Consider the following 106,854-nt stretch of genomic DNA (forward strand, 5'->3'; position numbering starts at 1 on the left):
AATGTCTTCTTAGAGCTACAGATGGGAAGAAAAAAATAAGCACAGTGGTAGGTGCTATTCTTGTATGAAAGGATGTTTTTTCACCATTGAATTTTTATTTAAGTGGGGGAGAAAGACCTTATATAAAATGGGTAATGAGGTTTTTTATGTATTTTAAGATACAGGCTGCCTTTTACCCTCAAGGTAGCTAATAACACTTTAAAATTAAATGTAGGCAATTACCAAAAATGGAGTAATCAAGTTCAAAGGAATTAAAAGGTCTAGAAATAGAAATGCTTTCAACACTTCCTAAAGCAGTATGAGCAGAGGATATAGTTTATTCAGTAGATTAACCTGTGGGGTACCTATCTTTAAGAGGCTTGGTTATTGACTAGTGAATTGTTCTTAATGAATAGTGATTAAGATCAATACAAAGAAAGTTGGGGTTCACTAGTTTTGTTAGGTGGGTTGGACTGAGAAAATATGACTTACCCATATGACTTTCTACCTAAAGGAAACCTAGTATTCACTTTCCTGGTTTTTAGCTCAGCACAACCAATGCACCAAAGCTAGTACATAATGTATCAATTCTTATCTGAATTTTGTGATCAGCAGAACCAGCTGTTTTTGAATATATTGGTTCATCATCCCATAATTCTATCATGAATTTGATTTCTTATAGGTGAGTTCAAGGGAAGTTAACAAATTCCAGATGGTAAGTGTATCTATTCATTTAGACGTCAATTTTTTAATCAAATAATTTTAATTTTACACTGAATGCATGACTAACTAAAACCCTATAGAAATGTGTAGCTGCTTTCTCTCAGCAAATATTAGCAGTTTCCTGAAACTTGGGTTTTTCTAAAAAATAATCTTGTTTTTGATTGCAGGCATATTCAAATTTGATTAGAGCCAATATGGATGGTTTAAAGAAGAAAGACAAGAAAAGCAAAAACAAGAAAAGTAAAGCAACACAATGATATAAAAAACATTTCTCCAAAGAATGGACCCATGTTTTAACCCACGTTTTTCTTTATGTAACCACTTACCTTTTGACTAGTAACTGAATTTACCAATTAGTAATTGAACAGTAAGCTACTTGTACAAACAGAGAATGCTCTCAGGATTGTGATACACAAAAATAAATATCTCTAATGCATAAATTTACGCACCTGATTTGTTTCATATCTTTGACTTCTTTCAATAAGTGAATTACTGGAATATCTTTACTCAGAAAAATAATTTTGATGTAACTAGTATCTGAATTTTTTTTTATAAGTAGAATGAAGGTTGAGAACGAATTTCAGTTCTGGCTTTGCTTTAATGTATTTCACTTGACCTTTAGTAAACTATATTTTCTCAGCAAGCAAAGTCAAGGATTGTTCTTGCCTAAAAGTTCAAGTTGAGGCAGGACTGACAAAAATTGTTAAATAGCCGATCAGGAAGAAGAAGGTTTCCTTCTTAGATACGCTTGTAAAACTTGTATTACAACTGGAAATAGATTGTCAATGCTTTATGGAACTGAGCTAAGGAGTATTTACTATGCTTGTACTGAGGCTACTGAGGCTTGACTTTTGGAAACCAATCCCCCACTGTAGGGAGGGGGAACCGATTAGTTGGTTCCGCCCCAGGCGCCTGATGGACCCTATGGGATTTCAGACGGCACTTGGAGAGATACCTGACTCCCTGGCCCACCGTCCAGCGGAGTCCTTGGTTGCTGCTTGGAATATAGCGGCGGCGGAGGCTCTAAACCGGATTGCGCCTTTACGGCCTCTCCGTGGCAGTGGATCCAGGAGGGCTCCTTGGTTCACCGAGGAACTCCGGGAGATGAAGCACCAAAAGAGACGCCTAGAGCAACGCTGGAGGGCTAGTAACTCCGAATCCGACCGAACAATTAAGAACCTTTATTAGGACTTATCTAGTAGCGATACGGGCGGCAAAATGTGCGCATTTTCCCGCTCTTATTGCATCCGCAGAATCTCGCCCAGCCGCCCTGTTTAGGATAGGTCGCTCCCTCTTGAAAGGGAGGGATGCGGACGAACCCTTACAGGGTAGAGCTGAGGAATTTGTTCAGTTTCTGTCGGATAAAATCGCTCGGATCCGGACGGACCTGGACTCCACTTGGACGGTACCAGCCGAGACTCCGGGGGAAGGTCCTGATCAGATTTTATGGAGCGAGTTTCTACTTGTCGCTCCTGAGGAAGTGGACAAAGCCATGGGAGCGGTGAGCGCCTCCACCTGTTTACTGGACCCGTGTCCCTCCTGGCTGGTCTCGAACAGCAGGGAGGTGACACGTGGCTGGCTCCAGAGGATTGTTAACACCTCTCTTCTGGAGGTGTTAAAGGATGTGGTGGTGAGACCCCTCCTTAAGAAACCATCCCTGGATCCAGCCATTTTAAACAACTATCGCCCAGTCTCCAACCTCCCGTTCGTCGGGAAGGTTGTTGAGAAGGTGGTGGCCTTTCAGCTCCGGCGGATGAAGCAGATTATCTGCATCCCTTTCAGTCGGGTTTCAGGCCTGGTTACGGCACAGAAACTGCTTTGGTCGCGCTGATCGATGATCTCTGGCGGGCCAGGGATAGAGGACATTCCTCTATCCTACTGCTCCTTGACCTCTCAGCGGCCTTCGATACCATCGACCATGGTATCCTTCTGCGACTGTTATGGGAGGTGGGAGTGGGAGGCACCATCTTAAGGTGGTTCTCCTCCTACCTCTCGGACAGGTCAGTGTTGGTTGGAGGACAGAGGTCGACCCCTAGGCCCCTCAAATATGGGGTGCCGCAGAATTCGGTCCTGTCCCCCCTCCTATTTAACATCTACATGAAGCAGCTGGGTGAGATCATACGCCGGGACGGGATCAAATATCAATATGCGGACGATAATTGTATCTGTCCGCCCTGTGCCAACTTAGCGAAGCAGTGGAAGTGATGTGCCAGTGCCTGGAGGCTGTCAGGGTCTGGATGGGAGCAAACAAGCTTGCACTCAATCCAGACAAGACTGAGTGGCTATTGATGTTGCCTCCCAAGGTTAGTCCAGACATTCCACCTCTTAGCCTGGGGGGTGAAATTATACACCCCTCAGAGAGGGCCCGCAATTTGGGTGTCCTCCTGGATCCACAGCTGACGTTAGAGCACCATCTGTCGGCTGTGACCAGAGGGGTTTTGCCCAGGTTTGCCTGGTGCACCAGTTGCGGCCCTACCTGGACCGGGAGGCACTTCGAATAGTCACTCATGCCCTCGTCACCTCAAGACTGGATTACTGTAACACGCTCTACATGGGGCTGCCCCTGAAGAGTGTTCGAAGACTACAGCTAGTCCAGAACGCAGCCGTGCGTGCGATATGGGGTGTATCTAGATACACCCATGTTACACCTATCCTCCGTGAGCTGCACTGGCTCCCCATTGGTCTCCGAACGTGCTTCAAGGTGCTAGTCGTTACTTTTAAAGCCCTACATGGTTTAGGACCTGGCTACCTGAGAGACCGCTTCCTGCCACTTACCTCCCAATGACCAACAAGATCGCACAGGTTGGGCCTCCTCCGGGTGCTGTCAACCGGACAATGCTGGCTGGTGGCCCCCCGGGGGAGGGCCTTCTCTGTTGCTGCGCCGGCCCTGTGGAACGATCTACCCGTAGAGATCCGGACCCTTACCATTCTCCCGGCCTTCCGTAAAGCCGTCAAGACCTGGCTGTTCCGGCAGGCCTGGGGCTGTTGATTGATATCCAGCCCCGCTTAGATGAATGGATGATATGGCATTTTAATATTGTATTTTCTATTTTTAAATTTTAAATGCTTATTTTGTCTTGTTGTGAGCTGCCCAGAGTCCCAATGGGAGTGGGCGGCATATAAATTTTATTAAACTCTAAACTCTTGTACTTAACACAACTGTTTATATAGTGAACTGATGAGCACATCTGTTGTTTTTGTTAAGCATGGCACAAAATAGGTTTTCTATAATTTTAAAATATTAATTTATGGTGGCAGGACAAGTAACCAAACTAACCTTAAGAAGAAAGTTTTACACTCTTGAAACAATTCTGGAATCAACAGATTAAAATAATTATGTGCAAGTTTCAATTGTTGCTAGAAGAGCAAACTCAGAACTAAAAATGGTAAAGTTTGCTTATCTACTAGGTAAAATTATTGAAGTAACTTTCAAGTATTAGTATCTTGATTCTTAAATATTTGTGCTTAATGTACCAACTGTCAAAACAGTTTGATTCAATGAGACTTGTGTGGAAACAAGAGAGGATTATAATTAGAAATATGCATCTTATCATAGTTACATAGTTACATAAGTGAATTTGATCCATAGCTATAGATGATATTTTTCTTTCATTAAAAAATGTTACTGTTTGACTATATTCCTGTACAGGTTTTTTTCAACTAAACAAAACTTGGCCATTAAAATATTGGGAAAATGTGATATTCAGGAATCCCTTTGTGCAAATACATCGATGGAAACTTGGTCAGCAGAAGAGCCATTTTAAAGAACCTAACTAGTTAAGGAAACTCACATTCAGTTGACCCCTATGATCAATAGGTTCAAATGATTGATGTTCCAATAGAAGTATCTTTATACTTAGTAATTCTGTAGTTTTGTTAAATGTTGTATGAATAATGAACTAGCTTGTGCCTTTACACTGAATGGAGAAAAATCTCATCTAAAAGACTTCAGGCTGAAAGGTACAGTATTTAAAAGTCAATGTCTGAGCTATCGGACCTACATATAATCAATCTAGGTAGTAAGCAAAGACAATCAAAATACAAGAAAAATTGTCAAAACTTCCACCGCATCCCTGCACTCAGTGATCATCCAGTTCCAGTCCGCCATTAACCTTGTGGGCAGAGAGGAAGTAGTAGTGCCTGGGGGGGGGGGGAGTGAAAGTTAAGAAATGAAGGTGCCCTCTCCCAGACAGCCTTTCAAAGTCAGAGAAGAATGCAGCTGCAAGCCAGCCAACCATAGGACGTGAACGATTCAAAATATATTGGAAATTGATTGGACAATGAAGGGGCCCAGGATTGGGAAGTGCCCAAGGTTCAAATTGAGGCAGGACTGACAAAAATAGTTAAATAGCCAACCAGGAAGAGGAAGATTTCCTTCTCAGATAGGCTTTTAAAAAGTAGGAATTCCATTTCATCTTTGTCGTTGGCAGAAGAAACAAACGCCCCTGCCTAGTGGCAAGTCAGAGATCCAGGAAAAATACAGCAATTTAGGACTGTTTCCTTATGAAAAAACGATAAGCAGTGCTGCCTTTCCTATACTTCGGTTTGCTTGTTCTGCTCTGTGTGTGTGTTTGTGCATATAACCGAAGGAAGAACAGCTGGGATTACCCCTTTAGAAGTACTTATTTTTCTTTTCCTTCTTTCAGTTCTTATCTGATTTCCTTATTCTAGACATATCAATGATAACATTTTAAATGCTTAATGACTCAGCACTGTTCCTAGAAAAAAAATTCCTAGAAAAAAATTCCTAGAAAAAAAAATTACCTTAGCACCAGCTCATTTGATTAAGTTACCCTCCCCCCGCCCCCCCAAAAAAATGCTGGTAGGGGAAAGGTTGCCATTGTACTGATGTCAGAGTAATTTGGGCATGCTTGCATTCATGTGCAGGCATCCCTTTTACAAATGTACAAATTACAATATTCCCTTTTGGAGAAGCAGTGCTATGCAGAGTGCAGAAAAATGATAAGCCAAAAAAAAAAGTAAAGACACAACTAAAATTAAACTTGACTAGAACCAGTTGTTTCACAAACTCCAGATTTACAAAAGCACAGTAACTACCTCCTGTCTAAGAAAAACAGGAGGTCCTAGAGAAGAGCTTAGCTGATTCTACTGAAAAATATAGATATCCAAGTGTCTCAGCCTCTTCCTTATAAATTCCTTTCAGTTCACAAAGAGGGATGACTGGAGATTATTGCTTTTCTGCTTAGCCTTCCTTCCCAATTTCAAAAGATGGAAGGAGATTCATGGACTGAACAATGAAAATTGCAATTACTTGACTTTTTCATAACCAAATGACACAATCTGTCAATTTTACTTTAAGCAAAAACAAGTACACCCTGAGGTACCAGAAGATTATTTTATTTTGAAAAATATATGTACAATATATTTTGAAAAGATTTACACCATTAAAGATGCCAACTATGGCACATGAGCTCAACGTAATACTTAGAAAGGTAGCGATTGTCCAAGGAATGGGGAATCAGCATGTTTTCTTTATATTAATGCAAGTTTTCTTTATATTAACATAATTGGAAGCACACATTTTGTCCCATTCATTATCCTGACTTTAATCCTGACATAACTAAAACAGGATTTTGAAGTAATCGTCTTTGTAACTGTAGAGAACAAGGATAGGCACTCTGAAAGAAATAAACAGGCAGAAAGTTGAGAGAACAATCAATTTTCATAAAAGATCCTATTGTATTTCAAATTTGTGTTAGGGTTACTCATCAGGAGATCAAATGGACAAATTTATCTTTGTTCTACAAGATCTTCTATACCAATTGAAATCATAGTGCCATATCAGGGGTGGGTTCCTGCCAGTTCTAACCTCTTCTATAGAAGAGGTTCCACAAATCTACAGTGCCGTTTAGAACTGGTTCCAGCTCCCTCCCCGCACTGGTTCGCACATCATCAAGATGAAGAACAGAGGAGGAATTCTGGGAGTTGAAGTCCACAAGGTCTAAAGCTGTCAAGTTTGAACACCCTGGGGTTTTTTTCTAAAGGGTTAGGGGTGCAAGTGTTTTGTAATTTGACAGCTTTAAGACTTGGGTGCTTCAAATGCCAGAGTTTCTGAGCCAACATTTTGGTTGCTAAGCAAGAGCGTTGTTAAGTGAGTTTCACCACATTTTACAAGTTGGCCATGCCCACCCAGTCACTTGGCTGCAAGCCACTCCCACCCAGTCACATGGCCAGCAAGCCACTCCCACAAAACAGGCCACACCTACAGAAGAGGTTCTAAAATTTTTTGAAACCCACCACTGTGCCATATGGTTCAGCACTTCACATTATAATGGTTCCAGACTGCAGTTCCTTTACTGAATCTCACACAGGGAGAAATTTAGTGGCCTTTTAATACCAGAGTCTAATTTCAGTCTTTGATACTATAGAATTCTTACAGTGTTTATACTAGGAGTGTCAAACTGGCGGTGCGTGGGCCAGATGCGTCATGCACAGGCCATGCCCACCCCAACTCTGTGAATGGGAAAAATGTTGCAAGAATGTCACGTGAAGGCAACATGACCGGTGAGTTTGCCATCCGTGGTTTATAATAATCTAAAATCTGCAAAATAATCTTCCAGATTCAACCTGAGAGTCTTATACCATATTGCTAGTATGCATAGGAATACTTACTTTTTTTCTATTTTGATGGTATAAATTTCATCACAAACTTGTTTAATATATCTTTGCTTCGGCAGTCGAGACATCAATTGTTTCACAGTTGTATAGAAAGCTTGGTCATCAAACTGAGAAGATGGAAAACATTCAAAGCAACATCAGTCTGAAACAGGGACTGTGAAAAAAATAATGCTGAGAACATCAGGATGCTTTTATTTTTATTTTTTGGGAGGATGTAAATATAGACTATAATCTTGATTTCTTGGAAAAGCAATTTACAAAAATGGGTACATTAAATGAGATTTTGCTTACTGTATATAATTAATGTTCAACTTTATGTAAGCTTTTTAAAAACTCAGTTTATTAATTAAATCCACCAGTAAAGGCCAGTATCTTAATTCCTAGGTTTACCTCTAATGATAAGAAGGGTATTATGGTTTCCTTTGGTAGATCAACCTGCAAAAAATAAACCACTGAATCATTACGATGATATAAACTATGAGATAGAGTTTAGTCCATGTTAAATTGAGTATTGCAGAAGGCTAGATCTACATCATCCAAATTTGGGACTGTTTACCAGCACAAAAATTAACTAGATTAAATAGCCTCAAGCTCTCATTACTGCAAGAAAGCTCTGTAGTCACACAGATTCACTCATTCATACCAGATTCTGATGACCAATAATAAATTTTCAAACTCCAACCAGAAAAGAGCTTGAAACTCTGACATTACAGGTGTTCTAAAGAGGTTTTGGATTCCCTTCAGAATAAATTGGGTCCAGGCTTGGTTAAAAATTAATAGCTCAATGAAGTCCTAATACTGCCACTCCTTTCTCACACTGAATGCTCCATATGCCCATTATTGCCTTTTTGTTGTAGGCAAATTATAGCCAATTGTTTAAAGGTTTGGAAAGATTCAGAACAAAGAAAGTGATTTCAATGATTCCAGAATAATAACAGGAAATTTACCACTAATGAAGCAAATTGATTGCTGGAAATTATATCTGTATCTCTGATACAGCTTTAATTGAGAGCTGTATGCAACAATATTTCATTTTAATGCATGCCAATTAGTGTACTTTCAAAATGACAATAAAGTTATTTTAAGTTCTAATTACTGGTTTCTTATCCAGTTATTAGATTCAATTGGCTTGTAAAAAAAGCAAAGTAACTACTGCTAAAAATTCAACTTCACTCAGTTTCAGCGGGGAACTTAGTAAAGCAAGCTTGGAGTTTGGTTTGTACCTGGAAGTCACAATGGATTAAAATAATTAACAAACCCTGACACAAACACACAGAGAATATTTTATTTTTACATTAAACAAATATACCTGTTAACTGTTCTTAATGCAAAGTGACATGCAGGGATTTATCTTCACATTTACTGAGATAAACAGAGGGAGAAGGGGGGTGCACTCTCAATTCCATTTTTGAAATCCCTATACTCATGGATTTCTTTCTTTCATCTCCTTTTCCAGCTTAATGCGGGAAAGCCACACCTGGTCTTTCTCAATATATCCTCCTGGAGCGATTTCTTACAGTGGCTGCCTTATTCCTGGGATTTAACTAAGAAATCTCTTTTGAAAACTACAGCAAAGGCAGTGTATTTTTTCCCCCCAAAAGAAAATCAATTCCAGGTTCTCTCTTTTATCCAATTGTCCCCTCCATCTCTCAACCCAACTCCTGATTCTGTAATCTTCCAACTGTCTTAGAGAAATTCTTACTTAAAATCAATGAAGGAAAAGTGCTAGAAAGAAAACTTAACTTGCTTGAGGAAGGAAGAACCATTTGACTAGGAAGAGAAGCAACTATGAGAAGGAAAACATTAAGAAATGCATCGTGTGTCTGTGTCATTTAATCTCTCTCTCTACAAATAATAGGCCTGGAGTTAAACAAAAATTTTGTACAGGAAAGTTTCCTGACTCATCTTTGGAATTCAAGATAAAATCTGACTCATATCCTAAAGTGTCCACTGGCAGAAAGGGTACAAAATAATGAAAAATAATGAACTAAAGGAACCAGAATTCTGCTTGCCTATTCACTATTTCTTACATTTCTTTCTACTTCTACATCATCTTTGTGGTATAGTTTCAAAGTTTCAAGTCATAGTGCAATATAATTATTGAGAGAAGAAATACATCTATAATACCTGAGCTTCATAACGTCGTCTGGCACTTGCTGACAACTTTTCTGGTGGAAAAATGTATACATTTGGTATACTGCCATTCCATGTGGTTCAGACAAACCTGAAATGCAGAATGATTCAGTTAAAAGTTCCACTATTTGTTATAGGTGCACACTGGAACTGAGACTATAAAGAATTTTGTTTGAAAATCTCTCTGTACACTCATTTAGATTTTTGTTGCTGGACCAAATACAAGTATTGTAAGGTTTGTTGTTATTATTATTCCTTTCCTTTTAAACTACCCACATATCTTGTATGATTAAAGGCCTTATATGAATACTAATCAAAATAAAACAGTTATACATTCATTATTTCCTTTATTCTATTTAACTACCTTGGAGAAGGACTGCTTTCCCAGTTTAATCTCCATCTCTGCTACATAAATACCAAGATCTCTGGAAATACAACACACTAGTCATTACATACCTGAATTATTGGAAAATGATCCTTTCAGATTTTGTGTTGTGACATTATCACAAATTTCTCTAAAATAGGATTCAAAAATCAAAATGTGTATTCAGTACTGTTTTCAAAGCAACAGGTTAGGACAGAAATTGATATTTTATTAATAATTGAAAGCATTTGTACATTTATTTGTAAATAAATGCTTAAATAAAAGAACTGCTAGATTCTGGTAAAATATAATAAACAGATTACTTTTCATCATATATTAATTCAGTATCTTTGTAACATTCACAGAGTTAAATCCAGACTTAATCCTTTGTGGGATCAGGTCATTTTTCAGCATTTTCCAGCCCTAATACCAAATTGTTTCAAAGACCTCTCAAACCTTCTACTTTAGGGAAGTCTTGAACTAATTCAGTGTATATTACAAATAAATAATTTGAATTCCATCCGATATTTACACAGGGAAGATCCCCTCCCCCAAGCCTACAGCCCAACTTCTATACATTTCAGTTTAAGACATATTACAATAAAGCAAAATCACTGTATGATGCATTGTTTATAGTCTTTGAGGTGAATAACTGCAAAACCTGCATCACAACCACTTTGTTTATGGTGTATCATTTTCCTGCTGCAAATAATCCTTATTTTTCAAGTTATGGTACTTGTTGCTACCTGCTATTCTTTCATCATAGAATTTGGTCCTCAGTTTCTGAGCCAGATGGGTCCACTACATCAGACTCCAAGAGTCTTTTTTCTGTCTGCCTTTCCCTTTCAAATGATTTTATCTGCAAAATAGCCCCCACAAAGTGTTTTAGTCTTTATAAATCTGCTAAATCTAAATAATGAATTATCAGATTAAGTCAGAAATGGATGAGATGCAAGTAAATGATTCCTTAAAAAAAAGAAGCAGCCTTAAGGTTTAAGCCAACGATTTTTTTTTTCCTGCAAACTCCATTCCCCTTTCACTCCTCTTTTATTTCCTCTGAGGGGCAGCATTCATCGTCCACCTGTGGTCTTACTCCCAAGTTGACCCGTTCTTTAGCTGTTCCCTTTTTCTGGCAACTCTATCCATGCGCACACTGGGAACAGGCTCCAGCTGTTTGTCTGCCTCACTGATGTCTGCCTCTGAAGGCAGCTGATAACTGGCATATGGCCCTGGGCCCCTCTCTGCCCTCATCAGAGCCTTCCCTAGACTCCGGGGTTGGCCCGTGTTCCTCCCCAACCTCCTCACTGTCTAAATCTGTTGCCAGCTCAGCTAGTGGGCTACAATATCTGCTCTAGTTATATTCATAAAAAACTTTCAAATAGGCATGAAAGCTGGCTGGGTGACTTTGGGCCAGTCACTCTTTCTCAGCCTAACTTGCCTCAAAGGATTTATGTTATAGGGGAAATAGGAGGAAGAAGGAGAATTAGGCACGATCTCCTTCGGTTATTTATAAAAATAAAAGTGGCATAAAATTCTAGTAAATAAATAAATGTACTGAGTGAACAGAGAGAAGAAAGGAAGTATGGTATGATGCCACCATCATATTTACCTTAACATGATTTCCTTCTTTATCATAAATGAGGGCCACATAGGTGATTCCAGAACATCTGCAATACTCCTGTAATTCTTCCTGGGACTAGCACATGGAAAAAAAGGAACAAAATTACTCTTAAATAGCTGAAAATGTTTTCAGCTGGCAGAATGCTACAGGAGGCACTCTGCCCCACCCCTCCCTTCCACTGAACTACAATGCTGATCTGGCCCTCGAAGAAATCCAGGTTGACACTCCAGTTCTAGAGCAAGTACTCAGAGCTATGGTCAGCTTGTAGGATGCCATACTTAAAAAAAAAAAACCTTACAAAATTCCCACCACCTTGTAATAATAGACCGAACTGTGATTGATGGTTTTCAAAGGTAAAGACAAGAAGTTCACAAGTGAATTTTCTGGTAGTTAAAATTTTTCCTCCTTTAATGATAACCCCAAATCTTATTTAACTTATCTTTGCTTATTGTTCTATATCAGATGAGCTTAGAAAAAGGAACGGCTATATGCAACAGAAATAATGCTAATTAACATGTAATAAATGACAACTTACCTGAAACCAGTCATACATAATTTCAGCTGCAATTCCTGCAGCCCAGAGCTTCTGAACAACGTTTATGGCTCTTTCCATAGATTTTTGGCCAACACTAACAACTAACAAATCACAGGAGCTCACTGTAAACTGGAAGAAAAGAGAAATGGAAACCAGAATATTACTTAATTGAATGGATTGTTCTGAAATCACTTAAACTAGAAAGGCAGGCAATGTTATTCTAAAGTTAAGATGTTCTTGGTCACTTAATACGATTCATATTACAATTATGATGTTTTTGGGGAGACACGAGACACCCCCCCCCCCTACATCTTGGTTCTTCTGCAGAGATATATTAAGCAGTTTGAAATTACCATATCCTGGACTGTCCTCTTTTATTTGTAATTACAATTAGGTACAATTATCTACAATTAGGTAATGGAAATAGTAATGCCAATTTGAAACTGTGCTATCTCATTTTCATTATTTAGATTGCTTGAGAAAGATCTATATTTCCTACCCTTTATGGAGTCTACCTGAAATATGCAAAGTAGAAAAACAAACATACTGGCTCTTCCATATTCAAAACTGTGGAACTTATTCTGTCCACAGCTATGCTGACTCCAACAGCTGAAGGAACAAGACCAACTGCCTCTGGACCTCTGAATTGTGAAATCTGCAGAAACCAGAAAAGGAAACACGCTAGAAAATGATCAGAGACTTTTCTTATACCTAATAGGACAAATTTGTAACGCTTACCATATGATCATATCTACCTCCAGCAGCAAGAATGTCAGTAACTGTTCTTTGTCTCCGTTTAATGTATGCAATAAACTGAAATATAATTCCATTGTGCTGCTGTATTTATAAACCAAGCCCAATTTATGGATATCTGCAAGAGAAAATTCTTATTTCATCATTTTAATCACACCTCAGACGTGGCCAAGCCTCAAGCTACATGTGAGCCTCCTGAAATTCAACCTCCTGAAATTCCTAGAGTGAGCTAAGCTAATTTTTTTGGATACACCATTTGTTTTTCTGCAGGTTTAGGCACCAGTGCAGAAGTTGTGGCTACCATCTTGACTTTTTTGACTGCCCCGCTCCTGTGAGGTAAACTAGTGACATCTCCTTTGCAATGATATATTTACTGACCCTTAAATAGAATCAAATAATGTAGTTAAATCTGGAATTTGCTTATTTTTTGAAAAATATCCCAAGCTTCCAAGCTTATACTACGTAAAATTTTACACCCAGGTCCCTCTTCCTCTATGATGTTTGAATATTCTTTATACAGTTGGCTGACCTAAAGCCCTGTAAGAAATGCTAATTGTTCTGACCCCCTCCTCCATCTAGTAACGAATGCCAAGACAAGCTTAACTGGAATGTACTTTATTAGCAAGAAACCAAAACCTCGTGGCTGAAAGCCAAGCACAACAAACAGATAAGGACCTTGGCAGCAACTCAGACAAGCCTTGGCAGCAATCCAGCCTGCCAAGCTAGTTACAAAAGTTCTCCAACTTTTAGTCAATGCGTTGACTTCTGCAAGAGGGGCGTGTGCACAAGCAGTCTTTTTATAGTCTGGAGAGGAGCCTAATGACTACCAGCTGAGTGCAATTACCTCCTGTACTTGTGCAACTGTTCCTGATGCCTATTAGCTCTTCGGTGCTGGGCATCCAGGAACAACTCACTACTGGCATCCGGATCACTCTCCCTTGTCTCCTCCCCCCTGGTCCAAGGCTCAGGTGCCTCCTGGTGGCCAACCAGCCTCTCTGCGCCCTGCTCGGAGTCGGAACCCTGTCCAGGGTCCTCCACATCCTCCAGAGCCGACTCATAGGGCCCCTCGCTGTCGGAGTCTGCTGGCAGCTCCAACGGCTCCTGCTGGGCCACAGCAGCTAATTATACAATCCACTGTTTTACAAACCTGGAATTTTATGCCAAGTTTTTTTAACAGACCCACTGTTTCCTCCAGGTCTTTCATGCCAAGTTTCACTAACGAGGCAACTCCTGTCTTTTCCTTCACCATAGTATTCAACAACGGGGTTAGATCTTGCAGCTCCCCTTTTTGCTCAATAAATCTGTAAAGTCGAACAAGCTGAAAAGACACATAAATATGAATGGGTGCATGCTGGAGTTCTGAACTAAAAGTGCAAAAGCCAACTTAACTTTTGTATTATTTAACTATTAAGTATTAATTATTTGACTTCAGTTTTTTTTTAAAAAAAACTGAAATATACAGGTAGTCCTTGATTTACAACAGTTCATTTAGTGACCAAAGTTACAATGGCACACAAAAAAAGTGACGTATGACCATTTTTTACACTGATGACAGTTGTAGCATCCCCATGGTCATCTGATCAAAATTCAGATGCTTGGCAACTGACTTATACTTATGACAGTTGCAGTCTCCTGGACTGCATATGATCACCTTTTGCAATCTTCCGATGAGCATTGGGTTTAGTAGTTAACTAGATAACCCATGATTTGTTGGCCATTCTTTCAATGGGGAAGCCAGATTCACTTAACAACTGTGTGCAGAAAGGTCATAAAAGGGGGGAAAATTCACCTAACAAATGTCTCACTCAAGAACAGAAATGTTGGGCTCAATTGTGGTTGTTGAGGACTACTGGGTAATTCAAAGAAAACCATTGGAAAGACTCTTCTTTGCTCTTCACCTCTATTGTAAAATAGCTGGCAGGAGAGGAGGTGATGAGGTGAGACAATAAATTTGTAAAATAAGCGGGTACACAATCTTCTACTAATTTAAAGAACTACTTGATTTATTTGTTCCCACAAAATAGCTATGAATTCTATCTGCACTCTGCCCATTAATCCATCTCAGTTGAGACATCAGAAGTCCTGTGCCTCATCTGACAATGGAGAAAAAGAAAAAGTTAACTATGTTTTCAGACAAATAGAAATATTTGGCCAATTTAACCTTTTGATAGTTTGTGTGGAATACAAAAAAAAAAATGAAAACATTGGGTTTAGTAATTAACTAGATAACCCATGATTTGTTAGGCCTGTGATGGTGAACTTATGGCACTTGTGCCACAAGTGCATGCAGAGCCCTCTCTAAGGGCATGCCAGCCATCGCCCCAGCCCAGCTCTGCTGCGCATGCGTGTGCCTCCCATTGGCCAGTTGGTCTTTGGGTCTCTGCCGTGCATGTGCAGTGGGTGGGGCACATGTGCAGGGGGCACTCACATTGCATTGTGGGAGTTTGCGCCCCATTTGGGGCCTGGAAAACTCCTGCACCAACCTGGAAGCAGAAAATGGGCGAGGGGGGTGCGGGGTGCATGCACGGGGATCACTCGCATTGCATTTCGGGGGGTTCACATGTGTGCATGCTTTGGGCATGGCACAAAAAGGTTAGCCATCACTATGTTAGGCCATTCTTTCAGAAGTATTTCTTTACTAGATTCCTTGACGCTCTTAGACAGAACTTCTAATATAACTGCCTTCACTGGAAATGGTGGGATACTTCAGAGATGTATCTGGGCCTTGAAAGTAGTCCAGGTTGAATTGAATTATAACACAATCGATCATCAGCATAGGAAATGTTGTATGACATTTTGTATCTTGTCATAAAGCGTTTTATGATCATTTTAATGTTTACAATTATAAAATGTTTCACAAAACTCATCAAATTTGAATTTTATGAGAGACATGGACCTCAGATTTTGGACACATTCTGTAAGTTAGTCCATTTGAGGTACCTTGGTTTAAAAATTGTTACCCTATTATGCACCATTTTGCCCACTTAAAGGTTACGGGAATGAGAGTTTCAGTAGTGTATGGACTAATCAAAGAGAGATTGCAAGACTGATGAATGGGACTTAAATAATGTATAAATGAAACAATAAAATTAAATTTCAAATTACCGTATTTATCGGCGTATAACACGCAGTTTTAAAACTAAAATTGCAAGCTTAAACCCTGCCTGCGTGTTATACGCCGATACTCCGGGTGGCAGAAGCCCGGGACCCAGTCAAATTCGCTGCGCAAGGTGAAACGGCCGGCAGCAGCCCTGCTCTCCTGCTGCGGCTTCTGTTTCAATAGGGAAGAAAACTTCCTTTCGCTTCCCGGGCTTCTGCCGCCCGGCAGAAGCCCCGGGACCCAGTCAAATTCGGGAAGCGAAAGGAAGTTTTCTTCCCTACTGAAACAGAAGCCGCAGCAGGAGAGCGAGGCCAGCGTCCGTTTCAGTCGCTTCCCTTCTCCGTCTTGATTGCTGGAAGCAGTAACAAACGGCGCGTCCGCTCCGCATCACCCTGACAACCACCCCAGCCGGCGGCTGCCAGGCCTCGCTGGAGTCAATTGCAAAGCTGCGTTCAGCGCTTTGAGGACCTGAGGCATCTTGGGAAATGTAGTTCCCTATCAGAAAGAATGGAGTAGCTGCGAATTTGTAACAACATAATATAACTTGGTGCTTCGCAGGTTACGAAAATCTCGTTTGATTTGCACACTGTTTTTTAAAAGTTAGATAAAGAAATTATGCTGTGAAAGCGACTAGATAGCCCCCCTCCCCTTCCTGTGTGTGAGAAAGGGAAGGAGAGGAAGGAAGGAGGGAGGGGGGAGGAAAAGAAGAAGGGAGGGGAGGGAGAAGATGGAAGGAGAAAAGATGGATGGAAGGAGAAAGAATGGAAGGAGAAGGAGGAAGATGGAAGAAGAAAGGAAGAAAAAGAAGAAGGGAGGGAGAAGGAAGGAGGTAGGAAGAAAAGGGGAAGAGAGGGAAAGAGCAGAAAGACAAAGAGGATGAAGTTGATAGGCAAGAGGAAGGGGGAAGGAAGGGAAAAAAGAGGGAGAGAGTGAAGATGAGGAAGAGGTTTTTGGTTTTCCAAAAAGCAGTGATTCTGATTAGTTTTTTTGCTCAAAGAGGTGTTTTTTCATTTCATATTTGCCTTTTAAGAGGAGTTAATGTTATAATTCATGTTCTAATGTTATAAATTTTAATCCAACATTAAGTTCCGAGCTTCCAAGTCATTTATTTTTAATGAAAAAAATTTTTACTCAAATTTTTGTGTTAAAATGGGGGGTGCGTGTTATACGCCGGTGCGTGTTATACGCCGATAAATACGGTACTTACATTGTTTGCTGAAAGGGAAAGATTGCAGAACTTGGCCTCTACTTCTCTTTTAGTTAGCTTTTCAGTCTGCAGTAACACAAATAATTGTAACAGGTTCATTGATATTTCTTTATACTTGATTTTTTTTAAAAAATCCTGCAAATGTTAAAAGTGGTTTCCATTCTAACACATACGGTACCTGTTCACGAATTGCAGGCTAATCATTAGTGAAATTATAGGTAAATATGATTAATGCTACTAATTACTCTAAATCTGATTTCATGTAAGATCTCCCAACTTTATCTTGACCTTGGAGGAATGTCAAAATAAAACCTCCACTTGATACTATTTGTCAACTATCATGCCACTTTAAAAATGAATGTATAACTATTCATATGAGAATGAATGAATGTTCAAGTATTCATTGCAGTGAAAGAAACAAATGCAAGCAACCTATGGCTGAGTCTGCTTAGCAGTGAACATATCAAGATCTAGGAATCCCCAAGAACAGTACTTTCTACAGGGCCAAACACAGTTCTGGGTGCATCACGCTACTTCTGGTTCTTCTTTTATTCCCCCCTGCATCCTCAACCATATATATTATTCTTTCTGGCACCAATTTCACATTATAAGATGGTTAAATTGACATGTCTTTCCGTCCCTTTCCTTTAACTCTTAAAGATTTTGAAAGCTACAGAAAAAAAAAGATGTCACATGCAATATTTCCATTTCTCCTGTAGTGAAGAAAAAGGTAAACAGAGGGCCTCTACTCTCTTTAACTCTATTTTAAAATCATACAACACAAGCATCCAACGTATGGAATTGAATCTCCAGCCATTGCCAAGTTTAGCAGCACCATAGCTTTTTAGTAGGCTCATGACAAGTAGAATGATTGCAACATTGCCTAATTGCAATAGAAATATTTTACTCCGTATCCAACAGGGCTGTTCTGATGCAATTTGAAATATTTCTCTTAGAATGCCCCAGGAAACAATGGATGCATGATCCAGATTTTTCAAAGTTTGCCCTTCATTCATTTTCACCTTTTTGTTTTGCTTTGCTTTTTATTCCCTTCCTACAATTCCCTTCCCTTAGCTACAAAAATCTAAACAAGCAACAGATGGTGATAAAGAGCAGGACATTTCTGTATCTCTCTGCTGTCATTTAATTGGTATCCAATTTTTTCAGTCCAGTTGTAGGACGGGACTTGGAGACAGTCAAAGTGCATGCAGGAATAAGACCAACTTGGCTGTTCTGTTCAAAGAGTCTATGTAGTGGTGAGGCTGAAGATATGGTCAAGGAAGAGGTAGGTAAGGCAAAATACTGCAGCTGCAGCCTGATGTAACTTTCCAAGCATGTTCCCTTTATTTACAGAGAAGTTAATGTTGCCATGACCTGCTAGTTAAAAAAAAGTCTGTGTATGTATGGGGAATAAAATAGAAAATGTTGTCCATGTAGGTGAGAGAAAGTGTATGTGTATTTGGAAGGACAGTATGTATTTCATTACTGAGCATTCGTTTTTTACTTTTGTAGAGGCTTTTTAGTGTGTTTCATTGTAAAAGAAATAGATCTTTGCTCTCTTTTTCTGGTCATAGCTTACTTTTTCTAGACATTGTCCTTCTAAAGCAGGGGTGTCAAACTGGCAGCCTGTGGGCTGGATGCGTCATGTGCAGGCCACACCTACCCCAGCTCCGCGAAGGGAAAAAACATCACAAGACATCACATGTTGGCAACATAACGCCGCGAGCTTGACTCCCATGTTCTAAAGGGTATTTTAATGGCCACACATTTTTTCCTCTTTTTTATGAGGTTAATGAACAGCTACTCTTCCTGTTCTGTTTAAACATCCTTCCTTCATTGACAAAGGTACCCTGTCGGCCCATCCTGTAATCCACAACATAAAAATGCAATTCAAGAACAACATAATGCCTTACCACAGCATCGTACAGGATTGTGTAAACTTGATTGAGCTTATCTTCAGTGATCCCACAATGCAGAAGGATTGCTTTCAGCAAGGCAGTATGATTTAAGTAGATACTATAATTTCTTTCCTAAAACACAAATGCATTTCAGTTGCATTTCCATTACTTTTTAATGACAACGAAATCTAAATGTCAGTATCCAGTATTTCTTCTTCTATCCCACCTCTTTTGTGTTATATCACTACTGAGACTACCTACACTGAGAGAATCTTAGTTGACAATGAATTTAATTCATAAATGAAGAATCTGAAGGCCCATGAATCCACAGAGGCTCTTCTGGAATACAAGCTTCCCTCTCAACAATATTCTGGGATAACACAAAGCTTCTGAATTGGATTTCATTAATGTATTATATTTAATTCAATTTAACGGAATTTAATCAATGAATGAGATTTAATCCAATTGCACTGGATTTCATTAATGAAAAATATCCTTATGGCCAGATAAGAGTTATTAAGTCAAGCACCTCCTATATCAATAATTATAAGTCACCAATAAATCACTATTTTTTGGAGTAATATTGTATATTATATTATAGCAATATTGAGGCCTTTATTATACAATTATAGCACTCATTTTTACTAGTCACATCAATGTATTTTCTGTTTTTTTTCCTTGTTTTATTATTTTATTTTTGTTTAAACTTCCTTTTTATTTCTTCATTTTTGTTTATACTTGTGAGCCACCTTCAGTAGTCCCATGGTGAGACAAGTGGCAAATAAATTTAATAATAGGAATGATGATTTGTTTGCACCTACTCGGAATAGGAACACAGAAGGAACCAGGTCATACGCCTACTAGTCTTCTTAGCAAATAGGAGGAGTTAAATCCTGGATTCTCACATAGGAAGTGAAGAAAATAACATTCCCACCTCTGGCCCGATACCTTTTGGAAAGGTAAAGGCAAAAAAAACACCTACTTGCAGCACAGGAAATTCCTGGATTATTTCACAGATTGTGTAGATGGTTTCTGCAATAGGTAAAAAACTATTTCCAGTAGGTGTGATGATATCAAATGCACATTCTAAGAGTTCTCTTGGATGACAACGATCTAGTTTCCGAGGCCTGAAAACTCGCTCAATGCAGTATCTAGAGAGATAAAAGTGTGCAGTTGAAACACCCGAAACCATCTTCTGTGGTAGTGTACATTAATCAATCTGTCCAGTTTTATCTACTCCAATTGGCCATGATTTCCCAAAGCATATTTCCCATTCTTTAGACTTGTTAACCTAGCTCCCATAATTCCCCTGTATTTGGGGACATGGTTTAATTATCAAACTTTGGCTGCAAATGTATGCAGCTTGGCCCTCAACAATTCCGGATGGTTTACAGGAAAGATGTTTCAAAAACATCGATTAAAAAAAAGAAAATAAAAGGTAAGATTGACAGAAAGGATCAGTATGAAGCGAGGGTTCTCACTCTCGCTCACAAAAAGCCTGAGCAAAGAGCCAGGATTTTATGGCCCTTCTAATCAACAGCAAAGTGGGGGGTCACTTAGATCTTGAAAGAACCTCCTTCCAAAAAGCATGTGCTGCTACAGAGAAAGTGTGTTTCTGGGATCAAGAGATGACGTAGTTTAATTGAATGATCCTGAAGTGCACCAACCATGTAAGATCAAATAAGTCAGATAGATACTACGGGAGAGAGGTAGCCACTCAGGCCCTATGCCATATATTGTAGGGCATTACAGGTAATGTTCAGCATCTTGAATCATGTTCAGAAGCAAACAGGCAATTAATGCAGCTTGCAAAGCAGAAGTTTTGCATGGGTTTATTGAAGCACCTTATCACTGCCTGCATCACCAGTTGAAACTTTTGGGTGGTGTCTAAGGGCAGCCTCAAGTACACCATACTTCAATAGTCAAGCCATCAGGTAACCAGGCATGAGATTCTATCTGAAAGGCCCACAATGACAATGAATGATGGGGATTGTGCTCCAATATACCTAAGGTGTATTATGTTGGGATAGATTGCTTCAAGGGCCCTAAATAAGGATATATTACTGAAGATTCCTTTTAACTGCAGATGCCAGGAAATTCCATTCAAAATATGTGGCTTTCGGTAAACTTTGGTCCCTCTTCTAAGCCAGCTTTATTTTACAGAAGTACAATGCATAAACAATCCATCTTTGTCCAGTTTTGAAAACAAAAAAATGTATACCTGGGAGATTTCCCTTACCTTTTCAAGTTTGTTATATTATTTCTAGCTACAAATCTAGCAAATGGAATCTGAAATGAGATATAAAAGCAGGTTATAAACTGAAAAAAGCAGTATAAAGCAAAATATAATTTTCATGGTTATCAGTAGCAATCTTTAAGTGAAAATATAGTTTATAACATAAAGAAACCAAGATGTTTTACTCAGCATGTAAGCTTATCTTCCTATCGAACATGGAATTATACTGACATTTCTTTTCTTCCTTCCCAATGTATCCCCTTGTGCAAGCTCTTTAAATCAGTTTCTAATCCACAGTAGTTGATTTGCCCATACTGCTTGAGAACTACAGAAGATGGCAAGGCCAGTCCAAGATCCTTGAAGATGATATTCATACTCACTCTGAGATCATAAGGAAGCATCACCAGCATTCCACTGTGGTCCATCAAATATGAAGCTTCATTGTGCTCATAGAGTTTTCTATTCCTAGGCATCAGCAGGGGAGTATGCATCTTGACAGCTCCTGTGCAAAAATGATAACAACAGTATAATTTCATTGAACAAATATAAAATATTTTTAAAGAAATTGTTTCAGTATTCACTTAACATTCTCATTCTCACTTTTCAAATAAAGTATGTGTTTACGACTTGTTTCAAGTAGAGACATTTGAACTTCTGTGTATATTTGTTCATTCAATGTTTCAATAAATCTAATTATATATAGCTGAAAACTCCAGTTCGTAGGCATATACTGTAAATATAATACTGAATATGCCTGACATTAATTCAAGAACAAGGTATGGAAGGTACCAGAAGTACAGTACCTATTTCTGCTGTCAGAATAATAATGCTGCATACCTCTCTTATAAAAATATTTCAACCTAATTCAAGAATATTCTATATAAGCATACATACCATGTCTTTTAAAAATTCGGCTAATTGTCTCACACACATGTTGTTGAATCTTGGTTGACCAAACTGTAAAGCTGCCCTAAAATTAACAGTGATCAGAGGTAAGCAATGCATTTTCCCCTTCAGTTACAAAAATAGAGAGTGCATCTAAACTATGAGCGGCAGATTTATATTCATTGAGCTTAACATACTGTACTAATTAGCAAATATATTTTCAGTAAATATTTGTAGTTTCAAATTATCAAAGGAGGTTTCTATTTCCAAAAAGGGAATACTGAGTAATGTTTATTTGTTTCTTTCCCTTCATTAGCTTTTGAGAGTTTATATGCTTGAAATCTGTTTCTCATGCCTGCAATTTACTCCCACATTCAACCTAAACTCACAAATTAATAGAGGACTTTGAAAACAGTGCCTGACTAGGCATTCCAATGCTTGTATTTTATTTGCACACGTTAAACTGTGTTTGTCCTGATCTGCAGGAAATAGGATCCTAGGATTTTTTATTAACTTTTTTTAAAAATGTGAAATACATTTCTGCAATGAATGTGTGCCATGTTTTCATTTTTTTAAAAAAGCTATTAGTTATAATAAATGGCAGTATAATGTTTAAATATACCTCAGAAATTCTGCCTTGAAAGGACTCAGATTGAAAAGGAAGCACAATTTACTGTATGTGAGTTGGGCAGCATAAAAGTTTAATAAATTATTAAAGGAAAAGGAAAAGTTCCCCTCCCACAGATGTGCTAGTCGTTCCCGACTCTAGGGGGCAGTGCTCATCTCAGTTTCAAAGCGAAAGAGTTAGCGCTGTCCGAAGGCATCTCCGTGATCATGTGGCCAGCATGACTAGATGTTGAAGGCACACAGAGCGCTGTTACCTTCCCACCAAAGGTGGTCCCTATTTTTCTATTTGTATTTTTACATGCTTTCGAACTGCTAGGCTACCAGAAGCTGGGACAAGTAATGGGAGCTCACTCTGTTACGCAGTGCTAGGGAATCAAACCACTGAACTGCTGACCTTTCTGATAAACAAGTTCAGCATCTTAGCCACTGAGCCACCACGTTCCTCTAATAAATTATTATTAAGCAAAAATAGATCAGGTTGGCCATAACTCTCGTCAATCTTCTGTAAGGCTTAAAGACCTGATTTGTCACTAGGCCTAAGATGGGGTTGAGCATTGCCTATGTTAATTGTTATGGGTGGGTCTGTTTTTACTTTGGCTTTTGTTGTGTGTATGATTTTTTCCTTTTTTATATTTTTAACATGGTTAGAGTCATTAATTAGGGATGGGCAGCCCTATAAATTGAGTAATAAAACAAAATTATTACCGTATTTTTCAGAGTATAAGACGCATCGGAGTATAAGATGCAGCAAGGTTTTGAAGAGGGGAAAAAAGTTTTTGCACTCTGCAAACCTCCCAAAAACGGCCCGTTTTTGCGAAAAACTGGCTGTTTTTTTTTTCTTCAAAAAAAGGGCATGAATAACCCTTATGAGGCTTGTAGAGTGCTCCTGGGGGGTAGGCCTCCTAAAAACGAGCAAAAAATGGCCTGTTTTTGCAAAAACGGGCCCATTTTTTTGTCAAAAAAAGGGGCATGGGTAGCCTTTAGGAAGCTTATAGAATGCTGCTGGGGGCTGGGAGAGCAAAAACCGGGCCATTTTTCGCTTATTTCTGTCCTCTCCAGCCCCCAGGAGCTTTCTGAAAGCCTTCTAAAAGCTATGCACGGCTATTTTGGTGAAGGGGCGAAGCAAAAATTGCTGTATAGAGTGTATAAGATGCACCCAGATTTTCAGCCTTTTTTTAATGGAAAAAGGTGCATCTTATACTGCGAAAAATGCGGTATTACGGCTTCAAAAGTAAATGAAAAGTGTTTATAAGACATAACAGGAAGCCACAGAGCAGCAACCAAAACAACCACTAACACTTTCTTCCCCTGCCAATTTTCATACTTTGTGTATGAAAGTACTACACTGGAAGCATTAGAATTAGTCAAAGCAATATTTCCCAATGCTTTTCATTTTTCTTCCCCATTAGTCCCCCGCTTTTCTTTTTCTGTTTGTTGTTTCTTGTTCTGTTATTATTTTAAAAGCAATAAAATAAGATTCCAATCATATCTAAGTTGCTGTTTTTTTCAATGCAGACTTAAGAACACACCTTGAGGATATCACTGTCATAGGTATAATCTATTCCGGGAGAAATGCGCTGGGAGAATATTTGGTCCATCATGGTCCGGTATGATTTTCCGTCCACATTTGCTAAAGTATGATGAAGGACTTCATGAAGTTCAGACTCTTCCAACTGAGGAGGTGGAAGATGTTCACTTTTTAAGAGCTCCATAGCAGTTGGCCGTTTTGAAGGATCGTGGTTCAATAGCCAAGCAATCACCAGTTTCTAGAAAGCCAAAATATATGGTGACATTTTAAATTTATAAATCAAACAGTTTTCTTTCTAACTTCTATCTTTAGATCTGTCTTCCTGATTATACACAATCAATATATATATCATATTTGCAGCTATTGTCAGAAAACACAAAAATATGGAATAATCTTTCAGTCATGCTAATAAAATCTGTAAACTGTATAATATTCCAGTCATTTTTAAAAATATTACTTCAATATTACTTTCTAAATATTCATTTTGTTTCAAGGAACTAGATTACTTTAATACATATTATTTAATCCTAATGGGGTAAACAGACATTGATTATATATTTTGTTATTTGCAAAGTCATATCCAACCCATCGTGATCCCAGGGACAACGTTCCTCCAGGCCTTCCTGTCCTCTACCATCCTCTGGAGTCCATTTAAGCTCATGCCTACTGCTTCAGTGACTCCATCCAGCCACCTCATTCTCTGTCGTCCCCTTCTTTTGCCCTCAATCTTTCCCAGCATTGAAGATCCAGGTCACGAATAAGGTCAAGTATGTAAGGATATATTTGACAGCAAGATGTAGTATACTTAAAGAGAACAATTACCATAAACTTAAACAACAGATTGCGACAGATTTGGCAGGGAGAATATCAACAATCGAGATGAACATACTACCAAGGATTGTATATTTGTTCCAGACAATTCCAATTAGATTAGGGAAAGATTATTTTGACGATCAAAACAAAATGGTGAAGTATATTTGGCAGGGAAAATAAGCGAGAATAAAACTAAAATTGTTACAAGATACTAGAATAAGAGGAGGATTTGGTCTACCTAACTGGGAATTATATTATCAGGCAACAAGTTTGATGTGGGTCAAGGAATGGATAACATTAAGAAATTCTAGATTATTGACTGTAGGAGGACACGATTTGTTGTTGGGATGGCACGCTTTCCTATGGTACAAGGGAACTAAAACGCAGGGGTATTTTAGAAGGCATTATATATGCGAGGCTTTGCTATTAAATTGGGAAAAGATTAAAAGGCAACATTACTTAAAAATTACAATCTGGTTATCAACTATTGAAGCTTTTTCATATACAATAACATACAAAAAGGAACAAACAGTTAGATATGGTGAAATATTGAATGCAAAGGGTGAACTTAAATCTATGCAAGAACTGGAACAGCAGGGTATAAAGATGAACTGGTTTTCATATGTGCAAATACATTCCAGATACGACAAAGATCTTAAAATGGAAGGTATCCATGATGAAATGACTGAGTTAGATAAAATTTTGATAGGTACTGATGAAAAGGTAATTAAAAAACTATATGAATATTTATTAGAAGCTAAGCTAGAAGAAGAATAAGTTAAAGAATCTATGATTGCTTTGGGGAAAAACTTTGGACATGGAATTGAGTTAGAGAATTGGCAGAAATTGTGGTCTCAAAATTATAAAATGACAAAGTCAACAGCATATAAAGAAAATTTGTATAAGATGTCTTAGAGTTGGCATTTATCCCCGACGAGAATAGCTAGAATGTTCAAGAATAAATTGGAAAAGTGTTGGAAATGTCATCAGAATGTTACCAATACAAAAATAATAGAATGACATTGAATATAATATAAATACATATTATTATTGGATAGATTGAAGATGATGTAATGAATTGTTATAATATAAATGATCCCAATATTTAGTGTAGTTCATTGAAAGTGAGGAATAAATAGTGATAGTCAAGCAAATAAGATACAATGATAATAATGTATATAATATATTGGATTTTATAATATGTGAATTCATATAAATTGCAAGTGATGACTATGGAAAGGATGCACAAAAACCCTGTAACCAATCGACACTCTGTATGTGATGAAAGATGGTTTTATGTTTTATGTTTTGTTTGTTTATATTTGTCTAAAAATAAAAAAATCTATTTAAAAAAATATTTCCCAGCATTAGGCTCTTCTCCAGTGAGTCCTTCCTTCTCATTAGGTGGCCAAAGTATCTGAGTTTCATCTTCAGGATCTGGCTTTCTAAAGAGCAGTCAGGGTTGATCTCTAGATATTAGGAGATCTAGATATCTCCTCTAGATATTATTAACTGCCAATAAAGGAAAATATTTGTAGCTCAGGGTTGAAATGAGGGGTTCTTGCTCCTCTCTGAGCTTGGCTGTTTTCTTGCAGATGTTTTATTACCCAAATTAGGTAACATCATCAATCACTGTTATTTACCTAATGTTATTTACTTTGGGTGATGAAACTGGTGTAAACAAACAACCAAGCTCAGAGAGCACCAAGGACCCCACATTATTATTCATTATTTTCAAATTTAACTAGGAAACAGACCAGTATTTATCTCAATGGAGGAAATAGATACCACCCCAGGTTGCTCTGGCAGTGAGACGGGCAGTCTCTAAATTTGATAAACAAATACATTAAATTGTTAATACACAATATAACCATTACTTTTTTAAAAAGTGAATACCTGTTTTGCATTTTTTACTTCATCAAAGTCTTCTGGAAATTCAATAAATGGCTGAAAAACAAAACACATCAGAATAATGTGATCACATTAAAAGTTATATGTATCAAAATGAAAATATCTTTGCCATTTATAATTATGTAGGGTAGCCTTTCCCAACCTAATGACTTTCAGGAGAGTTAGACCTCGATTTTTTTAGTTCCCAGACAACAGATCCAAGAGTCATACTAGCTAAGCATTATGAAAGTTGAAATCGTATCTAGAAGGTGCCAAATTGGGTAAATATATGAAAAACAGACTGGTAAGTAAGCCACTTTCTCACCTGTCTTTCTACTGTGCCCTACAATACTTAATACGAGCAATTGTATGGCGTAAATCCTGTATCTTTTTATACCATTACACAGTTAATGTAAACCAGAGGTAAGCAAAGTGTTTGAAAGAAATACATCACAAAATACATTAAGTGGAGACAAATCATCTGTCTTCAAAGTGCTAAAGCAGCCACCTCTTTCAGAAGGTTCAAGTGCCAGCTTCAAAAGCTTTTTCCATCCATATCCATACATTCATCCATGCCCAGCTACTGTGTCCATATAGGTACAGGCATGAAGCAACTAAGCATCCTTGCAAAAGATGTGGCAGCTTAAATAGTCCAAAGAGAAATGTTTCATTTAAGCTCACGGTTTTATGACACACCTCTTATTAATGCTTTGTCCTAATACAGGTAGTCCTTGAATTACAACCAGGATTGGGACCAGAATTACCATCGCTAAGTAAAATAATTGTTAAGAAAGTCACACCTGCTTTTATGAATTTTTTTTCCATGGTCATTAAGCAAAGCAACAAGGTTCTTGGTAAAATCACATTGTAGTTAACAGTCTCCAGCTTCCCCCATTGATTTAACTTGTCAGAAACCAGTTGGGAAGGTAGCAAATGATGATCATGTGACCCCAGGATTCTGTAATCATCATAAGTGCATGACAACTGCTAATCACTGCAATTTTGATCATGTGACAGTGGAGACACATTAAATGGGAGAACCAAATATAAGTCACTATTTTATCTTATAGTATCCTATAAAGCGAGTGGGACCTCGTATATGCTGGTCTTGTTGTATTCGGGTTTTTTTTCCATGTAAGATTGAGATTGTCTTGGCAACATTTCAGCGAGGTCTCACTTGCCATCTTCAGGCTGTGTTTTCGGCTTAAAGCGTGGTTGGAGCTGGCGTCTTTCTATAAATCTTGGTGGGGTGTGTGTGGAGTCCTGGCTTTGTTTCAGTAAATGGATTGATTGGCTGTATGGTTTTATCATGATTGGTAGGTTGGTGCTGGCTGTGTGTCCGTTGTTGTTTTGTGCTGTAACGGCCTGGGTGGTGGGTGGGGCTCATTTGTTGTCTAGGGTTGGTTTCCAGATGTCTGGTAGGCGGGAGGTATTGTCACGTTTATTCATGTTGTGTGGGTGTTTCTCTATTTTGATAGCTTCCATAATTATTCCATATGAGTTAGTCTTATATGGCCTAGAGAGCAGTTGCCATGAATTTTTCTTTTTAAAAAAACTGCCCTATCCAATAAGTTGTTGCTGGACAAATTATAAATGAAATTTATACATACAAGCCTTAACTGACTAAGAACAAAGATTCTTTCCGATGCAGTAGTCATTGGATGATAGGACATCTCAAAGAATATTATACCCAAGCTGAAGAGGTCCACTTTCTAGAAAAAGAAAACTGGAAGTCAGTATACTTGCAAGAAATAGAATCTGGAATCTAAACAGTCCGAGTATCTTATTTAATCAGATTGCTTATCTTATAGTGGACCCATTAAAAAAAAATATTGTGAAAGAAAGTGCAAAGAATGTCTGACTGAAAAATGAATTCTAGGACAGTTGAGAAAATAACAATGACACTGTACAATTGCTGCCATTATATTTTTATATAATACTAATGCTTGAAGTAAACAAAATATACTATGGCAATATCTCACTAGGCAAGAGAAAAGTGTGCCTAAAAATGTAAATAGTCAATATGTAAAATCAATCCTCTTTTAAAACTTCTACACTATAGCAAGTGCCTTCTAAAGGCTTTCCCACATCAATAATAAAAGGCTGTTAAAATTGTTATTGCTTCTTATATCCTCTTTTTCTGCCTATACATCAGTGTTTCTCAATCTTAACAACTTTAAGAGGTATGGACTTTTCAACCCCAAGAATTCTGGGAGTTGAAGTCCACACTTCTTAGAGTTGCCCAGATTGAGGCCCACACTATAAAACATGCAGGGAACTTCAGTAAAGCAAAACCAATGTGTTATAATAGTTTCAAGTTTCAAGTTCAAGTTTAATTTTATTTATTTAATAGAGTAAATGGCAATCTTTGGATCTAAGGAACAAACCTGGCTCCAAAAACCCCCATTGTGGATTTCACATGATGTCACTGAAGCAATTTCCCTGATAAGAATGTAAGTCTTATGGACATTTTTACCTGATTGTATGTAGATTTAGTACTTCCTTGGACTTCTGGACTCACATAAAGAGCAGTGCCAACCATTCCTGTTAAGTTTCCTATTAAAAACCAAAGATTTAATTATTGAACTTTATTAACTGCTTTGCTGCCTTTTAAATGCTTAGAAAGTAACTCACACATTTTACATTATAGCTTGAAAATGCAATTATTCTACAGTCAGTTTGCAAGTTTGAATATAAGTAGAGATATTTGCCTAAATATTTTACCGAATTAGACTTTTTGTATCTCCTTTGCTTTGTAATCTGAGCTGTGAATATGCATGTGTGTTCTTTTAAAATCTAAGCTTTCAGTATTTACTGAAACTCTTATATTACAGGTATTCACTGTATTTTTACCAATATTATGTAAATTATTTTATGATCACAATCCCTGTTTCATTAAAAAATGATTAGGGAAATGTTGAAGAAAAGTCCTTGATCAGAAGCAGACTAAAAGGTAATAAGAAAAGACAAGAGAGGTTCAAACTGCTAATGTATACAATGGAGCTGCTATTGTTCACAACAGAATGCTAGAAACATTTGTTAGAACAAATAAAGTCATAAATATGAACATTTCTTAGTGTTCAAATATGAAAATTAATCCTAAATGGTAGGGTATTATTGGGACTTGATAGCAACCGACATAAGGTTGCTTAAAAATTAAGCCTGGTCAGCATTTGAAGAACAAATGCTATCCCTGATCCTGTAATTGGAAAGATATAAATTCATTTCAATCTGCATTTCAAAACTATATGTTTAAAGAAGCAGGGAAACATGCTGCTTTATACCTACCCAATGGATCATTTGCAACCACATTTTGGTTGGAAACTTCTCCAGGTTTAGAGTCTACCTGAAAAAGAAAAATGCACCATATCTGGTTATATAGATCACACTCTTAGATCTGAATAATGGCTTGAAAGTAATACAATACAATACAACACAATACAATAGCAGAATTGGAAGGGACCTTGGAGATCTTCTAGTCCAACCCCCTGCCTAGGCAGGAAACCCTTACCATTTCAGACAAATGGCTATCCAACATCTTCTTAAAGACTTCCAGTGTTGGGGCATTCACAACTTCTGGAGGCAAGCTGTTCCACTGATTAATTCTTCTAACTGTCAGGAAATTTCTCCTCAGTACTAAGTTGCTTCTTTCCTTAATTAGTTTCCACCCATTGCTTCTTGTTCTATCCTCAGGTGCTTTGGAGAATAGTTTGACTCCCTCTTCTTTGTGGCAACCCCTGATATATTGGAACACTGCTATCATGTCTCCTCTAGTCCTTCTTTTCATTAAACTAGACATACCGAGTTCCTGCAACCATTCTTCATATGTTTTAGCCTCCAGTCCCCTAATCATCTTTGTTGCTCTTCTCTGCACTCTTTCTAGAGTCTCCACATCTTTTCTACATCGTGGTGACCAAAACTAAATGCAGTATTCCAAGTGTGGCCTTACCAAGACATTATAAAGTGGTATTAACATTTCACATGATCTTGATTCTATCCCTCCGTTTATGCAGCCTAGAACTGTGTTGGCTTTTTTGGCAAGCTGCTGCACACTGCTAGCTCATATTTAAATGGTTGTCCACTAGGACTCCAAGATCCCTTTCACAGTTACTACTATTGAGCAAGGTACCACCTATACTGTACCTGTGCATTCGTTTTTGTTGCCTAAATGTAGAACCTTACTCTTTCACCATTGAATTTCATTTTATTAGATAGTGCCCAATGTTCAAGTTTGTCAAGATCCTTCTGTATCTTGAGCCTATCTTCTGGAGTCTTGGCTATACCTGCCAGCTTGGTGTCATCTGCAAATTTGATGAGTTCCCCATTTATTCCCTCATCCAAATCATTGATGAAGATGTTGAAGAATACTGGACCTAAAACAGAGCCTTGGGGTACTCCACTGCATACTTCTCTCCATGTAGATGCAGTTCCATTGAGGACTACACGTTGAGTGTGGTTGGTCAGCCAGTTACGAATCCTTCTGCTGGTGATGCTGTCTAACCCACATTCTTCTACTTTATCTAGTAGTAGGATATGGTCTATCTTATCAAATGCCTTACTGAAGTCCAAGTAAATTATATCGACGGCATTTCTCTGGTCCACTAATTTTGTCACATTATTAAAGAATGCAATAAGATTAGTCTGGCATGATCTGTTTTTGACAAACCCATGTTGGCTTTTGGCTACTACTTTGTTTGCTTCTAGGTGTACGCTAATTCGTTGCTTGATTATCTTTTCCAGAATCTTTCCTGGTATTCAGGTCAGGCTGATAGGTCTATAGTTTCCTGGATCTGTTTTTTTCCTTTTTTTGAAGATGGGAACCACATCAGCTCTTTTCCAGTCCTTTGGTAGTTCCAGGATCTCTGAAAGATATAGTTCAGTGGTTCTGAGATCTCGTCTGCCAGTTCCTTCAGAACCCTGAGGTGTAATCCATCCGGTCCTGGTGATTTGAACTCGTCTAGGGTAGACAGGTGCTCACTTACCACTTTCTTCCCTATTTCAACTTGTGTTCCTAATCTGATTTTTGTGGTGCTGTTTTTGATAGGTTTGACTGTTTTATCCCTTTGTGTAAAGACAGATGCAAAAAATGAGTTAAATAGTTCTGCTTTCTCCCTGTTGCTTGTCACCTTCTTGCCACCTTCTCCCAGCAATGGACCAATTGTTTCCTTAACCCTTTTCTGGTTTTTAACATGTTGGAAGAAGCTTTTTTGTTATTTTTTTACTTTTGTGGCAAAAACAGCATTGTTTGAAAATATATGCAAATGGCAATGCATTAGACTTCAGTCCCTATTCAGTTATGGAACTCATTAGCTGGATATGGAACTAGTCAGTGAGGATACAAATATGATGTTGACAAGTATGTAAACCATAATATGATGCACAGCAGTAATGGTAGCCTCTTATTTTAACTATTGGTTCGGTAGTGTCTGGGCATGTGCCCGTGATGACATCTGGGTGGGAGGGCGGAGCCTTGCGCCACCGCCACTAACGGTTCTCCTAAACCGGTGCAAACTGGCAGAATACCACCTCTGATGCACAGTATACGAATTAACATATTTCCTGAAGATGTATTTATTAAATATATAAGATAAAATTAAAACATTGCCTTGTTCTATAAATAATATTATATCATAAATTATATATTACAGCATACACCCTTTTTTATAAACACTTACTGTATTAGCTGGGTGATCTGTTGCCAAACCAAAGTCACCAATTTTCACATGATCTTCTGAATCTAAAAAAATGTTGACAGGTTTCAGATCTCGGTGAATCATTCCCTTTAATAAAATCAAATAAAGTTTGATATGAAACAGTGTGCATATGAATCACACTTCAAACAGAATATAAGATTGGACCCTCAAGCATGAGTCAGCTCAGCCTTTAAGAGTAGTGGGGCAAACTTTGTTTACATTTCTATATTGGATGGTGATTATGAGAAGTCATGATCAAGATGATAAGATGATGATGATTATATGGGCACAGTCTTTGAAAACTGCCTAGAATATTATAGCATATGTTATAAATACTTTTATTATTGTTAATGCTACTTCTGAGCCTCCTTGGTTAGGATTTGTATTCTAAAAACAGGATATATTACCAAATATAGCACTAATACTACTGAAAGCCAGTTTGTTGTGGTTAAGGCATCAAGTTAGAAACTGAGAGACTGTGAGTTCTAGTCAGGTCTTAAATACAAAGCCAGCTGGGTGAACTTGGCAAGTCACTCTCTCTCAGCCTTAAGAAGCACTCTTAAGAAAACTGCAGCATCTAGTCTAGGTAGTCACCAGGAGTCAAAAACTGATTTAAAGATACCTCCTCCTAAAACCATCTAATATAACCATAACTGTTTATAATTTAATTATTAACAGCAGCACACAAAGTGATTTCAAAGATATATGTGCGCAACTTTGATTCAATATTATTACAATAGAAGTAATATTGCAAACCAGCCAGAGATAACTAAATACCCAGAAAATGTTAGAACATGGGGAACATGGATAAAGAAAAAAAGATATCGTAATGGTATTAATAGCAAATCAATAATATCCCAAACTTGGGATATGAACAATAACCTATCTAGCCTGGAGGTTTTGGAGAGGTCAAGTATGCACGCAGAATTGGCACTGAAGCTTTATGCTGCAAAATAACACTTGCTTGAAATGGTGTGTATCTTCCTAGAATCACTTATTTTCCAAGGGGATGGGAAAGGAGAGGAAAATCAGTTAAAACCCTGTCCCATTCTATTATATTGTCCATAGCTTTACTAACACAGCCAGTAGCATGCCCAGAATATTAAATAAACAAATCTAAAAAAAAAGAATTAAGAAAAGGTTTTACAATATCCCATAAAATCTAATATTACGTGGTTAAGAAAATTCAAAATAAAGCTACATATAGCAAAATGTGCCAAGTTTTGTTGGTACAACCAGGAAGGACACCAGATTTGCAAAGTAGGATTTAACAGGTTACCTATCTCTGACTAAGGAGACACATCAGGTGGTTAGTCAGATGGTTATCTTGCTGGCAAAAGCAAACATATATTGTTTTGGATTGTTGAAATAGATAAGGAGTTTTGCTTAGGCTTAAAGCTGTGGCTTCTGAGTCAGATATACTGGGAAGCACAAATGAAAACTGGATAGCAATGTAATAATTGAAACTTCCCCTGCCTTTATCAAGGCCAGAATAATTTTTTGGTAAATAATTAACTAAAACCCAATAAAGTACAAGATATGTGCATGGGCTTGACATGACCATCACTGACCTTTTCATGGATATAAGCTAAACCATCCAATATTTCCCGGAAAAGTCTCCAAAGACGATTGGTATCTTGGTATAAACCTTGATCAATGGTATCTCGTAATGTGCTCTTTTCACAATACTCCATCTTTAAATGCAAAAGGGGGGAAAAATTTGAAAGCATTTGGGAAGATCATCGCATGTATAACTGTTACTATTCTACAACCCAGATTTGGGGTGATTAATCATTCAAATACTAGAGGCTTCTTCTTTAAAAGAAATTTATTTAAAGATATGTATTCTGACTGGCTAAATTTAATCCTTTTTTTTTTGAGGGCAGACAACGGAAGGAGACAAAGAAGGAAAACTATAGGTTTGTTTGCCTAAATTTCATTTGCTTAGCTGCCTGACTGGAAAAAAATAAGCCCTTTAAAAAAACCAATGTCTTTTCACCTTGTTATGCTAAGAAGAAAGAAGTTTATGTGATTCATAAGAATGCTTCTGCATACTTATATTGTTTGATCAATTCTAAGGGTGTATAACACTCAGTCATGGTAGCCATTACCGTTTTCAAAGGTACAATGTATTTGATTAACCCAGACACATCAATTTTGAATATTTCCTGCAACGGAATGAAGCAAATATTATACAAAGTGGTTTGTTTTAAAGATCAGCCAAAGCTTTTAACACCTGTTCTGCATGTGGATTATTTCTCATATCAGATGCAACAGGTAGAATGTTCTTTTCCCGCAGCAGGGGGCAGTATCTGGTTGACCTTAAGAAGCTAATGGAATTAATACATGGAGGGGAGACAATCAGGAAATCACAAAACTTTAACCCAGAGTTGAAAATCCTAGAGTAATAAGGTTCAAACTGAGCAATCAAAACACATCCCAGCACAGCATCTCATGTCCATATTGAAAACAACATGCATGTTTCCATGTAGTTATTAGGAGCTGGGCTTGAGTTGAGAGATTTTGTTATTTTAAGCATGCTCTGAAATCATAAATTGTTTGCTTCTAAAACTTGTAAGGCTGAAAAAAACTACTTCTCACTGATTTCTTAGATGGCTTCTGATGATACTGGATACTGACTATAACGTTACTTCTATCTCAGAAACAGAAAATGTTCATTTTATTCTGAATATATTTATTCTGGCTGTACCAAATGATAATTTCCAACCTGAATATAAAGATGGTGCACAGTCTGAATCACTGATGTTTTGTTTTCTTCACTAGAACTATCTTTTTCCTTGTAGTCTTCATCCTAGATCACAAAAATACAGAAGTACAAATTAAGCAAACTTAATTCTTCACTACATATATTTAATCAGTCCATAAATCCACAGATAACATTTCTTTCATTTAAAAACATCATTCTTAAGTGCTGAAATGCCAAATAAACCCGTTTTATTTATATTCTACTATCCAACATCACAACATGATGCTGGGTACAAATATTCTTATCAATAAAGCAAATAGCAACATTACTGTGGCTTTTAACTGTAAGCAGAATCATATCACAATACATGCTGTAGAGCTTTTGATTATCAGATTTTGAATCCACATATTTGAAAGAGGATGCTTAAAGATGTATTTTCAATAGAATATTTACCATCATCTGATTTCTACTATTGCCTTCTTCATGATCAAAAATGATATCACTTTCAGAATCTGCTGCTGGCCTAAATCAAGAAACAAGAACTTTTAAATATCGAAATCTTTGCAGAAGGTGCTTTTTTAATTTTTCCCTCACATGTTCCACAGAGGTATGTTTAATGGTAATTCATCAAGTTCAAAAATTACTCTATTGCTGTGATACTTAATTCTAGTTTCATTTATTAATTTAATTATGAGTTTTTATAGTTTTAATTATCCAGTACACTAGAATAGATCTGACCTATTTAATTAAATGCCATGTATAATCATATTAAAATAAAAGATGACAATAAAGACTATAGCATCTCACAGGCAAAAATCCTAAAAGGTGGTTTATCTTCCACTTCCGATTTGTCCGTAGGGCCTATTTTCGTCTTCTGGAGCCTTCAGGGAAGCATCCTGAAGGTCTCTGAAGGCTCCGGAGGACTAAAATGTACAAATCAGAAGTGACTTCCGTTTTGCTCGTAGGGTCGCTTTTCGCCCACCAGAGCCTTCAGGGAAGCCTCCTGAAGGTCCCTGAAGGCTCTGGAGGACTAAAACCGGCCCTGCGAGCAAACCGGAAGTCCGTTCCCGAACTTCCAGCTTGCCTGTAGGGTCGGTTTTTTGTGCTCCAGAGGCTTCAGAGAAGCCTCTGGAGGCCTCCGGGAGGGCGGGGGAGGCTGTTTTCTCCCTCCCCAGGCTCCTATAAAGCCTCTGGAGCTTGGGGTAGGCAAAAAAGGCATGCAAAAAATGGGGGTGAGTGCTAGTCATGCGCTCATGCGGGCTGGGGGTCGTGCATTGCATTATGGGTGTGGCACGCCTGCACTCCCCCCACTTTTGGGACACGAGCCAAAAAAGGTTTGCCATGACTGATCTAATTAATTAACGGTAAACAAGCAAAAGGAAAGCAGAGAAACAAAATGTTCCTACTTACAAGAAAGACTGCGAAAAGACTCCTTCCCCTTCATCATCGTCGTCATCATCATCATCACTGGATTCCTGATCAGCTCCGCTGAACCTGGCACTGGACGATCTTTCACAAGAGGTGCTCCACTCCACCGAACTGGTCAGGATAGGAGGAGGGGCGTTTGCTTCTATGTCATCCACAAACACCTGCTCACCTTTCCCGTTCTCAGCCAACTTCTCAGCTATTTTCTTCTCTTCGGTGCTTTCTGATGCAGAACTGTTAAGCAGAGGACCCTCATATTTCTCTATCCAGGCGTTGTAATATCGCACAATGTTCTCATGGTTTAGTCGTGACAAAAGCGTTACTTCCCCTTTGATTCTTCGAAACTGCTTGCTTGTGGGATTTATACGAATACGCTTCACAGCATAACAGCAGCCATCTAGATTGTTCTGGACCTGCCCATTGAAAAATGTTATAAGACAGATGTTTCAATGGAGATGAGAGGTGGTATTCAACCAGTTCTGACCGGTTCTAGTGAACTGGGAGCGGAAATTTTGTGTAGTTCAGAGACCGGCAAATACTACTTCTGACTGGCCCCGCCCGCATCCATTCGCTGCCTCCCAAGTACCAGCTGATTGGATTCCCAGCCGATCCTTTTGTTGCCCTGCACAGGAGAACAGAGCTGGAAAGCAGGCTAGTGGGGTGGGGAGGGAATGGAGATTTTACAGTATCCTTGCCCTGGAGTGGGGTGGAAATGGAGATTTTACAGTATTCTTGCCCTGGAGTGGGATGGAAATGGAGATTGTACAGTATCCTTGCCCTGGAATGGGGTGAAAATGGAGATTTTACAGTATCCTTGCCCTGGAGTGGGATGGAAATGGAGATTTTACAATATACTTGCCCTGGAGTAGGGTGGAAATGGAGATTTTACAGTATCGTTGCCCTGGAGTGGGGTGGAAATGGAGATTGTACAGTATCATTGACCTGGAGTGGGGTGGAAATGGGAGATTTTATAGTATCCTTGCCCTGGAGTGGGATGGAAATGGATATTTTTACAGTATCCTTGCCCTGGAGTGGGATGGAAATGGAGATTTTTACAGTATCCTTGCCCTGGAGTGGGATGGAAATGGAGATTTTTACAGTATCCTTGCCCTGGAGTGGGATGGAAATGGAGATTTTTACAGTATCCTTGTCCTGGAGTGGGTTGGATATGGAGATTTTTACAGTATCCTTCCCCCAGGAGTGGGGAGGGAATGGAGATTTTGCAGTATCTTTCCGCTGCCACACCCACCAAGCCAAGCTATGCCCACCAAGTCACGGTCACAGAACCGGTAGTAAAAAAAATTTGAATCCTACCACTGATGGAAATCATATAAAAACAATTCCTTCTGGCCACCCGCTCATTTCTTTCCCCCCCAAAATAAATTCTATTTTTTTGTCTTTGTTCCTTGCACAAATGGATAGTCAGCCTTTGTTACACAATCTGTGTTTTATTTAGCAACAGCAATAGCGTTTAGACTTACATACCGCTTCACAATGTTTTATAGCCCTCTCTAAGCAGGTTTAGAGTCAGCATATCACCTCCAACAATCTAGGTCCCCATTTTACCAACCTAGGATGGAAGGCTGAGAACCTGGAGCCTAGTGAGAATCGAACTGCCAAACTGCAGGCAGCTGATAGCAGAAGTAGCCTGTAGTACTGCATTCAAAACACTGCGCCACCACACTTACACACATAAGTCAAAGCAATTCTACAGAGTAAAATTTGTTTCACACTGCTTTACCTTGATGACTGCTCCAAAAGCTCCTTTTCCAAGCAGCTGTAGTTCTTCAAATTCATTGTAATAACGTGAAAGTTGCCTCTGTGTTTCTGTGACGTGAACATCACTGGCAATGTGACTGCTAGAAATAACAGTTTCGATATCGTCTATTGCTGATGAATCTGAAATTTAAAAAAAAAAATATAATAGACAGGGAGATGACTTGTACACAACCTGATATTTAAAATTAACAAAAGCTGGTGTGACCCTCAGTGTGGGAGATTGAAGCCTCTCCTCTATTCTATTCTATTGCAGTCTAAAGTGCTGATTACTACAAAATTGTATTGGCAGGTGCCTCAAAATCACCCATCCAGCTTTCAAGCCTAAGGGAAGCCCAGAACTCATATGATATTTACATCAAAAATACTCCCCATCTGAAAAATATAAGATACGAACATTTTGTGACCGTTCAGGCATAAATAATGGCTTAGAATTATTTTATTGCCTCTTGATTCCAACTGGTGTTAGAAATTATGATATTGCACATCTGAAATTCTCTCAAACAAAATCTTTAAATAAACCTCTACCAAAAACAAGAAAACCACCTCAATATTTTTGACATGCATTTTATATTTAGATATGCAGTTCTCGTAACACAATCTAAAGTTACATGCCATTAATTTTAAAAACACATTTATATGTTTACCTAAAAGGCTGGCACATTAGAAACACTGAAATATTTACCGTCTGGGCTTTCTTCCAGTATGGGTGCTTTTACTAGTGGTGGATTAACAAAACTATGCTGTAGTAGCTGTTGAGGACTCCATCTTTCTTTATCTTCCAAGCAAACACACCTGAATGCAATCCAGACAGATAGAGGTTAATATTGCTATTTAGGTTGTAACTATATAAATCTTTGACATTTTTGCAATTAAAGCTGCAAAATGTGTTTATAGTCCTCGACTTACAACAGTTCATTAGTGACCGTTTAAAGTTACAACAGCACTGAAAAAGTGACTTATGACCATTTTTCACAGTTTCAACTTTTGCAGCATCCCCATGGTCTTGTGATCACAATTCAAATGCTTTGCAACTGGTTCATACTTATGACGGTTGCTATGTCCTAGGGACATGAGATCACCTTTTACAACTTTCTGACAATGGGGAAATCAGATTCACTTAACCACTGGGTTACTAACTTAACAACTGCAGTGATTCACTTAAAAACTGTGGCAAGAAATGTTGTAAAATAGGGCAAAACTCATTTAACTAATGTCTCACTTAACAACAGAAATTTCAGGCTCGATTGTGGTCATAAGTTGAGGACTACCCATATAGCCTTCTATAGCCTTGTGCTCTTCAAGGGTTGAAATCTTGGGAGACAGAATCTCAGATCTTTCTGAAGGAAAATCGCTAAGTAGGAAGCAAAATGTTTTCTTTAATCAATTTCTCCTAATACAGAAATATGCAATTTATCACGAGAAAAATTAGGTAGCAACATCCTAAAAAAATAAAGTTAGATAATAATGCCAAATGACATAACTTTATTCAGATATTCACATTTTAGCATTTCAAAAATCCCAGGTTTTGTGTATAGTTTTCTGTCAGCAGAACACAAACCAATTCTCCTTCCTGAACAGAATGTAGAGGATATGAGGAGATGGACAGAAATTACACATAATCCACAACATACGTTGATTGCTATGAATTTACACACTGATCCTGATATTTATTAAACTTTTATATCACACATCTCAACCTAGTGGCAACTTTATGTAACTTACAATCAATAAAAGCAACAATATGAAACATTAAAACATTAATCAGATGTACCTGATAAATACCATGCAGGAAAAAAAGAATCACTATTTGTTCTAGTAGTTGGGATGTGATCTTAAATCCCAATATTATATGTATTAATTTATTTAAAGTTCAAGATACCAAAACACAGTCTAAATCAAAAACCCTCTTACATCCAACTAAAAAAAGGGTATTATCACAAAGGACTTAAAAGCTGAACTATATACTCCAAAATAAACTGCAGCATATGTTTGCAATATTTTTTATCTACAAAAAAAAAGGTGGATAATATTCTGGTCTAATAAAGGACCCAAAATTTGATTAGAATCCCTAGTCATAATTATATGATACACAGTCAAAGTAAAATTAGGCATGCAAAATAATTGTGAAGTATCTTCTTGAACTTAATACAACCATAAAAGTTTAGGATTTCTATTTATTTTCTATTTCTAATATACTTCTTCTGGGTCTGAGGCCTTTTATGTCCCACAAAACTAACAGAAATATTATGTTGGGCTACAACTCAAAGTACTGAAGCACATAAGCACAGCTTATATCTCGCCAAGGTGGAAAAATAAAGGAAAAATTATGCAACATAAAGAAATGTAAAAAAAGAAAATTATATACCATATGTTTTGGAGTATAAGATGTACCTTCCCCCCTAAAAGAGGGTGAAAATTCGGGTGCGTCTTATACACTGAATGTAGCCCCACCCACCCACCGCCTCCAACCCTCTGTCTCCCAGCAATTTACCTCCTTGCAGCAAAACGGGGACTCTCCACGAGGCAAATTGCTGGGAGGCAGAGGCAGATTTTTTCCCCCTTGTGCTAATCAAGCTGTTTGCTGCAAGAAGATAAGTCAATAACTATAAATGCCTATAGTGTTTTCAAATTATTAGACTTTTTTAAAAGACTGCTTTATTATTGTTCTAGACAGTGTAACAAAATGAAGAAGCTTTTTAAAATAAATGCTTTTCCTGCCTAGGTAGTGGGTTGGACTAGAAGATCTCCAAGGTCCCTTCCAACTCTGCTATTGTATTGTATTATAAATAACAGAAAATAACTATACTTCCACAAAGCACATCAATTTTAACAGCATCTGTATAAGTATAGTCTGAAATGCAACACTACAAACAGTGTATATTGTCTGCACTGTTGCTGTTTGTTGCAAGGAGGCAAATTGCTGGGAGGCAGAGGCAGATATTTTTCCTTTATTTTCCTCCCCATAAGCTAGGTGCGTCTTATACTCTGAAAAATACGATAAGTAGCCAGCCAATAATTAAAAAAAAAGAATAGAACAAAATCCAGAAGAAAAAATGTAAGTATAGAACCAAATCTAACAACAACCCACCCGTTAGTTAACACAGCATTATAAAATCAATATAAGGTGTAAAAATACATCTGATTATTTACCAACATTTGATTTTAGAGTAATGCATGCTTTTTATTGTCTTCAGCTAATAGGGTAAAAACTTCAAAAAAAAAAAAATACCCGCCATATTTCTGTATGCATAAATTCTACCTGCACACCTAAACAATTATCTTGGTTTGTAATTCTTGAATCATGTTAAAATCACAAAGAGCAATTATTAAATTATTTAAATTGTTAAGATTCCCACCTGTATCCTAAATTATAATTATGCATTATTATGTTCAATAATGGTTAAATGTTATGGGTTATTTACATACTTTTTCAAAAAGTCTTGAAAATCATCAGGCAAATCACTTGGAATTATGATTGGATATTCCTTGGTTTGCCATCCTTGGCTGAGAGCAAGCAACATCAAACCCAATCTCCATACGTCTCCTTTTTTCCCTGGTTTGTTGGGTAAGGCATCTTCACTAAATCGGACTTTGGTTTGCTCAAAAACATCCTCCTTACAGATTTCTGCTAAACGTTTGGAAATACTGTAGTCAGTCATCTTGATGTTTCCTTCAGTATCTACCAGAATGCTGGATGCATTCAAAACTTTGTGGACCACTGAATTACTATGTAAATAGTCAAGAGCTGACAAAAGCTGAGTTGTGTAATGGCGCAACTGATCCATGGGAAGTGGGATGTCTCTGTCCAAGTACATAGAAAGGTTAGATCCATTGATGTGTTCCACCAATATGTGTACTACAATTGAGTCACTGTGCTCTTTAAAGGTCATAGATAGGTAATGCATGATGTTAGGATGGTTTAATTTCACCAGAGAGTTGAATTCTGTTTCTGCTCCCTGTATCTGTTGAAAGGAAACAAACATTTCAATTAGTATTGAATTATGGAAGAAATAGGCTTACACTTAAGATATTTTTCGTACAAAGCATTGAACTCCGGTCAACTGAACCCCAGTCAACTGAATCCGTCAACTGAACCCCAGTCAACTGAGGAAGCTAGATAAAGGACATTTGTAAGCTTTTAATCATGTGTCCAAACTATTATTTTTCTGTTTTTATACAGAACGTTTCATTAAGAACTGAATCATGGAAGGAAAGGATTATGGGGCTGGTCTTTAGGGCTGTGCAAGCCAGAGGTGGTATTCAGCAGGTTCTGACCAGTTCCGGAGAACCGGTAGTGGAAATTTTGAGTAGTTTGGAAAACCGGTAAATACCATCTCTGATTGGCCCTGCCCCCATCTATTCTCTGCCTCCCGAATCCCAGCTGATTGGGAGGGAATGGGGATTTTGCAGTAACCTTCCCCTGGAGTAGAGAGGGAATGGAGATTTTACAGTATCCTACCACACACACCAAGCCATGCCACACCCACTAAGCCACGCCCAAAGAAATGGTAGTAAAAAATTTGAATCCCACCACTGGTGCAAGCTACCCAAATTATTCAGAGGAAGCAAGCATAGCATCTTTGAAAGAGTTTGAATTAATGAGTTGATTTCTTGAAACATACTGACCTGGAAGCCAGAAGACAGACAGACTACTCTTAATGAATAGCAAAGAGATAGCATGCGCACACATTTGCATGAGTGCAAAACACTGCTTCTGAATCATTTTCATAGCATGCAAAATCCTAATGATTAAAATAACATGCCTACAGATTTATACTGGAAATTTATGTTAACCTGCTCAATCCAATGTCTTTTACTTGTGCTCTGAATTGGCACAGAATCATGGCATCTATAGGACCGCAGATTGGAGAAATATTATCTTTCTTGTTCTGTTCCAAAGTACCCAGGAAGAGTTTCACATTCATTACTGATATTCGGTTCTTTGTTATACAGCACATCTCAGGTGCCTGATGTCCAGTTATAATTTTCAGGTAGCAATAATAAAACACACACAAAAGAATGATTACCTGTTTTTTACACTTTTCAACCTTTTCCTTTTCTTGAGTCGTGAGAAATTTTCCCATTTTCTTTTGCCACTGAAGTACCCATTCATGCACTTGGACAAAGTTGCCAGAACAAATATCTAAAGCATTGTAGATTGATTTACCAAGTTCTTCATCTTTGCCTTTAGATGAAGGTAGATAAAGATATCGGTTATTAATGCAAATATTCTATAGATTCCAAGTTCATGTTAAATTAGACATTACTTCCATTTGCTATGTCATGTCCCCTTTTGTTGCCATTGTTTTAGACACACTGGGGTGAGGTAAGGTTGCATTCAAAATTAATAAAAAATTGTCAATATTTTTGGTGGAAAAAAAATGCAGCGTTTGATCATCTTTCATATGGAAGGGGAAATGATCAAAAGATGTTGAAATTCACAATTGCCCAAATAGACCACACATTCATGATAGAGAGACAAACATTCTCACAATTATTACTACCATAAAAGCCATCATATTATTATTCAAATTCAGAAGCGGCTTGCTGCTTCAGTAGAATGACCAGTACAACTTTAGCCACACCCTAGGACCGTGATGGCGAAACTATGGCATGCATGCCACAGGTGACACACGGAGCCATTTGTTAGGGCACAAGAGGCGTTCCCGTCAGCTCCAGCACTCATGTGCGCACTGGCCAGCTGACTTTGGCCTTCTTTTAAGGCCGTTTTTCACCTGCCAGAGGCTTTCTTGAAGCCTACAGAACGTGAAAAACCGGCCCTATGGGCAAACTGGAAATTCAGGAACTGACTTCAGTTTGCTCCTAGGGCTGTTTTTTGCCCTCTGGAGCTTTTTGGAGGTTTTCCTGAAGGCTCCAAAGGGGGGAAAACAGCCTTACGAGCAATCCGGAAGTCACTTTCGGTTTCGACCATACGACTGTTTTTCACCCTTCGAAGCCTTCAGTGAAACCTCCTGAAGGGTCCGGAGGCAAAAAACAGCCCTACGGCCAAACCGGAAGTCTGTTCCTAATCTTCCAGTTTGCCCGTAGGGTCAGAATTTTGCTTTCCGCGGACTTCAAGGAAGCTCCTGAAGCCTCTGGAAGGCCCTCCGGCGGGGGGAGGGAAGCTATTTTCACCCTCCCAGGCTCCTAGAAAGCCTCTGGAGCCCAGGGAGGGTGAAAGGTGTGCCAAAAGAGGGGGGGACTGCTGGTTGCAGACGCATGCGCAGGTGGGCGGGGTGTTGCATGTGCATGCACGCTGGGGTCACGTGCATAGCATCATGGGTGTGGGCACGCCCACACACAACCCCCGTGTTCCCCTCGCTTTTAGCACACGATCCAAAAAAGGTTAACCATCATTGCCCTAGGGTCTTACTTGCATAAGCATCTGATATCACAGCTATTCCATAACCAGTAGAGATTCCATTTGGTGGAAAAATCATAGCTTTTTGACATAATTTGCTGCAAATAATGGTAAAATCACAATGTCAAAACTGGAAAAAATGTAATATTTGGCTGGTAACATTTAACAATGCTTAAAGATGAAAAATGAATAGATTGGATCCTTTGAACTGTCAAATAAATACGGGATCACAAAAAGGGAGGTGGGTTAGCTTTCCTCTTTCACAAAGTATATAGGTACATATGTTTTTACCTTGAAAAGAAATGGACAAACCTGCACAATATATATTAGCATTTCTGATATATTGATGTTCAGCTTACCTATACATTTTCCTTTGTGTACTTTAAGCTGACCGTTTGCACTGCTATTAAAGTTCAAAATTTCACATGTTCCTGGAGATTCTTCACTGCTGCAGTTAGAATACTGACGCTCTCTCCTATATGGGCAACATCAATATTATTTTCTTTTGAGAAACACAAACACACACACACACACACAAGCACACGTGTCCCCCCCCCCCCCCTGTAACAGCCACTAAATTCACTGAGAAAGTAGTCAAAATACTAGTCTAAGTATGTGGTACTAATAGCAAATTAATGTATTTCCAAAGAACCTGGTTCATTTTTTAATTTCAATTAAACTATTATTAAACAGAAGAGAAATGCAATCATTCTGCATTTGCAGAAAGATAAGTCATTATCTTGTTCTTTAGAAAATGTATATTATTTTCAAAGAAAAAGATAACCAAGGAAGATTTTGTTCCTATTTTATCATATAATTCATTTATTTATGTCGTACACCCTCAGCTTCATGGACTTCCTGTGAAGAAGAGTCAGTTATAACTGAATGTCTATGAACTCTGAATTTACACAATGAACTAAAAATTAACAACTTATATAGCTTTTGCATAAATTAGATTACATATTTGCATAAAATATTAATGTAGTTCAGGCTGATTTGCCTAATAATGGGCAAAATCTATTGTTTGATGATACTGTCTGAAATTTGATTTTGTTTATTGCATCCAAAGTCCACTATGGGGGGGACTTAAAAACCAAAGTTTGCTATACTTATCTAACTCATCTGCAGTAAGTGGAAAATTAAACATATATAATGGTATAAGCAAATTTCTAAAATGACCGTTGTCTTACCTGAACGGTCCTTCTATGGGTGCTGCGAAGGGAATCCAATCATGGGTTAACTTAGCCCTCTAGCCTTGAGACTGAGTATGCAAATTTCAAAGTCACGCCTCCTCTGACTGGACTTCCGTTTCCATTCAGTTCTCGTACGAAGTCCACCGAAGGAACAATATGTCAATTGTCAATCAAGCCGCAGGCCATCTGGCACTACCTAGTCGAGTCCAGTCAGAAATAAGAAAGTCACAGAGTCACGATCAAAATGGAGCCCTGACCAGCCGAAACTGCGGGCGGGTTTGGATTCCCTTCGCAGCACCCATAGAAGGACCGTTCAGGTAAGACAACGGTCATTCTCCTGTGTGCTGCTCCGGGAATCCAATCATGGGATATGCCAAAGCAATTAAGTCCCAGGGCGGGAGCTAGGCTGGTCAGGCTCCTCCGCAGACGGAAGGACCCTTTGCAACACTCTCCGCCCAAAGGACGCCTCAGCCGAGGCAAAGACATCAATCTTGTAGTGGCGAATAAAAGGTGAGGGCGACGCCCAGGTGGCCGCCCTGCAAATCTCTTCTACAGACGCTTGCGTCGCCCAGGCCGCTGTGGTGGCCGCACTCCTGGTGGAATGAGGAGTGATCCGCCTTGGAACCGGTCTGGAGTGGGTGTCATACGCCAACGCAATGCAAGCTTTCAACCATCGGCCGATGGTGTGGGAGGACACCTTCTGTCCCATTGAAGACGGCTGGAAGGAGACGAACAGAGCCTCTGATCGTCGGAACGACGCAGTGCGTTTCACATAGCGACGAAGAGCCCTGCGAACATCCAGATGGTGCCACTGGCGTTCCTGCGGATGAGACGGGTGAGGACAAAAGTCCGGCAGGACAAGTTCCTGAGTCCTGTGAAACAACGAGTTTATCTTTGGAAGAAAGGTCGGATCCAAACGAAGCACCACCCTGTTCGGGTGGAAGATGCAAAGATCCGCACGAACAGAAAGGGCTGCTAGCTCTGACACCCTCCTGGCCGATGTTATGGCTACCAGAAAAGCCGTCTTGAGCATCAATAATCGGAGGCTGATGGAATGGAGAGGTTCAAAGGGGGTAGCTGTTAGGGCCCTGAGAACCAAGGTCAAATCCCACGTGGGATAACGGTGTACCGTCAGCGGTCGTAAGTTGGAAGCACCCTTAAGGAAGGTCCGAACCCGCGAGTGCTGAGATAAGGAGCGGCCTTGGTCACCCCCGACCACCGTCGACAAGGCTGTGACCTGACGGCGAAGCGTGTTTGGCGCCAACCCTTGTTGAGGCCGGACTGCAAGAAATCCAGAACTTGGGGCACCGAGGCCTTGATGGGATCGACCCCGGTGCGCCGGCACCACCGACAGAAGGCCTGCCAGGTAGCCTCGTAAATACGGGTAGTTGACGGGCGACGGGCCGCTTGAATGGTAGAAATGACTTCATCCGAATAGTGAAGGGCCGCTAGCATCGCCCGCTCACGTGCCACCCGGCTAACTGCAACAGCTGAGGGCTCGGGTGCAGGAGAGCCCCTTGGTTGAGCTGAATCCGGTCGTCCGGAATCCTCCAAGGATGCGAAACGGACAGATGGACGAGGTCTGCGTACCAGGGACGTCTGGGCCACATCGGAGCGACCAGCAGTACTTCCGCCTGTTCCGCCAAGATCTTCTGAATGACCGACGGAAGGATCGGGAGAGGAGGAAAGGCATAAAGAAGGCCGGCCGGCCACCAACTGCGTAGAGCGTCTACTCCCTCCGCCCCCGGAGTCTGGTATCGGGAGTAAAACCGGGGAAGCTGCGCGTTGTGCGGGTGAGCAAACAGATCCACCTCGGGTAGGCCGAAGCGGCGAGAGAGTTCCTGGAAGAGAATGGGGTGGAGCTGCCACTCCCCCTGATCCACAGTCGCTCTGCTCAGCCAGTCCGCCTGAGTGTTGGCTTCGCCTGAGATGTGCTCCGTCCGAATCGATGAGAGTCTGGGCTCCGCCCAATGGAACAACCTTTCCGCTTCCAGCATCAGAGCTCTGGACTGTGTTCCCCCTTGGCGGTTGATGTGGGCCTTGGAGGCCACATTGTCGGTCAAAATTAACACATGGCAATGAGATACAATGTCCCGAAACTCCAGGAGAGCTAGACGGATGGCCCGCAACTCCAGCCAGTTTATGCTGTTCGTCAGCTCCTGATCCGACCAGCGACCTTGGGCCACTCTGTCCAGGGCATGGGCCCCCCATCCAAATAAACTGGCGTCCGTTGTAACTTGAACGCGGTCCGGCTCCTTGAATGGACATCCCCGGAGGAGCCTGTACGACATCCACCAATGCAGGGACGACCTGGCCTTGCCCGGAAGCTGCACCTTGATGCGGGAATGACTGGTATGCGCTCTCTGGAAGGGCAGCAGAAACCACTGGAGAGGGCGCGCATGGAACCTGACCCAGGGCACCACGCCGATGCAGGAGATCATCTTTCCTAGCAGTTTGGACAGCGACAGCAGTGGTACTCGCCGTTGAGATAGCACATGATGCGCCAGATGGTATATGCTCTGCCTCCTTTCCGGGGACAGGAAAACCTCGCACGACATCGAGTTGATGGTGGTTCCCAGATGAAGGAGGGACGTGGTTGGACGCAGATGGCTCTTGGGCAGGTTGAGGACAAACCCATGGTTTCGCAATGAGTCCATCGTGACCTGTAGGTCTCGGAGAGCCTGATCTCGAGAAGACGACAACACCAACACGTCGTCTAAATAACAATTGATGCGTATTAGAATTGAGCGAAGGGAAGCTGCCAACACAGCCAGAAGTTTGGTGAACGTGCGCGGGGCCGAGGAGAGGCCGAATGGCAAGGCCCGGTATTGATAATGGCGGCCGTTGAAGTGAAACCGCAGGAACTTCCGATGTGCCGGATGAATGGGCACATGGAGGTACGCTTCTTTGATGTCTATAGAAGTCATCATGTCGCCTTGGCGGATGGAAGCCAATATGCTCTTTAGAGACTGCATTTTGAATTTTTGGTATTTGATATGCTGATTGAGCTGTTTCAAATCTAGGATTGCCCTCCATCCCCCGGAGTTCTTTGGTACCAGGAACAAGATGGAATAAAACCCTAGGCCTTCCTGCCCCTTGGGTACTTGTTCTATGGCCCTGATGGTGAGAAGATGGAATATCTCGGCGTCCATAAGGCGCCGTTTCGACGGGCACCTGGGCACAGGGCACCTGATGAACCTCCTCGGGGGGATGGATAGAAATTCTAGAGTGAGACCCAAGCTCACCACTTGAAGGGCCCAGGCGTCTGATGTGAGCTCCGCCCATTGGTGGGCGAAGGCCAAGAGACGTCCTCCTATGGCCCCCACCTCCTGCGAGTCAGCGGTATCTACGAAAGGAACGGTTGCCCGCTCCTCGGGAGGACCGTCTACTCTGCGCTTGACCCTGCTGGCGCCCCCTGTCTCTGGCCCCAGCTCGGTCCTGGCCACGGTCCTGTGCCTGGGAGAACCCCCTGGTGTAGTTGGGGACATAGGGGGCGGAAGTAAACCCCGAGTCCCCAGACCGAAAGGGCTGCCGCCTACTATAAGGCTGTGGCCTTCTAAGTACACGGGCGCTGGTGGAGGGAAGCACCTTGCGTTTGTCCCGAGCCTCAATGAGAATGGGATCCAGCACTGCACCAAACAAGGCCCCGCCCTTGAAGGGCGTGGATGCTAGGCGCCACTTAGATTTGACATCAGCTTGCCAGTGGCGGAGCCAGAGCAAGCGGCGAGAGGCCACATTGGAAACCACGGCTCGGGATGCAAATTTTGCCGCGCTAAGGGTGGCATCTGCAGAATACTCTAAGGCCGCTATCAGCTTGGTGACATCCTGATGGAGGCGCAGTTCCTCCGGGTCCAGCCTTTCCTGTAGTTGTCTCAGCCAAACTAAGGAAGTCCTATTAAAGAAGGAAGCTGCAGTAGCGGAACGCAAGGCCCACGCCGCTGCCTGATGAGTTTTACGAATGACCGATTCGGCCTTGCGGTCCTCGGCCTTCAATCCTTCTGAAATTTCAGAAGGAATTAACGCCGGTGAAGCAAGAGCAGCAATGGGAGCATCCACCGTGGGAAACTGGAGGAGTGCCTCCAACTCAGGGGAAGATGTGTAAAGTTTCCTATCTCCGGACCCTGGAGGCTTAACTGCGGTCGGCTCATCCCACTGCTTCTGGATTAAATCAAGAAAAAGCTTGGGAGATGGGATAAAATCCTGCAAGGCCACCTGCTCAGCAAAGAGCCGCTCGGTGGCATCCAGGCCCACAGCAGCACTTTCTCCAGAAACCGCCTCCCCCATGTGGGCGGTAGTCTTGGCCTTATACAGCAGAGACTTGAAAAGAGTGTGCCTGAAGAGCCCAGGGGCAGTAGGCTGATCCATAGGTAGGCCCTCATCACCAGAAAAATCCCTATCCGGGATTTCACCTTCCTCCACTAAAGGAGATTGTGCACTAAACACAAGGGGAAAGGGGAAGGAGGATCCGTTTGCAGGATGGAAGAATCCCCTTGCAGTGCCTGAGGAGCTAGGCCCGAGGAGGCCAGAGTAGGCCTGGAGGCCTGGGATCTACGCATTAATTCCGCATCTACCCCTCTGGAAATAGCCTCTGAGATCATGCTGTAAAAATCAGCAGGAAGGTCCAAATCCTGGCTCTCCAGAGGCCTGAGGCCTGCAGCTGTGGGGGTGAATGTGGCAGAAGGCCCAGCGCGTGGAGGCGAACGAAGAGAAGCCCCACTAGCCTCAGAAATAATTGGGGGAGATTGAGGCCCGAAAACCCCTACCTCAGGAAGAGGGGCCTGGGGAAGCTGAATATCAGGGGACCAACCCTGCTCAACGACTCGCACCAGAGAAACAGGCTGCTGAATCAGAACCGGAGGGGAACAAATGGGAGCCCCAGATGCCTTGGGGGGAGCCTTGGCCTTATCTTTGCGCTTGTGCAACTTATCCCGAACAGTAGATGAGGCTCGAGGCCTGCTACTGGAAGCCCTGGTCGTGGCCTTGCTAGGCCCAGGGTTATCCCCCCCCTCGCCAGGGGAACGGGGCTCAGAAACTGGCCCGACAGTACCTTGCACTACCGATTGATCAGCCATAGTATGAATTTGAAAGAGCTCAATCAGCGAAACAAAGGAATGCAATTGCAAAGGACTCGCCAAGAACGCCACGTGGAAGCAGAGACAAAGAGAGAAGCGACCTCCTTCCTGAGTCAGCAACCTCGAGTGAGGGAAAAGGGAGGGGCGAAAGCAGCGCGCAGTCTCAAGCGCGCGAATAATTCTGCCTTCTCATCCCCAGACATTATCACACATGTGTGAAATTGCTTCCAAATAAGGCAGCCGGCATCAAAGGCGCGAAATTTAAAAGAAACGGCAGGGAGAAATCCCAAACAGCCGATCCATGCAATCCTCCGGCAGCCGCTCCAGCGAGGGCAGAAGGGAGGGAGGCAGGGGGGAGGAGAGGAACAGCCCCGATAAGCCACAGCTTCGGATCTGACCGCGCCCGTAGGCGGGTGCTATCCGGTATGGGAAGGCGGCGCTGGAGAGACTCAGCTTCCCTGCGCGCCGAACTCAAAGGGAGGACAGGCGGAGAAGCCGTTTGGGAACGGCAAGATCGCCCCACGCTCCAGCTGCAGTAATCCGATATCCCTGCAAAGGGAGTAGTGAGAGAGGAATCGGCTGGCAGAAAACTGCCGCTTTACCTCCAACCAGCAAGAAATCCACAATGAAAAAACCAAGGAAATCCAGTATTAATCCTGAGAAATTATCAATTAGTCAAGAGAGAATTGAAATAGGTCTCGTAGGCTTGGACTGAGTAAGAGAAACTGAATGGAAACGGAAGTCCAGTCAGAGGAGGCGTGACTTTGAAATTTGCATACTCAGTCTCAAGGCTAGAGGGCTAAGTTAACCCATGATTGGATTCCCGGAGCAGCACACAGGAGAATGTCTAAGTCTCCTGCCACTAGAATAATCAGACAGAGACAGATGGAAAACAAGTATTCATCCAGCCTTACAAATATTATTTTTGTAATTGTAATGTGTGAAGAATTCATTATTTTTGTTCTTTTGTTAATTTTCACAAATTTGTATATCATTTGAAATGACATGAGCATCTACAAAAACAAGACATTTCATGAGTCAAAGCAATTAATTCTCTTAAAATATCTTAACCCGTTGTGATAAATACATACTTTGAACGTCCTGTGGAATTTGCACGATATTTATTATTCCCTATATGGTCTGTTGCACCAGTTGTTATGCTGACAGTCGTTTTGCTCCCTGCAACATCTTGAACAGTAGAAGGATCCTGCTTTGTCAGAGTGGTATTACTCAAGCGTTCCTGGATAGGTAGCGATGAAAGTGAATCACATTAGTGCACTAAAATCCTTTAAATAACTGACTTGTAGCCAGAATTGGGATCAAAAATTTGGTTGCAAATCATTATGGTCATAAATTGAGGCACTCACATGAGAAGAAGTAATTTGGGGTAAATATTTCTTTTTTGCAGTGGTTATTAAGTGAACGCTGTGGTCATTAAGCTATCCCTTTCATTTGGATGGGTATTTTTTGCCAGAAACAAACAAATTAAAATGCAAATTGTATTCACGTGACCACAGGGTACCCTGACCATTGTAAAGCTGACCCACCCAACATACAGTGATGTGATAGCGGGGAGGGGCAGTACAATAATTTATGATGGCTGAGAGTGCTTCACAAACCATAAATCATCCATTCTTTGGCTGTTATAACTTTGAAAGGTCGTAAAACAATAAGTCACGGACTAGTGTAGATGGGCTCCTGACCACAGTTCCCTTGGGGGGAGGGGGAAGGCATTAAAGAATGATGTGCTTTCTTAACTGAATATTATTTTCCTTGCTATTCAAGAAGTCAGTGTTGACAATGTAAGTTTGCAACCTGAGGCAACAAGCAGAGACATTTATTCTACCCTGCTTTTGTATACAAAATCTCTATTGAGTCCAAGAACAAATGTAAGCATCAGGGTAGTCTAGGTCAAACATACTGGTAGCCATTAGGAAAGAGGGGGAGTTTGCATTGGTAAAATTCTAACATTTTATGATTTGGTACATATAAACCTATGGTAAGAATACCACACCAACCTTCTCTTGCTATCCTCAATTCAGTTTATTCCCCTCTGCTTATTCCTGCACTGAGATGAACAGCAAATAAGTATGTGGCTCCCAAGTCCACCGAGAATTTAGATCAGTGTTTTTCAAACTTGGCCATTAAGATGTTACCCAGAATTCCACAGCCAACATTCGTAAACCCATCATGAGAGAAATTCTAATCTTAAAAGTTCTCTGAGAGATGGTTTCAATTTGGAAGAACGAACTGCTTCACAAAAACCTTGGCAGGGTGTAAAGGAAATGAGAAGCCTGCCTCCAATCTTTCTAAAGAATACAGATGTTGTTTATGGCTTGCAGTCTCCATATCTGGATCAAGGCGTTTTGAACCAATTCATAAAGAATTCTACGAAAGAAAGAACTGGTTGATACACGTCTTTCCCTATTCTTTGGCAATACGGAAAATATTTTTATAATACCTGTTTTGCTATTTCCTTCCTTTTTCTTTCTTCTCTTTTTTCTTCCTCCCTTCTCTGAATTTCGTCAAGAATTTCACGTTGCTGAAATACATTCATTGATATGCGATAGAACAGTATCTTATTTTACTAAGCAGGAGTTTGGAAGATTAACACCAGGTAAATGATCAAGCAGAAAAGAATACAGCAATCAAGGAATTACCAAGGAGGAAATCACACCTTCATCAACATTGGCAGGGTTTTGCTTTACTATATAAACAGGAAGCAAACTCCACATTCACTAGCATTAATGATGTTACCTAGTTGGATAATAAAACATCTGCAAGCAAACAACTAAGCTCAGAGAGCACTAAGGACTCCATAGTTCAACTCTGAGCTAGAACATTCTCTTCAATTGGAAAAGTAGACTGATTTATTTATGTGTACAGTTCTTCAACCTTTGGAAGAATAGTACAAAATATATTAGTAACAATACTCATATAAATGAATAATTCAGATTGTAGGCATGGGTTTTTTTTCCTGTTCAGATGAACAGAAATGAAATGAATAAGATGAGGAAGATAGAAATACTGCAACGTTCTCACCATCTGTTCTTCTTTTTTCTTCAGGTCTTGAATTCGTTGTTGTTCTTCCTTGGCTAGTCTTTCTTGTTCCTTTTGTTGATTCTTTAGCATTTCTTCATGGAAAGATTTTGAAGGCGGTTTATTGTAATCACTGAGAAATGACTGTATGTATTCTGCCAGCTCAAATATCATCACCTAGGAAGGTAAGTTAGAACAATTAAACAGTGGAACAACTTGCCTCCTGAAGTTGTGAATGCTCCAACACTAAAAGTTTTTAAGAAGATATTGGATAGCCATTTGTCTGAAATTGTTTCCTGCCTGAGCAGGGGGTTGGACTAGAAGACCTCCAAGGTCCCTTCCAACTCTGTTATTCTATTCTATTCTATTCTATTCTACTCTAGACACAACTGTTTAAATGCTTGCACTGGCTACACTTATATAAACAGCAGCACATCCTTCAATTAAACACAACTGATTTTGACTTTTTTCTTTTAAACTAAATAATTAAACCAGCACAAGACTAAAGTAAACTTGACTTCAGAAGATCCTGTCCCATCTCAACAATGAGTATCATGCGTGTTTCTATTGAATATATACCTTAGTGGTAAGGCATGTATTTACAAATATTATAGTTCTAAATCCTACTAGTTAAAGCAGAAACAAAGTAATTTCTCAACAGTGATTGAGAATAAAACTATATACCATATTTTTCGCACTATAAGACGTTCCAGACTATAAGACGCACATTAGCTTTAGAGGAGGAAAACAAGAAAAAAAAATCTGCCTCTGCCTCCCAGCATCCACTCAGTATTCATCTGGCTAGCGTCCTTGCAGCAAACAGTCTGCCTTTTCCATGTCTGCTGCCTCCACTGGGAAACACTGGAGCCTTCACTGCCAAGCAGCTAATTGGCAGTTGGATCTGCCTCCCGGCATACTGCCAATCAGCTGTTCTAGGTGGCAGGGATTGCTGCCGCCGTCTATTCACCGCTGCTACTGATCACCGCTACCTGTTCGCCACCGGCCGATCACTGCCCCCAATCAGCGGTGGTGAACGGGCAATGGCAATCGGGCGGTGGCGGCGATTGGCCACCACTGCCTATAAAGCTGATAGGCAGGAGGCCAATCCAACCGCCAATCAGCTGCTCGGCAGCGAAGTCTCCTATGTTTCCCGGTGGCACTTACAAATGCCACCGCTGCACTAACACCCCTCCTTTCCCCCACTGCAATAGTCGCTCTATAAGAAGCGCAGACATTTCCACAGACTTTTGGTGGCAAAGTGTGTCTTATAGTGTGAAAAATACGGTATATGTATTAAAAAGTCATTATTAATTTGCATTTGACAGTATTCGTATAACCCTAATATTATACTGTCTATACAGACATTTAAAGAAGATATTAATCATTTTTAACACTTACACTTAACAATTGTAACAGTAAAAAAAGAACTTTGTATTGATCTGTCCCATTAATTTACCTATGCACTTCACCTTGATGAAATATGATTGCACATTCATATCCTTCTAAATATATCATTTCTGCTTTGAATAGATAATCAAAATGTTCCAAGTTCAAAATTAATGCCTTTGTTTCTTTTGGCAGAAAAATATAATAGTCATAATTGCTGTGGATATGTAGCCTTCATTCTTCTCAAGCCTAAATTGCATTTGAAACTTTGGAAATTGACAATGAAACTTTGTTACATTTAATTGGGTGCAAAGAAAAAGGGGGGGGGGAGATTAATCACTTCATTTATTCATGCCAATTTCTGCTCTAGAGCCAAGTTGGTATAGTGGTTATGGCATGAGTGAGTTTGATCTTAGGCATAAAGCCAGCTGGGTGACCTTGGGCCAGTCATTTTCTCTTTCAACCCTACTAACCAAGCAATGACAAAGGACTTTCAAATCTTGCCAAGAAAGCTGAAAGTCCTGTTGCTCCTTGGTCCAAAGTCCTCTTTTCTGATGACAGCAAATTTTGCCAAAATCACCAAAAACTGGTTCAATGACAGTTGGATTACTGTGCTTGATTGGCCTCTCCATTCTTCCTCCATACTCTAGGTCCGTGGTTTCCAAATGAGATGCAAAAGTTGGTCTCATCAGAAAAGAGAACTTTGGACCACTGTGCAACAGGACTTTGGACCACTGTGCTTCATTAAGACCAGGGTCAATGCAGCCGTCTACCAGGAGATTTTGGAGCACTTCATGCTTCCTTCTGCAGACGAGATTTATGGGGATGCTGACTTCATTTTCCAGCTGCCCACACTGCCAAAAGCATCAAAACCTGGTTCAATGACTGTGTGATTACTATGCTTGATTGGCCAGCAAACTCGTCTGACCTGAACCCCATAGAGAATCTATGGGGCATTGCCAAGAGAAAGATGAGAGACATGACACTGAACAATGCAGAAGAACTGAATGCCGCTATTGAAGCATCCTGGTCTTCCATAACACCTCAGCAGTGCCACAGGCTGATAGCTTCCATGCCACGCCGCATTGAGGCAGTAATTGCTGCAAAAGAGGCCCAAACCAAGTACTGAGTACATATGCATGCTTATACTTTTCAGAGGTCCGATATTGTTCTATGTACAATCCTTGTTTTATTGATTGCATGTAATATTCTAATTTTCTGAGATGGTGGATTTGGGGTTTTCATGAGCTGTATGCTATAATCATCACAATTATGATAAATCACAGCTTGAACTATCTTAATTGCATGTAATGAGTCTATCTCATATATTAGTTTCACCTTTTAAGCTGCATTACTGAAATAAATGAACTTTTGCACGATATTCTAATTTTTTGAGTTTCACCTGTATGTCCAGGAATCAACACTGACTCAAAGAGAGTAGAATAGAGCTGGAAGAAACCTTGGAGGTCTTTTAGTCCAGCCCCCTCCTCAAACAAGAGATCCTATACAATTTCAGACAAGTAGTTGTCCCGTCTCATCTTAAAAACCTCCAGTGATGAAGCACCCACGATTTCTGAAGGCAAGCTATTCCACCGGTTAATTGTTCTTACTGTTAGGAAGTTTCTCCTTAATTCCAGGTTGCTTCACTCCTTGATTAATTTCTATCCATTGTTGCCTGTCTTTCCCTCTGGTGCTTTGGAGAATACTTCAACCCCCTCTTCTTTGTGGCAGCCCCTCAAATATTGGAATACTGCTATCAAGTCACTTCTAGTTGTTCTTTTCTCTAGACTAGCCAAACCCAAATCCTGCAATTGTTCTTCATATGTTTTAGTCTCAAGGTCTTTGATACATAAACACACACAAATCTGCTCTATTTTATTGGGCACACTGTTACTGGAAAATAATATATAATATGTAGCTCCATCAAACAATAGAACAGGATTTTCTAGTTTGAGAAAACAGGAACTATTCAGATAATTAGAAAAATTTCCTCCACATTCATTCGTAACAACATTCTAGAACCCATTTGCACCTATACATTCTCATTTGTTGAAGAAGGATAAGAAATAATTATCTTATAGTGTGTTGCAATGCATAAAAACAAGATCAGGCAAAAAAAAATTAAAGAAGCATCATGTTTCCCTGAAAATAAGACAGGGTCTTATTTTCTTTTAACCCCCAAAATAAGTGCTTGGCCTTATTTTCAGGGAAACCTTATCATTTTTGAGGTGCAGGAGGTGGCAAGTGTGGTCACCTTAAGGTTGCTACTACATTGCAATATTTTCAGGAAGAGCTTATTTTTTGGGGAGGGCTTATTTTAGTGCATGTGCTCAAAAGCCCGTTTGTGCTTATTATCTGGGGAGGTCTTATTTTTAGGGAAACAGAGTACTAGATTACTTCAAAACACATGCTAACATAAGTAATACTAAAAAGCAAGCATTTATGACAGAGATGACATGACTTGGCTACAATTAAATCTCACTAAGAGAGTAAAAGTCATATTCTCCCTTGATAAAGAGGGGCAGGAAACAATAGCACATAGTGCTAAGAGACAGTCCATTCAGAAATCCTTAATTCTAAAGAGTTCTTTCTCCTTAAACAGAAGGCTTGCCATCATCACCAATGTAATGTTTCAAGATAAGCCTAATTTCTAGTGGCTTCCCAGGTACATATGTATATTTTGGGAAACATTTATGTGATGCACTACTGCTTCTTCTGGGATGATTCCCTCCCCCCACAACCTTGTGTGTATCCTACAGCTTTTGTGGTACGTCTGTGTGCCTGTGCATGTGTCCCATTCAATCTACCTCACTGAGCTTACTAAAAGTAACTAGATATTACCATCTCTCTCAGCATTAATGGTGTATTGCCAACTCTAATGAGACCCTGTTAATATTCTGTGAGAATTTTATAATAAATCCCTGCTAAATAATGAAAACTCACAAAGTAATCAAAGAGACTTTGAAAATCCTCTAATCAAGCATGATAAAAAGTAACACAAGGATATATATAAAAGTAATGTATAAATTAATTAATAATTATAAAACGCCTCCTTCTATAGATTGATTAGATTAGTATAGAAATTAGATTCTATACTAATTTCATTCCCCAAGGCTGTTAAGACAGGACTTTTATTTAGGGCTTTCTCAACTTTAGAGCTGCTTTTACTACAATGGATTTGATACCTGTGCTTGTCTATTTTTATCTTTATTTAATTTTATGGATATTCATTTCATTACCGTTTTGTTTTCATTATCATAGTATTGCAATGGTATGGTTCTTTGTATTTTCACGACTGATTACCACTGAGAATTTTTATTATTATTACAGCATCACAGAATGCACTACAGAAGTGCAATAAACAAAAATAAAATACACAGCACTAAAAGTGGCATTCCAGCAAGAAGACTCACATCTGGTAATGATTTACAGAAAGAAATGAAAAGGTCTGAAGATCATGGAAGTAGCTATTAGAAGCAAAAGTGATCTTCAGATTGCTTAGGAAGAAAAGATAAAGGTGTTGTCACACATGGTGTGAAGCACCAGCAGTGCATAATATGCAACATATGTGATGAATGCTTCTGGTACAAACTTTTCAGCTAATAGACATTACTGGAAAAATATTTTTTTGCTCAAAATTGATGATCATATTCACAAAACACACATGCACATTTGCCATATTCATATATAACTTCAAATATTATACCAACAATGTCACTCAACATGTAGTGTTAAATTTACACACTTACCTCTCCACAACTGTCTTTTGCTAATACCTCTAGTTTGGATTTTAACAAGTTTATATTTTCATTTGATAAGCCTTTCACATTTTTAAGTTCTATTTCTGGAACACTAGAGGGAAGAAAAAGAAATCACTAGAACAGGAGTTTTACAAGGAGTTACCCAAGTTATAAAACAGTACTATTATTTCCAATAAACCATGAAAACATGTTATTGACTGTTATTGATGTTATGTCCAGGTTTTCCTCCCAAAAATGTTTTCTTTCTTTTAATTTTAGAAAAAGTATAAAATAGATTTTTTTTATTTACTCACATATCGGGATAGGTTTGCGGACATTTCACCCATAAGTCAACTTTGGCATAGACTTCGTGGTCACCAGTTAATCCCTGAGGTCTCAAGACAAGATTGATTTCAGGAGATTCCCGTATCTGGAACATTAAAAAAAAAAATTCTGAATGTGCTCAACAAAGACTTTCTACCTGACCACAAGAATGGATTCAAAGTTTTTATTTTTCTGGTAAGCTGAATTTGTTCTCAAGGGAAATTACAAACTAAATATGTGACAGAGCTTTTAATAAGAAACGATTGTATCACACATCATATATAAATGTCCTGGGGAAAAAACAAGTCTTTGGGGAAGTAATAACCTTGCTAATTATATTTAAGTAAAACATAATTACTTATTGAAAATAAGTTGTTGATGGTTTTCTTTTAACATTCACGGCACATTCACCAAACACCAGCAACACTTGGGAAAAGAAAAAAATATTCCCTTTCTTACTTTTATCCTAATTGCTCATTTTGATAAACAGTCATATTAAGAAATCATTTGATACTCATGTCTCAAACTAAATTCAAGAAGGAAAAATGAAATAAGGCACACTAGAAAAAAATTATCTAGTTGGGGATAATCTTACTCTCCAATTATATTTCTCTATGTTTAGCCCTGGGCTATGTAAAAGCTAAAGTTTATTAATCTCAAGTGATTAATACCAGAGAAGAAAGCAGAAGGAATGGATTTAATTATTTACTTGGTGAAGATCATTGGCTGGACATTGTCATACCATTGACACCTGACTTGTTAAAAAAAAATCTGCCAAATATTTTGCGACACTGTTAAAGCAATATGTATTAGGACATTACTCACAATTTCTTATGCTATTTTTTTAAAAAAAAATTCAGATAGTAAAACTGGGGTTGTATAATTTTTATATCTGTAATTGCCGGAATACAAAAAATATCTCATCACTTTGTCTTAAAAAATTGATCCATGGAGATGATATACTTATTTCATTAAGATCTACTTTTTCCTGGGAGGTTCACATAGATTATACAGAGGAAGGTGTCATCTAGTTTTATCCCCTTAAAACTAAAGTAGGCTAGGCTAAAGAGTTCAATGGGGTTTGAGTTTAACCCACAAAACTACAAGTTTTATCTCTGGTTTTCAGCCAAGAATACGAAAGGGTAAAGTAAGTAAGTAGCGGGTTGGGTGTACATGTGCAGTCTTTTAATTGTTAGCACTTGCAACAGTAGGACTTGTTATTAACAATTAATAACAGATGTGTATATGATGAGCATATACTTTTAGGAATCTAAAGAAATATATAATTGAGAAATTCTATAGTATAGGTTGTACATTTTTTCACTGGTTGTGAATGAATCCTGATTGAATTCCCAGTTATCTCATTTTATTTTATTTTTTACAAAAATTACACATTGCACTTTAATTAGTTTATCTCAGTGAGGTTTCTTACAGTAAGAATATTACTGCCAGACCAGACCATTAAAACTGTAAAATTATACTGAAGACTTAAGTGAAGTACAGAAACCGCACCTTTGTTTGGCATTAATTACATTTTAGTAATTGTTCCCTTACAAAAGTGTGAGCTTAAATGGATTCCAGAGGATGGTAGAGGACAGGAAGGCCTGGGGGAACATTGTGCATGGGGTTGCGATGGGTCGGACATGACTTCACAGCTAACAACACCACCTTATAAATAACTATCAAGTTGTCTCCATTAAAATTAACTCATGTATGTATCTGAATGTATATATGTACCCATATGTGCATAACCTGAAATTACTGAAGCATACTGCACCATGCTGTTAATTTTACATAGCACATCCTGTTGTAATTTACTTCCATCCAATTGCTCTACAGCCAATGCAAGTGCTGGATGGGTTTGTAGCAAACTATGAATGCTACCAGGTTAAATAGATCCCTGTTATAGATTCACAAGAATAAGGCATATCTGCATACGAGTCAAATTCCATACTACTTCATGGGATGGCTGTTCCAGTGGATTAGTCGTTTTTGGATGTGAATGTGGAAGGTGAAAGTCGTTAATACCCCTTCAAATATTAAATGGTTTCAAACAACAATTAGGAAAGGACAGGTGAAAACAAGGATTGGGGCAAAAAAACCCAAAAGTTCAGTCTCAAAAAAGGAACTTCTAGCCACCTTTAAATCCGCTTAATGCACACATCAATAAATCTACATCTACAAGAGCTTCTGCCTGGATTTTCCCAATTTGAAAACATCGGACATCATCTGCACAATAACGACAAACAGGAAACCCAGCCAGTCTTTTCGTATTACCTTCCACGGCCGGCCAAGACGCAGGTCTTGAAAGTCCCGCCCGTAGATGGACTCCAGCACCTGCAGCTCGTTCTCTTGGCGAAGCTGGTAGCTCTCCGGTTGCTCCGCGGTCACTTCGGCCGTCTCGGCTTGCGGCTGCAAGACTCCGTTCGAATGGGCCATCTCAGCGCCAGCTATTAGAGCCCGGCGGGCCAAAGGCCGGGCCCTTGCCTAGTCGCCACGGTGGTGGGCGGGACCACGCCGCTCTTCCGCCTTGCTTGCAGGCCCCGCTGAAGGCCGGTGCTGCCCCTTGCGACGGCGGGGAAACGGGAACCCAGAAAGTGGAGTTGGCGCTGCTTGCGGATGAAGCTTCTGTCCGCGGGCTTTCCAAGCCGTCCCTCAGTCACAAAGAAAAGGCAAGGCTGATATATATATCTCTTTAGTTTAATCCTCCCTATAGAGGCTGCCTGGCCTGCGCTTTCCAGATGTTCTTCTTCCTAAATGAAGTTCAAGCTGTTTTCTAGTTTGAGTGGTTTGGTTGTGGAGAGAGGATGCAAAGGCTTGTGGATTTCATGAAGCCAGGTTGGGTCCCGCCAGGCACTTTTTCTCCATTTGCTTTCTCTAGTGGCAGCTGCTGCCTTCAATTAACAGCTTAGGCTCCCAGTTGTAGGCGCCTGCCTTCTGGGATGTGTCTTGGCAAGCAGAAGAGAGACAGAACTTATTAAGCCAAAATGAAATCTATCCACAGTGGTTTTGTAAACCACCATTTATTGTCCTCCCATTGGGAGACCATGTATCTTACTAAACTATAGTCAAGCAAGCTGGGGGTTTGAACTATGCTTGTATGAAAATTCCGTTTGTTTGCATATAGGCAAGGTGTATCAATGGCTCAGAGTACCTTTTATCAAGTTAAGATGGCATGCCATCTACAATCCAAATTAGAGAAGGTGGTTTTTGGTTTAATTATTCATAGACATGTAGTTACACAGATGCTTGAAACTTGCAATACTGATGTGTATTATTTTTATTGCTTGACTGCATTATTCTACTTTAACAGAACTCCAAAATGTATCCTTATCTTTAAATACAGCAATCGCACCTATTCTCATTAAAGTGATTCAGAAAATGAAACACTGAAGCAGCAATAATAGCAATAGCATTTTGACTTATATGCTGTCCCATAATGCTTTTCAAAACTACAGAAATGGGTTTTGATGTTTATTTGCAATTTCCCTATGTTTGCCAGATTTAGTTACTTTTTCCATATCTCATAACTTAAATATTTTAATACTTTGCTTTGGCCAAAGTCTATGAAATTAAAATTGTTTTCAAATGTTAAAAACATCTAGACAATAAAATGCATTATAAAGGATATATTAATATAATAAAACAGATAACAAAAAAGCAGTAGGAGACAAATAGTTGCAGCTATTGAGGAACATGGATGAACTGTTTTGTTAGCAATTCTTTTTCTCTCCTTTTGGTGCCCTTGGATCGCCTAGACCAGTGTTTTTCAACCTTTTTGTGCAAAGGCACACTTTTTTCATGAAAAAAATCACGAGGCACACCACCATTAGAAAATGTTTAAAAAATTTAACTCTGTGCCTATATTGACTATATATAAAGTAATTTTCCCACGGCACACCTTACACTATGTCACGGCACACTAGTGTGCCGCGGCACAGTGGTTGAAAAACACTGGCCTAGACAAGTCTTCAGGTTTTTTGGTATGATTTTGGAAATGATTGACAGAATGACTGGCCTAAGGTCACCCAGTTGGCATCATACCTAAGGCAGGACCAGAACTCAGTCTCCCAATTTCTAGCCTGATGCCTTAACTCAGTGGTCCCCAACCTTTCTGGTTTAGTATCCTGTTGCGTGGGTGGGTGGGATAGGGGATGGTCAGAAATGGTGTAGGGTCACCAGCTTGGGAGGGGAGTTGGACTAGATGATCAACAAGCTCCCTTCCAACTCTGTTAATCTGTTAAATCTGCTAAACAGGGTAAACAAGAATTTGTCTCAGAGTTTAAGAAAGTTGCTAATAGGACTATCAAAAGCTTGTGTAGATACCTACAGTATTTAACCCTAAATTCTCTAGACATATACCATATTCATTGTACTTCACATAAAACATTTTAGTTCACACTATCCCCAAACAATGCACAAACTCCATTGTTTCTGAAGAACTGCTGATAATTGATGAAATATAAGTAATTTGTGCAATTATGTATAGAACCTGAGGTTACATTATTTGAATTAATTGGATATGCTACATTATTTGAATATTTGCCAGTATTCAATGAATGCAACTCGAGCTCATCCATGCAAGCTAGCCTCTTTATTAAAATATTATCTTGCAAGCTGATATATTGTTGTCCAAATCCCACCAACTCAAAAGGTTTACTCAGTATACTGAAAGACTTTCTCAATACCAATTGGTTTGGAAATAGGTGAAGAAGGCAACAGGGACCCTCCAGGATAATGAATTAAAGTGAAAATAAAGGGGCTAAAATGATTTGGGGTGAAACTAAAATAAAGGAATTATGGAAGGAGCATATATTTAAACTTAAGCTATAGAAGAAAGCCAGGTAGAACAACCAACTTTGGAGTGGTCAATGAAGAAGGGATATATAGCTTCCGCCTTTGAGATCAACCATCAATAATAAAGGAATAAGCAATAAAAAAAACCTGCCACAGACTAGTACTTGGTTAAACTAGCATCAAAGGACTTGAGAAAAATATTCAGATTCTGTGATTTGTCTACACCTACAAAAATCAGAATTGTGGAAGCTGCTATTCTCTGTAAAATTTTGGGAAAGTGAAAGTTGGAGTCTAAGGGAGCATATTCACATTTAGTGTTATGGGATGTTTAGCAAATTGTCCATTTTTCTGATGTAAATGGGTAGGATGATTTCTCTGATCAACTTTTTCTCTATACTTTTCTTGTTATGCCAAGTATAAAAGGGAACTCAGAATTTCTTTTCTGAGTTCCTTCTTTGAAGAGACACCCTCTTTAGTGAAGCGCTTCAATACATTGTATAAATGATCTTCCAAATTATTGGAGAGTGAGCAGCAGAATCTAGTGCCAATTTGGCCTTTACTAACATTTTATATATAAGTTTTAAAAGAAATTTGCAAACGTTGGGATACTCATTGAGTGTCAATGGCACTTACATTTAATAAATAAATAACTTAATAGACAAAATAAGAGGTATTTTATATGTGTATTACAAATGGGAGGTCAGAAAAATTTAAACTATTGCAAATGTGGGAAATAAAGTTGTATTGTTTTTAGAGAATTGTAAGAAGACATGTTGGCCTGTGAACAAAATACATTGATTGTATGTTTCTAATTTCATGAGCTAGGCTTAAGTTTGAGAATTGTACGCAAGAGCTAGGATTAGAGGCCTTTGCTATGCTAGAAACCAGCCATAACCAGAATTTACTGATATGATACTTACTCTAAAGGCAACCCCTAGGAACTAGAACCATAAAAGGAAATTTGTAAATCAGGGAGAGGTAGAATTAGAGTAGTGGGAGATGTCATCAGAGGCAGAGATAATGTATTTATTTTAGACACTTTGGATTGGTTGTGACATCATTATTAGTAAGCCAATGAAGAAGAGATGGGAGGTAAATTTGTAATGGTACTAGGGAATAGAAAGCAAAGTGATTATTTAGAGTGTGTCCATGTACCTGTGGGTGCATGGTCCACCCACTTTGCAAAGTGAAGAATAAAATTAGCATTGTTTTCTCTTGGACGTTTTGGCTGGTGATTGTTTATATCCAGACTAGACAACGAATCCCACACAAGGCTTGCTTAGTTCCAAAGTTCTTTGTCGATTAAAACTTAAGTAGGTTAAACTTTTATCTCCTCTAATATACATAATTACAGCCACTTTCTGCAGTGCAATGATGTTCCACCTCCTCAAAAGTGGTTTTATTCAGTCCTTAAATTGACAAGTCCAAAAGGCAAAATGGCCGCCTCCTCCCCAAAAATATTTTTTTTAAAAAAATCAGAGCTCACCCCGCTGAGGGTCACGTGTCATGTGCTTCGTGCTTTCTTTCCAAGAAAACAGAAAACTGCCTGTAGTCAACGCGGGAGGCGAACAAGGTGGTTCTCAAAAACCTTTGAACGGTTGCTGATCCCCATCTGTAAAGTGAGAGGCAAAAGCGCCAAGCTCTTCAAATGGGATTGCCCGAGAACAATCAAGCTTGCTTTGAAACCACGCTTATCGGAAACGACCCGAGGCTCGCAGAAAACCTGATACGGCACCTGCGTTAAGAAAAAGGATAGGGAAGGAAGGCTAATGCCTCACCAAGATGTGCGAATTTCTGTCCTGAGCTTCGCCATGCCAGAAAGAACCCACCCACCCCCAAAATAGTATTGTCAAGTGCCCCACTTGGAGGCACGCCGGTTGAGCTTACTAGAGGGAAACGAGCAGATGGCTAGGCTTTGTTTGCGCTTTTGGCGGTGCAAACACTCTGCAAGGGGACGGGCGCGCAGTGGCATTGAAGCGAGGGGAGGGGGGGGGAAGCAAGAAATATGGGACAACGGAGTGCCAGATGCAGCCAGCTTTCCTCCCGCCCCCTCTCCCATTTTGCCATGATGTGTGACCCTCTTTGGAATGAGATGCAGACCTGAAACGTCAGACGGCTTCTCCAGGGTCCAGACATTTAAGTGGAAACACAATGGAAAAACTGCTGCGCTTCGGAAAGCAGGTGCTAACTGCGTGCCTTGTGCGGCGAAGAGTGCTGGCTTCGTGCGGAGGTGACTGTTAAATAAGAGGGAGGCAGAAGGACACCCCCACCCCGCCATGGGCTACAATGCAAGCTGGGCTTCAGCCAACGCGAGCGAGCGCGGTCCCTTTCAGGCTGTCAAAAGCTCCCCGAACGCATCCAGTGCTCAGATCCTGGGAATCAACCGAAGCGCCCACGCGGTCGGGACGTCAGAATACGAGGCATATAGGGAAGAACAAACCTATCGACATTTTACTACCGTTATCCAGGTTGTCATCTTAATAGGTTCTCTGCTAGGTAAGTAAACACGGTTGTAGGGTGGGGTCCCCCAGTGGTCTTGTTTATACAGGATTTAACTCTTTCAAGGGCTATGGTCTACAGGAGGTAATACACTTAGAAGGAAGATCATTTAGCAGATTTACGATTGCCATCGTTCAATATTATGCTGCTTCTGAGATGACAACATGCTGTGCTTTGGTCATCCGAGATTGCTATCTTCTGCACAGCTGACCTATTTCCAATAAAGGAAATTACCTAGCTGAACTCTGTGCAGGATTGCAGCCTTTTGCACTTTCTGGATAGGGAGTGAGAGATAAGGGTTTGCCTATATTCATTTATAAAACTTTTATCGAGAATTCTAGTTTCTCATAGGAGCTCCCTATCAATGCACTACTTCTGCTCCTTGTTTACATTCTGTGCAACTGCAACACTAGAAAAGTTTTCTAGTGGCAAGCCAAGTTGCATAATGATAGTCCTCTGCGGCATCCCATATTATAATGATCACTTGCTCTAGACAGGAAAATCACTATCTCCAATTAGTTCTCTCCTTGGTTGAAGCCAACTCTATTGATCATGCGTTCAGGATTACTACCTTTCTGTAGAAATGTGTGTTTTTCTGTTTGTGTGAATGATATATAAGTCCCTGGAAAATCTATATGAGGTTTTAAGCTATAATTCCCAGTCTAAACCTGTTGTATGCAGAGATGTGAGAGGTAAAGCTGAAAAATTATGTGGTGTTCATGTTTGGATATTACTTAACTTAATGTTTATTTATTAGAAAGTAAACATAATGAAAAAAATCCCAGGCATTCATCTTACTATGAATTGAGGAACTAATTAAAATAGAAATATTTGAGGATTTTGTTGAATTTCTAACAAAACATAAGCAAAAAGAAAGGCTGTGGGTTCCATTTTTTCAATTGGATATAGTAGAGTTTGATATCTTAATATATGACTTCTAAAATATGCACATTTGATACTAAAATTACTACACCAAGTTTAGTGAGAATCACTACTTATTGATTCGTTGATTGTTGTCTTAGATAATAAATGATTTGATCATTTTACCTCACAGAAGCTGTTAGTATAGAGACACTTCTTTTGTCTAAGTCCTGTCAGTAATTCCTGTTTAATTTTTAAAGTAAATTGCTAGATTTGTTTAAACAAAAAGTTCCCCACCTGTATATTTTTTGGAGATACTTGGAATTTACAGCTAAACCCCTGTTTTCTAGGTATCTCTGAAGCTCAAGCAACTGCAATTGTAATTCCCTCTTCATATCCGATGCTTCTTTATTAGATTAAAATATTGTTTCTTCTACTGTTTTGGAAGTACATTTATGAGTCCTAGAGTTCCTAGTTATATTACTATATTATTTTTATTTGTCTGTGATTTTTTAACCTATTAGATATGTTTATCATATTGTCACATTGGGTCTATATAGTGTTATCTCTGTTTCCAAAGAAAGGTTCCTGCTTTGTGATGCTTCCAGGTTTATTTTGCTTGCACTTTTACATACATATGTACCTCCTATAGCTGATATTCTTTGTATCTGCTCTGAACTGAATCCAAGTTAATTTTACATGAGATTCACTGGCATTTTGTAAAAGATAACTTCTCAGCATTATTCCTTGATACATAAGTTATAAAAGTATAATAAAATAATTCAGTTTGCAACCATGATAGAAATAAATTAGCAAACTGCAATATGAACTAACTTTGCTGATGAACATATAATCCTGTAATGAATCTCTTTGGAGATTCTCAGTCATCCAAGTCATGGTTCTCCCAAAGATGCTTTTTCAAAAGGAAACTGGACTTCGTTTTTCCTTGAAGACATTTTACTTTTCATCAAGAAGCTTATTCAATTTTGACTGGAGAACTGAAGAAGCTTCTTGGATGACAAATGAAATCTCTTCAAAAATCTAGTTTCCTTTTGAAAAAGCACCTTTAAGAATGTAATTAATCATTTTTCCAATTCTGTAATACTATGAATGCTAAAATAAAAAAAAGAAAAAAGAGAATTTTTCATTGAATATCTTTGAAACGCCATGTATTCTTCCAAAGGTGCTTTTCCAAAAGGCAACTGGACTTTTTGGGGGTTTTTTTCTTTCTTTCTTTGAGAACATTTCACTTCTTTTTCAAGAAGCTTCTTCAGTTCTGTTCATCTGAGGCCTGTGTGTTACCTCTCAGGAGAGCATTCAAGTTTAAGGCCTCTCTACAACATCTACACCAAAGGAACTTTAAACTTTAAATGAATTTTGGGGAATTAAATCTAAGTATCATACACACCACAGTCTCTTCCAGGTAAATATTTTTTCATTGATACACATAATTCAAACAGAATCAAAGAACTAAAATAGTTTCCTTTAGAAGGAGCAACAAATTAATAATTTATAAAGACTTGAGCTGGAGCAAATTAATAATTAAGTATAAAAAACAAAATGAAGAATAAAATGCAAATCAAAGGAAATCCATAAAAGAAAATAAAGGGTAAAATGAAAATCAAATTATTGCAGAATAGAAACAGATAGTGCCATTTATGGCACAAACAGTAATTGTAGATACAGAATTCTCATTCTTCTAAGACTGTAAGCCATTTTGAGGCTGGATATGTAAAATCCCTTCTGCAGTTCCACATGAATGGCTGTGAGCCTTGTTCATTGAGCTTTTATATCATTTTGCCCAGTTGGTGTCTCCCCTACTCTGCACTAAAAGACTTGACACTGGGAATTGATTCTAAGTTATATAAAGAATTATTGACTTATTTACATTGCAGCAGTCCATTCTTAAGACAAATAGGACATGAATAGTCAAATGGCCAGCTATCCGCAAAGGGGCACAGCTGACATACTAGATAGATCTGTGCAATGGCCCTCTTGAGCCCAGTTGCCATATCTTATTCAAATAGGAGCTGTGAGTCCAACAACCCCCCCCCCCACACACACACATACACATTGCACACCAATCTTGAATGGGGAAAATTGAGTAATCTGAGACAACTTCAACTTTACATACCATTGAATAGCATCTAAATACATGTATACAGAGGCGATGTTATTAGCAATTAATAAGCAAATGGCACACTGTATTGACATAGATTATCTGTGGATGTTGCTTATAATGAAATATGGCTCCCATTTACTGAGTGTGTGTGTGTATGAGAAAGAGAGACTACCGTAAATCTCTGCAAATTCCTATATGTTGTTTCTTACTTTACTTTGTTTCTTTTTCTTCCTAAATAAGTTGTACTGTACATTGCTTATTTTGTTTGGTTTTATATTGAAGCAAAATAAACTGAAAAGGACAAATACTGTACAATGAATGTAGAAAGGGATTAATTTATAAAAACAATTAACAATTAAATGGGGTTAGGATTAATGTGTTTATTCTGAACATGGACATCTTTTCTCTGACATACACAAATGGAAAATGGCTATATGTAAGCCAAGAAGGAATAACATAATCTAAATTAAGATAGGTTTCGATAGTCTTTGGGTGTAGCATTATTATATGTAGTAAGTTATTGTCGAAGCATATTGTATGAATTATACATGGGTTTATTTGTTTGGGCATAGCATGTGATGTGAAGCTAGGTGCTAATCTTGTTCAAGAAAAATAGAAAGCAAATTCTGATCAGGTTAGGACTCTATATCCTGGACAGAAACTGTTAAGGAAGAGTTAGGAGGGAAAAGAAATTCAGAGCGTTCTTTATCAAATCAGAGTTTGAAGCCCAGGGCAGGCTTCAAACTCTGATTTGATAAAGAATGCTCTGAACAACCTTTCTAAGGGCAGGGGTTACCCTATCCATTCTTTGCTGATAGTAAGATTGGTATAAGTAAAAAAAACTTTTATGCTGAGCATTGAAAATATGTTTCTGCTGGGGGGGAGTGCATTATATAGGTTGCAGTGTGTCTAGAGAAGCATGCACTGAATGTTTGCAGCCCTTTTGGGCTCTGAGAACAGTTTTATTTGAAAACTAGCTGTTTTAAGCATCTTTAATGCTTAGCATATCTATTTTGCATCATTTTTGGATAAGAATGGACTCACACAAAACTGGTCATTTTTCACAATTTACAGATTGAAAAAATTATCCCAAGGCCCACGGGGACTAAAGAAAGTAAGCCATGTGTAAGCAGTTGAGTTTCCTTCTGACAAAAGCAATGTGCTCAGAGTCAAACAGAAAGAAGAAAACAACAATTTAAATTTGAATTAATGAAAAGAGTTCCGCAGAATTTTAGGTTGCTTGATTTCTTTGAGATCCATTTAACCAAAAATAGACTGCAGGGGGGAAATGGAAAGTGATGTCACAGAGAATAATAAAAGCGTTCGAATGAACATAAAGAGACAATAATGATTCTGGATGCAATTAGTTTTTCCATCTTGTTTTACGCAGTTACTGGCAGGGTAAAAACTGGCAGTCACTGACAGATGCTGGTACTTTTTCATTGCATCAGCCAATGATTTGGTGAAACTATGTGGACAATCATGGTCCTGTCTATGAAACATCTACTGACTTTCATTCTCATGGTATCCTATTTGTTGCTGAAAGCCTTCAGATCCTTTTGTGTACTTCCTAGAATAAAAAAGAAGCTTCAAGCTAAGACATCTGAGTACTGCCAAGGGAAATAGGAGATATCAGTGGTCAGGAATTCAGCATGGTTGGGTTCTCCCATAACAGGTTTCTAGGAGATAAATCAGCTATAGAACATAACCTGTGAAATACATAACTTAAAATTTCTACATCTAAAACAAAACTGTCTTATTTTAAGTTCAGCCATATCAATATCTGTCTGTCTGTCTGTCTGTCTGTCTGTCTGTCTGTCTGTCTATCTATCTATCTATCTATCTATCTATCTATCTATCTATCTATCTATCTATCTATCTATCTATCTACAGTATCTATCTATCTACAGTATCTATATCTTCATGCATTAGTATATAAAAAGAAACACCCCCCAAAAGGTACCCTCCTAAAACAGAGAACCAAACAAAAGTATATCGTAATATATAGAAAAGACTTTAATCACACTAAATAATATTGATCATTCTTGATAAAAATACACATTTCATATGCAGAAAGCAAACATATTTCAGCCATTCATTTGAAATAAATGCATATATGGTAATACTTTTTAAAAGTATACCCATATACTTTACCCATGTATAAGCCCATCTGCAGGTAAGAAGACCCTTGAATTTTTAACCAAAATAAGAGGAAAATGCCTCACCTGTGGATAAGCAATTCTGAAATTAAAACATGAAAATTTTGAAGGACAGTAGTAATAGACTGGAAATTGCATTTCTTCCTGAAGCCTCCGGAGAGAGAAAAATGGCCCAACACGCAAACCGGAATGTTAATTTTGAGAAACCCAGAAGACTGGATTAAATGCCAGATGTCTAGAGAACTGTTAATATTAACCTTATTTTCAAAAAGTTGTAAAATTGAGGGAATTAGCAAACTGATATATCTGACATTAACATACGGGGAGCATTATAGCAGATTATAAATATAGTGATTTGTAAGCATTTTAAAAACTATTTGGTGATTACCAGAAATGTATATGAAATTGTCAAGAGAAAAATATTATTAAGCTATACTAAAGGTTTTTAAAATTATTATTATTATTATTATTATTATTATTATTATTATTATTATTATTATCTAGTTACACAATGCTTTAAAAGCAATATATTCTGATTTCAGGAAACAATTTGGCAAGATGTGTCATAACATTCAGATTCAGTGTAGGCTGGACATGATAATTACATGGATAAATAGGTACTCAAAATGATGCTTAAAGAGTTTTCATCAATGTCTCCCTATAAGGTTGGACTGCAATAATGCATAGTATGTGACAAGGTTCAATTTTTATTTATGTTAATAGTTAGAATGAAGACGTAGAAGGGATGCTTATCAGTTTAATGGGGGGGATGCTCAGTGAAGTGGGAGAATGTACCCCCCCATAGCTCCTCTCAATCATTGTAAACTTCCTAAACCCGTGTTTAAAAATACAGTAGCTCAAGTGCCTAAGACCTATCAGTAGACAATGACAGCAGGCGGTCTTCTTGCTATTGTGATTATTCATAAATGGATGGGTATATTCACAAAAGGGAGTGATGTTCTTAGGGTCATATGGAAAATGCCTTCTCCAAATTGCACGGTTTGGAGAACAACTCTTCAGAATAATCACAAGAAAGATGTCCATTTGCAGAAAGGCCTGAGGTGGCCTGGATAGGAAGGCAATAGGTTGGTTATGTCTGTCAGTAGCTGAGGGGGGAAAAAAGATGTGCAGCAATTTGGTTGAGTTGGTAGGCCCTATACATGGCTGAAGCCTTCCAGGCTTGTTAGATAGTCAGCAGTCAAGGCCTCCAATGCAGTAGCAGATTTCTATGCACTGTGGATCCTGTAGCCTGCAACAGGCCTTCCAGTGCCTCTCCCACCCCCACAAGCTACCCACATGATCCTTATCTCAGACTTTGCTTAACGATCCACAAGATTGACTAACAGCAGGAATGCCGAGATTGTGGTTATTAAGGAGAGCAAAGTGGTTACACAATGTCTTTAACTGCTTTGCTCAATGATCAAGATTTCAGACTCAGTTGTGGTCATAAACTGAGACCTACCTGTATTTCATTTATACATTATTATATGAGCAACCTCTGGAATGGATACAAGTTTGTTTTGTGAAATGTGTTATAATTGCTAAGAAGCATACCGTACATTTCAATGGAGAACACAGTATTCTGTTTATGGGATTGCCTCCGGAGAGAGAAAAATGGCCCAACACGCAAACCGGAAGTCCATTCTCAAACTTCTGTTTTGCACCTTGGGTTGTTATTCGCCCTCTGGAGGCTGGCCGGCGAAAAATGGCTGAAAATGAAGGGCGAAATCAGCTGGCGAGCGCACTCATGCATGCTGGAGCTGACAAGGCAACGCCTTCCGTGCCCTAAGAAATGGCTCCATGTGCCAACTGTGGAATGAATGCCATAGGTTCACCATCACAGGACTAGCCTATTAGGTTTTGGGATCTTGGTTCAACGTTGTAGGGACCACAATTTTTATTATCACCCCCTTAAAACTATGATTTTTCTCCAACAAGTCTAAAACTAATAACTACTATAGTGGTAGCTAACTTATTCATTGAACAAGTTGGATGCTTTGAACATCCTTTAAACATCCAAGAATAGTTTTCAATAATCCAGAAAGAAAAGTATTGAAATAAATTGTATTTCTTCCTTAGCCCAAAATATTATGGCACTGAGAATAAGATTTTGCCAGAGAGGAGGGAATTGGGTTCCAGTTGCAGCTAAATAAATTTGTTACAAAAACAGTAGCTTAGTTCTTTTGCTGAGTGTAACTAGGCTCTTTTTCAAGTTTGGTGCCTATGACAAACTGCTATTTTAAAGAGCCCTCTATATGATATCCAAATGCATATCCGGTGAGGCTTTAAACTAAGAAGCTGGCTCCCAAGAATAGAAGCCAAAGTCTGGCAAGCAATATTCATGGTTTGGCTGAGGATCAACTTCGTGACCATGGGATTGCTTCCACTAAGAGCAATGGGCAGTCATAGATCAAAGCCAGTGTTTTTCAACTTCAACAACGTTAAGATGTGTAGACTTCAACTTTCAGAATCCTCCAGCCAGCCTGAGAACCAAAGAAAAGGGTTTTTTTTCCCTTTTGCTTTATGAATTGGGATTAATTCTTGTGCCCCCAGTGCAAGTTTCCTAATCTAGGTTGTCTCCCCCACCCCCATGTTATCTAAGATACGAAATATGTACAATATCTTAACTTTTCCTTACAGAATAAACTTGGTTTGTGACAATTGATGGCTTAAATCAAGAAAACTCTACAGCAAAAGAATAGTCTTCCTTTGATTGCTGAAGCTATTTCACATGTATTTAAGTGTATTTGTTTTAAAGAGAAGTGTTAATCAGACTTCTCCATTTAGGTTATCTGACTGAGGTTTCATAAAAATGCAAGGCAATAGGTGCCTTCCTTCTTAAATGGAATATGGCCTTCAAATCAATCCCTCTAGTGTACATTTGCTACTCAGTCCTATTGCCATTTCTTATTCCCCTTTAATTTGCTGAGCATCAGGCATTACAGTTTGTTCCAGGATTGGAACTCAGATTAATTGCCTCTTCAGGTTTCCAAAGGCACTGTGGGCAGATATCCAAACTTGCAAGAAGTGTGAAAGAAACTATGAAAGAACATCATTAAAAGAACATTCTTTCAATCTTAAGGACTTTTTGTTCTCTTTTCTTAGGACCTCCTGAGTACAATAAGATATGTTTTGTGAGTTCTACATATATATTTTAATAACAAGACCTTGTAGAAGTTGCATATGGCGGATACCATGGGTACTCCTTTTTAGTAGTTGATGGGGAATTTTAAATTACATTATATTTTCTGAAAATAGAGCATTGAGCAGAGTAACATAATAGAAAAATGATAGACTGACCTCACTATGTATAAAAGATTGCTCTTTTAATTAATGGTATTTTTAATTCTGCTTTACAGAAATCAGACTTGCTAGAAGCTGACTGTAGATTCCCCATTTATTTCAGAATTTAGACATCTGGCTAAAGAGGATGAACTGGATGTAGTTTTCTCCCTGCTCCCTCTTTGTAAGGACCCCAGCGTACTTCAGCAATGTATTACAATTACATGTCAGCAAGGATCAAGAGGGTTGCATTTGATCACATTATTCGGTAGTAGGAGAAAAACCTTCACCTGTTTCACCTTACTCCTTCAGTAGATTCACTGAGATTCAAAAAATGGTCTATCCACATTTTTCAAGACATTTGGGGAGCTGCAACGTTCAAACACATCATATGTCAACAGCACAAAATTGCTAATCTGAACAATTGCAAGTTACTAGGAACTCTGTACAGGCTCTGTATGACAATCTTAAGTTTTGGTGTGGCATGACAGTAAAATCTAAAACATCTGGTAAATTCAGGCTTGGAAGCCTAAATAAACTCAATGCGTAGTTTGTGTTCTAAAAAGCCTCTCCTGTGTAAGCTTTTTGATACAACCATGAAAACTAATCATCTCACCATTCAGTGACAGGTTGGGAGATCAGTTTCTATAGAACAGAAACAAATATATTTAAGAGCAAACCAAACATGTAGGAACAGAGTAGTATAGGGAGAGTGTTAAAAAAGCTAAAACTCAGAATGAATTGATACTAGAAGCAACATATAAGGCTTAGCAATCAGAATATCAGATTTTCGGTGGATAAATCAAAGTGTTTAACAGGTAACAAAGAAAAGATAGAGCTAATTTTTCATGTTTCAGATTACTTTTTTTCCAATGAAAGGAAATGTGTTTCAGATTATGAGCAACAGAATGAAGAAATAGCATTAAACCTTGAAATTTACAGAAGCATAGTTAGGGAATACTTTGAATTATTTTGAAGCTCAAGATCCAGATCAGTAGCATTCTAGGGTTCTGAAAGAACTGGCAATTGTGTTAATTTTGAGAAACCCAGAAGACTGGATTAAATGCCAGATGTCTAGAGAACTGTTAATATTAACCTTATTTTCAAAAAGTTGTAAAATTGAGGGAATTAGCAAACTGATATATCTGACATTAACATACGGGGAACATTATAGCAGATTATAAATATAGTGATTTGTAAGCATTTTAAAAACTATTTGGTGATTACCAGAAATGTATATGAAATTGTCAAGAGAAAAATATTATTAAGCTATACTAAAGGTTTTTAAAATTATTATTATTATTATTATTATTATTATTATTATTATTATTATTATTATCTAGTTACATAATGCTTTAAAAGCAATATATTCTGATTTCAGGAAACAATTTGGCAAGATGTGTCATAACATTCAGATTCAGTGTAGGCTGGACATGATAATTACATGGATAAATAGGTACTCAAAATGATGCTTAAAGAGTTTTCATCAATGTCTCCCTATAAGGTTGGACTGCAATAATGCATAGTATGTGACAAGGTTCAATTTTTATTTATGTTAATAGTTAGAATGAAGACGTAGAAGGGATGCTTATCAGTTTAATGGGGGGGATGCTCAGTGAAGTGGGAGAATGTACCCCCCCATAGCTCCTCTCAATCATTGTAAACTTCCTAAACCCGTGTTTAAAAATACAGTAGCTCAAGTGCCTAAGACCTATCAGTAGACAATGACAGCAGGCGGTCTTCTTGCTATTGTGATTATTCATAAATGGATGGGTATATTCACAAAAGGGAGTGATGTTCTTAGGGTCATATGGAAAATGCCTTCTCCAAATTGCACGGTTTGGAGAACAACTCTTCAGAATAATCACAAGAAAGATGTCCATTTGCAGAAAGGCCTGAGGTGGCCTGGATAGGAAGGCAATAGGTTGGTTATGTCTGTCAGTAGCTGAGGGGGGAAAAAAGATGTGCAGCAATTTGGTTGAGTTGGTAGGCCCTATACATGGCTGAAGCCTTCCAGGCTTGTTAGATAGTCAGCAGTCAAGGCCTCCAATGCAGTAGCAGATTTCTATGCACTGTGGATCCTGTAGCCTGCAACAGGCCTTCCAGTGCCTCTCCCACCCCCACAAGCTACCCACATGATCCTTATCTCAGACTTTGCTTAACGATCCACAAGATTGACTAACAGCAGGAATGCCGAGATTGTGGTTATTAAGGAGAGCAAAGTGGTTACACAATGTCTTTAACTGCTTTGCTCAATGATCAAGATTTCAGACTCAGTTGTGGTCATAAACTGAGACCTACCTGTATTTCATTTATACATTATTATATGAGCAACCTCTGGAATGGATACAAGTTTGTTTTGTGAAATGTCTTATAATTGCTAAGAAGCATTTCAATGGAGAACACAGTATTCTGTTTATGGGATTGCCTCACCAGAGTCACTTATCCAGGCCCTAAGAGTGTTATAATTTTAGTGTACAAATAACAGTGTGAAGTGATGCTTGTTTTACTTTTAATCTGTTCCATTTTTGTAAGCTTTCCTGGGAGTGATAGAGCAGGGCAGTTTATAAACCTTTTAATGCCAATGCTGAACAGAAATACTGTATCAGCTGGTAATGTTGATAAAATGGATCACCCAAATCAGTAGATAGGAAGGTGAACTAAAAGGATATAATATCTTGAATGCACTGGCAAGTGAACAGTTCTTCATATCTACATTATTGCCCTAATAAATCCATCAGTCTAACCTTAAACTTAATCCGAATTAAGCATGTATTCAAGCAGACTCACAAGAAGGATTACATTAGAAAGGTGATAGATGTCAAAAGAGAAGCTGAATTATAAGGAAAAAATTGTAGCTACTCATGCTATGCAAAGAAAATCACAGAGGCCCCTTCTGCCGGACAGAGAGTCTTCCAGGAGCCAGCCCACACCATAGAGCGTACTCCTAGAACGGCCGCTGCTGGAAGACTCAGCAGCCAAGTTTTAGAGTTTGGAAGCCGGAGAAGAAGTTATGCTCGGAGTGCAGCGGGGCGGAACAGGCGCTTGCGCAACCCCCCTCTCCAGCCAGGCAGAGCTCCATGCACTGACCTAGGGAGTATCCCGAATATGCCAAGCCTGGGGAGCGGGCAGAGCACCACGTGCCTTGGCACTTTCAGGATACCGCTAGGTCGGTGAGTGGTGCTCTGCCTGGCCAGAGGGGGGTTGTCCAGGGGGCTTATTTTCAGGGTGGGCTTATATTTTTGCTCACACGAAAAATGTGGCAAGGCATTAAGTTTCAGGGCAGGTTGTATTTTTGGGGAAACACGGTAGGTGAAGAAACATTTTGGTCTGCATGAGAGTCTGCTGGTTGTTTAAGTGACATCACTTTGGATTCTTGCAACCACCTCTTCCCAATTATCTTCCTTGGCTGAGGAAAGCTTATGCGATAAGACAATGGCAGTATATCAATTCGAATAAAATACCAATTACTATATACCTTTATTGACAGTAGTCAGGTGTTCAAGGGAACCATGCTTTTTTTCTGGAGATGTCATATAGAAACATATGTGGATGTCATCAATATATCAATATTACTCAGCTTTGAATCTCCCAAGTATCTTCTCCAGTGGTTTTATTAAAAATATGATTTAAAGTTTTTTAAAAGTACTAGAGACAAAATAGGGCCCTGAGGGATATCGTTTGAGCCATTTCAAGGAATAGGTTTGTCCAAGAAATACATTTGAATACATAAGAGACAAGAACAGAATAATTGCAAAACCATTTCCAAATTGCTTAGGTAACCTAACCTGGTACATCTTGCTCAATGCTTTCAAAAATCATGAGAGTCAAGAAAAAACAATAGAAACATACTCCCTAATTAGCCCCATGTATATATCAGCTTGATCAGACTTATCAAGGTTTTGTTGCCTGAAATCAGTTTGACATGGATCAAAGAATCTTTTACTTCTAGCTTGCCTGAAGCCAAGAAGTTACTTATTCTCAGTCACATCACCCAATCATTCAAAGTTATAGACTGATCTATAATTTTTCATCTCTGAGGGATCCAGATTAGACTTCTTAGGAAGATGAACATTAGCTTTTATGAGTGCTAAATAAGAACACAATTCTCTCATTATACTTGCTGTAGAATATCCACCAAATTATGAAAAGCAAAGATATTGGATGCACAATGAAGGACTAATAAAATTACTAGCATCTTAGCTGAAACAGCTGCAAAAAATAAGAGCACCCAGAGTAAATGCAATGAACTTAATTAAATAAATCAATTTTTAAAAATTCTTGACTGTATAATGCTTGGTAAAAAGAAACTAAGGAAGAGTTTATTCAATTTTTATGAAACTTCTTACATGCAATCTTTTCTTGAACAAATGCTAGATATTAAACCTACAAAAACAGAAAAGCTCCTGCTTCAGGTAGATATTCCACTAGTAGATGAGTTTTTTGCCCCAGTATTATCTGTCATCGAAGGTTGGCGCAGTGGTGGGTTCCGGATCCCATCGCAGCATACCAGGTGTCTACCTTGTGCACATGCGCTGCACACGCCACCGCCTGCGATGCTCCAGCTGCTCGGCGGAGGTCACACAGGCACCGTACACAGCGTGTGCAAATGGCTCGCTAGCTTAAAAAGAGGTAAGGAACGAGGATGGGCGGGTGGGCCCAATGGAAACACTGTTCCGGTACGGTGGCAGCTGTTCTCAGCTGCCACTGGTACACCCATACCGGGGCATACCTCCTGAAACCTACCACTGCATTGGTGATCATGTTGGCGATCCTATTTTTATCAACGTCACATGAAAAGTGTTGTTGAGTTTTGTCCAAACTGGTCCCTTAGAGTTTTGAAGCCATGATGTTGTTCTTCTGCCTGGACTGTTTGTCTTCAGTCTTTCCCTGGAGTATTAAGTGAAGTACACTGTATTTTTCTGGGTGTTGCATCAAATGTCCAAAATATTCTAACTTTTGCTTTTTTTATGGTTTTGATGATTTCCCTTGGCTTTCCCAGGTAGCTTATCACCACCTCATTTCTGACTTTGGCAACCCAACTTATACGTAACAGCTGCCTGTAAATCCACATTTCAAATACTTCTCGTCTCTTCAAGTGGCTTTCTGTCAGAGACCAATTCTCCACTCCGTAGAGCAGGATAGAAAAGATGTAGCATCTGACAACCATGATTTTCAATCTTAGGCTTATGTCGTGACTGCAGAAAACCTTGTTCATTTTGAAGAATGCTGTTTGAGCTTTCTCTATCCTTGTTTTTACTTCAGTGGTCATGTTCCAGCTTTCATGTAAATTAGAATCAAGGTACGTGATTATTAGAGATCAGTAATTATGCATTTCAAAATATTTTCTTGGTGCCAAGCCTATGTCATTTTTTTTTTTGCATTTACACTTTACAGTAGAAAAAAATTGGATAAGAACTTGCAGGGTCAGCAAGTTATTTACTTCAAAATCATAGTTGCTGACTCTGCAAAGTATCATCCAATTTCCCTGCAAAATATTAATACAAAACTTATGAAAGTGAACCTAACATAGAGAGCATACTGTTGCTATGTCACCAGAGAAATTGTCTAGAATGTATCAAGGCACTTCAAATTTATATTGGAAATGTGACCAAAAAGAAGGGACAATTTATCATGTTTATATATATATATATGTGCCTTTTTGTTACATTTGTTATATATATAAACTGATTCAGAGGATTTTGAAGATTAATATACAATTAATATTAGGGATTTTTTCTTTGAGGATTGATGGCTAAATTCACTTTTTTTGATTAGAGAAAAGACAGTAGCTATATTTATTGTTGATTGGAAACTCCTTATGAACTTTTTGCATAAAAATGAAAAAATATATGAATGTGATTTATGGTTTTGATGATGGGTATAAGAGAGTCATGATGTAATTTTAGAGAAAGAGGTATATTTATTATCATACTTACTGATGCAAAGAATATTGGAAGCTAATTCTTTCTATCTTTTTCTTTTCTACTTTAGTTTCTCCCCCTTTTCTCTTTAATTACTTTCTTTTTCTTATTTTATATTTGTTAATACTATATTTTATCTTCCTTCCAAAAACCCTTTAATAGATAAAGAAAGGAAATAATTAGATCATGGTTCTGTCACAAATTGGTTTTACAGAAAGTCACAAATCTGATGATATTAGAGTACTCATTGACATTCTGGATACAGGAAAAAATGGTATCTGCAATAGTGATCCTGTGGGTTGAAGAATAGGTGTCTATATTCTAGTAGAAATTTTTTAAATCCAATTTTAAATATATTTTTATTCCTTGGGTTAATATAAGATGCTCTACTCTATTTGTTAAGGTTAATAAAAATTGGATTATCTTTTCAGCTATCAGAATGTCTTGTGGAATTCATCAAGGATGTTCTATATCTCCTCTTGTTTTTTATTTGGCAATGGAGTGATTGAACTGATTTATTAGACAAATGGAAGATGTTTTCAACATAACAGAAGTAGTTAACCATGAACTATTATTATATGCTGACGACTTACGTATTTTGTAATTAATTTGTAACAATGTTTCTCCCTTTGACTCCACCTGTATACTGTTGGATTACCTAGAATCTTAGAATGAAAACTCCAGATGGGTTGACTTCCATAAATTGCATACTTTCTACTAATATACACCAGTTAGTATCTCTTGCCTAGTATTTTTCAAACTTGCCAACTGTAAAATAACTTTGACTTCAGTTCCCAAAATTCCCCAGCCAACATCACTGTTAGAAAAATATTACTCTAGACTAAATGTGTACATAGTTTGGATCTTTTAACCTCCATTTAGTGATCCAAAACTGGCAATACTTCCCAAAGCTCTACAAAAACCTAGGCACCATGGTTTATGTAAACAACAAGTCTCAAATAACAATAAGACGGACCTCCTTGTCAATTTACATGAAGTTGTGAGAAAAGAATCAGAAACAGACATGGATATATATTCTTTTAAATTAAGCATGTTCACTTTCTGAAATTCTTGCAGCTATATATCCTGTTCATCTCAATAAATTTTGCTAGAGACAACTATGGTGACATATGCTTTGAAAAACATCACTTTGGCATGAGGAGTTTGGCAAGGAGCTTGACAAAACTTACAGAATATATTAAACACTCGAAGAGTATTGCTGTAACTCATTTAATTTTAATTAAGTTTATTTTCTCCAGTCCCCACTCATAATAACATACATATTAGAAATAAGTTTCCATACATTTTTGAGAAATCATATTTATGTTTAGGATTTGAAAACACTCTTTGCACAAAGGCAACTGGAAATGAATATTTAGTCAGATCTGATTATGCTGGGGGAAGAAATGGAAACTTTTTTGCCTGCTGCAGTAAAAATACCGTTTAGTATTCTCCCACCAAGGATTACTCTACTAGTCTCAGGGAAGATGTAAACATGCCCACATTCTTTACTTTGAAGTAATCTTCATATAAAACCAAATATAACTAAATCAGTGACGTGCGGTGAGGTTTATGGCTGGTGAGGCACTGACACAAATTTTTAAGATTTGTGGACTTCAATTCCCAGAATTCCACAGCCAGGCATGCTCAGTTCTGATTTAAAGTGACAGCATTTGTTTTTCTCCTTTGCGAAATAAGTTTCCTTCTTTTTCTTTTTCTTCTCCCTTCCCCTCCCTCCTCCCCCTCTCTCTCCCCCCTCTCAAACACACACACACACACACACAAAGTTGAATTGGAGAAAGTCAGGGAGACCACAGGAGGAGACAGGAAGCCAGTCAAAGAGTCATACTGGAGCACACACACTTTTCCCCAGCCCCAGAAAGATCCAGCCCAGCTTTACTGATTACAGGTTTGAAAAGACAATGTGGCTCTGCCTGCAATCAAACTACACTTGGGGTGAGAAAACACTTCCCTCCAGCCTTTGCCCAAAGCCCCGCACCAGGAGGATGAAGTTTGAATTCCTCCCCCTCCCTCCAACCCACATGTACCTTTTCCAGCTGTTTCAGAGATGATTTCAACTCTGCTCTTGTCTGCTATCATGAAAAGAAAAAAAAGTGTAAAAGGAAAAAGGCAAGAGCTGAGGTCAGGCTGAGCTAGTTGCTGCCAGAGTCACCGTGGATGACTCTGCTTAACTGTTTAAAAAAGCCTCTGAAAAGCACCCTCTACAGGAGGATGCAGGAGAATGACGTGCCTCATCTACATCAGGAATTTTTGGGCTTTTAACTCTTGCTTAACTCTGCTCGAGTGATCATAAAATGTCTAAAGTCAGACTAGATAAGGCACGTCATTCTCCTGCCTCCTCCTGTAGAGGGCTCTTTTAGAGGCTTTTTTAAACAGTTAAGCACTAAGCAGAGTCATCCACGTTGCTGGCAGCAACTAGCTCAGCCTGACCTCAGCTCTTGCTTTTTTCCTTTTACATTTTTCTTTTCTTTTCATGATGACAGTGGTGAGGCTCTGCCTTCCTTGCCTCCCCTGACTGAACGTCACTGAACTAAATAATTTTAAGCTAGCTGCCAAGGTCAATAAAAACATAGCATGTATTTGTGAATAAATCAGAGTTCTTGTTCTTCTGCTCAGTAAGGAGGGAAAAAAATCCTTAACAAGTCAAGTTGCTACAGAAATGGTACTAGGTCCTCATTTGCCATGTTAGACACAAAGCCAAAATGATTGAGTCACAGTTAGCGATCAAGCCAAAGAAAATGATTTTAGCTTCATGAGATTATTGTTGCTATGGTAACCGTGGAGTAGCCTGTGTTGTTTGTTCCCCTTTGAAGCTGTTGCTAATAGGTGAGTACCATAAACTTAATGGCCAGAGTGAGCTGGGGAGAAAATATTGGCAGAGCTTGCTTTAATTATTCAGAAGATCTTGCCAGAGTTAAGCATTTTTAAGGCTGTAGTTCTCTGCACATATAGGAGAATAAGTCACTGAGCATAGATTTAACAAACATGTTTTTGTATATCTTTTGTCTCTTGCTGAAATCTATAAGGTTTAAATGTGATGTTTGCAGGGAAAACCCCAAATAAAAAGAGGGAAAAATACCTATGTGACAACTCAGACACTTAAGAGAACTCATTGACTAAACTAAAGAGAAACTACACTTCATATAAACCTTTACTAAAGTGTTTCCCACCTTATTGTGTTTCAGTCTCTTGTACCTTTCCCAAATTAGCACTGTGGCATCTTGATTTTGTTTTCCTCACCTGTACTAACAATGCTTTGCCTAGTGTCTAATGCCAAGCAATTTCAAATATTTATACTTATCAGGAAGAACAAGGAGGTAGAAAACCAGTCCATAATATTCAATATATTATATCCACTGTGAAATTCTTTTTTTAAAAAGTATCTCCGGTAACATACAAATATTTCAAAATAGACCTTTACAGACAACTCAGTCAAGAAGTTCATGTAATATAATGTAGTACATAAATGATCCAGAGAAAATAACTGCTACATGCACAATTTAGTATGTATGTATGTGTGTGTGTGTGTGTGTGTGTGTGTGTGTGTGTATATATATATATATATATATATATATATATATATATATATATATATATATATATATATATACCATGAGAAAAAATGTTTATATACACCTGTATATATTACATGTATATGTATGCGTGCACACACACACACACACAAACACACACACACACACACACACAAAGGTGCCAATCTCACACATGGGGACTCTGGGCGAACCGCTAGTGGAAATTGTGACGTAGTCGCAGAACCAGTAGGAACGTCAGGCTCGCCATGCCCCCGAACCGGTTCCCCGGTCCCTGCGGCATGTTTTTTTTTTTTTTTTGACATTTTTAATGTGCTGTGCATGCGCAGACCTATTTACAGACAACTGTGCATGCACACGGGGCACACAAATCATGTGCGCACTGAACCGGCAGTAATGCCCACACAAACCCACCCTTTTACCAGGGTGAGCAATGAATAGCACTTAATTCTGGGTAAATATCTACAGAATTAAATGTGATCCTAGTTTGAGAAAGATATCAGCAAGGTATATAGTTACGTTTGAATTAATCTGCAATGCTGTTTGCTGAATAAAATGAAAGAATTACAGGTAACTGTATCATTACACATGTATTTCTTAATTCTCATAGTTTGATTTTTGTTTTTCTTCATCCAGGAAACATTGTGGTCTTGTGGTCGACATGCAGGACATCAGTTTTTAAGTCAGCAACAAACCGATTTATTAAGAACCTGGCTTGTTCTGGGATCTGTGCCAGCCTTGTCTGTGTGCCTTTTGACATTGTTCTCAGTACCAGTCCACACTGCTGTGGGTGGGTCCATACCATGATCTTCTGCAAAATTATCAAATTCTTGCATAAAGTCTTCTGCTCTGTGACCATCCTTAGCTTTCCTGTCATTGCTCTGGATCGGTAAGACACTATGATTATTCACAGGTTATCTTTCAGCTTTCTCCCTTCATAGTTCAACCTGGACAAATTTGTTAATTACCATTCCTCTGATTTATTTTTCTGCTTTCTGGTTGTCTTATTTCCATAGCAACTTGATATTTCTTTTTAGAAAATTAAAAATAAAAAGATTGAATATACAATCAAATGTGAACAACTTGTGAAAGGAGTTTTGTTAAGAGAGACAAACGGATTTGTATAATATGGATGTTGGCTCTTCTTTTTAAATAACGTTGCTAATTTAACCTGACTGGTTGTTTTCTAATCTTCCCGATCACTAAAAAGATAATTTTCTTTGTGCATCTATTAGAAGAAAGGAAGATATTTCCACTTTTTAAAGTACTTATTAAGATATATTATGGATTCTAACTCTCAACCTTACTGTCTTGGAATCTGTAATAATATTTGAAGGACATGACAGAAGTTCTGTGTTGATTTTTCACTAGCTAATTAATACTGCTCTTATCTATTCATTAATTCCCATTACTAGCAAAGCAGATGCTGGATAGGTTGTCTTCTAATCATTTATTTAATGTCATAGTTAGCTAAACTAAGGTTAAATCACAATGCATTGTTTATAAACCACAATGATCTTATCAAAGTAAGAAACTCTATTATGTCTTAATGTGATATGTGAACTGAGCTATTGTGTACCATAGTGGAATTTTCATGTTAACATGCAACATTTAGGTATTTTAGGAAACCTACGCTTTTTGTAACATGGCAGGAATTGCTACACGCTAAGGAAACATGGTTGATTCAATTCTATTCATAGTTTGAAACAAAAGAGGTTATAAGATGATATCAAAAAACAGAAGTTTCAGGATAAATTCTAACCCCCATCTGTGATACAAATTGATCAATATAAGTTGCATTTTTCATTATTTCATGTAGGTTTAAATTAGTGGCTAAAAAGCGATGTATACAGATACTCCTTGACTTACAACCTTTCATTTAGTGACTGCTCAAAGTTACAACAGCACTGAGAAAAATGACATACTGTATTTTTCGGAGTATAAGACGCACCCCTTTTCCTCAAAAAAAAAAAAAGGCTGAAAATTTGGGTGCATCTTGTACACCAAATACAGCATTTTTTGACTCCCAAAGCCCCGCCCCTTCACCAAAATGGCCATGCATACCCTTATGAAGACTTTCAGAGAGCTCCTGGGGGCTGGGGAGGGCAGAAATGAGCAAGAAAAATACCATTTTTGCCCCCCCCCCCTTAGCAGCACTCTATAAGCCTCCATAAGGCTATGCATGCATTTTTTTTACAAAAATGGGCCAGTTTTTGCGAAAAACTGGCTGTTTTTTTGCACATTTTTGCCCCCCCCCCCCTTCCAGGATCACTCTGCAAGCTCCCCCAAGGCTATTCATGCCTTTTTTTGAAAAAGGAACAGGCCCATTTTCATGAAAAACGGGCCATTTTTGGGAGGTTTGCAGAGTGCAACCCCCCCCCCCTTTTGGAAAGCTCTTTAACTGATTGATGAGAATTACATTGGTCAAGTGCTGTGCCAGCAGAAACACCTACCCATCTACTGTATTTCTCTCTATCTCTATTTCTCTCTATATATATTCCTCTTCCTACCTACCTACCTACACACACCCTCTCTCTCCCTACCTACCTACTGTATTTCTCTCTCACTCTCTCTCTCTATTACTCTGTCTATCCCTTTATCTACCTACCTATTACCTAACTACTCTCTCTCTCCCCCTATCTATCTACTGTATTTCTCTCTCTATTTCTGTCTCTCTATCCACCTACCTACCTACATACATTCTCTCACCCTAACTACCCACTGTATTTCTCTCTATTTCTCTCTCTCTCTATTCCTTTCTCTGCCTACCTATCTACCTACTCTCTCCCTACCTATCTACTGTATTTCTCTCTCTCTATTTCTCTCTCTCTAGCCCTCTACCTACCAACCTACCTATTCTCCTTATCTACTGTTTCTCTCTCTACCTACCTACCTACCCCCCTCTATTTCTCTCTCTCTATCCCTTTATCTCCCTACCTACCTATTGTATTTCTTTCTCTCCCTCTCTATCCCTCTATCTACCTACCTAGTTTTTTTTAAAAAAAAATGCCTCTTCAAAACCTTGATGCGTCTTATACTCTGGTGCATCTTATACTCCGAAAAAAATGGGTATGTCTATTTTTCACACTAACAATTGTTGCAGCATCCCCATGGTCATGTGATAAAATGGGGATTCTTGGCAATTGGTTTGTATTTATGATGGTTGCAGTGTCCTGGGGTCATGTGATCAATTTTTGCAAACTTCTGACAAGCAAAGCCAATGGGGAAGCCAGATTCACTTAACAACTGAGTTACTAACATAACAACTGCAATGATTGACTTAATAACTGTGACAAAAAAGTTGTAAAATGGGACAAAACACACTTAACAATGTCTCACTTAGCAACATAAATTTTGGACTCAGTTGTGATCATAAGTCAAGGACTATCTGCACTAGATCCAGTGGTGGGATTCAAATAATTTAACAACTGGTTCTCTGCCCTAATGATTTCTTCCAACAACCAGTTCACCAAACTGCTCAGAAAGTTAACAATTGGTTCTCCCGAAGTGGTGCAAACTGGTTGAAACCCACCACTGACTAGATCTAACATTGAAACATCTAAAATCCTGGTATCTCTGATAATATTAATTTACATCATAGGTCAAGGGATAGTATTCTGCATATGTAACTATTTGGAGATGGAGTCTAATATGGTAGAATAAGAAGGAATGGCATTTCTGTATCCCTTATAGATGTTTCTGCTCTCTCTTCTTTGGATAGGTACTATTCAGTCTTATACCCACTGCAAAGAAAGATATCAGATGCCAAATCACGAGATCTGTTGATCTATATTTGGGCTCATGCAGTGGTGGCCAGCATTCCAGTCTTTGCTGTGACCCATGTGTCAGACATATATGCTATATCCACTTGTACTGGGCCCTGGAGTTACTCTATTGGCCATTTAGCATATGTTATCACTTACAACCTTACCACTGTGATTTTACCAGTGACTGTGGTATTTCTCTTTATGATCCTCATCCGGAAGGCACTGAGCGCCAGCCAGAAGAAAAAAGTCATTATAGCTGCCTTAAGGACTCCTCAAAATACAGTTTCTATTCCTTATGCCTCCCAGAGAGAATCTGAACTTCATGCCATGCTTCTGTCTATGGTTATGATTTTCATTTTCTGCAGTATTCCTTATATGACTATGTTGGTTTATCATGCTACCCTGGATTCTTCTGATTCTTCTGTATACTTGCTTCTCACTGCTATCTGGTTGCCTAAAATATCACTGCTGGCCAACCCAGTTCTCTTCCTGACTGTTAACAAAGCTGTACGGAAATGTTTAGTAGGGACGATACTGCAATTACATCGAAGGTATAGTCGAAGAAACATAGTAAGCTCTGGGAGTGCTGGGGAGGCCAATCTGGAATCTCACGTTCGTTCTGGCAGCCAACTCCTAGAAATGTTTTACATTGGGCAGCAGCAAATTTTCAAGCCTACAGAGGACGAAAATGAAGCTAAATCTGTGGATCCCAATGACTACCAACAGGAGAAGATACCCACAACCAGCTTAGATGTAGAACAAGCCCAAATCCAGACATCTGTTTGTCTTGCAGTTGCAGATTCTGCTGCTCAAATAGCACCAGCTTTATCTACAGAAGCCGAATTGGCCAAAGAAAAGTATTCTACGCAACTGGGTTTTGGACCTTTTGAGTTGCCCCCACAGTGGCTTTCAGAAAACCGAAATGGTAAGAAACGACTTCTGCCTCCTTTAGGAAATACCCCAGAGGAGCTGATCCAGACAAAGCAACCCAGGGGTAAATCAGAACGAAAAATGAGCAGGAACAATAAAGTCAGCATCTTCCCCCAAATGGATTCCTAGCCAAAGAAGGAGCTCCGTATGATGAGAGAAGACTGCCTTTTTGCATTTATATGATCCTATGGATCTGTGCTAAAATGAAATTAAAGGCTTATTTTTGTGCCAGTTATGGCAAAAGCTAAAACTTAAGTGTTCCTTATACACAGGTTTTGTTATGAACACGTATTTCCTTATTTCACAATCTCCCTTTCCCCCATTATATAAAAAAAACAAATGAACTGTTTTCCAAAGAGGTATGTTTGATTTGTTCTTGCCCTACAGATTGCTTCCTCTACTGCGATCTATAAGACTTTTAAGCACAGCAAGCTTGCTTAATTAGGGCTAAAAAAAGTGGATTGCAAAGATTAGAATGAACACAAAGCAGTCCAGAATACAAAGTGAGGCCGAACTAGGAATTCGTTCCACAGTGAGAGGTTTTTTCATGGACCAGAGGGGGTGGTGTGGTTTCACATGCTGCCTGCATCCCGCAGATGGGACTTCGCTTATTTGTGCAGCCTGGTTTCTGGCATGCTGTGGCCAGTGCCATTCCACTGACTGGGGGTTGGGGACCCATGCACTAGAGGACAGCAAGGCAGCCCAGAAAGTCTAGTACCTTTGCTGACATTTAATGGTCATTTGGAGTTGTGTTATACTTCATGCATGCACATGTGCATAAATACACACCTTACAGAGATGTAGCACTTCAGTTATAGAATTCCAGGGAAAATAATTCAGTGAATATCTAGCAACTAGTACTTGGGATTCTCACATAAAAAACACCCAGAATATTTTCGGAGCATTATTTGACTTGGCGATTTGGAATATGTTTTAACAATTAAAAAGACTATGGGCATTCCAATTATATTCTATAATTTACTAAGCATTTTGTCTGTTTATTTTTAAGTATTTTGGCGGGTTCCTGCTCTTGCAGTAAGAATGTGTCAAATTCATACTTAGGATTTTAGATTTCCTTAAAGGACTGATTTTTAATATTGTGAATTCTGCAACCTTTTGATCAGTGAAGCTGCTGCAACGTGACTGGGATATGAAAACAGTTACATTTGATGATGCTACTGCATAACATGGATACAGCAAATGTTGAATACAGATAGTCCTTGACTTATGATCATTCATTTAGCAACAGTTCAAAATAATAATGGTGCTGAAAAAAAGTGATTCACGATTGGTACTCACATTTATGATTGTTGTAGCATCCCTATGCTCATCTGATTATGAATTGAGTGGTTGGCAACCAGCAGGTATTTATGATGGCTGCAGCATCCCAGGATCACATTTTTCACCATCTGCAACCCTGCCAACTGGCTTCCAAGAAGCAAAATCAATGGGGAAGCCAGCAGGTAGTTGCAAGTCATAGACATGTGTGATATCTCGCAAAATATGTGACAAAAAAGGTGGTAAAATTAAGTGATTGCATCACTTAACAACTTTTCTGCTTCCAAGTGTGGTCGTAAGTCAAGAACTACCTATATAGATATATGATTATTACATTACCATGCCCTCAAAATCAGTCTCTCTCCCCCCCTCCCTCTCTCTCTTGTATTCAGTCTTTTCTCTGCTTCTCTTGATAATGTGTTCATCTCTGGTGAAAAGGCACTAAGATGGTTGTTGCTGTTTTGTCTGATAAACAGTAGACTGAAGTAGGAGCCACTGTGTTAAGAATAGTCTTGATTCTGCACTCTACACACTTGCACATTCTAAGTGTATAATATATAAAACACATCTCTTCATTATGATTCTAAAAATCTTAATAACATACAGCACTTTTTTGCTTTTCTGCCTTGTTTTTTAATTATATTTTAATTTACTAATTCTGTCTAATCGTTTTGCCTTTTCTCTGGGAGTGGCTTCAGAATAACAGAATTGGAAGGAACCTTGGAGCTCTTCTAGTACAAACCGCCTTCTCAAGCAGGAAACCCTATACTGATTCAGACAAATGATTGTCCAATTTCTTTTTAAAAACTTCCAATCTTAGAGCACCCACAACATCTGGAGGCACATCCTTCCACTGATTAATTGTTCTAACTGTTAGGAAATTTATTTCAGTTTATTTTGGTTTGTTGCAGGAAAAGAAAGGATGTTAACATGTATTTTGCTTTTGATTTGTTGTAATTTGTGGGATTCCAAGCGATATCTTAGTACTGATGTGTAATACAATAGAAAAGGAGCATTGGTCCTATTTGACATGCTACTTCTTGTAGGGAAAGGAAGCTCTTAGCTCTTCTTCCTGGAGACTGAGCTTGTCATCTTTTTTGGCAATGCCTCCTTAGGTGGGAATCTCACCCAGTTTCAGCGAAATGATGATGATGCTTGTGACACGCTGATGACAAGGGTTGCAACCTGTGAAAACATTAGCCCCTCTCGGACTATGGGCCAGACGATCTCCAAGGGTGGGGCTGGATCCTCTTCCCTTCCCTACGAGAAGCAGCACGTCAGGTAGGACCAATGTTCCTTCTCCATAGGGGGAAGGGGAAAGGATCCAGGAATGGGACTTATCAAAGCCCTCCAACTCAAGAGTTGGTTGTCATCTGGGCCAAAGTCTCCCGATCCTCGTGGACCCTTTTGAGGACCCTCCTGCCGAAAGCTGCTTCGGCCAAGGCATAAGTGTCCAACTTTTAATTTCGGATAAATGGCGATGGAGAGGCCCAAGTAGCCGCTCTGCAGATTTCTTCTATAGACACCTGCATGGCCCATGCTGTCGTCGTGGCCGTGCTCCTGGTTGAGTGCGCAGTAATGCATCTAGGCACTGGAAGTCCCTGTGTCTCATAGGCTCTAGCAATGGTTGCTTGAATCCATCACACCACTGTCGTCAAGGTGACCTTGGCACTCAAGGGAGAAGGCTGAAAAAATATAAAAAGAGATTCCAACCTCCGGTGTCTCTTCCAGTCTCGCTAATAGTCTCTTTGCTCCACACTGCCGCTTCAATCCGTCAGAAAGAAAGTAAACCCCAGGGTGGGGTTGGACTCTTCCCGTAGCACCCAGAGAACGACCGTTCAGGTAAGCCAAAGGTCATTCTTCTGTGCGCTGCTTGGAGAGTCCAAGCATGGGACATACCCAAGCTATGCAGTCCCAGGGAGGGAAACAGGAACATTTAAGGAGCGTGGAGTCGCTATAACTTGTTGTAACACCCTTCTCCCGAAGAATGCCTCGGCTGCGGCATAGGAGTCAATGTGATAGTGTTTGATGAATAAGGTTGGAGAAGTCCAAGTGGCTGCTCAACATATTTCCTCCACGGGGGCCTGAGTCACCCATGCAGCAGTGGTGGCAGCGCTTCTTGTAGAGTGTGCTGTCACCCTAGGTGGTACTGCCTTGCCCTGTTGCAGGTAGGCCAACTTAATACAAGCCCTCAGCCAGCGACCTATTGTAGAAGGGGAAACCTTCCATCCCATCAAGCCCAGCTGAAAGGAGACGAAAAGTGCTTCGGATCAACGAAAAGCCTCTGTCCTCTTGATGTACCTGCGGACAGTTCGCCAGACATCTAGCTTGTGCCAGGTGTGTTCTCTGGGATGCTGAGGATGAGGGCAGAAGTTAGGGAGCACTACTTCCTGAGTCCTGTGAAACAAGGAGTTCACTTTTGGTAGAAAAGCCAGGTCTAACCTGAGGATGACACGGTCAGCATGAACCGTGGGGCAGAAGAGCGAAGGGCGAAGAGCAATGGTAGCCAAGCGGCAGAGAGGCTGCGATGGAGAAAGAGGGGGGGGGGTGCACCCGGGACAGCAGCAGCGGCAGACGAACCGGCCGCCCAGTCCCACGATTCCTCAGCTCCAACTCACCAACCCCAGGAGGCTGTAGAGGCTGTAGAACATAGCGAAGCTAGAATTCGATGCACCAGTGCAAGCCCAGCGGCGCCCTGCAGTAGCGAGCCGAGGCCACGACAATCGGGGTTGGAGTTGCCGTCTGCGAGCAGCAGCAACGCCGTCTGAAAGCCGTTCGCAGCAGTGTTCCTCCAGCAGCGTTCCTCCAGCTAATTGGCTTTCCGAAGCTCTCTTGCCTAGGTCTTACAAAATCTTCACTTTCGGCAGGTTCTGGCTTTGGCTCAGGTTAGTTTTTGGCTGTTTTTTCTTCTCTCAGAGCCTGAGTGGCAATGTCAGGCAGCCATTTTCCTTTGGTCACTGGGAGGCTGGGCTGGCTTTCTTGTAGCAAGTTGATCATTCTTAATAGAAGAAAGACATTTCTTTCGACTACCATTTTTCTGAGAAGGCATCAACTCTGGTTCTCCATCAGAGCTACCTGGCTCAAGGAAGGTAGAGCAGCTACCTGTTGACGGACAGTATTGGGCATCAAGCCCTTGTCCAAACCCTCCTGGAAGAATACCAGATTTGACTGATGGAGACCAAATAGGGGTCAATGTCTGTGCCAGAGCACCATTGGCAAAAGTCTGACCAAGAAGTGTTGTATATCCTGTCACTGGAAGGCTCCTAGAAGCCTGAATTGTACGTGTAATCCTGGGAGAGGGCAACTGAGGGTCCAGTGCCCCCTAGCTGAGCGAGATTTTGTCCCGAGGAATCCTCCAAGGTTGAACCACCGACAGATACGAGGTCGGTGAATTACTCTGATTGGTCCACTGTGGCTCTGCTGAGCCAATTCACCTTCATGTTGCTCACCCCAGAAATGTGTTCTGCCCTCAAGGACAGAAGATGTCTCTCCACCCATGAACCTAGGAGTTCTGCCTCCTGCATGAGAGATCTTGAATGCGTGTCCCCCCTTGCCGGTTGATATGGGCCTTGGTGGCCACATTGTCTGTCATTGTGAGGATCAACATGTGCTGACCTGAGGGTCCAGTGCCACCTAGCTGAGCGAGATTTTGTCCCGAGGAATCCTCCAAGGTTGAACCACCGACAGAGATACGAGGTCGGTGAATCACTCTGATTGGTCCACTGTGGCCCTGCTGAGCCAGTCCACCTTCATGTTGCTCACCCCAGAAATGTGTTCTACCCTCAAGGACAGACCTGACATGGAGTCCTTGAATCTCTTTAGTGCCAGTTGTGCAGCCTGCAACTTAGCCAATTGATGTTGTGGCTCAGATCTACCTGAGTCCATTGGCCCTGGGCCATCAGTGACTAGAAGTGAGCCCCCCATCCAAATAGACTGGCGTCCGTTGTGATGGTTAGGCGAGTGGGGCCCTTAAAGAGACACCCACTGGATATTGCCGGAGATGTCCACCATGTTAAGGACCGCCTCACCTTGAGTGGCACATGGACTCTGGTCAGCAAATGTCTTCTGCCTGTCCGTTGGTAAGGGAGCAGGAATCACTGGAAAGATATTAAGGGTAGGCGAGCCCATGGGACAATGGCTATGCAAGACACCATCTTGCCCAAGAGCTGTGACAGGAGTGCCAGAGACATAAGGCATTCCTGTAATATGGGAAGTGTCATTGTTCTGATACTCAACTGTCTTTCTGGCGAGAGAGATACCTTGCCTCTTACTGTATCGATAGCTGCTCCCAGGTGCAGCAGACAAGTGGTCGGATGCAGGTGGCTCTTATCCAGTTGACTAAGAAGCCGTGGTCCTGGAGAATCTGGATCACAATGTGCAGATCTTTCGTCGCTCGAGCCTCCATGGTGGACTGGACCAAGATGTTGTCCAGGTAGCACTAGATCTATATAGACTGTGCTCGAAAGTGGGCCGCCAAGGCCACCAGCAGAGAGAGAAAGAGGGAAAGGGAGGGTGAGAGAGAGGGAAGGAGGGAGGGAGAGAAAGAGAAAAGAAAGGGGGAGGGAGGGAAAGAGGGATGGAGGGAGAGAAAAGTAGATTTGATTGACTTGCCGTATTTTTTGGAATATACGACGCACCATCCCCCCCCCCTCAAAAGAGGGTGAAAATTTGGGTCCGTCTTATACAACGAATGTAGCCCCAGCCACCCACCGCCCCCCCCCCCCCCTTTGGCCTCTGCCTCCCAGCAATTTACCTCTTTGCAGCAAACAGGGGCTTGCAGAGGCTTCAATAAGCTATAGCAATCCCTGCAGCCTCTAACAGCTGATGATCAGGAGAAATTGAAAGTGAAACTAGCTGTTTGCTCCACATGGCAAATTGCTGGGAGGCATTTTTTTTTCTTGTGCTAATCAGGCTGTTTGCTGCAAGGAGGTAAGTCAACAACTATAAATGCCTATAGAATGTTCACATTGTTAGACTTATTTTTTAAAGACTGCTTTATTATTGTTCTAGACAACTTAACAAAATGAAGAGGCATTTGAAAATAAATGCTTGATCTGAAGAGGCCCAGTGCTATTGTTTTAAAAAGTGCTATTCTTTTAAATAGCAGAGAATAACTATACTTCCAGAAAGCACATTTTAACAGTGTCTGTGCAAGTATAGTCTGAAATATAACACTATAAACAGTGTATATTGTCTGTGCTGTTTGTTGCAAGGAGGCAAATTGCGCAGAGGCAGAGGCAGAGGCAGGTATTTTTCCCTTGTTTTCCTCCTTAAAATCTAGGTGCTTCTTATACTTCGGAGCATCTTATACTCTGAAAAATACGGTACGTCAGGGAAATACTTCAACAGGAACAGAATAAGACTGACAGCCCTGCATCCGTACGTCTGAACATTCAGGTGACAGAAGAGGAACTGCAGGATCCTGAGCGATTCCTTAGTAACACTATTGTCTGGGTGATCAGCACAATTGACCATAGGCATTAACACCGGCTCTAAACTCTTATTCTAGAGGAAGCAGGGAAAGAAAAGACGCTCGAGCCTCCTTGGTGGACTGGACCAAGATGTCATCCAGGTAGCACTGGATCCATATAGGCCGCCAGCAGTTTCATGAAGGTTCTGGGCACCGACGACAGCCCAAAAGGCATGGTCCTCTATTTGAAGTGCCGGCTTGCATAGTTAAATCTGAGGAAACTGGTGAGTGGTCAAGATTGGTATGTGGAGGTAGGCCTTCATCAGGTTATTGATGTTAGAAAGTCACCCTCCCTGATGCACTCCAGGATTGACAGGAGGGAGTGCTGCTTGAAGTGCCTATACATGATGTAATGATTTAAACATTTCAAATCTAGGATAGCTCTCCATCCGCCTGAGTTCTTGAGGATCAGAAAGAGAATGGAATAGAACTCCTGAACCTGTTGGTCCTGAGGAACCTGGTGGATGGCCTGGATGTCCAGGAGTTACTGGATGGCCGAGTCCATGAGGTCCCTCTTGACTGGGTCCCATGACACGGGGCAGGGAATAAAGAAACTTGGGGGAATGGATTTAAATTCCAGAGCTAGACCCTGCCTGACCGTGGCTCGAACCCAGATGTCCGACGTGGTTTCCTCCCACTGCTGTGCAAAGAATTGGAGCCGTCACCAATGGAAGGGTCGCACATACAGTCAGTGAGAGCAGCAGTAGGGGCAGTTTCCTGCTCCTCGAAAGGACCTCTTGCCTTGAGATACTGGGCAATTCCTAAAGCCAGATCTGTCTGACTGTCTGTCCTGCCTGTATCAAAGGACCTCCGGGATCATAGGGACAAAAGTTCTGAAATCCCGAGTCATATGGGCGAAAGGACTGGTAGAACTGCCCCCTAGGATAGAGTCCTGGCTGCCTATCAGATCTCTTGAACACTGTGGGGAGAACCTTGCCCTTGGTATCAATAAGAATAAGGTCTAATGCTTTGCCAAAGAGCTTGTTACCCTTGAAGGGTGCTGAAGCTAACTTCCAGTTGCTTCTATTGTTGGACTGCCAGTGTTTAAGCCAGAGCAGGTGTCTAGCTGTGATGGAGGATGCCATGAATCTGGAGGAGAACTTGGCTGCATTCAGGGTGGCATCTGCAGAATACTCAGTTGCCACAATGATCTTATTAATATCTGATGTAGCCTAATATCCTCAGGGAGAAGTCTTGCCTGCAACTGATGAAGCCAAAGGACCGAGTTGTGGTTGAAAAGAGAGGCTGACGAAGTAGCCCTAACAGCCCAAACCTGGTGAATCCTTAAAGCTTGCTCAACTTTCTTCTCTTCACCCTTAAGTCCATATATGGCATCAGAGGTAACAGGAGTGGCAGAGTGGCAGCCCATCTACTGTGGGAAGTTGAAGCAGGTTAGCAAGATCTGGGGCCACATTATAAAGTCTCTTCTCCATCCCTGTTGGGGCAGGACCAGCCCCAGGGTTAGTCCATTGTCTTTTGACAGTGTCAGAAAAAGCTGGGGAGAGGGAACTACCTCAATTTCCACCATGGGTTCAGCAAATAGAGAATGACCTGAATCCTTGGATACCTGAGGGGTCTCAGAGGTGGGTTTGGTGTCCAAATTAGCAGTGGCCTTAGCCTTGGTTAATAAGGCTTTGAATAAGTCGGGTCTAAACAGACCTGTGAAGTGTGAGGGTTCAGGGGACGTACCTTCATCACCAGATAAGGTCATGGCTTGATCATCCTTACCTGAAGAATCCTCACTGCATACAGAAGATTCCTGAAAAGGTACGCAGATAGGGTCCACCCAAGCCCCCCTGTAGGATGGGCGCCATTTGCTGAGCCTGGTAAGGAGGTAAAACCTGGACAGGATGGTTAGTCTGCTGAAGAGCAGCATAACCCTGTGAGATTGTTTGTAAAATAAGATCTCTTAAAGGATCAGGCAAAACAGGTGCTTCAGTCCCTTCAGGTCTCAAGCCAGTAGCATTGGAAGTGAAAATAGCCTCAGGCACAGATTTTTTTTGCCTGACTCCCTAGAAGTTGAGGCTTGGTTAGTAATTGCCGGGCTAGAACTTGCAACATTTGAAGGCTCTGAACTGTCAAAGACATTCTGCCTAGCAAAAGAGTGCTCTCTGGCGCCCTCTGATGACCAGGCTCGTAAATATTCAGGCTACAGCAAGCTTGAAGCCTCTAACCGACATTCAGAAGGGTGTGGAAAAATGGATTTTTCCTGAGAAGAGAGGCCTTGCCTTGATCCCCTTGCAGCCTTCTTCACCTTGGCAATCTGCCTTTCCAAGGCCTTCTGTCGCTTCAGGGCACATTTTTCTGTCACCTTAGAGGCTTTTGCGCCCTTAGAAGATCAAGCGCTGCCTTTGAGGCAGCAAACCTCTGAATAGTAGAGGGGATACAAAGAGGAATCACTGTCCTTCCCGCCTGGTACCTGACAGTCCTGGTCATTAGCATGCTGAGGAGCCGCCATAGTGCAGATTAAGGCAGGCAGGCTTCAGCGAAAAAAAGTGGTAACTGCTGCGTTTTGAAATTGGCGCCAACGCATGCCGCTGCTATCAGTGTGCCTGGACTGACCTTGGGCAGATTGGACTTTTAAGGCAAGGACCTACCACCCTGCAGGGTGAGGTCTCTCTTCACTGAGGCATGGGATGACAAGCACCCGGCTGAGAAGCTTAGCTGCACGATCATGCAACGCGCCTCTGATCTCCACTGCAATTTAAAGAAGCCCAATTTATATGCAATTGAGGAAGAGATTCCAAGGATAGAATACTAGAGGAAAAAAATTTACGTCTCCACCAGCAAAAGACAGCTGAAACTGGGTCAGATTCCCATCTAAGGAGGCATTTCCAAAAAAGATGATGAGCTCAGTCTCCAGGCAGAAGAGCTAAGCAACACCCATTCCTGGATCCTCTTCCCTTCCCCCTATGGAGAAGATGCAAAATACATCTGATCTAGGTTCTTTTAAATCAAATTAGCATGCAGTTTATGCAAACTGAATATGGAACTACAGATAAAAATATTAATAAAATAATAATAATAGTTTTACAATATTTAAGGCAATATCAGTCATTGAAAAGGCTTAGGTCTGTATGTTAATCTAAACATAATTTGAAAAAAAATATCCTCAATAACTTATCACAACTAACTCGTGATTCTATTTGGAACCAAATTGCCTAAATGTCGTGATAAAGACAGAGAAGTTTTGAACATTATAAGGTTAGGGAAACTGAATCTCAGATACTGGAACTCCAATTTCTATACAGCATAGCCAAATGCTAGGAATTTATGAGTTATTTCAATAGCTGGAGGAGCACCATTCCCCCTTTTTGGTATAGACATAAAAGCATAGCATGTTATGAATAGTTCACATCATAGTAATCTCTGAGGGAGACGGGAGGGGTTGGAAATAGGAAACATAAACGAGCAAACGAAGAAATATTTGAAAATCATTCCTGACTATCTAATGCAGTGGTTAACTCTACAATATTACACATTATAGAAGTCAAAATCTATTGGAATAACAATCATCTTACATGTAACCAGACACTTCCCTCTTGTCTGTTTCCCCTCTTCTGTATCTTGACACTGGTTTATTATTTATTCCATTGTGGAACAAATTCCAATCTGGAAGACCCTTTGTCTCTTCCACTTACTAGTTTGCAAGCAGTCTCTTTACTCTCCTCCATTCGTCTGTTGTAAAAATGATTATTGCAATTTATTCTCAAAGTCCTAAGTTGATTTTATAAACTTAGACATTCCTGCTTTCAAATAGTTTGTGCTTCTGAGCCACTGAATATAATAGGATTCTGGATTTTAACTATTAGTAAAATATTGTTATTTTTAACATACCATTTCCTGAAATAACTGCTATGTTTGTAGCAATCGTATTTAAATAGCACCATGTTTAATTCTAGGGAACAAAACATAAGCAGAGCTTATAAAACAAAGGTGTTCTTTCTTAATTATTTCTGAAATATCAAAGGAATCTACAGTTTCTAAGAAATCTTAAGTTATTTCTATATGTTATCAACTTTGCAATAAACTTTATAAATAATAAAGTAAATAAATAATTACTACCACTGGACCAAGTTTTTCTGTCTCTTTGTGTCTCAACCTTTCATGATAAAAATGGTTTTTGGCTGGCTTTGCTTTTAATTAAATCCTGAATTCTTGAAAATATTTATATGATTAGTTGTTGCTAAATGGCATGACAACCAAAATGGTGGCAGCCCAGCAGCGGCGAGAGAACTGGTTTGGGGGGTGTGGCAGGCCTGTTTCGCTGCCAGTTCTGCAACCCAGGCTCAAATTCCACTACCGGTTCGGATGAACTGTGCCAAACCGGGAACAACCCACCTCTGATACAGAGCTAATTCAAAAACTACTCTGTTCTTCAGTGGTTCCTTCTCATCAGCAAACTGGAGATATGGTATCACTTGCGGTGCTACAGAATTTGATCCTTCAAGATTTGTACTAATGACACTTGTCATCAGATGAAAGATTTCTTGCCAAATTTGTATATGTTACAAAGATGTTTTGGATGGGACACAGAACTATAGAACATGGGTGAGCATCTCAGAATGGCAGGACTACATGTGGTTTCCTGCCATTGGAAGATGGCAAGTTTTGTTTTGTGTTTTTGTACTTTGAAAGTATTGACACCTGGCAACTGTCTGGACTGGTCCTTAAAGTTTTCTCGGCAAGTTTTCAGAAGTGGTTTATCATTGCCTCATATTTCCTAGAGCTGAGACAGAGGGACTTGCCCAAAGTCAGCCAGCTGGCTTCATGCCTAAAGAGGGACTAGAACTCGCAGTATCCCGGTTTCTAGCCTGGTGCCTTAATCACTCGATCAAATTGGCTTTCTGAGCAATACAATATGATGATCCCTTAAATGTCAGATTTTTCTGTCCTACGTAAGAAGAGCCACAAATTGATGTCTGACTTGTTTAAATAGGCTTCTGTAAAAGGATTTATGTACAAAAGAATGTATCTTGGATTTGGTAGGTTTGCACACACTAGTTCATTTGAGTAGGAATTCCTGAGGATGTCTTCCAGAATTAGTACTGCAGTCACACACACCTGGGGGAAAATATATTTTCAGTAATGCCTAACACCAGCAGATATTTCATAGAGAATATCCTCTCTAATGTTAATTATACATAACATAAAGTGGTGACTCTTCTTGGCTTTGTATCCTTATGTATTAACCAAGCAAGAAGATGCTTGTTTCTAAATGAATGCTTCTGAGTTAATAAGAATACAAGTCTTTTGGGGGTATATCAAAGCTAAACAACTAAGGAAAAAAGCAAAAGAAAATAACAATGAATTCTAAGGGAATTATCCCAGCAGTTTCTCCTTCAATCAGCACCTCCCTGTATACCCCCAGAAACAAATATAAAACAAGTAATGAAATGTAACAAGGAAGGCATAGCTGAAAACATTTTCCTTAAAATAATACCCTTAAAATATTATAGTCTATAGGAAGGACTCACGGGAGAAGAGGCTAATGTTGGGAAAGACAGGGCAAAAGAAGAAGGGGATGAGGTGGCTGGATGGAGTCACTGAAGCAGCAGGCGTGAGCTTAAATGGACTCCAGAGGCTGACAGAGGACAGGAAGGCCTGGAGGATCGTTGTCCATGGGGTCATGATGGGTCGGACACGACTTCACAACTAACAACAACATTATAGTTTGCACCTACTTTCTGACATTTCAGAGATGCTCTTGAAGGCCAGATTAAGGCCAACTAATGCCCTATTGCACAGTCCCACAGTGGTGCCCCTCGATACATCCATTGCTTAACTGACAAAACATTAAGACTCAAACTTTGAAACTTTAGCCATTCATCATGCCAAAGAAAACATCTTAACAATGTAGATTAAAGTTGAACATGGCAGATAAGAGCAATTACAAAAAAAAAAAAAAAAAATCAACTAAAGTTGTGAAAAGGGAAAAAAACCCTCTGCCCTAAGCATCTGCTTCTTGCGCTAAATGGCTGATTCTAACGGCTAAATGATGATTTTTCAAAGCTCATTAAAAAAGAGATTTTCCTGTTTCTAATTGGCTTTTTCAGCATTAATTTTTTGTGGGTTTCTGATGTTTCTGCCTTTTTACATGGACTAGAAAATCAGGTTGCTTTCAACCCTTTCAATGTAGTGGAATGTCTAAAGTTCTTGGAATACAATTTCTCCCCATTTGCAGCAACTTAAAATAATTCAAAAGGCAGAAGAATCAAATTCTCCACAAAAATATGTGAATACTCCCCCAGCCCCCAAAACTAGTTTGCTTCATTATAGAGAACCCATGGGTCTCTAAAAATGCCAAGTTGAGCCTGACAAATCAGTAATTCTTTTCTCTGCTCAAGAAGATAGAAATAAAATTCAAAATGATTTTTATATATTAAGAAAATAGGTTGTAAAATAGAATAAAATTTAAAAGTGATAAAGGTAAAATTCTTCACACGGCAAACAAAAGCTACCTAAATGGGACAGGCCAGGGATACAACCTGGAAAGTATTTTGGATGTATTTTGAGACTTTATTACACCAGACTTCACTGTAACTGATTTGTATACTGTGAACCAGTTTTATACGACTATTTATCTTATTTGCACAATGACACCATTATAGAAATATTGCAATTTGCATTAATCCCCACAATGCCCAGTTCTCCAGTTCAGTAGGTTTTCCTCAATAACAGAAACCTTCCTCTATTAGATTGTTAATACATTTGGAGGGGGGTATGTGTGCAAGGGGGGGGGGGGTTGTTTGTTTATAAACAACATAACTCAGCATGTACACGGCAGTAAAATGGTAATTGCAATTCTAGGCTGCATAAGGACTCAGAAAAAAAAAAGTCCTGCATTTTGTCCTGGCAAGAAAAAGGCAAAACCATTGGCTGAAGAAAGATGGCGGAAAGATGAGAGAAGGGCAGGCAAGCAGGCTGAAGGGGAATGGTGCACTTGAATTCAAGCATGGTAGAAAGATTGATGGGCAGATCCTATGCCCAGATCATATGCAGGACTGGAAAGAGGGTGATTAAATTCTGAGCAACATGTGTTTATTTTGTCAACTACAGAATGCATTTCCTGCTTTGTGCATACCCTTACCAGTGAGAAACCTAAAAGAACTGGCATTTATAATTTGCCTAACCAAAAATATGCTGGATATCTGTCCTTGCAAAATAAATTCAATGTTTTGTAAATTTGTTTAAAATACCATGAAATAAGCATAAGAAAGCCTCCCAAAATGTAATTCAATTTTGGAATTCAATTTTAATTTGTCCCAATACTCCAAACAATTCTACACCTTAATCTGGATTGTTTTATATTTCAGTGGTAGAGCTGAAAGGAGTCAAGCAGCTACTGGATCCAACTCTTTGCTCAGTCCAGAAATCCAAATTAAATATCAGATAGATGCTCTCTAAGCACTGCTTGAAGTGAAACCAATCACTTGCTGCGTAATTAGTTTTACTGTCGTACGCGAGGAAATGCTTTTTTGCTCCAAATTAGGAGATACATTTAAATTTACTGAGACAACTGCGTGGAAATAGTTATACTAAGCTAAATACAAAAGTTAGAATATAGCGTTATATCCCAGTCCTTAAAAATTTTAAAATTATTACTATGATCCAATGGCATCAGGTCTTTTTTATAAGGTAAGCAGATGTTTTAAAACACATATTTCATATTAATTTATTAGTATCTGGTTTCTGATTTATCCATATCTATATTTCTGGTTTATCCATAAACATAGGATATTGTCAGCATATAGTAACATCTTACACTCTCAAGATTCCATACTTTATCCCTAAAATTCCTTTTTGAAATATGTATGATTCTTGCTTCCATGTAGTATGGAACACTGTAGTATGGGACCTAAAGCTATGTGGTTGTCATGTATCACTGTCTGGGGTTATTAAACTATCATTTATCCTTTTAATAATTGTGTTATAATATTACAACTTTGTACTTCTTTTATTTATGTAAACCAGCCAGTCAGTCTTATAAAATAGCATATGCATTTGTAAAATAAATAAATGCAACTTAACACTAATACTAATCACTATGATTGAATAAATGACATCAGTAAAATATGCAAAATTTTCAAGAGCCCCAAAATAAGTAAAACCATTCTTATATTTTTTAGAATGAAAATATATATATATACTTCTTAAATAAACATATTGTTATCCGTGGCCAGTGAAAACTGGTGCAAATATAGCATATCACCTCAGAAAACCAAGGAATATACATATTTCTGAGGTGATATGCTATATTTGCACCAGTTTTCACTGGCCACAGATAACAATATATGTTTATTTAAGAAGTAAGCCCTGTTATGTTGTCCAGTGTTTTAATAACCAGTAGTTGACAACATTGGTTTTATACAACCATGATATTTCTGCATTTATTCATTCAGTAATCCTGGAATCAGGAAAAAGCAATATCTATGTATTAGCAAGAGAAATCCTTACTATTAATAACTGGTGAATAATACGTTGAACAAGAATACTTCAAGAGTCTATAAAAAGAAAAACAAATTAAAATTTCACAAGAGAGAACACAGATGATAAACTTATAAAATTTTGGGCAATATTACAGGTCAGCTCTACCACATGAGATAAAACTTTTTTCAATATAATAGAATATGTGATAAGAGGAGTGAATAGATGTGGGTATGCCATAAATCAACTACTATGTAAATTTAATTGATTTGTCCTGCCCGCTGTATAAATAAACTAATTAATCATGATTTGCATAATTCAATTAAGCTGCAGCTAAATAAAGAAGAATTTTGGGAACACTTGCTCCCAGTAATATCAATGTGGTGCTTCTACTGATTCAAGAACACTGTGTACTTATTAATGTGAAATTAAAATAATATGTTTTATAGCAGACTTTATAGCAAAAGATCAAGAATATTATTCCCTTTCACTTCATATTCATCTGTATATTAATCACCTTCTCTAATTCTAATTGTGAAACCATTTCCCACATCTAACCTTATGAAGCAAATATCTTCCTTATACAGAAAAAGCTGCTAACCTTCTCTTTCCAATTTATTTTTTATATTGTCACTGTGGGCTACCAATGAACAAGATAGCCAGCTGGCTGGCTGCCATAGCCTAATGATGTATGGGCTCAGGCAGAACTGTTTTTGAAAGAAAAAAGTATCGCTTTTTTTTTAACCAACATCTTAAGACAGGAATGGTAAACAATTAACAGGCTTGGCATGGGAGCCAGTAGAGATCCAATAAGCAATTAACAAAACTGAATAAAGAACAGGACACATGGTTAAGGTGACCAGATTTTCAGATTGGTAAAGAGGGACACCATTGACCGGGGGGGGGGGGGGGGGTGCTTGATTAAAATTTTTATATTTTGTCAAAAGGTCACACAAGGCGATTATATGACCCCAGGACACTGAAACCATGTCTGGTCACCTTACGTGACATGGTGGAATGGATCCAGAGTTCTAAGCATGGCACAGCAAGTTGTTCTCAACATTTTCTTTCTAGCACTGAAGCCATAAATGGCTGAGCCTCCAAACACTGAGCCTCCAAACAATGTATAGCTGATGATGTTAGACAACAGACCAGAGGTGGGTTGCTGGGGGTTCGCAGCGGGTCGTGAGAACCTCTAGCTAAGACTCTGTGCAGTTCAGAGAACCCCCAAATCCCACTCCTGGCTGGCCCTGCCCTCACATCACATGAGTCCCCACGTGGCCTGTTTTGGATGCAGGTAAGTGCAGGGCACACATGGAAGCTCAGGGAGAGCCAAAAACGGGCCTACCAGAAGTTTGGGAAGCCCATTTCCAGCCTCCAGAGGGCCTCTGGAGCCTGAGGAGGCCTTTTTGCCTCCCTGGAGGCTCAAGAAAAGCCTCCAGAATCTGGGGAGGGGACAAATGTGCCCCCCACACCGTGGTGCAGGTCAACCAGGCCACGCCCACCATGGCCACATCCACCCAGCAACCGGGCAGAGAACCCTTAGCTAAAATCTTTGAAGCCCATTCCTGCATCACACTCTGCACTTTCATGGACCTGCTTGTTGACAAGCCTGTCAAAGCTGTAGAGTTCACTTCTCTGTTGAATCTTTATCACACACCTCTGCTTAGGATAACTAACTTCAGAATCTGAGAAGGTAATATTGGGTGCAAGCAGGGAGTCCTAGTTTCAACTGGAGCAGAGTCCTTGGCTGCAATACTGCTGGAATAATCCCTGCCAAGCCTGTTCTCACTGCCTGATTCAAGGTCCATTTCCTCCCTCTCCTCCTCATCAGATGACATGTCTAACAATAAAAGCTAGACTTTAAAATATAACATTATCTTTATGTCTGTGTGTTTACATGTATCCATAAAAAATATTAAGAGCTAGACTGTATCACAACAGTACTAAACTAGGTTTAATACATCTTGACCTTCCCCTGGAGTGGGGTGGGAATGAAGATTTTACAGTATCCTTCCCCTGCCATGCTTACTATGCCACGCCCACAGAACCGGTAGTAAAATTTTTGAATCCCACCACTGTGAGGGAGGATGTTGGAAAACCAATGTGAGAGTTC

At 39.6% G+C, this 106,854-nt stretch overlaps 3 protein-coding genes across 3 annotated transcripts in view; 2 read left to right on the forward strand and 1 right to left on the reverse strand.

Moving 5' to 3' along the window:
* The window catches only part of SRP14 (signal recognition particle 14), a 3,172-nt gene extending 2,022 nt beyond the window's left edge, over positions 1–1,150 (forward strand). The window contains exons 3-5 of the mRNA XM_032208605.1: positions 1–47; positions 662–694; positions 870–1,150. The exon at positions 1–47 is cut by the window's left edge and continues 66 nt beyond it. Of these exons, the coding sequence (XP_032064496.1) occupies positions 1–47; positions 662–694; positions 870–959 (170 nt within the window). The 3' untranslated portion in view covers positions 960–1,150. The remainder of the gene's footprint in view (positions 48–661; positions 695–869) is intronic.
* A 4,894-nt stretch (positions 1,151–6,044) lies between these two features.
* Positions 6,045–62,167, reverse strand: EIF2AK4 (eukaryotic translation initiation factor 2 alpha kinase 4). The gene is given in 43 exon segments (XM_032229751.1): positions 6,045–6,341; positions 7,336–7,448; positions 7,732–7,776; positions 8,495–8,533; positions 8,535–8,564; positions 9,469–9,542; positions 9,545–9,565; positions 9,931–9,989; positions 10,575–10,633; positions 10,635–10,697; positions 11,448–11,534; positions 11,995–12,123; positions 12,542–12,649; positions 12,733–12,836; positions 12,839–12,865; positions 13,891–14,065; positions 17,055–17,120; positions 18,968–19,084; positions 19,935–20,103; positions 21,192–21,241; positions 21,569–21,690; positions 22,083–22,158; positions 24,230–24,466; positions 26,938–26,988; positions 28,542–28,643; positions 29,408–29,487; positions 30,220–30,277; positions 32,607–32,711; positions 34,196–34,318; positions 35,353–35,436; positions 35,785–35,854; positions 36,742–37,169; positions 38,498–38,655; positions 39,218–39,327; positions 41,962–42,497; positions 43,563–43,720; positions 45,256–45,371; positions 52,253–52,401; positions 53,623–53,703; positions 54,204–54,377; positions 59,336–59,438; positions 59,641–59,756; positions 61,928–62,167. Coding segments are annotated over 43 exon segments (4,992 nt in total). The 5' UTR covers positions 62,090–62,167; the 3' UTR covers positions 6,045–6,283.
* A 4,556-nt stretch (positions 62,168–66,723) lies between these two features.
* On the forward strand, positions 66,724–89,692 carry GPR176 (G protein-coupled receptor 176). Its single transcript, XM_032210005.1, has 3 exons — positions 66,724–66,943; positions 85,503–85,755; positions 88,588–89,692. The coding sequence occupies exons 1-3, from the start codon at positions 66,724–66,726 to the stop codon at positions 89,690–89,692; spliced, it is 1,578 nt and encodes a 525-aa protein (XP_032065896.1).
* The last annotated feature ends 17,162 nt before the right edge of the window (positions 89,693–106,854 follow it).

Source organism: Thamnophis elegans, chromosome 1 (assembly GCF_009769535.1).
Source record: "Thamnophis elegans isolate rThaEle1 chromosome 1, rThaEle1.pri, whole genome shotgun sequence".
Lineage (NCBI taxonomy): Eukaryota > Metazoa > Chordata > Lepidosauria > Squamata > Colubridae > Thamnophis > Thamnophis elegans.

Coding starts and splice junctions, on each gene's coding strand:
- GPR176 (XM_032210005.1), top strand. CDS start 66,724: ATGGGCTACAATGCAAGCTGGGCTTCAGCCAACGCGAGCGAGCGCGGT. Junction 66,944..85,502: donor CTTAATAGGTTCTCTGCTAG/GTAAGTAAACAC, acceptor TTCTTCATCCAG/GAAACATTGTGGTCTTGTGG. Junction 85,756..88,587: donor CCTGTCATTGCTCTGGATCG/GTAAGACACTAT, acceptor TTCTTTGGATAG/GTACTATTCAGTCTTATACC.